Source organism: Antechinus flavipes, chromosome 3 (assembly GCF_016432865.1).
Source record: "Antechinus flavipes isolate AdamAnt ecotype Samford, QLD, Australia chromosome 3, AdamAnt_v2, whole genome shotgun sequence".
Taxonomy (NCBI): domain Eukaryota; kingdom Metazoa; phylum Chordata; class Mammalia; order Dasyuromorphia; family Dasyuridae; genus Antechinus; species Antechinus flavipes.
In genome coordinates, this window is record NC_067400.1 from 605,306,285 (window position 1) to 605,417,315 (window position 111,031).

General features: G+C 48.8%; 2 protein-coding genes and 1 long non-coding RNA gene across 3 annotated transcripts in view; 1 reads left to right on the forward strand and 2 right to left on the reverse strand.

The window, feature by feature from the left end:
• Window positions 1-16,063, forward strand: part of MEGF6 (multiple EGF like domains 6) — a 388,067-nt gene extending 372,004 nt beyond the window's left edge. Inside the window, exons 32-38 of the mRNA XM_051988745.1 lie at window positions 2,869-2,997; window positions 6,241-6,369; window positions 6,760-6,888; window positions 7,951-8,079; window positions 9,178-9,306; window positions 14,628-14,675; window positions 15,147-16,063. Of these exons, the coding sequence (XP_051844705.1) occupies window positions 2,869-2,997; window positions 6,241-6,369; window positions 6,760-6,888; window positions 7,951-8,079; window positions 9,178-9,306; window positions 14,628-14,675; window positions 15,147-15,211 (758 nt within the window). The 3' untranslated portion in view covers window positions 15,212-16,063. The remainder of the gene's footprint in view (window positions 1-2,868; window positions 2,998-6,240; window positions 6,370-6,759; window positions 6,889-7,950; window positions 8,080-9,177; window positions 9,307-14,627; window positions 14,676-15,146) is intronic.
• A 596-nt stretch (window positions 16,064-16,659) lies between these two features.
• On the reverse strand, window positions 16,660-82,508 carry ARHGEF16 (Rho guanine nucleotide exchange factor 16). Its single transcript, XM_051988746.1, has 15 exons — window positions 82,368-82,508; window positions 65,171-65,747; window positions 58,798-58,843; window positions 56,148-56,317; window positions 49,646-49,702; window positions 48,130-48,290; window positions 38,726-38,878; window positions 37,102-37,231; window positions 33,822-33,896; window positions 32,931-33,023; window positions 26,601-26,752; window positions 25,264-25,452; window positions 23,244-23,317; window positions 18,009-18,110; window positions 16,660-17,580 (listed from the first exon to the last, which is right to left on the reverse strand). Exons 2-15 carry the CDS (start codon window positions 65,723-65,725, stop codon window positions 17,441-17,443), a joined length of 2,097 nt encoding a protein of 698 aa, XP_051844706.1. The 5' UTR covers window positions 65,726-65,747; window positions 82,368-82,508; the 3' UTR covers window positions 16,660-17,440.
• A 15,719-nt stretch (window positions 82,509-98,227) lies between these two features.
• On the reverse strand, window positions 98,228-109,691 carry LOC127555966 (uncharacterized). Its single transcript, XR_007952318.1, has 2 exons — window positions 109,467-109,691; window positions 98,228-104,554 (listed from the first exon to the last, which is right to left on the reverse strand). It is a non-coding gene; the product is annotated as an uncharacterized LOC127555966 (long non-coding RNA).
• Between the last annotated feature and the right edge of the window lie 1,340 nt (window positions 109,692-111,031).

Consider the following 111,031-nt stretch of genomic DNA (forward strand, 5'->3'; position numbering starts at 1 on the left):
CTTCCCTTTACTTTGTAGTCAACTTGTATATTGTTTCCTTAGTTCTTCTATTTTGCATCAATTCAATAGTCTTGTGCTTTTCTGAATTTTTAAATTTTCTGAATTTTTTTAAAAACTAAAATTAAATTAATTTTAATTTTTAAAAAAATTAAAATTCATTTTTAAACAATGCAATCATATTTCATTATGTTCATGTTGTTGTTGCTCAGTAGTTCCCTCTGTGATACCATGGACATCAATGTTGTCCATAAGATTTTCTTGGCAAAGATACTAGAGCAAAGATGCTATTTCCTTCTCCTTTGGATTAAGGAAATCAGACAGGATCAAGTGACTTGCCCAGAGTCTCACAGCTAAATATCTGAAGCCAGATTTGAATTCAATTTGAATTCAGGTCTTCCTGACTCCATACCCAGAGCCACCCAGCTGCCTCTGGTCCTTAGCAATCCTTTAATCAACAGGAATCTATTTTGTTTCTAATTTTTTCTACTGGAAGACATGTTACTATGAATATATATAAAAATATATATGAATATTTTCTATATTTTCTCTCTTTGGGGTATATGCTTAGCAGCTGAGTCTCTGGGCCAAGGGCATGGAAATTTTAGTCATTTTCTTTGCACCATTTCCAATCTGTTTTCCAGAATATTTGGATCAATTGATACTTCTCCCAATAGTGTATTTGAGTTACTTCCATCCCACGGTCCATCCACCATTGATGATTTCCATCTTTTGTCATCTTGGCCAGTTTTCTGGGTTAGGGTTAGGATTTGTATTTCTTTTATTATTAGTGTGTTATATATTAGCATATTTCTTGTATTATTATTATTTTGTTATTAGTGATTTGGAAAAATCTTCCTAACATTCTTAATAGTTTGTAATTAATTTGCTTTCTTAGATTCAATATGACAATTTTATTTTCATACTCACTTCTAGAATAAAAGATGGAAAAACCCTCTTTCAAAAAGTGACCCCAATCCTAGATATTCTCCCCATTTTATAGATGAGGAAAATGAGTCCCATATTGATGGCTTGACCAAGGTCAAACAGTGGCAGATCTGGACTGGGTCTTCTCTCCACATGTTCCCCATGATAATGAGGCTCTTGTTGCTTCAATCTGATTTTCTAATTTAATTCTTCTTGGGATGCTGGGCTGCTAATAAACACATGTGGACAGTTAGTATACTATCATGCAACTGGCATTCCCCTCTCTTTAACACTCCCGTGCCTCAAATAGACTTCCAAATCCTTCGCCAACAGCTTCGGCGCACACCCACTTTATGTGAAATGGTGATGATAGGCGTCCTTCACATGTGCGTTCCATGCTAGAGGCCCCACGTGCTTTTCCACCCATTACTCATTCGATCCTCCCATTGTGCAGGATTTACCAGCCCCAGACATCGATGCCCCCGACCAGCCTTGTCCCAGCTGAGATCTAGCTTTTGCTAAAACAGAAAGAAGCCCCGACGGCTTTCTGAATTTTGGCAGAACATGAAGGAACAGGGTCATACCCAGCTGTGGAGATGGATGTGCTGGGATAGAGGTGACTGAAGTCACTCAAGCTTTCAGCCTCAATTTCCTTTTCTGTAAAAAAAAATCCTATCTTTTAAGGATCATATGGAAATAAAGGGTGAAAATGTCTTTGTAAGCCATAAAGTATAATAAAAATTATAATTTTGTCAAAAGCCCTTTGATTTTCTTGGCAGGAGAAACTCCCACCAATTTGGTAGATGAATTTTAGGGAGTTGCCTGAAGCTCACAGAACTTCTTGCCCTTTCCTCTAGAATATATCTGAGGCAGGATTATGTAGCACTTTTTGACCTGACTTCACCCCACCATATTGCCTTACTCCCAACACTTAGAACCTGAACAAGACTTCTTGGGGCCCTTTTTAGGAAGGCGGGAGAACAGGTTTGTGTCTGTAATTTTAGGGATATATTGAATTTCCAGTGTGGGAATTCCACCAAATTAGCAACTCATATGTAAATTAAGATTAGAGATCCTCATAAATTAGATCTCTTAGGAATTCTAATCCATCCCCCTCTTTTTATAAAAGGGGAAACTGAGGACCAATAAAGCTAAGTGACTTGGTTTTTAATATCACACAGGTAGAAAAAATCAGAAGTTTTCCCAATCCCTTAATTCTAGTGCCTTCTCTCTATCAGTTATTTCCTATTTTTCCTCTTTATACTTGTTTACATGTTGTCTCCCCCATTAGATAGTAAGCTCCTTAAAGACAGGGACTATCAATTATTTGTACACCGTAGGTGCTTAATAAATGTTGACTGAATTGAATCTGAACCCAGATCATCTAAATCCAGAGTCAGTGCCTTTTCTATTTCTAATTTAGAGATTTGTCTGGGACCATATACCTATGTGGAAGTATGTATCAGTGTATCTGTATGCATGCCTAATATATCAGAGGCAGGCTCCGAAGACACATCCCCCGGGCTGTGCCCACTGCCACCACCACCTTATCACAGCACTGAAGACCACACAACGGCATCTCTGCGGGAACTCTCTCCTTCAGTGTCAGTGTAGCCCTTCCTTCCCTAGTTTCTTGAGTTCTGCGGGTCAGCTTGCTAGGAGTGAGTCTCCCCATTTGTCCTTGTTTGAGAGCCGCCTAGTCCGTCACCAAGCCCTTGAGCTTGCCAGCAGCGCCAGCCGTCAAAGCCAACAAGTTGTGATGAGGAAGGACCCTCTTCCCTCTTTCCGTTCCTCATTCACCGTGGCATCGACAGCAGACACACAGTGTATCCTTCTGCCCGGCTCGGCAAACCCATTTCCACGCACTGACTGCCCCTTATAAAGACTTGGGATTTCATCCTTTCTTGCTCGGCTCATCACTGATGGACTTGGGGTCCCCCTTAGGCTGCCCCAGGGATCGGTTCGGCTTGGGCTGTGAGCTGGCGTGTCCCTGTAAGAACGGAGGCTTCTGTCATCCCGCCAACGGCTCCTGCTCCTGCGGCCTGGGGTGGATGGGAAAGCACTGTGAGCTAGGTGAGTGCCCTTCCTTCCCTCCGGTAGTCCCCCCCAGCCTGCGCTTTCCGCTTTGTAAAGTGGGCTGACAATGACTCTTCGTTCACAAGATTGTTGCCAAGATTTATGTGTGTGTATATGTGTACTGTACATAGGTGTGTGTGTATATATAAACATACATTATGTATAGAAATATACATACACACTTGTGTGTACATGTCTTCATAATGTGCATACATAGGTGTATATATATATATATATATATGTGTGTACATATACACTAAGCATAAATATGAACACACACTTGTATATACACGTGTATATTATGTGTGCATATATGTATGTATACATAGGTGTGTATACACATACATTATGTATATAAATATCCATACACATTTGTGTTTACCTAATATGTTTATGTGTACATAGGTGTGTATATATATAAAATGTGTGTATATGTATACATTATGTAGATAAATATGCATACACACGTGTGTATATGTACACATAATATGTGTATATATACATATGCACTGAGTGTGTAAATATGCACACATACTTGTGTATACATGTGTATGTATATTATGTGTGCACACATGTATGTGCATAGGTGTGTACATATACACATACAGTATTATATAAATATGTATACACATTTGTGTATACATAATATGTATACATATTATGTTTATATGTACATAGGTGTGTGTGTGTATATATATATATATAGTGTATGTGTATACATTATGTAGATAAATATACATACACACTTGTGTGTACATATATGCATAATGTGTGTACATATGTATTGCACATAGGTGTGTATATGTATATATAATGTGTGTACATATGTATTGCACATAAGTGTGTATATATTTCTGTGTACATATATACACACATACACACTTAGTATATAAATATGCATACACATTTGCATATACATGTGTATATAATGTGTATACATATTATGTGTACATAGACATGTGCATATATGTATATATTGTATAGATAATCATGCATACACACGTGTGTATACATGTGTGCATGGTATGTTTGTATATGTGTGTGGACACCGGTGTGCATGCATACACGTATACATTATGCACATAAATAAGCTTACATATCTGTGCATGTCTATACATGTGTTCATGCATGCTTTATGTGCACACGCATCATGCATGTGGATATTGTGTGCTCATACACATATGCATGCCTATTAAGTCCATTGCAAACATTGCGTCATGTAAATACGGTGATTGTTGTTGTTATTAGAGCGCCAGCCTCACAACCAGTAAAAGCTGTATTCAGGTTTTGCCTTTGACCCCCACTGCGCCTGTGACCCTGGGCACACATTCTCAGTTGGTCCAGGCAGTTCTCAAAGCGTGGTCACAGCTCCCGTGGGGGTTCCAGCCAGCTTTGTGGGGGGTGGGGTGTCAACACCAAGATTATATTCGCCTCTTAAGGTGCTCGTGCTTTTTCCAACTCTATACCTGTGTGAGGCCAGATTTTCATCCTATATTTTGACCCAAACAGCAGCTCAGAACAGATTGGATGCAGAAGCAGAGAGAAACTCCATCTGTTCTCTATTAAGCTAGATATTAAAGAGATTTGAAAAAAAAGAAACACTCGGTAATTTTTTTGTTTTGGAAAATGGAATTATTTTTCATAAAAACTATTGCTTATTTCAACATGTAATAGGTTTTTCATTATTTTTAAATGTATTAATGAATTGTTTAGAAATCTAGCAGTTTTCATTTCTAATATAATAAATTTCAATAGATATAATCCACAAATATTTTTAAGAGGGTAAAATGATTATTTAATAACATTTTAATTTAATAAACTACTGCTCCAGGACTAGGAGCGGCAGAGAAGGTGCCTACCAGCACTGGGAGAGTGACTTCCCTCCTCTGGGAATTCTCTATACCACTAAAACCACTGGTCCATTCCCTTTCTCTATTGATCTCTTCTTTCTCCTCTTCTTCTTCCTCCTCTTCATCCTTCCTCTCCTCTCTTCCTCTTCCATCTCGTCTTCCTCTTCCTTCTCCAGTGCATCATCATTCCTGTTCTTTTATGCGGATCTCCGTTTCTGTCATCCCCCACCTCTGCAAGGGCAGAGGAATCCTTATTCAGTTTCCACAAGGAGTGGATCCCATCTTGCAGCAAAACCACATGAGACCACCGTGACCCCAAAGAAAACACATGGCCATAGTGTTTGCTCTGAAGCTCCCTATTATTTTTGTTTTGACTTGGGAATTAATGGCGCTCACCTGTTTTAGGACAGATGTCTATCACATCATTTGGGGGGGAAAATGTCAGAGTTTACTATTAGGGCTATTAATGGGGAAGAGTCTTCCTGCACATTAAGTGGATGGATTTCATCCATGAAAATGGATGATTTGGTTTCCTTCATATCGATTAGGTATCTCCTGACCATGAATGAGTCTTAGATTTAGAACTGGAAAGCATCCATGAGGTTCCTTACAGAGGAGACTATGCCCCAATACGGTTAAATAACTTGTCCTAAAGAAGCATGGAGGAAGGGAAGAAGGGAAAGAAGGAAGAGGGTGGGGAAAGAAGGAAGGAAGGAAGAAGGAAGGGAGGGAAGGAAAGAAGGAAGGGGGTGGGGAAAGAAGGAAGGAAGAAGGAAGGGAGGGAAGGAAAGAAGGAAGAAAGGAAAGAAGGAAGGAGGGAAGGAGAGATGTAAAGAGAGAAGGAAAGAGGGAAGGAAGGAAGGAAGGAGAGTTGGAGGGAGAGAAGGAAAGAGGGAAGAAGGAAGAAAGGAGAGATGGAGGGAGGAAGGAAAGAGAAGGAGGGAAGGAAGAGAGATGGAGGGAGAGAGGGAGAGAAGGAAAAAGGGAAGGAAGGAAGGAGGGAAAGAAGAAAAGGGAGGAAAGGAAGGAAGGAAAATAGGAAGGAAACATTTATTATTCTCCTAATATGTGCTAAGCAAAGAACTTTAAAGACATTATCTCATTTCATTTTCATAACCTCAAGGTTGTGATTTCTCCATTCAACAGTTGAAGAAACTGTGGCAGAAAGAGATTGTGTCTTGCCCAGAGTCCCCCAGCTCCTAAGGTTCTGAGGCTGGATTTCAACTCAGATTTTCCTGCTCCAGACCCAGAGCTCATATTTTGGAGCTCTCTTGCTCTGATGTCTAGTCATCCCATGAGGCCTCCTTCTGGGACCTCCCATCCCCACCGGAGAGTCAGTCTCTCCCGGCCACCCTGGCTCACTGAGGACATTCTGCCATTCTCTCTCCAGCCTGCCCCCCTGGGAAGTACGGTGCCGACTGCCTTCTGGAATGTACCTGTCTCAACAACGGGACGTGCGATCGAGTGACCGGCGCCTGTCGGTGTCCCCCTGGCCATTTTGGCCAGGCCTGTGAACACAGTGAGTTCTGCAGGGAACCTCGCACTCCTCTTGGGATCCGGGACACCACGTTTTAATGGGAATTTTTGGCGAGCTGGATTGTTTTCCAAGGAGACCAAGGGCTGATGGGGGGACTGTGGCCTACAAGTGTCAGTTCAAGGAGTTGGGGATATTCGGGCTAGAATTTGGAGGAACGAGGAAAACGGAAAACCCTCACGCCTCCCCTGAACTCCACAGTTCATTTAAGTGGGGACCCTTTTAGAGCTGTCAGCCAGGGCTTCTTTCAGCAGGCCTCATCGGGGAGGGCTTTGCTAAAGCAGAGGGTGGGCTGGGCGATCTCCTGGCCCCAGCAGGGCAGAGGGGGGCTCCGTACACTTGCCCATTTTAACCCCTTCTGGCCTCTCTCCTCAGCATGTCCCCCAGGCTTCCACGGGGCTGGCTGCCAGGAGCTTTGTGAGTGTCACCGAGGAGCCCTGTGCCACCCGCTCACAGGCCAGTGTCTGTGTCCTGCGGGCTTCCAGGGTCAGTTCTGTGAGAAAGGTAAGTACTGCTGCTGATGCTCCTCTTCCCTCTTGCATCCTAGGCCCAAAAGTGGGGCTCTGGCAGCCTCATTGCACTGGCTCTCTGCTCAGCTCATTAAACTGGTTCAATTGAGAAATTTGCTAAGGAGTCTAAAAACCTTAAGCCTCTTGAAGTCATCAACGAACCCCCAGCATTTATTGAATGCTTACTGTGTGCAAAGGGATGCAAAGACAAAAAAGAAAGAGCTATTTTAGTCTACTTATGTGGTGCTGGAGTGTGGACCTTAATCAGGAAGACCTGAGTTCAAATGTAGCCTCAAGACACTAGTTATGGGACTCTGGGTGAGTCACCTAATCTGTTTGCCTCAGTTTCTGCATGTGTAAAATGGGAATAATAATAGCTTTTGCCCCCCAGGGATGTTGTAAGGATTAAGTGAGATGCTCATCTATAAAAGACTTTCTACCTTCCCCGGTACATAGTAAGTCCCATGTAAATGTTAGCTGCTGTGATCATGATTAGTCTTCTGCCGAAACTGAGAAAACAAGTTACATTCCTAGGGCCACACAGCCTGGATTTGTCAGAGACTGGTCTTGAATCCAGGTCTTCCCCATGGCTGTGCTAGCTCCATTCACTACGCCCTGCTGCTTCTCATATGGCACTTAATGAATTAATAAATTATCATAATTAATAAATCCTTGTTGGATTGAACCAACTACAAAGTTTACAACTCCTTTTCAGAAGCAGGGTCATTTCTGTATCCTCCTTCCCTAACCTGGTATCTGTAAACACTTCACTAGTGTTCCTTGGATTGAATTGCATGGGATTCCTTGGCAGACATCGCCTCCATGGCCTTGTCTTTCCCTGTAGAACAGCAGCAAGGATTGTGAAAATGTGCCATTCTCCCAAGGACCGCGTGCCATCTGGCACCATGTGCATTGTGGCGGCAGCTGCGCCTTCTCTCCAGTGGGGGAATTATTGGACATCATCCTTTGGTGATGGGGAAGGTGCCTGAACCAGCCTGTGGCAGACAGGGCTGCCCGCACCGACCCCTCAGCCCTCTGCTTCTCTTCCTCTTGGCAGGGTGCGAGCCGGGGAGGTTTGGGGCTGGCTGCCACCAGGCTTGTGACTGTGAGGGGGACGTGCCATGCGATCCAGCCACCGGCCAGTGCCTGTGTCCACCAGGGAGGATGGGAGCCAGGTGTGACCTGGGTAAGTGCGGGGGTGGCAGACGGACACAGGGACAAAATACCATCTCATGATGTGGGAGTGTCTCTACCACATGGCTGCTTTAATCTCAGAATCCTAGATCTTGATTCACTGGCCTAAATAAATATTTTTATTATGCTCAAATTTCAATTATGGATTACTTTCACACTCCTCTCCCCGAGTCTTCTTACAGCTCACACTGTTGTCCTCAGGTAGATAAGGTGGGTTGGAATAGCCCCGTTTTACAGACATGCAGCTAGAGGCATAGAGATGAAGTAATCCAGGGGTCCTCAAACTTTTAAAACAGGGGGCCAGTTCACTGTCCTTCAGACTGTTGGAAGGCCAGACTATAGTAAAAACAAAAACTTTGTTTTATGAGCCTTTAAATAAAGAAACTGGGTGAGGGGAGTAAACATCCTTTGTTGCTGCATCTGGGCCGCGGGCCTTAGTTTGAGAACCCCTGAAAAATCAGCCAAAGTCACAGATTAGTGGGAGAACCAGGGCTAGAAGCCAGTCCTTTGACATTCTCCTCTAATTTTTTCCCAATAGACCCCCAAATAAGCTGGATCTCTCTAGTCCTGTTAAAGACTTTAGCTTTAAGCAGCGCTCTACTATGGGACTTAGAACACCATTCCGAATTCCGCCCAGGGTGCTTGATTTCAAAGGTCAAGATGTAGGGCTTACCTTCCTTTAGCAATGGCGAAATGATAGAGCTTAGCACCTAGTTGGTAAGAAGACTGAAATACTCGTCTGATTCTGTGCTCATCCCTTCAAAGGTTATGGATTACAGGCCTGCCCATCACATGCCATTTTTGTTCAGATCCTCTCTTAATTCTGCCATAAGGGAGTCCATCCAATATACTCTTTGCCTTACGTTGATTTCCTTTGACAGTGGAAAGTGACCATGAAGATTATCCAGTGGTTCTCCTTCACTTTCACCACACGTCTGGCCCGGTATTTCTTTTTGGGGGACTCCGTTTGCCTCTGTTTTGGTTTGAATTTCCCCTGGTGCCAAAATTTCTAGACTATTGACAGGGACAGAAAATGAGCTGTAGAGCCCCAGAAGTCTGTCTGAGTATGTTTTTCTGTTTTCCTCCCCAGAATGCCGGGGGAATCGCTTTGGCCCTGGCTGCACCCTGAGCTGTGGCTGTGAGGGGAACTCTCACTGTAACGCCCTCAATGGTCAGTGTGTCTGCATGGGAGGCTACATTGGGCCTACGTGTCGAGAAGGTCAGTACATTCCTTATCATCGTGGTCCTCTCCCTTTGTCCCCGGCTCTCTGGCCTCTGGGGAATCAGAGGATTAAAGATCTGAGGTGGGAAGGGACCTCAAGTCATCTGGTCTGAGCTGCTCACTTTACAGAGAGGGGAGGCCAATTACCCATAGTCACACAGCAAGTTAGTGGCAGAACCAAGTATCCCAGTTGGCCTGGTGCATGTTGTTGCAACAACTCTGATACTAAAGCCTTGGTTTTCTCATCTCTAAAATGGACTAGACAATCCAGCTCTGTTATCCTAAGTATCACTATCACTTTTACAAATGACGAATTGGAGGCTCATATTGTCAAATAAACGAATGAACTTACATGTCAACAAGCATTTATTTAGCACCTACTAAATTGTAAGCTCTAGGGATACAAGTGATCTAGTCATGGTCACATCCTCAGAATTGAAATTCTGGGTCATTGGTTTGTTCAGAATATAACATGAAGAAATCTTAATGATCCCTGACCCGTGGGGTCAAGAAGACTTAGATTCAAACCCTATCAGGGATACCCGACTTTATATATGCCATAGATCGCACCAGGGAATAATATATGGCAAGTCACTTAAACTTGTGCTTCAGTTTCCCCATCTCTAAAATGAGAAGTTTGGATTTGAAGGCCCTAAATCTGAACCTGTGATTCCTTGCAGGATCAGGCTCCCCCAGAACAGAATTCATCTTTTCATACTTGTAGTAGGACCTGGGTCTCATGGCTAGTGAGCAGTAAATTAAGGGTCAAAGATGGAAAAGACTTAAGAAGTTGAGTACAACAACCTCATTTTCTATTATTATTATTATTTTTTTTTTGTGAGGTAGTTGGAATAAAATGACTTGCCTGGGGTCACACAGCTAGTTTGAGTCTGAATTTGAACTCAGATCTTCCTGATTCCAGGATCAGTGCTTTATCCACTGTGCCATCTAGTTGTCCCCAATCACCCCATTTAGAGATGAGGAAACTGAGGCTTAAGGAGAAGTGAATCTGCCTGGAGTCCCACAAAAAGCCAATGGCAGCTCCTCTGATTCCTAAGGCCAGTGCTGCCCCCATACCACAGCTCTTTGTCCATACAATAATGTCCAACAGTCCAGTTCTATCTTCTTGCTCCTGCCCTCCTTTGTCGAATCTGCAGAGCCTGGAGATGCTCTTTGGGGAAAGCTGGAGCCCCAGCCCCGAGCCCAGCCTATAAACAGCTGGCTTGGGTTGGGCGTACCTATGGCAAATGTAAACCATCCTGCCAATACCCACAAGAACAGATGGGCTTTGATTTGGGCAAGATGTGAATTTTATAGCAATTTTGATGGATTTTCTAGTGTTCCACCCTACTTCCCCCTCCCTGCATCTTACTCCTACCCCCTGACTAGGCCCTCTGGCTCATATTCTCAGCTTGGAAGGCCTTGCTTACTTGCCTATGGAAGGCGAGGCTGGGCTAGGCACTGAATGAGCCCCATTTGGAGCATATTTAGATCATAATAAAAATAAGAACAGCTCACACTTATATAGTGTTTTAAGGTTTCCAGAGTACTTTACATATATTACCTCATTTGAGTCTCCTAAAAAGCCTTGTGGAATAGATACTATGATTAGCCCTATTTTACAGATGAGGAAACTGAGGCTCAGAAAAGTCAGTTCAATGATTACTGTGTTATAGACAGTGTGTTAAACCTCAGGGATACAAAAAGAAGAAAAAACAATCCCTGTCTTCAAAACATTTTTGAGGTTTTTTAAAATATTTTTTCCCAATCAACAAGCATATTTTTTCTTTTTTTTTCCTCTCCAACTGAGTAGCAGCTGATAATCTAATGGGGAGATAACATGTACATTAATAGGGACATATACCCAAGATACAGTGTGTAGATAGAAGGGAGCCTTAGAGAATAAAGTAACCATGATCACCCAGCTCATAAATGGATACAGAGAGTAGATGAAAGGGAGCCATAGAGGAGAAGGTAAAAAGCCTGTACCATGATCACACAGCTAGTAAATGGCTATAAAGTGTAGAAAGAAGGGAGCCACAGAGGAGAAGATTAAAAAGCCTGTACCATGATCACCCAGCTAGTAAATGGATACAGAGTGTAGAAAGAAGGGAGCCATAGAGGAGAAGGTAAAAAGCCTGTACCATGATCACCCAGCTAGGAAATGGTTACACAGTGTAGAAAGAAGGGAGCCTTAGAGGCAAAGGTAAAAAGCCTGTACCATGATCACCCAGCTAGTAAATGGATACACAGTGTAGAAAGAAGGGAGCCATAGAGGAGAAGGTAAAAAGCCCGTACCATGATCTCCCAGCTAGGAAATGGATACAGAGTGTAGAAAGAAGGGAGCCATAGAGGAGAAGGTAAAAAGCCCGTACCATGATCACCCAGCTAGGAAATGGATACACAGTGTAGAAAGAAGGGAGCCACAGAGGAGAAGGTTAAAAAGCCTGTACCATGATCACCCAGCTAGGAAATGGATACACAGTGTAGAAAGAAGGGAGCCATAGAGGAGAAGGTAAAAAGCCCGTACCATGATCACCCAGCTAGGAAATGGATACAGAGTGTAGAAAAAAGGGAGCCATAGAGGAGAAGGTAAAAAGTCTCTACCATGATCACAAAGCTAGGAAATGGTCCTAGTTGGGTGATATTGAACTCTGGTCTTCCATACTCCAAGTTCAGAGCTCTACCCACCAGACCAGAGGACAGAAAATCAATCAGATGTTGCTTGTTAACATATAACCAACACAACAAGGAGCTCCCCTTGGAGTCAAGATCCCCAGTATTCACTGTCTGCCTCAGGCCCTTCCTTACCTGTGTGATTTCAGGAAAGAGTGTACATTTCTTGAGAACAGGGGCTCTTTTTGCTGATATTTACCTTCCTAGTGCTTGGCACATAGAAAGCACTTAACAAATGCTTGTTGATATGACTTGAATCCAGTTTCCTCAAAAGTCAGATGAGGAAAAAAAAAAAAAAAGAAAAGAAAAGAAAACATTTTTAAAAAAGGCAGATAAGGATATGTTGGATGTGATATAGTCTGTGGGATCCCTTCCCATTCTATATCTAGGAACTCATAATTCTGGGGCTCTTAACCACACCAACCATAGATTTAGGGAAGTTTGTGAATTTGGATGTGAAAAAAAAATCTTTATTTGAATATAATTGGTTTCCTTTTATGCATTTAATACCACAGTTTTGAACAGAGATCCATAGGCTTCATCACTGGCCAAAGGCCTCCTGACACCTAAAAGGTTAAGATCCCTAAAGGGCAAGGTGAAACTGGAATCAGTGGGGCTTTTTTTTTTTCCTGGTGTTTGGTACTAATGTCAAGAGAAATTATATGTTAAGGCTGCACCATCTACTGGTTAAATCTGGTATTGCAGCCATAATTTATTGGGCACCCAGCAAAGAAATGCCAAAATGTGATAACATTCATTTCTGAAGATTTATGAAGTACCAATTTGCTGCCAGTAATTCCGAGTTAGGTCTGTACAGCATAGTTTTATATCATATCATATTCTAACGATGGCTATATCCCATGTGATCTCTCCATAGTAGGAATGTCCCAGGATAATAATAATAATAGCATCTGACATCTATATAGCACTGCATTGTATGCTAAGAACTTTATTATCTCATGTGATCCTCACAATATCCCTGGGAGGTAGACGCTAGTATTATTCCATTTTACCAAGAAGGAAACTGAGGCAGACAGGTTAAGTGACTTGCTTAGGGTAACACAGCTAAGAAGTGTCTGAGGTTGGATTTGAATTCAGGACTTTCTGACTCCAAGCCACGTATGCTATTCAATGGACCCCTCACTTGCTGGATTTTGTTGGACACAGGGCTGCAAGAAAAGGGAAGGGAATAAGGGAGGTAAGCACTAGATATATGCATTTATATGTGTATTTACAGAGACCATGCAATATAACAAATAGAGTGCTGGGCTTTGGAATCAAGGAAGGCTGGGAGGTGAAACTCACGTCTGATACTTCGTTAGCTGTATGACCCTCAAGAAGTCATACTCTTAGTTGTCTCATATTGTCATCTGTATAAATGAAGGTATTAATGGCACAGTGATAGAGTACTGGGTCTGAAGTCAGGAAGACCTGAATTAAAAGCCAGTCTCAGACACTTCCTACCTGTTTGACACAACCTGCCTGCCTCAGTTTCTTCAACTGTTAAATGGGGATAATAACAATACATACCTCCTCAGATCATTGTGAGGATCAAATAATAGTTATTTGTAAAATACTTAGCACAATACTGGTACATAGTAGATGCAGAATGAGTTCCCTTCCCTTTCTTTTTCCTCTCCTTCTCCCCTAATACCTGCACTTGGGTAAAGTTCAAACGATAGTTCAAAAATTTTCTTAAATTGTGGTTTATAAAACCCCGTTGAGGTTATATAACATGGGGGTCGTAAAATTATGACTTGTTATCAGTGTTTGATTTGTATACCTATTTTATTTTATCTATTTTTAAAAGTCAAATCAACAAGCATTTATTAAACACACACACACACACACACTCTCTCTCTCTATACACACACACACACACACTAGGTCAGGGATCCAAAAAAAAGTTAAAAAATACAGTCCCTGCTCTCGAGGAGTTCCCAGTTTAAAAGAGGAGACAACGATGCCAGGTGCAAATGAAATATAGACAGGGCAGATAGGAGATAATTGTCGAGGGTAGGCATTGGGATCTGGGAGGAGTGGGAGAAGCTGAGGAAGCCAGGAGGCAGACATGAGAAGGGACAGAACTCCAAGCTTGGAAGACAGCCTGAGTCTGGAGGCTAAAGTCCGTTAAGAGAAGAGTCATAGACCTGGAACTAAGAAGGATCCTGAAGCCAGCTGGTATGATTCCTCATTTTACAAATGGGGAAACTGAGGCAAAGAGAAGGCTCATGGGATAAGTTGAAGTTCAAAGGGCCTTCCAGAAGCATTGTGCCTAATTCTCTCATTTAATGAAGAAAAAGGCCCAGAAAGGTTGTGATTTGATAATGATCACAAGCGTTTTTGTGGCAGACTCAGAATTTGAAGTCAAGTCTTCTGATTCCAGACTCACCTTTCTTTCCATTCTCCTATACTGATTAGATTTTGACATTAAAAGAGAGGGGAAGGGAGGAGAGGAGAGGCTTGTTTTTTCAATGAAGGCAAAATGACCCAGAGATCTCGATGGAGTTTGGGGACCTTTGCCAGTTTGGGAGTTAACTCTTGGCCTCCTCACCCCCTTTTACACTGGGTCTGAGTCCAGGAGACCCTCCTCCTGCATAAAAGCTCATCCCTCCCTCTCTTTTTGTTATGGTCCCTTTCAGGTGGCCCTCCCCAGCTCCCAGCCAGCAAGTCCCAAGTCTTCAACCCAGGTAAGGGGATCAAACGGAACTCAGGATGTTGTGATCACTGGGAATATCTGCTCAGGCTGAGGTCGAGTCTCCTAACTCTGAGATTCTGTTAGACTCAAAGGTTCTTGCAGAATGAACCAGACAAGTGAGGTTTTAGATACTCAAGATGCTCCAAGTTTCTGTTATCCTGGAACCAAAGGGGCTGATGTCATAAAAGGGCTGATGTCTGTTAAAAAGGAAAATAAAATGTACAAATCTATTGGAGCCGGAACCCATCTTGGAGATGGTTCCCTCCTCCCTTTGCCAACCCTGCCACGTGAGCACTGTTCAGTGACTCTAAACCCATTGAGCAGCAGCTAGGGGGGGCAGGGAATTGAGTGCCAAACTTGTCATTGAAAAGACGTGAGTTTGAATCCAGACTGGGTAGATCAATTCACTTTTACCCCCCAGCCTTAGAGACTCATTTTCTCTCTTTTTTCCTTCTGTTACTAGTGGCTTCCCATCCTTCATCCTACAGATCACCTGCCAGGTTCAGCCTCCAGCCAGCAAAACATTAGCCCCCAACCTCTGTCTTCCACTCCTACCCAGCCTTCCCTCCTTAGCCCATCCTTGCAGTGTTACTAAGTGACTAAAAATCCTCGGGAGACCACCGATCGTCCCAGTCATTGTTTGGAAGCAGCGTTTTCTCCGCTGCTGCTGCTGCTGAGGCCAGCCGGATGACTCGATTCCTCCAAAAGCTTCCTCCCCAAAAAGGTCCGAGGAAGGACCGACAGCCTCGGCTCGGGAGAGGCGGTCGCAGAGACTCCCTGGGCTGGGCTGCCGGGCGGGAGACTCCCAAAGACACTGACTCGACTAAGAACCATTGTGTTCTAAGGAGCAATTGCCATCAGCCGCAGCCCAGAAAGGGCACTTCGGGATGCTTGGAGGACGAGGAGATGGCCTCCGGGTTTGCCATGTGTGTTTCTAACTCTTCCCTGCATCTATCAGCAGGCTTCACCTGGTGCTAACCAATGGGCTGTTGGCTACTGGACTGCTTCAGCCCCACCCTGTCCTGTTCTGGGGGCGGTTCCTTGTTTACCTGGAAATATAGTCCAATATGTATTTATGTAAAGATATTTATGGGCAGCTGTACAAAGTCAGGTTCTGGGGGGCAGCCTTGGTGCTCCTGAGAGGTGCTGGAGGGGGCGTACACGGCCCCAGCCGGCGGCCTCTGCTTCTCCTCTGTGCTAAGGCATCCCCCGACTCCATCCTGAGGAGGGGGATCGAGTGTTCCGTTTTCACCTGAGCGGGCACTCCTGACGTGGCCTCCCTTTATATATCGACCTGCCGACCAATGTGTACTGTAAGGGTTCCGTGGCAAAGGGGCCCTGCACTGTGTAAAACTCACTAAGTTAAAGGAATGAAACTTTCTGGTTTGTTCAGTGTGATTCCCATGAGGACACTTTTTTTCAGGGAGAAAAGTCAAGCCCTTGTGAGCCTAGAACTTTGAAATTAAGGCTTAGGGGAGGGAAATTAGGGGTTAAGGGGAGGGAAGTCAGAAGCCAGGGCTTCTGCTCCCAGCTCTATCACTCAGGGAATTCATTTGACCTGTCCAAGTCTCAATTTCCTCATCAATAAAAAGAAGGTAGAACTTTGAGGTTCTACCGCTAAGATTCTCTGGCTCATAAATGAGATCCAGAGCTAAAAGGGGTTTCCAGAGGCCACCTAGGACAGACCCTTCATTTAACAGATGAGAAAATGGACATCTAGTATCTTGAGAATTCAGGAACTTGAACTCCCAAAGGTTCTAGATCCAGAAGCCTATGGTAGAGAGATGGTTCTAAGTTATGGGGAGATGGATCTAGAATTCTACTCAGAACTCTGTTTCAGGAAACTCTGGACATTCAAGGTCCAAGCTTTGAGATGTAGTTCTATGGTTCTAGGTTCTGAAATGATAGTCCAGAACTTTGGAATCCAGGCTCTTGGGGAATGATTCAGGTTTACAGAAGCCTTAGGAAACAGAGAGTTTTAATGAAATAATTTTAATGACTTTTACATTTCTCAGAAAAACACAATATACAACAATGTACACAGTCCAGTGCTCGTCCCTCGGCCTCGGGGCCAGTGTTGGATGCTTTCAAGTCCTTCTGGGCCCCCCACCCGGTAAGACTGGGAGGCCAAGGGAAAGAGGGACAAAGGCAGATCCTAGTGGACGCAACGACTGTGGGTAAGATGATAGAGGAGGGAAGGTTGGGCTGAGAAGCCTTGATAAGGGCAGAGACGGCCTAATTTCCCCTGTCCACTCGGACCTCTAGCACCTCCTCTTCCTATCCACTGGTTAAGCAGGGCCCTGCTTTTCTCCTTGGAAGACATTAAGCATTTCCTTTGTAAAGTCACATTTGGAACTGTGATGGGCGGAACTTCAGCAGTAAAAAGATAGGTACATGGCCGTGGGATGTACCTACTGAGGCACCTTTTGGCCCAACCAAAGAGGCCTTACCACAAGTTAATCTGGGGCAGTCTGGAACTCGGGCGGGGGGAGGGGGGAGAGGAATTAGGAGGGGGGGGGCAACATGGCCAGCCTTTTCAAAATTAGGAAAAGACTGGCCCAGGGAAAAGGTAAACAGGAAGGGCGCCCTCCTACTGCTGGTGCTTGGGATCCCGAAGATTCCCCGGAAAGGCTTTGCAGGCTCGCGGGTACCATTTGCAAATCCTGGCGAAGGGAGATCTGATGGGAAACTCATGGTCTGTGGAAACTCTCGCTCCTAGACAAAGACTTGGAAAGCCTTCACAGGCTGCTGAGCCGCCTACACGTCTGTCTCCACCCTGAGCCTTTCCATCCTGCGCACGTTGCCCTCCACGGCCATTTTGCTGGTGATGGCTTGGGCATAGTCCTCGGGAAACCAGCCAATCTCTCCATCCCGCAACCGCTCTCCATAAAACCAGCCTGTTACAAAAAGGAGGAGAGAGAAAGGCGAGCTCATTCCTAAGTGTTTGCAGCTCTGGGTACCATCCCAAAATGCTTAGGGTTCCCATATGGATCAGGAATCCAGGGGGCTGCCCTATTAAAGACATATTAGAAAGGAGAGTAGTTTAAAGCTCCCATTTATGATCTTAGATCTTAGTTTTCTAAGCCTCAGTTTCCCCATGTGTAAAATGGGGGCCATTAACACATTTATATTAACTACTTCACCAGTTTACTGTATGAAAGGTAAACCACAACGCTCTAGAGAAATATGGGCAGTCATCAATAACTTTCTCTGGATGTTAAACTGGGACCCGACCCCCACGATGTTTGCCCCACAATGCATCTGTCCGCTGTGTAAAGGCAGGTGAGGTGTGTCTAAGCCAGCTGGCCGGGGCTCATCCGCTCACCGTCCTCTTGCTGCAGGATCAGGACCACATCTGCCTGCTGGAGGGTGATCTCATCGGCCTGTCTGGCAAAATAGGCCTTGGTGATCTCCACCTGGTGCAGGTCTGAGGGCGAGAAGGGAGGCGCGTCACGCAGGTGCTTCCGACAGAGAAAACAAGGGGTCCGGGGCCCCCCTGAACCTCTGGTGTGAGGCTGCCAGAAAAGTGGAGGGGGAAACAGTGGGAGGAGGAGCAGAGGACCAGGAATCGAGGAGAGACGGGGAGGAAAGATGACAGTGAGAAGTGTGGAGGATGAGAAGGGGAGAAGGGAGGGCAAAGATGGCAGGGAGGAGGAGAGGAGGAGGATGGGGCTGGGGGCGTGGGAGGGAAGCGAGGAGAGCAGGCAGAGAAAAGGAAAAGCCTCTGCCACCGGCTAAGGGACTCTGGACAACCACAGGGCCCTTCCGGCCTGGCGAGGCTCTATGGGAGAGGAGGGCTAACACCCCCCCTTCCCCTCCCACAGCAGGGACTCTGAGAGCAAGGGGGCCCCTCGCTGCCCTCCACTTTCGGAGGTTGGGCCGGTCCCCAGGTAAAGAAGCTGCCCGAGTCTTGGAGGCTGGAACCAGGAGGAGAGAGTAAGGAGGAGAGATGCTGGGCCAGCTAGTCTCTTTCTCTGTCTCTATTTCTGTTTTCCTGTCTCTGTCTCTCTCTTTGTATGTCTCTCTGTGTTTGTGTCTCTGTGTGTATCTCTCTCCACCTTTCTTTGTGTCTCTGTTTTCCCCTCTCTCTCCCCTATCTCCATTATGAAAAGAAAGAAAAGGAGAAAAGAGAAAGGAGAAAGGAAAATAAAAGCGTGACACAATCATAACAAATGTACATATTCAAGCAAAATAAATTATTATATTGTCCTTATCCAAAAAAAAAAAATAATAATAAGACTGCTGGGCCAAGGGGAAGTTCTATTCTCTCCCTCCCCGGGAGCCTGATGCTCCTGGGCCCGACGCTCCTGGGCCCGACGCTCCTGGGCCCGACCCTCCTGGGCCCGACGCTCCTGGGCCCGACGCTCCTGGGCCCGACCCTCCTGGGCCCGCTCCTCCCGGGCCCGACGCTCCTGGGCCCGACCCTCCCGGGCCCGACCCTCCCGGGCCCGACGCTCCCGGGCCCGACCCTCCCGGGCCCGACCCTCCGGGCCCGACCCTCCCGGGCCGACGCTCCCGGGCCGACCCTCCCGGGCCCGACCCTCACGGGCCCGCTCCTCCTGGCCCGACGCTCCTGGGCCCGCTCCTCCTGGGCCCGACGCTCCTGGGCCCGACCCTCCTGGGCCCGACCCTCACGGGCCCGACCCTCACGGGCCCGCTCCTCCTGGGCCCGACGCTCCTGGGCCCGCTCCTCCTGGGCCCGACGCTCCTGGGCCCGACCCTCCTGGGCCCGACCCTCCTGGGCCCGACCCTCACGGGCCCGCTCCTCCTGGGCCCGACGCTCCTGGGCCGCTCCTCCTGGGCCCGACGCTCCTGGGCCCGCTCCTCCTGGGCCCGACGCTCCTGGCCCGACCCTCCTGGGCCCGACCCTCCTGGGCCCGACCCTCACGGGCCGCTCCTCCTGGGCCCGACCCTCACGGGCCCGCTCCTCCTGGGCCGACGCTCCTGGGCCCGCTCCTCCTGGGCCCGACCCTCCTGGGCCCGACCCTCCTGGGCCCGACCCTCCTGGGCCCGCTCCTCCTGGGCCCGACGCTCCTGGGCCCGACGCTCCTGGGCCCGACCCTCCTGGGCCCGACGCTCCTGGGCCCGACGCTCCTGGGCCCGACCCTCCTGGGCCCGACGCTCCTGGGCCCGACGCTCCTGGGCCCGACGCTCCTGGGCCCGCTCCTCCTGGGCCCGCTCCTCCTGGGCCCGACCCTCCTGGGCCCGACGCTCCTGGGCCCGACCCTCCTGGGCCCGACCCTCCTGGGCCCGACCCTCCTGGGCCCGACGCTCCTGGGCCCGACCCTCCTGGGCCCGACGCTCCTGGGCCCGACGCTCTGGGCCCGACCCTCCTGGGCCCGACGCTCCTGGGCCCGACCCTCCTGGGCCCGACGCTCCTGGGCCCGACCCTCCTGGGCCCGACCCTCCTGGGCCCGACCCTCCTGGGCCCGACGCTCCTGGGCCCGACCCTCCTGGGCCCGACGCTCCTGGGCCCGACCCTCCTGGGCCCGACGCTCCTGGGCCCGACCCTCCTGGGCCCGACCCTCCTGGGCCCGACCCTCCGGGCCCGACGCTCCCGGGCCCGACCCTCCGGGCCCGACCCTCACGGGCCGCTCCTCCTGGGCCCGACGCTCCTGGGCCCGCTCCTCCTGGGCCCGACGCTCCTGGGCCCGACCCTCCTGGGCCCGACCCTCACGGGCCCGACCCTCACGGGCCCGCTCCTCCTGGGCCCGACGCTCCTGGGCCCGCTCCTCCTGGGCCCGACGCTCCTGGGCCCGACCCTCCTGGGCCCGACCCTCCTGGGCCCGACCCTCACGGGCCCGCTCCTCCTGGGCCCGACGCTCCTGGGCCCGCTCCTCCTGGGCCCGACGCTCCTGGGCCCGCTCCTCCTGGGCCCGACGCTCCTGGGCCCGACCCTCCTGGGCCCGACCCTCCTGGGCCCGACCCTCACGGGCCCGCTCCTCCTGGGCCCGACCCTCACGGGCCCGCTCCTCCTGGGCCCGACGCTCCTGGGCCCGCTCCTCCTGGGCCCGACCCTCCTGGGCCCGACCCTCCTGGGCCCGACCCTCCTGGGCCCGCTCCTCCTGGGCCCGACGCTCCTGGGCCCGACGCTCCTGGGCCCGACCCTCCTGGGCCCGACGCTCCTGGGCCCGACGCTCCTGGGCCCGACCCTCCTGGGCCCGACGCTCCTGGGCCCGACGCTCCTGGGCCCGACGCTCCTGGGCCGCTCCTCCTGGGCCCGCTCCTCCTGGGCCCGACCCTCCTGGGCCGACGCTCCTGGGCCGACCCTCCTGGGCCCGACCCTCCTGGGCCCGACCCTCCTGGCCCGACGCTCCTGGGCCCGACCCTCCTGGGCCCGACGCTCCTGGGCCCGACGCTCCTGGGCCCGACCCTCCTGGGCCCGACGCTCCTGGGCCCGACCCTCCTGGCCCGACGCTCCTGGGCCCGACCCTCCTGGGCCCGACCCTCCTGGGCCCGACCCTCCTGGGCCCGACGCTCCTGGGCCCGACCCTCCTGGGCCCGACGCTCCTGGGCCCGACCCTCCTGGGCCCGACGCTCCTGGGCCCGACCCTCCTGGGCCCGACCCTCCTGGGCCCGACCCTCCTGGGCCCGACGCTCCTGGGCCCGACCCTCCTGGGCCCGACGCTCCTGGCCTCTGGCGGGCTCAGCGAGAGCACACCGCGGGGCCAGCAGAGGGCGCCCAGGGAGCATCTCCTCCTTGGCTCTGGGCAGGCCTAAGCCCTCAGCCGCTTTGTCCCCGATTTCTCGCTCCGGGAGCCTCCTCCTGCCCAAGCCCGCACAGAGGGAGGCGAGGAAGGCCCTCTGATCTAAGAGGCACCCAGACTCGTGGCCGTGCACTTATTAAGCACCTCTTGTTTTCCAGCTATTATCTGGGTGGGTGGGGGCCTCTCCCTTGCGTTCTCACTGAGGCAGACGCCGCGTACAAGGTTAAGCGTGTACACAAACGGGGAGGGGGCTCGTTAAGGGCTCCGGGGAGGTGGTGGTTGGGCCCTCACGGAACAGTCCGACAGTGGGCTGGGAGGGGAGGGGGCCCGGGGGGGGGGGCCTGCGGTGGGAGATGCAGGACCCCATAGGGGGCGCTGAGGTCCCTCTGGCAGGGCCGCAGTGTGTCAGGAAAGCAGCCGTGGGGGCCACGCCCTCAGAACACCCGAGTCTGGGGTTGGTCCCAGGGGTCAGAGGGCGTCCCTGGGATTTACTGAGCAGGGCTGGGACTGGGCTGAAGCTAAATGGCACAAACATCAGTCAGCACGAGAAGACTCGGCTTCAGGAGGAAAATGAGGGCGGGGGGCAGCTTCACAAGCAGAGACGCTGGGAAACAGAGTGGGGTCCGTGCAGGAACGGGGGGGAAACTGAGCAGGGCCCTGACGCTGTATGGAGGTCACGGGGGGAGGCGGGGCCTCGCCAGAAACGGGGTGTGAGAGAGAGGGAAGAGTCTGCTCTGGACAAGTGGAGGCTGAAGCATGTCCAGGACCCCCGGTCTGAACGTCTGGGATGGCTCAGAAATCGGGCCCGAGACACTGAAGCTGCTGAAGGCGAGAGCTGGTGAGAGCCCCAAGGGGGACAAAGGAGAGAGAAGCATTGTGGTCTAAGGACAGGTCCCTGGGGGGTCCCCAACCCTCGGGGAATGGGAGTGACCGGAGGGCTGAGCTTGGGAGCGGGCACGGGCTGGCACTGAGCGCCCCTCATGCTCACACACGCACACACTCACACACTCACACACTCACGCACACACACACACTCACACACACGCTCACACACACACGCTCACACACACACTCACACACATGCTCACACACACACGCACACTCACGCACACACACACACTCACACACATGCTCACACACTCACGCACACACACACACTCACACACATGCTCACACACACACGCTCACACACACACACGCACACTCACGCACTCACACACACACGCTCACACACGCTCACACGCACTCTCGCACACACGCACTCACACACACGCTCACACACACACACGCACACACACGCACTCACACACACACGCTCACACACACACGCTCACACGCACTCTCGCACACACGCACTCACACACACGCTCACACACACACGCACACTCACGCACTCACACACACACGCTCACACACACGCTCACACGCACTCTCGCACACACGCTCACACACACGCTCACACGCACTCTCGCACACACGCACTCACACACACGCTCACACGCACACACACACGCTCACACACACACACACATCCACGCGCTCACACACAGATCTGCGCCAAGTCACATGAGGCTCCCGGGGAGGCCTAACTCGGGGCACAGAGCGGTGGCAGAGGCCTCAGACGCACAGGCGAGCGGGGAGTCTGCTGCGCTCACGGCTGGGGCAGAGCCTGGCCCCGGCCCCCAGACTCCCGGGCCCGGGCGGTCAGCGCTCCGGCTCCTGCTCCCTCCTCCGCTTCATCTCCGAAGAGCCCGAGCCCCCTGACTCCCGCTGCTGGGAGCTCCGTCGGCAGGAGGGGCCCGAGCCGCCCCCCGCCCCCTCCTCGCCCCCTTTCCCCCAGGCCCGACTCTTACCTCCCTTGCTGGCCAGGCCTTGCTCCTGCTTCTCCTTATGCCTCAGGGCAGTGACCCACCGGGCCCGGTCGCTCCTGTGGGCACGAGAGGAAGCATCAGACTCTGGGGCGCCCCGGACAGACGTTTAAAGCCGCCCGGGCCCAAGTCTTTGGTTATAGAGAGGATGAAATGAAGGTACAAGGAGAGAAAGGCAGAGACGCACAGAGAGCTCTGTCCGGGGTCACTGAGCGGCAGGGCCGGGCCTCCAGCCCACTCTGGCCTCGGAGTCTGAGCTCCAACCTGGAGCCCCTCGGGGCGGCGCGGACACACGCCCACTGGAACCACTTGCCTGGTGCCCGGCTGCCCCGCCGTGGTCACAAATCTTGAGTTCATTTTCCTGCTTCCACTGGGCGGGAACCAATGACCATATTTTACTTAATTTTAACTTTAAATCCTTGGAAGCAAGTAATCAAGGGATTCACTCTCGGCACTGACTGGGACCTGCTGTATCGGATAATACAATTATGAAGACAAAAAATGAGGCTCAGCGGGAAGGAGGCTGGTTTTGGAGTTCAAGAGCCTGGGTGCCAATCCTGCCTCTGACACCTGGGCCCCTTCTCTAGGACTCAGTTTCCTCCTCTGTAAAATTAGGGAGTTGTGCTTGCAGGCCTCCTCTAGCTGTGAATCCTATGTTGTAACTTTGGGGCTTCAAAGCCTCAAAACATCCCATTTCTGTGTGTCTGACACGTCAGATTTGTAGCTACTCAGGGTCCAAGTTGAAAGAGACCCCAGAAGTCATTCAGCCCAACCCAGACTTAGCCAAGAGTCCTCTCTTCAACACGTCTAACAAGTGGTCACATCTCCTGTTACCTCTCTGCAAGTAATAGAAATAAATAAATCTTTTGAGAGGTAAAAAATATTAAAAGATTTATTTAATTTTTTGAAATAATATTGTAACAGAATTCTAATAGCAAAAATAAAGGCTATGTTAAATTGTGGAATTACAATTACATAAATTATATATTCTATATATATAATTTATGTAATTGTGTTTGTGTATGTGTATGTGTATATATATATATATAATCGTGTGTGTGTATATGTATATGTACATATATAATGTAAATGCAAAGTGCTGAAAAAACTGATAAAAGGCCCATAAATTGAAGACAAATCGAAGTATGGAGACATACAGCAATTAGGAACTTGAGAAAGAAGAAAACAAGAGTGTGTTTTAGCAGGAATCAGAAATGGTCACAGAGATAGCGATGCTATGCGGGCAAAGTCCTGCACTTGTAATGCTGGGAGTTTTCAATAGAAAATACATCTGGGGACCTTTATGCCAAATACAACATTTCTGCCACACATTCCAAAGACTCAAATGTGAGTCTCATGAAGAAAAAAGGCGCAATGTGCACCTCCACCCTTCCACATTCGTTGATAACTGGAGACAACAGAATATTTTTGTTGGCTAATTGCGCCCTTTTCTATCCCAGATGCTCGTCGAGGCTGGTGCTGACCAGCACAGACTGTAAGAAACTGCTTTTTAACCATATCCAGGTGCCCTGGGAGAGGGAATGTCTTCACTGGAAGTTCCCTATTCCAAGATAATCACAGATCTACTAAAAATTACATCCAATAACACAGCTTTAGACGATATCAAAGGCTTATTAAATTATGAACAGACACCTTCGCCACAAACCTAACATGTTCAAAATCGGACTCATTAAATCCTTCCCCAAAGTGTGTGTGGGGGTTTCTCTATTGTTGTTTATAGTAATTAGCCCCCATTCTTAGGTGTATATGTGGGTATAAAAGCCATTTATTCCATTTCCCATGGAAAAAACTGACTTTGAAGTCGGGAGCCATACTGGATTATCCTAGGTAAAACAATCTCCGTTCCTTGTCTGGACACTCCCAATAGTCCCTGCTGATTCTAAATCCATGAGTAAGGTCCTGAGATAAAGCCATCTATCATATCCATCAGATCAGCCCAAAGGGTCAGTGGCTGCCCCTAGCTCTGTGGCCGCCGTCTACTTACAGTGAGTCCGAAGACAACAGGATCTGCTCTTGCTTCCCTTCGCTGTTCTTCAGCATGGTCACCTGGAAGGGGTAAGGGATGGATGAGCTGCGATTGATCCCTCCGGTCACTAAGAGTTCATCGGGCTCAACCTTCTTGACTTGGATTTGGTCCATCGTGGCGTAACTGATCACCACGTAGTGCTCCTCGCTGCAAAGGGCAAAGGGACCAGTGAGACCTCAGGCTGGACATCATCTCCGTCTCCATGGCATCTCCCACCATGGGTCTTATCCCTGAATGAACCCCATATCCAGCACCCTGCTGGGAGGAAGGAAGGGAAGGAGGGAAAAAGGAAGAGAAGGATGGAGGGAGGGAAGAAAGAAAGGAAAGAGGGAAGAGAGGAAGGAGAGAGGAGGGAAGGGAAGAAAGGAAAGAGGAGGGAACGAGGGAGAGAGGAAGGAAGAGGGAGAGACAGAGGCAGAGAGGGAAGAAGGGAGAGAAAGAAGTTCCTCCAGGAGCCTGCATATGGACTGCCTTCATTGCCCTCCAGATCCTATTTTTCCACACTTCAAAAGCTCACTGCTGTGCCAAATACTTTCATTCCCCACATTTTCATCCTCCCCACCCCCAATTTGATATGCTGTCTTCCCCATTCAAATACAAGCTTCTGGAGGTCAGGAATCAACTTTCCCTGGCTTGTATTTGTATTCTGGGGCTCAGCACAGTTCCTGGCATACAGTAAGTGTTTAATCCTTGTTTTCTCCCACTTTCTTCTTGGTGCATGGACAAAAATGTCGGCTTCAGAGGCAGAAATGAATTTGAGTCTGACTCCAATAATGATTCGTTCTGTGACTCTAGAGAAATTATTTAATCTCTGTTTGCCTCCATTTACTCATCTGTAAAATGGGAATAGTGATAGCATCTCCATCTCAGGGTTGTTGAAAGATTATCTGTAAAGTGCCTGGCACACAGCGGGCACTCTATAAACGCTGGCTTTCATTATGTTTAATCATTGTTACGGGGAGGCAAAGGCCAGTGGAATTCTTGAGTCGGGGGTTCCAAGATGCAGTAAGCTAAAGCAATCAGGTATCCCATTAAGTCCCTGGAAGCCCTGAGTGATGGCCCCGCTTTGGGGTAGTTCTCGGGAGATGCCCCCAGCGGGATGGCCCAGAGATTATCATTTGGGAAGGAGACAAAAGGAAGAGCTCTGCAAACAAGACTGATGGAGGCTGATGGGAGAGCGTGGGGTGAGGTTGTCCCGCTCCCAGCCTGGGCTGGCCGGGACCTCCCCCTAGCCGTCCCTCTGTGCCCCACACTCCCGCCGCCCTCAGAGTTCACAAAGAAGGGGACGGAGGCACCTCTTCTTCTTGGTGACCATCAGGGCGTCGTTGAACAGGAAGAGGTAGCAGGTGGGCCGGCTGGAGATCTTCCGGAAGAGGCTGGGTTCTTCCACCAAGGACAGCTCCCCTCTCTTCAGCAGCCACCGGGAGGCCGAGATCAGGGGGAAGGCCTGGGGGTCAGAGCCAGACATTAACAGAGACTCCCTGGACTTTCTCCTGTGCCTCAACTTGCACACCAGCAAAATGGGGGTAATGCCCCCCCCACAAGGTCAGTTTCCTAAGTGAGGGAAGAACCAAGGACCACTTCCTGGCCCAGAGACCCTGGGCAAGTCAATGAAAACTCAGAGCGCACAATTTTTTCTTTTTTAAAATTCCCTCCTCCTCTATCATCCTCTCTCTTTCTGACTGTCTGTGTCTGGATCGTCAGCAAACTGATAGTGAATCGTGTCTCCTGCCTCTCGGCTGGGAGGTGGCGAACTACAGGTGCAGAACGGGGCCGCGTTTTCCGACACGGCCAGGGTGTTGATTTGTATTGTTCAGCTGAACTTATAACAGCGAAACTTTCTGTTAAGGTGCAAGAATGAATTGTTGGGATATAACTGATGTTAGAAATAGATTGAGAGAGGAAAGAAGAGAGAGGGAAAAAGAGAAACAAAGACAGAAGGAAAGAGAAACAGAGACAGAGACAAAGAGATAGAGAAACAGAGAGAAGAGGGAAAGGGAGAGAGATAGAGACAGAGACAGACAGAGAGAGGAGGAGGGAGAGGAGGGAAGGAGACAATGAAGTCTTTGTGAGGATTCCCACATTCTTATCTCTGAAAGGAGGAGGTTGGACGAGGAGCCGCCTTCTCTATCTAACTCTTAAGTCGAGGGACTTTTCAGTCTTGGACGGGGAAGAAGTCAGTCACCCAAAACCCAAACAGTTGGGAAATGATTAACAGGCAGAGAATAAGGACTGCAGTGGAAAGAGAGGGGCTCTGGAGGTGAGAGGAACCCCAGGTCCTCCTGGGTTCCTCATCTGTAAAACGCGGAACGTGGCCCAGAGATGTCTCAGATCCCCAAATTGAGAACCCCCCCCCCGGCCTTCTCTTCTCCCCAGAGCTGGGGCGTGGGGGGATTCCTCTTCCTGCCCTCTACTCTCACTTTGGTACAAACTGTCAGATTACATCCTGGGAGTTCCTGAGGGCAGGGGCGCCATCTTAATCATCCTTATCTGCTTCCAGTCTTTTATACATAAAATCAGAGAAAGTTGCAATTCAGGAGCCTTAGAAATCACCCAAGTCTTATTAACAGATAGGGGAACGAAGCCTTGAGCCGAAGGGCTGACCCAATGTTGGGCAGGCACTGGATCTGAACCCAGGCTTGGTCCACTAACCCAATAGGTGTCCAATCAATACCAGTTCAATAAATGTGATCGAGCACCTTTGGGATGAGTTTGGGGAAAGGTGATAAACCACTCTGAAGGTGTGGGTCCTCTGGGGGGCTTTGTGGAGGGGGTGGGCCTAAAGAGGGCCCTGGGAAGTCTGGCAGGAGCCAGGTGAGAGGGAGGGGGAGAACATCCTGGTAAAGGAACCCGCAGGGCAGATACATGGCAGGGGAGAACCTGGTGGTTTCAGGGGCTAATGATGGTACCAGCCGGTTTGAAGGGTCCTGAGGGGGAGAAGTGGGAAATGTGGTGGGGGCCTGGCACAAGGCACGAATTTGATTCTGAAAAGGACCAAAGGGAGCCACTAAGTGCTCTTGAGCAGGGGAAGACACATGATGGTAAGAACAGTCTGGGAGTGCCACAGACAAGATGGGTGAGCACAGGGGGAGGCTCAAGCCAGAGGTTACAATGATTCAGGCAGACAAATATCAACAAGACTTTACTGAGTGCTGGGAATTGGGGAAATAAAGGTGGGGAAAAAATATGGTCCCTATCCTGTATGTCGCTACCCCCTCCACCCCATCTCACATTCTAGTGGGGAGACAACTGTGTACTTAAATGGAAAGTAATGGGGTGGTGGGGGAAGGAATCAGGATAGGCCTCCCGCATCGGGTAGGTGAGGGTCTGCACTACAGGGGCTGGTTTTACATCAGCCTGGATTTGAGAAAGAATGCAGAGGACGCAGTTGTTCATTTGTCTCCCAAGTGAAATAACTGCAGAGGTCAAGGGGCAGGGATCAAAGGAGGTCCAGCTCTGGAAGGGCTTGCCCCAGGTGATCCAAGAAATCAGGGTCACAGGCAGGACTGGTTCCCCCATCCCCTTTCCATTTGACTATCTTAACAACTACGTTTTAGGATAAGTGATTTCCTTTTGTTTTTTATTTTATGTATTTAAAAAGCTCAGTGCTTGCTACACTAAATACTATGCTGTCCAGTAAGTATTTGCTAAATAAACATAATTAAGCACTCTGGAATGAGGGAAAGGTGGTAGAACCACGTGGAGGACTGGGCCTCAAGGTGGCCCCTGGAAGCTGGAAGGACCGGGGAGGGGAGGGGTCTTTGGATTCATTGGAATGCGGGGGTGCATTGTACAAAAAGCAGTTCAGGAGCCCTGCACCCACATTTTAAAAAAGGTGAAGAAAATCTGATTTCAGAATTAGAAAACAGACATTGGCAAGCTCCAGAGAACATCAGAACAACAGGATTTAAAGCTCAAGGGTGCGACGCTTCCCTCCCTGCTCAGGTCCTTCTACCAAGGGCACCCTGGTGGTAAGGAGTAGACTGAAAGGGGGTCCTGGGCCAACCCAGAGCTTTGGAGGGTAAATAGCCAGGAATAAGGAAGTAGCCAAACCAGAATTCAAATCCAGCCCAATGAAAACAATTTGCTTAAACTAACATGGTGGAAATATTTTATACTGTTTTTGGAAAAAAAAATACCACTTCTAAAATGTAGTGTTTTCCAACTATTTGATACAAGAAATCTAGTTCTGTATCTGGAACCCTGAGCTAGGTCCTCTGAGCTTTGTGGCCCCTAGTCTCCTCCACCCGCCCTCCTCTCCTCCACGGAGATCAAGAGGCTGGCAGGGCAGCGGGCTTCCTCGGGGAGAAGCAGGGGCCTGTGGGTCTGCCAAGAGCTAAGCTGATATGTGGATTCCACCCAGAAGTAAAGCTCCTCAGCAGAGGGGCCCTCTCCCTGGGGGCTGGGGTCCCTGGTCCCCCATCCTGAAAACAGATTCTCTCTGCACGTCCCCAGCCACTCCCCTCTAAACCGACTGGAAGCTTCTCGAGGACAGGAACTGCTTCACTTTAATTTTTAGATTTCCAGAACTTAGCAAAGAGGAGGTGATTAATGTATCCTTATTGACTGCCTGAAGACTTCCAGCGTGTGTGTGAGGGGGGAGACTATATTCTGAGCAACATTCACCCTTTGGGGGAGCAGAACTAGGAAGATGCTGCTCGTGTCAAACCAAAATCTGCCTCCTCGCCGCTTCTACCCCTCGCAGGCCCTTAATAAACACAGGCTGCGGGACCAGACGGCTCCCTGTGGAAGGACATCCTGTGCTTGCCCCCGAGGGCGGAAAGAGAGGAGGGAGGAGGCCGAAAGGGGCCACTTTGGGCCCCGGCCTGGGAGCCGTAACTGGCTTCAGGGCCAGAGGCCCGGCTTCTCTGGAATTCCTGGGCAAAGGTCGGGCCGCTGCTCATCGGGGCTGTGAGCCATCTCCCACCCGTGTGCTCTCTGAGATCCTCTCCAACTCCGAAACACTGTAATTGTACTTTGTGAAGGAAGAAATGGGAGGAAGGGTCCCAAAGAGGGACCCACTTACTACGCTGTGCTCCACCTCACTGTGAGAGTGCGCTCGTTCTCTTTCTCAATCTTTCTCTTCCTCCTCACCCGCATCTCCCCCATGACCCACTCTTCTTAAGTCAGCTCCCTGTTAGAAGCTCTTCCTCCCTTTACACCTCCAAGAACTTCTCTGTACATTCCACCCCCTGCTTCTGGTCCTGCCCTGGGGCCAAGCAGAATGAAGCCCTTCTACATACCTGCCCTTCAGACCCTCCTCCCATGGTGTCATGGGGAGACCCTTCCCCATTCTGGCTGCTTCTTCGCTTAGAAATTAATGCCTTTCCTCAAATGTGAAGGCCAGAATCGCGTGTCAGCCTCCAGATGTGATCTCACCTGGGCAGTGGGACTCCCATCTTCCCACCATGGGCCATCTCGCCTCCCTTAATGAAACACATGGCCATCTTACCTTTCCTGGCTGCTGCAGCATGCTGCTTTAACAGAGCACACTTGCAGTCTACTCAAACCCCGAGATCGTTTTCATATGAACAGCTAATGAAACCAAGCCCCTCCAGTCTATACTCTGAGCCCAAGTAACAGACTTTCTATTCTCTATTAGATGCCATTCATATATGAGAGAAAGAGAGAGAGATAGAGAGAGAAAAGAAAGGAAAGAAAGAAAGAAAAAAGGAAGGAAGGAAAGAAAGAAAGAAAAAAGAAAGGAAGGAAAGAAAGAAAAAAGAAAGGAAGGAAAGAAAGACAAAAGAAAAGAAAGAAAGAAAAAAGAAAGGAAGGAAACACAAAAGAAAGAAAAAAGGAAGGAAGGAAAGAAAGAAAAAAGGAAGGAAGGAAGAAAAGACAAAAGAAAGGAAGGAAAGAAAGAAAAAAGAAAGGAAAGAAAGAAAGAGAGAAAAGGAGAGACACACAGAGAGAGATGCCTTGGAGGGAGTAAGCATTAGCTACCTCTCCATGCAACTGCCATCCAAGTCACAGATAAAAGTGTTAAACAGCATTGAGTCAAGCACAGGTCCCTGCGCCCTCTCCTCAAAATGCCCACAGTCTCCCGGGGAAGACAAAGGTACAAATAGTCATGCGCCAACAATCTACAGACAGAATCAACAGGGGACAAGGCAAAGAGCGGAGACATGAGTATTCAAGGATCAAAAAAGGAATTCATTAGGGTTTAATTCCTTGAGTTTGGTTATTCAACCAGACCTGGAACTGTATAACTGAATTATAGTCTAGGCTGCATCTCTCCCCCTTTCCTCTAAGAATCACCGAGTAAGACCTACGTCTGTATGACCGGACTGTGACCTAGGCCGTGTCTCTCCACCTTTTCTGTAAGAATCACACGAGAGATTTTCTCAAATAATTCACTAAAATCCTGGTAAATGATCCCTCTGGCACTGCCCGACCGACCAGTTAGTAACCCTGTCCGGCTGGGCCCGCTCTTGCTAAAGCCGCTCCCTTTTCCAAACATTCACCAAACTTTAAGGACAAGTTCTCGGATTTTGTGAGAGGTGGAAGTCAAGGTCACGGATCTGCATTTAGCCCACAAACGGCACCTCTCCAGGCCTGCCGTGGCTTCTCCAGGATCTCCCAAGGGTCATGGATGGGATGGAACGAGTAGAATCAGGAGAACAATTTATACAACAACTTCATTGAAACCCTGAGATCTGATCCATCGCATGATTAATCATGATTCCAGGGGGCTGATGATGAAGCACGCTCCCCACCTCCTGACCCAGAGGGGATGGGCAGAGGAGAGACATCCACATTTGGAGACATGGCCAATATGAGAGTGAACTTTGCTTGACTACACCTATCGATTAAATAAAAAGGGAGAGAAAGCCCTTTATTTCATATTTATTTATTTTCAGGCAGAGCCTAGAGTTTTTGATAAGAATGGGATAGGAGAGAACACAAGTGCTCACAAATTGAAAAACAAAATTTAAACTGCTCAGGAACAACACACCAGATCTTTCAATTTCTAAAGATGGCGGTAACGATAACAAAAAGGATATCCAGATACTGGTATTTATGTAGCACTTCAAAGTTTGCCAGATACGTTCTAAATATTACCTCATTTAAGCTTCCCAATAACCCCGAGAGGGAAGTGCTCTTATTATCTCCATTTTACAAATGGGGAAACGAAGACAGACAGTGGGCAAGTGGCCTGCCCAAGACCACACATATAGAGTCTGAACACAAATTCAGTGTTCCTGACCCCAGCCCCAGTGCTGGAGCCATTGTACCATTTAGCTGTCCCAATGAGATCATTGCTAAAGGTTTTAGCATCCCAATTTTATGGAAGAGGAAATCGGGGTTCATAATATGCAAGGTGAGGCTGTGACTCCCAGGCTAAGTGACTTGAACTAACTGATCCCAGCTACCAGGAAGATCTGCTCAAAGCAATAAGGAGAAAGGGAAGCATTTGTTTCTCTCTCTGCAAACTCCGTGGTTGCCAATGGGTAGAAGTGGCAGCCAACCAAGGTCATGGAAAACAAATATCTTCATTAAGTTAATATACGCTTTTAAAGCCGATTTTAGACACCATCACTTAACATTTTCATTTCCTTATACATGGCTGGGGGGGTACCTGGGAGACGCTTCCCAGCCCAGTTCAGTACCAGGCCTTTTACCTTGATTTTGCTGAAGTCCAGTTGTGTTTGCAGGTTGAACATCTGCTCCGTCCTCTCCATCTTGTGAGCCCCCTCATTGCACTGCTTCACCAGCTGTCAACACAACGTGGGCACAGGAGGCAGGTCAGAGCCAGGCTGGTAATCTTGTAAGCCAACATTATCCAGGAACCCGCCCGACTAAGACCTAACAGAGCTAGGTTGGGGAGGGGGGGGGGGTGAAATCCAAGACTGGACTGTGGTTCTGGATGGATACAGGTCATCAAGAGGAGTCCAGGGAAAAGGGGGAATGGCGGTGTATATTCTTGTTCTCCCCCCCCCCCAAAAAAAAAGTACAGAAACCAGAGGGACAAGGTTTGATGCAAAATATTTGAGTGGAAGTCAAGAGGCAGAAATTGAAAGTTTTTCATTGGACCACCTGGGCAGAGAGAGGACAGAGATGAGAGGCTGAAGAACAGCCCAAATTAGGGGTGCATTGGGAGACTTTAATTATTCAGAAGCTGCTGGAAGCCCCCAATCCTCCTCTCCCCTCTCCTTCTGAAAGCAGCTCATCACTCCTTGATCGGTCTTAGTGATTATTTCATCCTTCAAAGAGAGGGGGAACCCACAAGGGAAATCCCCTTCTGGATCTGATTCTCCCTTACACGGAGGGATTGGCAGCTGGTGAGCAGTGATGGGAACCTGGAGGAGGGGATGACGAGCCTCTCCCCGCTTCCTCCTTGAGTCTATGATGGAGAAGGGTTGGCAATGAGGGTCTAGTCCGCTATGCTCCCTAGACTGGGACAGAGATTCCAAAAGGACTGGAGAAAAGGCAGGGAGGATCCCAAAACGCTTTGGGGTAAGTCAGTGGGCACGGGAGATGCTCCAGAATGGAATTCTCCAAACACTACTCACCTTGCTGATGGCCTTCAGAGCTCGGTTGGCAACTATACATCGGTCTGGGTGGCCCTGGGTCTTCAGGCACAGGGTCTGGAGCAGATACAAGCGCAAAAAATGAGGAACTGGGGAATGGAAGTCATTCTCTGGGCCAAACATGGAAGCAGACTTTGAGCCACCCAACAAAATCCAATCGATTCACAAGCACTTTATCACTCCCAAGTCTGAAAAGGCCCAGGGGTGTGCTGGTGAATGTTTAATAAATGGCTCTCCACATAAAGGGCCCTGGGCAAATGCTCAAAGACCAGCCAATGTTTTATATTCAATTTGTGTTATCAATATTTTTTTGATCACTTTTTTAGTCTAGAGTATCAGCAAAACAACAGATCAAGCCCCAATATTCTTGAAGTAAGTTGGCTAATTTCCATGATATAAATGCTCACCCAGAAAATTTAACAATCAGTAGTTTGAGTTGGTTCTCAACATCCTGGTAATTCCATGGATGAAAAACATATTTAATCCAGCTATTCTAGCACCTCTATCTATGTGGTCTTTCCAATAGAATGGAAGCATCCTACTTCAGAAAAGCTTGGAAAGACTTGTATGAACTAACGCTAAGTGAACTGAGTAGAACTAAGAGAACACTGTACACAGTAATAGCAAGATTATATGATGATCAATTCTGATGGACATGTCTCTTTTCAATAATAAGGTGATTCAGGTCAATTCCAATAGACTTGTGATGGAAAGAGCCATCTGCATCCATAGAGGGAACTATGGAGACTGAATATGGATGAAAGCATAGTATTTTCACCTTTTTTTGTTGTTGTTTGCTTACTTTTTTTCTCTCATTTTTTCCCTTTGTGATCTGATTTTTCTTGTTTATCATGATAACTGTGGAAATACGTTTAGAAGAATTGCACATGCTAAAAGCATATATTGGATTATCTGATGTCCTGGAGGAGGGGAATGGGAGGAAGAAAAATTTGGAATACAAGGTTTTGCAAGGATCAATGTTGAAAAAAAATTTTTTGCATGTATTTTGAACGATAAAAAGCAATTATGAAAAACAACACAACACAAAACAAAAAAAGATTGTAAGCATCCTGAGGACAGGGCTTGTCTTATTATCCCCTGGGTTTAGCCCTTTGCCTGACTTAAGAAAATGCTTAAGGAGGCCAATCTTCCTTCCAATCTTCCAATCAATGTTCCTTCTTTCCTTCCTCCCTCTCTCCCTCCCCTCTTTCCCACCCTCCTTCCCTTCCTTTATGTGCCATGTATCATGTTAGGATGAACTTGGTCACCCTGTGGATCACAGTATGATCCCGTGGAGAAAACACAAATAAGACATTTCTCTAACAAATAAGTGAATGTTATGGTATCAAATCCCCTTAAATTTGTTGTTATTTTTTTTTTTCATTTCCATATCTCTGTCTGTCTCTCTCTAATTCTCATTCACAATCATTCATCCAACAAACATTTCTTAAACACCTCCTATATGTGCCAGGAAGAGAGAACACAGACAAAGCAACAGTCCCTGCCCTTACAAAGGTTCCATTCTATAGGCAGTGGCAGATGCTACTCGAAAAAATGAACATAATTTAAGAACCACAAGTCTCTCCCAGTTGGAGGGCATCAGGAAAAGGCCGTGGAAGTGGAACTGTGTGTTCCTGACTCGGCAGCCTAGAGCCTGTGCAGGAGGATGTCATTTTCGGAGAAGAGCCAGAAGCCAATTTTGGCTGCGATGTGAATGAAAAAAGAAACAAATCCGCTTTACAATCCAGACTGAGGAATTCGTGCTTTATCTCTAAGGCAATGGGGAGCCACTGAAAATTGAGGGGAGAGCATCACAGCAGGCCCTGGGCCTTAGAAGAGATCAGAGACACTGGAAGCAGTGAGAACCATTAGGAAGCTGTTGTAATCATCCTGCTGAGGACTGAGGAAGTCCTGACCCCGAGCGGAGGCTTGGTGAGCGCAGAGAAGGTCTCTCCGTGCAGGTGCGGTCCAGGAGAACTGACTATTTCTGGGAGGCCTGAGACCACTGACCTGAAGTACATCAAGGGTGCCTCTAGATGTGGCTCAGAAGGACTTGGAGGTCTGGCTCAGGACCCTCCAGGCTGACCATCCAGAGCCCAGAGTCCTTCTTGGGGCAGGAAAACTCCGCCGATGTCCAGGCAGGGGACAGGGCTCGTTCCTCCTGCTCTTCAAGCCACCCACTTCTCTCTTGCCCGGCTGGCTTTGGAGAATAATTGGTGCTTGTGTGCCCACAAAGGGGCAATGAGATACAACCTCCCACTGGCTGCACGGCCAGCTGTGGCCCTCACCCCCACCCCAAACTGTGGGCCTGGCTGACCCAGGGCAAGAGAGCCCTATCTGGTGTGTCAGCAGTAACTCTGGCATCGCGCCCTGCTTCCTTCCAACACAAGCCATCCTCAATGTGCCCTCGTGGCCTCTTTCCCAAATCCGGAGAAAGACCTAACATAAATAAATTCTAATAGTACTGACATAGCACTTGGAGGTTTACAAAGCACTCTACAATCATTATCTCAATTGATCCTCTGGGAAGTAGATACTCTTCATTATCTCCATTTTACAGTTGAGGAAACTGAGGCAGGAGATAAGAGTGACTTGCTCAGAGTCACACAGCAAGTAAGTATACAAGGCAGAATTCAAATTCAAGTCAAAAACCTCGTCCTACATACACTAAGATTTTAGGGGCTTAACAAGTAGGCCTTTTACCAGGGTATTAGTGGATAGACCCTAAACTTAAGATTCAGAAATATCTGGCTTCAAATCCCCATCAGAAACATTCTGCCTATGAAATCCTGGACAAGTCACTTAACTGCTGCTTGCCTCAGTTTCCTCATTTGTAAAATGGGAGGGTTATATTGGATAGCCTCAGAGACCTAGGTTGACAATCTGAGATCTGCAGCTTAGAAGAGAAAGCCAAACATAAGTCCAGGGGAAGGACTAGAATATAGCAATCTGGAGTCAGAGAACCTGAATTTGAACCTCACTTTGGAGCTGTATTACACATGCAATACTGGAGTTGTCGTTCAGTGTTCCTAGGCCTTCCGCTCTGGACTCACAATCCTACTATCATTATTTTTCTTTAAATTACAAAAATTTTCATTAAATCCTTCTCGATTACATCAAGAAATATTTTAACATTCACTAAAAAAAACCTAAATTTCAAATTCTCTCCTTCCCTCTCATCCCTTTCCCAATTCTTGAGAAAGTGTGCAATACACTATTGATTTCCCATGCACATCATCATTCTTATCACCCTGTGACTCACATCCATCAGGAGAGGCAGCCGAGTCACTCTCTGCATGGGGAGGATGAGGAAAGAGATCATGGGCAGGCCCCCACAGGCTGGTCTCCTCTCGATTTCCTTCAGGACCTCTCGGAAAGCTGAGTTGGAGTTCCTGAGAATTAAAGACAAAAACCCTCTTCAAGGACAGAGTCATTTGTGACGCTACGACTATTAGCCAGGTCTACAGTAGTTGGAATAAATACATCACGAATAGAGGAAAAGACATCAGGAATGGGCGGAAAATATTATAACAACCAAAAACGTGCAAATCAACTCCTTCTGACTTAATGCCTTGTGAAGGGCCGAAGTCCTTAAGGACCTGGTCCTTATATTTCTTCCAGCACAGCAACCTTTTTTTTCCCCTTAATAATATTTTATTTTTTACAAATACATGTAAAGGAGTTTTCAACATTCATTTTTGTAAGACTATGCGTTCCAAATTTTTCTCCCTTCTTTAGCACTCAGCTTCCCAAGACGACAAGCAATCTGATATAGGCTAAAAAAAAATAATAAATAAGTTAACAGAGGTAAATAATAATAATAGGTTAATAAAAGGTTAATGTTTTAAAATATATTTCCATATTTGTCACATTCTGCAAGAAAATCAGAAAAACCATGAGAAAGAAGAGAATAAACAGTAACAGCAAAAAGGTGAAAATACTGGGCTTTGAGTCACATTCGTTCTCTACAGTTCTCATTCTGGATGTGGAGGGGACTTTCCATCCCAAGTCTATTGGAATTGCCTTGGATCATCTCCTTGTTAAAAAGAGCCACATCCGTTAGAATTGATCATCGTATAGTCTTGTTGTTGCCGCGTACAATGATCTCCTGGTCCTGCTCACTTCCCTCAGCATCAGTTCATGTCAGGCCTTTCTGAAATCCTCCTGCTGGTCATTTCTTACAGAACAATAATATTCTACAACATTCACACATCATAACTTACTCAGCCCTTCCCCCGCCGATGGGCATCCCCTCAGTTTCCAGTTTGTAGCCACTACAAAAAGGGCTGCCACAAACATTTTTGCCCATGTGGGTCCTTTTCCCTCCTTTAGGATCTCTTTGGGAGACAGGCCCAGTAGAAACAGTGCTGGGTCAAAGGGCACACACACACACAGAGCTCTCATCACAGTCAGGCCTGAAGGACAGACAAAAGGCAGCAGGGACAGCAGCCGCCTGGGGGGAAGACATCGGGAGGAGCTGGCTCGAAGCCTTGGAAAAGCGGGATCTTTTCCTTGCCCCGGCTTGGAGTCTGGCTTATTTAAGAGAATCTAACAGAGAACGGTCCAAGTCTCATTTCTGGGGGAAACCCGGTAGAACAAAGGGCGTCTCCTCCACTCCGAGTCTCCCTTTTGTTTTACTGTCCCTAGTACGGCTCACCACTACAGGTCTCTGCTATCGACACCCAGGACTCACTGGTTACTCACACTGTTGCTAGATAGATTTTTAAACTCTCTCCTGAGTTCACATTTTTGCTGTAATGAGGGAGAATTGAGATCAGAATTTTAAAAAGAGCAATTTGCGGTCACGAGGATTTGAACTCGGGTCTCCTGCGCGGCCCAGGCCGGGCGCAGGCTCTGGGCCACCTCCCGAGGGCCTCCACACTCACATCAGCTTCTGCAGCGTCCTCTGCTGGTAGACCTCGTTGGAGCAGTACGCCACGTAGGGGTGGAAGTGGTTCAAGGCGTGGTCCTCGAGGATGTCGCTGATGTCCGTGACGCAGACGTTCTCTTTGTGTCTCTTCTCCAGGTCCTCGAAGAACCTGGCGGAGAGAGGGGGAGGGAGGGGGTCGGCCCAAGGCACGGGCAGCCTTTCCCCAGGGGAGGCTCTCCAGATGCCGGGGCTCCCAACGGCCGTGGGGATAGGGCTGCCAGGCCCCTCGGATTGCAGATGGGGAAACTGAGGCAGAGGGACTTGCTCCGCCTCACACAGATAAGAATTTGGACTCGGGCCTTCCCGGGGCCAGGCCCAGTGTTCTGTCTGCGAAGCCTCTGAGGGAGGCCAGTCCAACCAACACCTGGAAAAGACTCCACTGAACCCAACCTCTTTTTGGATGGAGAACACGGAGGTGCTGAGGAAGGAAGGCGACAGTCCGATGAAAGGAAGAGAATTACTCCTCAGGAATAGCCGGAAAGATTCCTTTCTAGATTCCCACCCTCTCCTAGTTAATAATGTAAATTGCCCTTTAACTCACAAATCCTGGTCTCTCTGAATTCCAATAGAAGATCTGACCTGTTCCCAGCCCCACCCGGATCTGAGCCAACTTTGGGGCTACACCCAAAAGCCCCTAGAGCTAAGTCTCCTATTATAAAAAGGCCACACTGGGAACCCCTCTTTGCAGAGATTCCAAACATGGCTACCATGTGAGGACCCTCTGTCCACTGGACCCTCTGTCCAGTGCCCTCCTTATCTCTCCCTTGCCTATACTTTAACTTTGCTTATCTAATAATAAACCTCTTTTATCAATCTAGCTCTCCGGGCCAATAAATGCTTTTATTGGGAACTCGCGCCCCTACTAGACCCCCTTGTGCCGAATCTATACCCCAAACCTGCCACTAGACCTTAATCCTAATTTCACTTAGGTACCCAAAGCTAGACCTCAACAATTACTGCCTTCTGGGCTACACAAACTGCACTTCATCTGACAACGCTGAGGGGGTGGGGGCGATTATGATCTCCACTTTACAGGTCAGGTAACTGAGGCACAGAGAGGTTTTAGGGTGTTAACAGGGAGGGCACCGCCAGGCTGCTTCCCACCCAGGCTTAGTTGCCCTGTCAGGTGCCATGGCTACAATGGGCAGACTGTCCCTGTCCCAGAGCCACATTCTGGTGAGTTCCAAACCATACCCTCCCCCCACTTTCTCCCAGCCCTGACATTCCGGGTTCTAAGGGCCCTCCCGGCTCTGACATCCTGGGTTCTAAGGGCCCTCCCAGCTCTGACATCCTGGGTTCTAAGGGCCCTCCCAGCTCTGACCTCCTGGGTTCTAAGGGCCCTCCCAGCTCTGACATTCTCTGTTCTAAGGGCCCCCCCGGCTCTGACATCCCAGGTTCTAAGGGCCCTCCTAGCTCTGACCTCCTGGGTTCTAAGGGCCCCCCCGGCTCTGACCTCCTGGGTTCTAAGGGCCCTCCCAGCTCTGACATTATGCGACTATGATTTTCTGTTTTTAAAAAAGGGATGATTTTCAGTGTCCCCAAGTGCACTCCACTGATGAGATAATGACAGCACTGCCAGGAGCCAGTAGGAACCTTAGAGGTCATGGAGCCCTATCTATTTAACTTTGAGGAAACTGAGTTCCAAGGTATGAGCACGCAGCCCAGGCAGGATCTGAACCCAGCCGCAGGCCAAGCCGGGGCTCATCCCAGGGTGCTCTGGACCTCCCCAGTCCTGCCTTTGCACTAGCGAGGAAGAGGAGGGCCGGCGGCCTCACACCAGCACTCCCTGGGGTCTGCTCCAAGGCACCCTGCGGGATCTGAGGCAAACCCGGCCTGCCCTGGAGGGAGCTGCAGCTCAGGGAGAAATGGAATTCGAAACTCTTCCTTCCTGGCCTGCGGAGCCCCACCCAGAGCAGAGAGAGCTCCAGAGCACTCGGGAGATGAAGGGGCAGAGGTCAGCCTGGGCCCAAGCATCAGGAGGTCAGCTTCTGAGTGACCTGGGAGGGAAGGAAGGAAAGAAGGAAGGAAGGAAGGAAAGAAGGAAGGAAGGAAGGAAGGAAAAAAAAAGGAAGGAAGGAAGGAAGGAAGGAAGGAAGAAGGAAGGAAGGAAGGAAAGAAAAAAGGAAGGAAGGAAGGAAGGAAGGAAGGAAGGAAAAAAGGAAGGAAGGAAGGAAGGAAGGAAGAAGGAAGGAAAGAAGGAAGGAAGGAAGGAAAGAAGGAAGGAAAAAAGGAAGGAAGAAGGAAGGAAGAAGGAAGGAAGGAAGGAAGGAAGGAAGGAAGGAAGGAGGAAGGAAGGAAAAAAGGAAGGAAAGAAGGAAGGAAAAAAGAAAAGGAAGGAAGGAAGGAAAAAAGGAAGGAAGGAAAAAAGGAAGGAAGGAAGGAAAAAAGAAAAGAAGGAAGGAAGGGAGGGAAGGGAGTGAGGGAGGCAGGAAAGAAGGGAGGAAGGGAGGAAGGGAGGAGGAGGCTGGGAAGGAAGGTTAGCGTGGCTGAGCCCTGAAGCTGCCTCCACTACCTGCCAGGTAAAGCTGCAGCCCTTTGGGCCCACAGTGGGACAGCCCCATCCATAAGGCGGGCGCTGGGGGATGGGGAGCCCCCTGGAGTCCTAATGGTGCCGCTTGTTCCCCGCGCCCAGGAATCAGGATACAAGGCGCCGGGGGCGAGCGTCAGAACGGCGCCGGCGGAGGTGGGTCCTGGCAGCGCCCGCCGCTTCTAACTGCGCGCGTGTGAGGTCTGGCGCACAGACTAGGTGACCAGAGCCGTAACCTCCAGCCCCGAACCATCAGAATTGATCAGTGAGCATTTGTTGGGCACCTACTATGTGCTGAGCAATGTTTCTCTGGGTGCAGCGGAGACAGCACCAGGCCCGGATACTTCCTAGCTGTGCGACCCCTTTGCCTCAGTTTCCCCATCTGTTAAATGGGGATAACACTTAGTGGGGTTCCGATGCTCACGGAGAGAACAGTTGTGAAGGAGCGCGAGCCTTTCAGGTTCTGTCAGTGACTGTTACGCTCCCTGAGGGCAGGAATGGTTTCGGTCCAGCTCTGTGTCCTCTGCACACAGTAAATGTTTAACTGGGCTGTTATCTTGTAAAGATAATAAAGTAGTTCCTTCGGTCAGGGTGGTGGGGCCGGATTATGGCTATAATCCCGCCAGAGACCCGCCCCTGCGGGAACGCGCTTCCCAGGGACCGCGCCTCCTGCAGTCACAGAGGTGTGCCCGTGCGCCTGCGCACACGCTCACGTGACAGGCGGGCCCTGATTCCGAGAACACCTTCCTCTGGGAATCCTCACGGAGACGGGAGTCCCTGGGCCTGTCCTTGGGGCAAAGGGCTCAGAGGCCCAGGGGGAAGGGAAGCGGGGGATGGGAGCCGAGGAGGAAGCCGGCCAGTGGGATCCCAGGGCTGGCTGGGCCAAGAGTGATTGTGGGGGTGTGACTTTTGTGTCTCTGTCTGTGTAGACGCGTGAGACCCGCACATTTCTCCCGATCCCAAACCCAAACCATTGATAGATGGGGGCTCAGGGACATTAGCTGACAACACAGTGGGGGGAAGGAGACCCCGGCACTGCTGCCCCTCCCCCAAAGCGGCAGGTTCCTCCTGGGAGGAGGAGGCTGGGCGCAGGCACTCTCCCCTCCCTGCCCCGCCCCCGCCTCAGGTACCAGAGACAGGCAGGGCGCTGCAGGGGCACCGACCCTCCCCAGCTCCCGGTCAGGGTGCAGGGCTCCTCTGGCGCCCTTCTCCTACGGCTCCCTCACCGACAGAGGCCGGGGGACCCCCAGGCAGAAAGCTGCGGGGCCAGGCTCCCAACGGGGAACCGCTGACTCCCAGTCCAACTTCCTTCCGTGGGCTGGGCCGTCCTTCCTCTGGGAAGTTACCGAGAAAGAAACTGAGGCACAAACCCTCTCCCCCAGGGAAGATCTGGAAGGGAACCTCAGAGACCACATTATCACTGCTCCATTGGAGACCCCCCGCCCCCCAGGTCCGACGCAGGCTTCCTGGTCCCGTTTAAGGCCTCTGCAGGCCATTCCACTCCCCCCGGCCCTTTTCCCAGAGCCCCCTGGGACCAGCGCTCCCAAAGCGGGGACCAGTGCGCCCCCAGAAGTTTCCACGTCAGTGCTTCGGAGGAATCCTAGGGAGGCGAATGCCTTTGGGGGAGGGGCCGATCTCTGAGCCGGAACCTCGGCCCCGCCTCCAGCCCGGCCCCCCCACTCTGGGATCCCCGGCCGGCCCCGCCCCGAGCTCCTGAGACCCCGCCCCCTGCTGGTCCGCCCCTCCCCAGCCTTCCCGTCCCGCTCCCTCAGGCCTCATTTTCCGCTCCCCCGCCTGCATTCCCCGTTCCAGTCCGCAGCGGCCAGCTCCCCTCCGGTCGCCTCTACCGGACACTCCCTCCCCCAGTGTCTGTCTCCCTCATCGCCCCAATTCCTGAAGGCGTCAGCTAAAGGCCCGAGGTTCTCCAACAGGCTTTTCCTGGTTCTCCCAGGTGCCGGGCCTTAAACTCCCCTCCCCCACTCAGCAAGTGCACTGGTCTCTGTCCTCCCTGCCCCCACCCGTCTTTTTCTCTTTCATCTCACTCTCTCCACTGTCTCTCTCTCTGTCTCTCTGCCCCCTTCTCTCTCTCACTGTCTGTTTCTGTCTCTCTGCCCCCTTCTCTCTCTCTCACTGTCTCTGTTTCTGTCTCTCTGCCCCCTTCTCTCTCTCTCTCTGTCTCTGTTTCTGTCTCTCTGCCCCCCTCTCTCTCTCTCTCTGTCTCTGTCTCTCTCTCTGCCCCCTTCTCTCTCTCTCACTGTCTCTGTTTCTGTCTCTCTGTCTCTCTGCCCCCTTCTCTCTCTCACTGTCTCTCTGCCCCCCTCTCTCTCTCTCACTGTCTGTTTCTGTCTCTCTGCCCCCTTCTCTCTCTCTCACTGTCTCTGTTTCTGTCTCTCTGCCCCCTTCTCTCTCTCTCACTGTCTGTTTCTGTCTCTCTGCCCCCCTCTCTCTCTCTCACTGTCTCTGTTTCTGTCTCTCTGCCCCCTTCTCTCTCTCTCTCTGTCTCTGTTTCTGTCTCTCTGCCCCCTTCTCTCTCTCACTGTCTCTCTGCCCCCTTCTCTCTCTCACTGTCTCTCTGCCCCCTTCTCTCTCTCTCTGTCTCTGTTTCTGTCTCTCTGCCCCCTTCTCTCTCTCTCACTGTCTCTGTTTCTGTCTCTCTGCCCCCTTCTCTCTCTCTCACTGTCTCTGTTTCTGTCTCTCTGCCCCCTTCTCTCTCTCTCTCTGTCTCTGTTTCTGTCTCTCTGCCCCCTTCTCTCTCTCACTGTCTCTGTTTCTGTCTCTCTGCCCCCTTCTCTCTCTCACTGTCTCTCTGCCCCCTTCTCTCTCTCTCACTGTCTCTGTTTCTGTCTCTCTGCCCCCTTCTCTCTCTCTCTCTGTCTCTGTTTCTGTCTCTCTGCCCCCTTCTCTCTCCCACTGTCTCTCTGCCCCCTTCTCTCTCTGTCTCTCTGTCTCTGCCCCCTTCTCTCTCTCACTGTCTGTTTCTGTCTCTCTGCCCCCTTCTCTCTCTCTCACTGTCTCTGTTTCTGTCTCTCTGCCCCCTTCTCTCTTCTCTCTGTCTCTGTTTCTGTCTCTCTGCCCCCTTCTCTCTCCCACTGTCTCTCTGCCCCCTTCTCTCTCTGTCTCTCTGCCCCCTTCTCTCTCTCTCACTGTCTGTTTCTGTCTCTCTGCCCCCTTCTCTCTCTCTCTCTGTCTCTGTTTCTGTCTCTCTGCCCCCTTCTCTCTCTCACTGTCTCTCTGCCCCCTTCTCTCTCTCACTGTCTCTCTGCCCCCTTCTCTCTCTCTCTGTCTCTGTTTCTGTCTCTCTGCCCCCTTCTCTCTCTCTCACTGTCTCTGTTTCTGTCTCTCTGCCCCCTTCTCTCTCTCTCTCTGTCTCTGTTTCTGTCTCTCTGCCCCCTTCTCTCTCTCTCTGTCTCTGTTTCTGTCTCTCTGCCCCCTTCTCTCTCTCACTGTCTCTGTTTCTGTCTCTCTGCCCCCTTCTCTCTCTCACTGTCTCTCTGCCCCCTTCTCTCTCTCTCACTGTCTCTGTTTCTGTCTCTCTGCCCCCTTCTCTCTCTCTCTCTGTCTCTGTTTCTGTCTCTCTGCCCCCTTCTCTCTCTCTCACTGTCTCTGTTTCTGTCTCTCTGCCCCCTTCTCTCTCTCACTGTCTCTCTGCCCCCTTCTCTCTCTCTCACTGTCTGTTTCTGTCTCTCTGCCCCCTTCTCTCTCTCTCACTGTCTCTGTTTCTGTCTCTCTGCCCCCTTCTCTCTCTCTCTGTCTCTGTTTCTGTCTCTCTGTCTCTGCCCCCTTCTCTCTCTCACTGTCTCTCTGCCCCCTTCTCTCTCTCACTGTCTCTCTGCCCCCTTCTCTCTCTCTCTGTCTCTGTTTCTGTCTCTCTGCCCCCTCTCTCTCTCACTGTCTCTGTTTCTGTCTCTCTGCCCCCTTCTCTCTCTCTCACTGTCTCTGTTTCTGTCTCTCTGCCCCCTTCTCTCTCTCTCTCTGTCTCTGTTTCTGTCTCTCTGCCCCCTTCTCTCTCTCACTGTCTCTGTTTCTGTCTCTCTGCCCCCTTCTCTCTCTCACTGTCTCTCTGCCCCCTTCTCTCTCTCTCACTGTCTCTGTTTCTGTCTCTCTGCCCCCTTCTCTCTCTCTCTCTGTCTCTGTTTCTGTCTCTCTGCCCCCTTCTCTCTCTCTCACTGTCTCTGTTTCTGTCTCTCTGCCCCCTTCTCTCTCTCACTGTCTCTGTTTCTGTCTCTCTGCCCCCTTCTCTCTCTCTCTGTCTCTCTGCCCCCTTCTCTCTCTCTCACTGTCTCTGTTTCTGTCTCTCTGCCCCCTTCTCTCTCTCTCTGTCTCTGTTTCTGTCTCTCTGCCCCCTTCTCTCTCCCACTGTCTCTCTGCCCCCTTCTCTCTCTGTCTCTCTGCCCCCTCTCTCTCTCTCTGTCTCTGTTTCTGTCTCTCTGCCCCCTTCTCTCTCCCACTGTCTCTCTGCCCCCTTCTCTCTCTGTCTCTCTGCCCCCTTCTCTCTCTCTCTGTCTCTGTTTCTGTCTCTCTGCCCCCTCTCTCTCTCACTGTCTCTCTGCCCCCTTCTCTCTCTCTCTGTCTCTGTTTCTGTCTCTCTGCCCCCTTCTCTCTCTCACTGTCTCTCTCTCTCTCTCTCTCTCTCTCTCTCTCTCTCTCTCTCTCTCTCTCTCTCTCTCTCTCTCTCTCTCTCTCTCTCTCTCTCTCTCCACTGTCTCTCTCTCTTTCTCTCTCACACACACTTTTTACTCTTTCTAAAGCTGCCCTGCAGCAGTGGAGAAATGAGAACCAGGTCTCACCCGCCCAAACTCATTTTCCTAAAGTCTCCATCTGAACATCACCCTCTTCTCATTAACCTTCAATGGCTCCCTCTTACTCCCCCATTACCAGTGAACATTTATGAAGCACCTACTAGGTGCAGGCCCCTATGCCAAGTGCTGGAGACATAAAAAGGGGCAGAAGTCAGTCCCTGTCCCCTCCACGCTGCCTGCCCCTCCACACTCCCGCCAGCACATTTGCGTTGCCCCCCACACCCGGTGTCGCCCCCTCCCCCGGCCCAGCCCCAGCCTCCTCCGAGCCTGGGCGGCCCCCACACAAGGCCCAGGCCGGTCCGGCCTCCAGCTCCCACAGCGCAGCGCCCGTCTGTATGGGGACCGTGAGCGCCCCGCAGGCGGGCGCCATGCTGGCATCCCCCGGTACCCGCACAGGGCCTGGCACTTAGCAGGCGTTTACGGAGCACCCCCGCAGGAAGTGAGGAACTTCTGTCCCCGGGGAGCCTCCCGAGTCCGGCCAGAACCTCCCTCCTGCGGAGGCCGGCACGGTGGCCGGGGCCCTCCTCCACTTCTGGTGATGTAACCTGAGCCAAGCCCGGGCAGGTCTGGGGGCGCTGCTACCGGACACCGGAGCTGCAACCCGAGGCTGGCCGGCCCGGCCGCCGGCTCCTGTCCTGGCGCGGCTGGGCCCACGGCGGCGGACGGCCCTCGGGCCCCCCCTCGTGCCCCTCCTTCCTTCCCTCTCACTCCAGAGCCCAGGAGGGCATCGGCCCAGAGGAGGCCTGGAGCCCTGAGCCACGGCGAGGTGGCGTCTGGTTCATTATTAATCACAGCCAGGAGTGCCCTCTACGGTGGCCGGAGCTCGCCAGCCACGCAACGGCCTCCTACGGGGCCCCGGCCCCCAAAGCCCGGCCTGACGTAGCCTGCCCCGTGGCCGGCGTAGCTCGGCTCACACTCGCCCTGCTCAGGCCTGTGCTCCCCGTTGGGGGCCGCCTCCTCCCCAGCCCCTGACCCCGCTGCACCAGGACAGCGCCCGCCTCGCCCCGGGGACCCCCAGAGGGAGCGGCCGGAGCGCTGAGCCCTGGTGCAGGCCGGTCCGGGACCCCCGGGGGCCGGGGCTCCGGGAACGCGGTGGGGAAAGCTCCAGCTCCTACTGTCACTCGCTTGAACCAAAGCTGAGCGTTTCCTTCAACCGAGTAAAAAAGCCGGACCGAGGGGCAGCCAGGAGGTGCAGGGGGCGGGGCGCCGGGCCTGGCGTCACCCCAACCCAGCTGTGCGGCTCCGGGCAACTCCAAGGAGAAAGCAGCATGACGGGCAGGGGGCCCGGCTGCACCAGCCCGCCGAAAAAGGCGAACGGCCCCTGGTCTGGCCCAACCCTCCTTTGAACAGATGAGAAAACTGAGGTCTGAGGGTGGAGGGGTTGTCAACGTGAGAGTGCTTGAGTCAGGCCCTCGATTTAGAATTGGAAGGGACAGTAGAGTTCAGTTAATCCACACCCCCCCCCCCTTTTTACAGCTTGGGAAACTGAGGCCCATAGAGAGGATGCAGTGTATTCAGCCACCCAGGAGCATGATTTGCACTCCAATCCCGGGACTGGCTTCTCGGCCCTGGGCCACGCTGTCTCCTAGCGGGGTCTCGGGGCCAGGACCCACTGATCCCGGGCCACGGGGACTCGGGCTTGGTGGCTCTGGGCTCCCTGCGTGACCCTGGACAAGTCACATCCCCCTCTAGGAGGAGGGGCTGCACTAGGCTCGGGGCTGTTACTCTGCTTTCTCTAAATCCTGAGCCCTTTACAGAGGGACCTGGTAAAGTGAACAGTGTTTTAAAATGGAGGAAATTCTAGGTTTCACTGTCAGGTGAGTGGGATCTCTCCCCAGAGCCCCGCCCACTCCCGGGGGCCACGGCTCAGGCCGGTGAATTCTGGGTCCCTGTGGCTCTCAGGGGCCTGGGACTGGCCCGGAGCTCTCTCGGGAGGCTGCGGTTTGGCACTCGCACTCAGGGCCCTGCGGCTTCCGCTCCCCCTCTTTGCCGGGGCTCCCCAAAGTAGCCAGGCCCGCAGGGCCCGGGACTCACTTCTGGCTGGCCCCCTGGACGTCCACGATGTTGGAGAAGAGGTGGTGGTGCTCCGTCTGCGTCATGGTCCCCTTCAGCTCCTTGGACTTCAAGAACTCGGTCACGAGGATCCCCAGGCTGTGCAGGTACGAGAACTCGGACGTGATGATCTCAAAAATCGCCTGCGTGGAGAAACGGGGGAGGGGAGAGATGGGAGGGGGAAATGGAGGAGAGAGATGGGGGAGGGGAGAGAAATAGGGAAGGAGAGAGAGAGAGATGGGGAGGAGAGAGACAAGGGAAGGAGACAGAGAGAGATGGGGAAGGGGAAAATGGAGGAGAGAAATAGGGAAGGGGAGAGATAAGGGAAGGAGACAGAGAGAAATGGGGGAGGGGAGAGATAGAGGAGAGAAATAGGGAAGGGAGAGACAAGGGAAGGAGAGAGAGAGAGATGGGGAAGGGGAGAGATGGGAGGGGGAAATGGAGGAGAGAGATGGGGAAGGGGAGAGACAAGGGAAGGAGAGAGAGAGAGATGGGGAAGGGGAGAGAGAGATGGGGAAGGGGAGAGACAAGGGAAGGAGACAGAGAGAGATGGGGGAGGGGAGAAAGGGGGAGCACAGAGAAAGCCGGTGAGGGAGTCAGTCACACCCTGTGGAGGGGAGACCAACAGGCAGGGCCTGGGAAACCTCTCTCTCTGTCTCTCTCGTCCCCCCAGCCCCAGCCAAGACACCGTGCCCACTGTGGGTCACTGCCATGGTGGGAGGGGAGTGGGGGGTAAAAAAGGCCCGGGCAGGGAAGCCCGCTGTCGGAGGAAAGACAAAGATGGCCAACGATGGCAGAGAGCCAAGGGGAGCCTGCCCCCGGGGTGCCCGAGTGGGGGGGTGAGGAGAGGCGGGCACAGCAGGCGGGACCGCAGTGGGAAGGCCCGAGTTCAAATCCAGCCTCGGACAGGAGCTGGCTGTGTAACCGCCTCCTGCCTCAGTTTCCTCATCTGTAACATGGTCATCATTACAGCATCTCCTTCCCAGGTTGTTGTGAAGATGAAATGAGGTAATGACTGCAGAGGGACCTGCAGACCTTAAGGGATCTACCTATAAATGGGAGCCGGCGACGAGGGTGAACATCAGCCCTTCCCTTCCCTCTTTCCAGAGGGCGATGGTGGCAGAGGAGAGCACGGAGGCCCGGCCGTTAAGGGAGAGCTCAGCAGAGGGAACCCAACTGGGAGACAGGCCCTGCTAACACAGGTCGCAGCCCCTCGGGGACTTAGCAGCCCGATCTCGGCTCCTGAGCTCCTGAGGAGTTAAATGGCCCCCGACGGCCCGAGCCCCCTTTCACTCGCTACATCCCGTTACTTGACTCCATGTTATTAATAAAGCTGAATCCCAGGCACCCGAGGCGGCTTCCAAAGTGCAGCCTGAGGCCGGCCACAGCCCGGGGCTCCTTCCCCGCTTCTGGACAAATGCACAAAGGGGAGGCGGAGCGGTCACACGGGAAAGCAACCCTCTGGGGGGGCAGGAAACAGCCGGCAGGGCCCCCTCACCTCCTGCCGCTTTCGCTCTTCAGGGCACAGCTGGTCCAGGATCCCGGATTCCACCACCTGAGGAACAGACACACAACGGGTGTGAGCCCCGCTCTGCGGGAGGCCAGGACCGGCCGGGGGCCGGGGCCGAGGCAGGACCAGGACACGAGGCAGGGCCAGGACCGGGCCCGGGGCCGCTCTGTGGGAGGCCAGGACCGGGCCGGGGGCTGGGGGCAGGACCAGGACTCGAGGCAGGGCCAGGACTAGGCCCGGGGCCGCTCTGTGGGAGGCCAGGACCAGCCGGGGCCGAGGCAGGGCCAGGACCGGGACTGACCGTCCTTTCCCAGCTGAGCTCCCATAGTCTTCCTCACAAACGCAACGCTCTAACAAAACTGCTTCCTCATGCTGAAAACTATCTTTGTATGGCTTTGGAAAAACAAAATTTTACATACACACATAGATATAAATATGAGAAAAGTATTTATATATTATGAGAAAACCATACATAATGGCGACATATGTACATATATTTTTGAGAAAACTATTATATATGTATATGTGTGTCTGTGTATATACATACACATATATACATACACATGTATATTATATATATACACACACATATATACATGTATGTATGTGTGTGTGTGAAAAACTGTTTCCTGTCCCCAAAATTCCCTCTCCAAGCTCCGGACTTTAGTGAGTCCCAAGCTCTCCATCCTCACTCTTGCCTTTCACAATTCCCACCTCCATTTAAGACAGCCCATATAATAGTTTTCCCATAAATATATGTACGTATGTCACCATTATCCATGTTTTTCTCATATATAATACATACGATACTTTTCTAACAATAACCCTAACACATCTTTCCTGATCTCCCACCATCAGTCCTCCCTTAAATGACGCTGTAATCTGGTCTAGAACTCCCTGAAGAGACTGCGTTACTTCCCCTGGGATGAAGCCCGTGAGCCCATTTTACAGAAATCTGACCTCAAACAGTCCACGTCCGAACATCTGTGCCCACTTCAGGGGACTCGCCCTGCTTTTCACCAGTCCAATCAATCCACACCAATACAAATGCACCCCCGTTTCCTTCTCTGGGTCTATCCGAGAGCGTGAGCTCCGGCGGTCGGGCTCTGTCACTTCCGCCTGGGCACCTCTCTGGGCACCCACCGCACAGTAGGCACTTAGTAAGTGCGGTTGTTGGTCTGGCTCTGTGCTCCTAAAAATGCCTCCACAGTTCATGTACCCGACTGTATTCTGCTCCCCGCGAATGGCCCCCGATGGATGTCACCGCCCCGAGGCTGCTGTGTCTCTGCTACCTAACACAGGGCCGCGCACAGTAGGTGCTTCCGTGGGCACCAGGGGTTGGCAGCTGGGTCCCTCACAGGCTGGAGAGGCAGGATGACCCACGGGGAGGCCGCCGCCCGAGCCTGGGGAGGAGCCGAGGGCCTGCGAGTGGAGAGGAGGGGACAGACTCGGGCCGTGTGCTGGAGTCACACGCCTGGGAGGCTGCAAACCTCCCCGAGAGGACGGGAGCAGAGGGTGACTTATGGGACAGGTCGTGAGTCTGCACCAAGGGGCTCCCCAAACTTCAGTCTGGGGCGGACGCCAAGAACAAAGCCCGGGCCAGGTCGGCACTGGCCCCTGCGGGGGCAGGACGGTATTCCTGAGCCGGCCCGCCCACTCGCAGCTGCAGGTGGGACACTTGCCCAGACCCAAACGGCTGAGCCAGCACTTGTGGGTGCGTAAAGCCCTGCTGCCACACATTCCTTGCTCAGCACGCACTCCCGGGGGCACTGCCCACCCCGGACACGCTGCCCTCCCCCCCACCCTCTGGCATCAGCTGGCATCCAGAGAGGGCGCAGATGGCAAAGTCCAACCCTGTGCCTCTGAATGAGGGGCCCGGACAACTGAGTGACTCAGTGTTGGAGCGTCCTCTCATTATTCAACAGACTTCTACTGCACCCAGGGAGGGAGAAGAGAGGAGGACAAAGAAAAAGAAGGAGAAGAGGGAAATGAGAAGGAAGGAAGGGGTGAAGGAGAGAAGAAAAGAAGGGGGAAGGAGGGAAGAAGAGAAAGGAGGAGGAGTGAAGAAGAGAAGAGGAAAATGAAAAGGGGAAGAAGGGAAGAAGAGAAAGGAGGAGTGAAGAAGAGAAGAGGAAAATGAAAAAGGGAAGAAGGGAAGAAGAGAAAGGAGGAGGAGTGAAAAAGAGAAGAGGAAAATGAAAAGGGGAAGAAGGGAAGAAGAGAAAGGAGGAGTGAAGAAGAGAAGAGGAAAATGAAAAAGGGAAGAAGGGAAGAAGAGAAAGGAGGAGGAGTGAAAAAGAGAAGAGGAAAATGAAAAAGGGAAAAATGAAAGGACGGAAGAAGACAAAAGGGGAAGGAAAGAAGAAAGGAGGGAAGAAAAGAAGGGAACAATGAAAAGGGAGAAAGGAAACAAGGGAGGGAAGAAAAAAGGGGAAGGAAAGAAGGAAGGAGGGAAGATGAGAAGGGGAAATGAGGGGGAGAAAAAGAGGGAAGGAAAGAAAGATCAAGATGAGAAGGGTGTGGAGAAGTTCTCCCAGTGAGACCTGGGAAGCTCTGGAGGGGACTGCCCTGTTCCTCACTGCCTCTTCTCCTCCTCTGCTGCTGCAGACTGAGGGAAGCTGGAGGTGTGAGAGCGAAACCGAGGGTTAAGACAGGACAAAGCAGATCCCCCCTTCCTCGGGAGGAAGCCTCTGCAGCTGAGTCAGCGCCTCTTGGGCCCAGGGATCACCCTCCCGCTCGGCTGCTGCCACCCAGGTGCTCGCTCTGCCGGCAGGCCGTCTTGGAAGCTGACTGCCCGCCTACTCAGCTTGGCTTGTGCCCTGGCACCCCCACCCAGCCCTTGGGGGCCGGGGAAAGCCAGGTGGGTGGGGGTGGCCTTTCTGTGATGGCATGGGAAACTCCTCTGGGGCCCCGGGGTATTTATTCACAGCTTCCTGTCTGTGAAGTGGCAGGGGAGGGACGGGCAGGGGGGCGGCTAGGGGAGAGAGCAACAGGTCGCCCAGGCCCTTGGCACTCGGGAGCTCCAGAGACTCGAGTCTCGGGGCTCATTCCCAGCGCTAGGGACTGGCCCTGGGGTCAGGGACACAGAAGAGCCAGCTAAAATCTCATCTTTCCCAGAAAGTCCTTCCCAACCCTTCCCTCTCTTCATTACTTCCTACCATCCTCTCTGTAGTTTTCCTTTGTACCCATTGATTAAACTGTAAGCTCCTTGAGAGCAGGGACTGTGAATGCCATTAACATTCATCGCCCCAATTAATTGCAATATTAGGCTGTTTGTCAAATAGCAAGACCTATTTCCTTCTATGACACAATTATGGTCTTGAGCCTAAACCAACAAGAGTTAAAACAGAAAACAATACAACAAAAACTATAGATCGATATCTCCCCTAAATACTGATGCAGTGACTTTAAATAAAATATCAGGAGAGAGCTTATGACAACATATCACCAAGCTGGATTTATACCAGGAACGCAGTGGTTTACAAGAAAACAAATTTAACCATATTAATAACAAAAAAAAAAAAAAAATCACATGATGATATCGATAGATGCAGAAAGAGTTTTCCACCATTTCTACTAAAATAACAACGATAAAACATAGGGATGGACTTTTGCGTAATAGGATAAACTACTAAAACCAAGAGCCAGGGTAAATAAACTTAAATGTTTTCCATTAAGATCAGGGATAAAATAAGGATATCCACTGTCAACATTTCTATTTGACAATACTAGAAATAGTAGCTATTGTAATAAGAAAAAGAAACGGAAGAGATAAGTAGACACAAGGAAGAAACCAAATTATCCCCTTTTTTTGCAGGTGAGATGAGGGTTTACTTAAAGATCTCTAGAGAATCTAATCAAAATTAACTGAAATAACTTCAGCAAATAAATCATCAGCATTTCTTTAGGATACTAACAAAACCCTGAAGGAAAGTTAGAGAGATTCCATTTAAAATTACTATGGAATGTATAAAATACTTGGGCATATATAAAATGCTTGGGAGTCTAACCACTAAGATACATACAAGAATTACACAAGTACAAATATAAGGTACTGTTTATAGAAATGAAGATAGAGCCAAATAACTGGAGAAATAATAATTATTCATGGGTAGGCTGAGCCAATAGAATAAAAATGACAATACGACATAAAATAATTTACTTAGTCTCAAAGCAATCAAAGATCCAAAGAATTACTTAATAAAATTTGAAGAAATAACATTGAAATTCATAGAAAATCACAAAAGGTCAAAAATCTCAAGGGAAATGGCAAAAAAATAAAAAATAAAATAAAAATGTAGTGCCTGATCTTGGACTGTATTACATAGCAGTAATTCTCAAAACAATTTAGTTTTGGTTAAAAAACTGAGAGACGAATAAGTAGAACAGAATAGGTACACAAGATCCAGAAGCAAATGATGCTAGAAATCTAGTATTCGATAAACTCACCAACTACTGGGGTAAGGACTTAGTATTTGATGTTTTTTTTTTTTTTTTAATGATGGGAAAACTGGATAAGCAATAAGGCAAAAATTAAAAAGATGTTTGCTTCTTGGAAGGAAAGCTATGGTAAATCTGGACAGCATCCTAAAAGCAGAGACATGACTCTGTGGGAAAAAGTGCATCTGGTCAAAGCTGTGGTTTTTTTCATTAGCAATGTATGGCTGGCTGTGAGAGTTGGATCATAAGGAAAGCTGAGAACCACAAAATCAATGCTTTGGAACTATGAAGCTGGAGAAGACTTTTGAAAGTCCCTTGAACAGCAAGAAGACCAGATCACTCACTACCTAAAAGAAATTAATTCAGGCTACTCACTGGCAGGTCAAATAATGAAATAGAAGCAGGAATACTTTGGTCACATAATGAGAAGATGGGACTCATCGGAAAAGACCCTGATGTTGGGAAAGATTGAAGGCGAAAGGAAAAGGGGACGGCAGAGATGAAACGGATGGATGGTGTCGTGGAAGCAATGAACGTGAGCGTGGCCAGACTTTGGGAGAGAGTGGAGGACAGGAGGACCTGGTCATGGTCCATAGAATCATGAATAACTGGACACAACTGAATGAATGAACCTTGAAAACAACAAAGTTAAACCAATACTTCATACATTATACCAAGAGAAACTCCAAAAGGATCTATGACTTGAGGTAAAAGGTCACAACATAAACTAGTGGAACAAGGAAGAAATAACTTGTCAGATCTGTGGATAAGGGAAGAGTCCATAATCAAATAAAGCAAGAGGATCACACAAGATAAAATAAGCAACTTTAAACTTTAATGACACAAAATTTATACATTTTTGCACAAAGCCAATTCAGCTCAGATTAGAAGGGAAATTTGCTGGGGGAAAGAATATTTGTCTCTGGTAAAGCTCTTTTCCAAGACATACAAGGTACTAATTTAGATTTATAAGAATAAGAGTCATTTTATTTTTCTCAATTAAGAACTGGTCCATGGTTTTCATGAGAAAAAAATCCAGGCTATCTATAGTCATATGAGAAAAATGATATTACTATAATTCTGAGGTTGGCAAAGATAATCAAAAAAGAGAAATGATCTATGTTGGCAAAACAAGCACACTGATACCTTATTGGCTGAACCGTGAATGGGTATGATCATTCCTGAAAGCAATCTGAAATGATGCACAGAAATGACTAATAAGTACATGTCCTTTGACTCAGCCATACCACTTTTAGACTATACCAAAGAAAGCCAATAAAGAGGAGAAGAGGTTCCATATGTACAGAAATATTTATAGCAGCTCTTTGAAGGAAGACAAAGAACTAGAAACTGAGGAGGTGCCATCAATTGGAAATGGCTAAACACACTATGGCCTATGTATGTCCTGGAAGAGATGAGAAAATAGATTTGAGATATGGGGAGACTTGAATAAACTGGAGCAGAATTGGAAGAATAATTTATACTGTAACATCAATGATTTAAAAATAAATATTTTTAATATAATAAAGTTGTATTCCCTTTCCCCTCCCATTCTCATTGCTCCTATTTATCCTGTCTAAAACTTGTTTGCTTTTCCACTAGACTGTAAGCTCCTCAAAGGATCGCCTTTTGCCTGTCTTTGTATCCCCAACAGCTTACCCTAGTGCCTGGTAGACAGCAGGTATTTAATAAATGCTGACTAATTGATCTTACAAACATTGAAATGACCAGCCATAGTTAGAAGGAATGAGAAAAAATGTTGCTCCTGTCAAGCCATAAAGGTGATAGACAGAATAAAAAATACATTTCTGAAAATGAACAATGTGGGAATGTTTGGCTTAACTGTGCTTATGTGATAAGAAAATTTGTTTTTGTTTGTTTTTTAACCAGTGGGTGGGTGGGAGCAAAAAACCTGAATGTTTGATAACTGGTAAAAAGTAAATTAAATGAAAGGAAAACAACAATGAAGAAAAATCTCAAACGGAACAGAGATGGAGAGCCCAGACTTGAGCAGATGGTCAGGAAGGGACTCAGGTCCCGGAGCACCTACCTCAGGCAGCTGGCTCCAGGTGACTTGGGCAGGCCGGTAATTCTTCACCACGATCGTGGCATCGGCTTTCCGAGGGCCCTCGGGGCTCGAGCAGCCCTCCAGCTGATCGTCGTCCGACTCGTGGCTGGTGTTCAGGCCCCTTTCCCGGATTTCCTGGTAGAGCCTCGGATCTGGGGAGAGAAGGCGAGTCACGAGATGACACACGGACTCCGAGGAGACATCTGAGGCAGCACCTCTCACCGAGACCCCCGGGGATGGGGAGCCTTCTCTGGGGCCCCACAGAGACCCCGAAACGGAGAGGCGGCGGAGAGCCCCCCAGAACGGGCCGTCTCCCATGGCTACGTGGGGCCCGGCTGGTGCGTCAGGGAGCTTCAGAGAATAGCATCCCAGTGTAGAATGTGACACTTTGGGGACCGGGGTCCTGGCTGGTGATCATGGCCCCCAGAGAAGGGCAGATGATGGCACAGAGAATGGGGTCTGGGGAGGGGGTGACCACCTCCCCTCGGCCCCCCCAGAGCCCTGGAATGTCCCCTGCCAAAGAAAGCCCCCTCCCCAAGCCAGCCTTTCAACTAGCCTCTAATTGCAGGCTACATTCTTCAATCCAGACAAGGCAGGCCAGAAGCACAGGGGGAGCAGCTGTAGCCGGGGCCATCCTGGGGCTCTCAGTCAGCGACCCGACCCTTCCAAGCAGGGACCCCCACCGCCCTTCCCCAGGGGTTGTAAAGCCCCTGAGAGGAAATTCGGAAAGCATTATGCAAACATCCAAAGGCCTATAAATAATTCTTTCTCCTTCGAATGTTTCTTTTTTCTGAAATTCTGGCCGCCCCCAGCAGTGGGAAACTCCCTCCCTCCTCAGTCTGGAGCTCTTTCTGGCAGTGGCAGGAGAAACAGTCCCCCAAGGGAAGGCAAGCTGCTCCCTTCAACAAATACTCCAGCCTCCTAAGGGCCAGACAAGGTGCCAGGAACAGGAGGTGCCAACATTACAGAGATCAAACAATTCTGACCTCAAGGCAGCTTACGTTCTATCGGGGGAGATAATATGTACACATGAAGACACACTGCACAAACACAAAGAGATAGAATGTCTCACTTATGATGCTCTCAGCACCTCCCACAAAATAGGGGCTTAATGTTTGTTGACTGGGTGATTAATTCCTGGGAGGAAATGACTGCACATAGTAGGGGCTTAATGTTTGTTGACAGATTGATTCCTGCAGGAAAGGGTAGCACACAGTAGGGGCCTAATGTTTGTTGACTGAATGATTCCTGGGGGGAAAGGCTAGCATACAGTAGGGGCCTAATGTTTGTTGACTGAGTGATTCCTGGGGGGAAAGACTAGCACACAGTAGGGGCCTAATGTTTGTTGACTGAGTGAGTGCTAGACTTTGAATCAGGAAGAACTGGATTGAAATCTCGCATCTAAAACTGACTCCCTGTGTAATCCCAGACAATGCTGCTTCACCTTCTCATCATCCCATTTTCTTCTTAAGGAAATGGGGGCAGGAAGACAACAGGGGGTAATATCTGCATAATGCTCTTAGGCCTACAAAGCCCTTTCCATCCATTATCTCATTTGGTCCCAGGTGCAAAGAGAGGCAGGACTCAACAAGTTCCAGAGGAAAGAGCCGGTTCTGGAGCTAGGCCGTGTGGGTTCGAATCCCGGCTCCCTCCACAGAATAATCTCAGGGTGGCTCAGGACAAGTCATCTAGCCACCCTCGGCTTCAGAGTCTGCAGAAGTCCAAAGCCAGGGCTCCTTCTACTGTGAATCTTAAAGACTTTAATTAATCATACTTAGAGGCATCATGTCTCCAGGGGCTGAGTTCCAAGACGCTACAGAAATAGCCACACAGATGTGAGAGGGATGAGGAGGAGGGAGGGAGGGAAGAAAGGAAGGAAGGAAGAAAAAAAAGAAGGGAGGGAGAAGAGTGGGGAGAAGAGGTGAAGGAAGGAAGGAGGGAAGGGAGGAGGAAAAAAAAGAAGGGAGGGAGAAGAACGGGGAGAAGAGGTGAAGGAAGGAAAGAGGGAAGGGAGGAAGAAAAAAAAGAAGGGAGGGAGAAGAGTGGGGAGACAGGGTGAAGGAAGGAAGGAGGAAGAAAAAAGGGAGGGAAAAGAGTAGGAAGGGATAAAGGAAGGAAGGAGGGAGGGAGGAAGAAAAAAGGGAAGAAAGAAGAAAGGGAAGGAAGGAAGGGATAGAGAGAGGAAGAGAGGGAAGGAGGGAGACAAGGAGAAAGTGAAAGAGACACAGAGAGACAGAGTATAAGCAAGCTCATTCTCCGAGCCTTCGACTTTAAAGCGGATCATTTGGACACCCCTCCTTTAGAGAACTGGGGTTTCATCCACCACACTGGAATCAATAGTTGCTTTGGCCCCAGGACCTCGCTGCGGGGCTGAGGGAGCCCAGAGACGTTCTGTGTGCAGTGCAAACGCCTTCTTGGAGATGGGGAGTATTCTTTCCTCCTTTCTCTTCCCTTTGTTCTGGTTTACCTGCTGTCTGGCCTGGGGGGCTGGGCAGAGGTCCCCCTCTCCAGCTGCAGAGCCCCCCAAAGCCTGGCTGACATCTCCTCCCCCCATACAGAGCCCCCCTTCCCGCCCCACACAGAGGGCCAAAGGCTGCCATCTCCCCCAGGGAAGGTGCCGGGGCGCACTCACCGTCCTTGAAGGAGCCCTGCTGGGTGCGCTTCCTCCCGAGGGTCCTCTGCAGCAAGGACAGAAAGACAGAAAGGCCGCGCGTTAGCAGGAGGCGGCTGGGCCGGGCTTCCTTCCGGCTCTTCTTGGGGGGCCCGGCCTCGGGGTCCCGAGGTCGGAACCACAGGGGGAAGGGCGGGTGCAGGCCTCCCATGGCCGCCGGCCCCGGCCCCCGTGGGCATCTCCGCAGGGGAGCCCGAGGAGGCCGGCGGGCTCTCTTCTGGACCCCCGACCTCTCCCTCAGAGCGGCCGTGGCCTCTCCCAGGCCTCGGTGAGCGAGCTGTTGGGCTTCCTCCGGAATGCTGGGATCCAACCCCCGGGCGGAATGGAAGCCGCGGGAGGGCAGGGCAGCTCCCGGCCCGGCCGCTCCTGGGCCCAAGTGACCCTCCCCTCCCGCAGCCGCCGGCCCGTCTCAGGGAGCACCTGCGCTTCCCGTTTCTGGGAAAGGGCCCGACCAGAAGCCCCCCGGGGCAAGCACTTCCTTGGTGCTGACAGAAGGAGCCCGGGGACCTGGAGGGAAGTGCCCAGAAGGAAGAGAGTCCCGGCCCGGCTGTGCTGGGGGCCTCCCCAAGCCAAGGCCCCAACCCTCCCTGCTGGGAAAAGGGGCGCCGGGGATGTCCTCCGATCCAGCAAAACTCATCCCTGCGTGCGCCAGGGCCTCGCAGGCGAGCCCGGGGGAGTCAGGGAGGCCCGAGACCAACAGCCTCAGAGGCTTCCTGGCCCTGAGACCCTGGGAGTCACTCAGCCTTTGTCTACCTCCGTGTGTTCAACTGTAAAACGTGTATAATGATCACCTGCCTCCCAGGGCTGCTGTGGGGATCACCTGACATGATATCTGTAAAATGCTTATCACAGTGTATAGCGCATAGTAGGTGCTACAGAAATGCTATAATTATTACTGTTATCTATCATTATAGATTAATTACTTGCCTCCCAGGGCTGCTGTAAGGCTCAAATGACATGATATTTGTGAAATGCTTATCACAGTGTATAGCGCATAGTAGGTGCTACAGAAATGCTATAATTATTGCTGTTATCATCTATTATTATAGATTAATTACTTGCCTCCCAGGGCTGCTGTAAGGCTCAAATGACATGATATTTGTGAAATGCTTATCACAGTATAGCACATAGTAGGTGCTACAGAAATGCTGTAATACATTATTATAATATAATTATAATTATTACATACTGTTATTATTGACATTATGCCCTGGAACTTTCAATGGGAGAACTCTACCTGCTCCCGCAGGAGATTTCAGAAAGCAGGTCGTGGTAAGAAGCCCCCAGAGACAGGGACGTCAGGCTGAGCTACAAGGTAAGCTGGGTGGGGACCGAAAGCCAAAGGGTTAACTGCTCACTGCTCTGACCTCTCCCCCGCACTCCGGCCGTGCAGAGGGGCGGCCGTAATCACTTCCATGTGAGGCATCTGAAATTCTTAGTTTCTGCAGGCCCATCTGCTGCCGGTTTGAGTGGATTATCAGAAAATCAAGTCTGGAACCAAACCAAGGACGGCCCCATCGCCGCTCGTACCCAGCTGCTGGCTCTGCTCGTCCCCACATTTGGCCTTCCTGGAGCTTTAGTTCCCAAGCTAGTGATGCTCCAGAGTCCTGGGTGGCTCCCTTTTTGCCTTAGCTTGAAAAACAAGCCCAATGTCTAAATGCTCTTTATTTCATCTGACTCTCCAGTGCCTTCTAGGCAGCTGTCCCCTGCGCCTCAAGAAGCAGCCCCTCCTCTCTGTCACCCCGTGACCCGGAAGGGTTTGCCCCTCCGCCTGGCAGCCCTTCTCTACCTCCCTGGACTAGGGAAGCCCGCTTTGCTCACGACACCTCGGGACGCCCACATCCAGAGACCCCCGGCCTCAGTCTCCCCCAGGCGCAGGGGGAGCTAAATATCACTCTTTCCCCCCCGCTCTGCTAAGCGCCCTTTCGGAGGACTGATAAAAAGCCTAGAACGGGCCCGTCCGGCAGGGATCCGGCGGCCAGCCCAGCAAAGACCTCCACTTCCTCACCAGAGCTAATCCGATTAGCCACACCGCTTAGGGCGGCTTCTGGGCCGGGACCTCAAAGAGAAACAAACAAATGGGGACAGTCCAGCTCCCTGCCTATTCCCATTAAAGTTCAACTTTCAATTTGTCAAGCAAGCAGAAAGAAGGGCTTAAATAAAACCATCCTGCTCCCTTTCCCCCACAGATTTCCTGCCCTCCTTCCCTTCTCGCTGGTTTTGCCCTTGACCATTCAGAACAGGGCCGGGGCTGGGAGTCTGGGCCCAGGTGCAACGGGGCCTCCCGTTCTGAAGGCCAGCGGCACCCGGCCTTCCTTTCTCTGACTCTCCATCATTCCAACAGTCTCCTCAATGGTTTCAAGTCCATCTTCTGTACCACAGCCAATTTTTTTTTTAAACCAAGTTTTTTATTTTCAAAATATATAGTTTTCAACATTCACTCTGGCAAAACCTTGTGTTCCAATGATTTTTTAAATTAAGCCCAGATCTGACCGTGTGATTCCCCTCCTCACCCAATTTCAGCAGCTTGCTCTTAGCTACAAGATAACCCAGAAACTCCTCAGGGCAGCTTTTAAAGCTCTCCCTCTGGCCAGCGCCACCCACCAAAGTCCCCTGGTCCCTCTCCGCCATACATGAGTCACTCTCATTCTGCATCGGTTCCTCCCTGAGTCTTCTCTTCTCTGAGTTCATTTTCCTGAAGCTCTGAGCCATTCCCACCCAGAACGGCTCATCCCTCCCAAGCTGCCTTGCATGGAACTATCCTGAATGTATGTCTCATTAGAAAATAATCTCCATTTATTTAAATACTGTCCCTGTTTGACATTTTTTGTATTTGCCTCCCCTATGCCCAATCGTGCCCAGCACATAGTAGGTACTCAGTAAATACTGGTAACTGCTCAGACTTTGTTTTTTTTTTTCATTTGCAAAATGAGAGAGCTGAACTAAAGGCTAGCTCTTTTTAAAATTTTTTTTTATGATTTTCTTTTTTCTTTTTTTCTTTTGTTTTCTTTCATAATAACATTTTATTGACAGAGCCCATGCCAGGATAACTTTTTACAACATTATCCCTTGCACTCTCTTCTGTTCCAATTTTTCCCCTCCCTCCTTCCACCCCCTCCCCTAGATGGCAAGCAATCCTTTACATGTTAAATATGTTGCAGTATATCCTAGATACAATATATGTGTGCAGAACTGAACAGTTCTCTTGTTGCACAGGGAGAATTGGATTCAGAAGGTAGAAATAACCCGGGAAGAAAAACAAAAATGCAAATAGTTTACATTCATTTCCCATTGTTTAAAGGCTCACTCTCAAATCAACTCCAGGATAGAACATATTTATGAATGAACAGAAGGCAGATTGGCAGATCTGGCCTCCGAACTGGGAAGATACGGAGTTCAAATCAAGCTTCTGACACACAGTGGGTGTGTGATTTTTGGGTAATCGCTTTACCTCCTCCAGCCCCCCCAAAATTCTAGGGGTCTAAATAGTAGAAGAGTTGTATGATGTTCAGATGTACATTTGCACAAGGTTTTTCCTTGGCAGCATTTCCTACTTAAAATTTTATTTTATTTTATTTTTTTGCTATCTCCAGTTACTTAATAAATTAGTTGACTGACTAATTGACTGAATTAGATCATCTCTCAGGTCTTAAAATCTTTTGATTCCTGTGACTTATCACAGATAATCAAGATCCCTGGAAAAACATGTATGTGTTTAAGTGTGTACTTTATACATGGACGTATATATATGCCTGGTGTAGAAAAGTGCAGCCAGGAAAGGAAAAAATAAAGGGGAAAACAGAAAAAAGGGAAGAAAAAAAAATTACAAACATACAAAATATACATAAATACACAAATAACATTTTCCCAGGAAGCTTTGCAGTCTGGTGAAGTCCCAGGAATCCTAAGGCTTTAAGATCTCAGAGATAGTCTAATGTCAATCAGTCAGTCACGCAACTAGCATTTCTTAAACACCTGCTGTGTCCTTAAGCTCTGTGAATGCAAAGTTAAAAACTCTTTGTTATCAAAGAGTTCACCATCTAATGGTGATCTGGGGGGGAGTCAATATGCAAACAACTGTGTATGAATAAGATATGGACAGGGTAGATAGGAGGTAATCAACAGAGGGGATTCAGTCAGTCAAGAGACTTGTATTAAGTGCTGAGTGTCAAGCACTGGGCTAAGCACCGGGGGATTCAAAGAAAATAAAATAATAAAAATAATAATGGTAAACCAGACCCTGCCCTCAAGAAGCTTCCAGTCTAGGAGGGAGACAACATGCAAACAGATTTGTTCAAACAAGACGCTGACAGAATGAATGGGCAATAATCTCAGCTGGAGAGGAAAGGGTGGAACGTGACTCAAACATGGCGGCCTGGGAGGAGACGGCAGCGGCCTCGCCTCACCGTTCTCCTGCCCACTCACTGGGACTTTGGGTTAAGTCTGACTTTTCAGATAAAAACAAAATTTCCTAATAACCAGGGGCCTGAAAAGGAGGCGGGAGGGAGGGGAGAGGGAAAGAGACAGAGACAAACGGGAGGAGAAAGAGACAGAGACAGAGAGAGAAAAGGGGGGAGAAAGAGACAGACAGAGACAAGGAGGGAGAAAGAGACAGACACAGAGACAAGGAGGGAGAAAGAGACAAAGACACAGAGACAGAGAAAAGGAGCGAGAAAGAGACAGAAAAAAGGGGGAAGGAAGAAAGAGAGGGAGGGAGGGGGAGAGGGAGAGAAGGAAAGAGACACAGACAGAGAAAGAGAGAGAAAAGGAGGGAGAAAGAGACAGAGACACAGACAGAGACAAGGAGGGAGAAAGAGACAGACACAGAGACAAGGAGGGAGAAAGAGACAAAGACACAGACAGAGACAAGGAGGGAGAAAGAGACAGACACAGAGACAGAGAAAAGGAGCGAGAAAGAGACAGAGAGAAAAAAAGGGGAAGGAAGAAAGAGAGGGAGGGAGGGGGAGAGGGGGAGAAGGAAAGAGACACAGACAGAGAAAGAGAGAGAAAAGGAGGGAGAAAGAGACAGAGACACAGACAGAGACAAGGAGGGAGAAAGAGACAGACACAGAGACAGAGAGAGAAAAGGAGGGAGAAAGAGACAGAGAGAAAAAGGGGGAAGGAAGAAAAAGAGGGAGGGAGGGGGAGAGGGGGAGAAGGAAAGAGACACAGACAAAGAAAGAGAGAGAAAAGGAGGGAGAAAGAGACAGAGACACAGACAGAGACAAGGAGGGAGAAAGAGACAGACACAGAGACAAGAAGAGAGAAAGAGACAAAGACACAGAGACAGAGAGAGAAAAGGAGCGAGAAAGAGACAGAAAAAAGGGGGAAGGAAGAAAGAGAGGGAGGGAGGGGGAGAGGGAGAGAAGGAAAGAGACACAGACAGAGAAAGAGAGAGAAAAGGAGGGAGAAAGAGACAGAGACACAGACAGAGATAAGGAGGGAGAAAGAGACAGACACAGAGACAAGGAGGGAGAAAGAGACAGACACAGAGACAAGGAGGGAGAAAGAGACAAAGACACAGAGACAGAGAAAAGGAGCGAGAAAGAGACAGAAAAAAAGGGGAAGGAAGAAAGAGAGGGAGGGAGGGGGAGAGGGAGAGAAGGAAAAAGACACAGACAGAGAAAGAGAGAGAAAAGGAGGGAGAAAGAGACAGAGACACAGACAGAGATAAGGAGGGAGAAAGAGACAGACACAGAGACAAGGAGGGAGAAAGAGACAGACACAGAGACAAGGAGGGAGAAAGAGACAAAGACACAGAGACAGAGAAAAGGAACGAGAAAGAGACAGAAAAAAAGGGGAAGGAAGAAAGAGAGGGAGGGAGGGGGAGAGGGAGAGAAGGAAAAAGACACAGACAGAGAAAGAGAGAGAAAAGGAGGGAGAAAGAGACAGAGAGAGAGGGTGGGAAAGAGAGAGGGAGGGAAAGAGAAAGGGAGGGGAAGAAGGAGGAGGGAGGGAGAAAGAGAGAAAGAAAGAAGAGGGAGGAGGAGGAGAAGGACACTGACTGGCAGGTGTGCAAGGCCTTTAGCCCCTGTCTGCCTCGGTTCCCTCATCTGAAAAGTGGGGACACAGAGGTAATTGTCAGGAACAGCTAAGATGACACGGGGAGAGCTCATGCAAAGCTGACAGTTCTCTGAATCATCAGCCTTCTTTATCGGGATTACTTCTCCTCCCGGTTCTGGACAAGTGAGCCTCCCTGCCTCCACTTTCTCTGGGGCCCAGGGAGAACACCTTTACCTATCTAACGGGATCAGAGAGCTATCCCAGGAGCGCGCTGGGTGGGTCCCGTTACTGCTACTGTTCCCAGAGCCCCCGCACCCGGCCCGGGCCCTACCTTGTTCCTGGCTGGGCTCCGGGCCCGCCCCTGGCCCGCGTCCTCGGCCACAGGTTTGAGGCTGGCGACGGATTTGGGCCTGGGCTCGCCGGGGCTCCCGAAGCCCTTCATGGCCGCGCGGTAGGACTGGTTGCGGAGGTTCCTCTTCAGGGCCCCCTCGGAGGTCACCCCCAGCTCGAGGTCGTCCAGGGAGAAGCTGGGGGCGGACAGCCGCTTGGGGTCCTTGCGGGCAGCCTCCTTGCTCAGCATGGACAGCGCGAAGCTCTGGTGGCGGGTGGGCGGCTTCGTCTTGGAGGCCAGGCCCTTGGGGATCAGCTGCTGGGTGCCCACCTTGAGCGCGGCGGGGCTCTCCGTGCTCAGGATGACGTGGCGGGGCTCGTCCGGCGGGCGCTCCTCCCGGAAGGCGGCATTCTCCAGGGACCCGAGGGAGCTCCGGGGCCCCGGCAGCCCGGGGGCCGGGTTCCCATCCTGGTCGAGGCGCAGCTCGGAGTGGAAGCGGTACTCCAGCAGGTGCGACTTGTCATCCAGGGAGCCGTCTGAGTGCCGCTGAGACATGGCGCTGCCGGCGCGGCGGGCCCTGCGGGCAGAGGAGACACGTGAGACCCCCGGGGAGGTGCTCGGGGGGCGCCCCACGGCCCCCACCACCTTCCCTTATCTCTACCTTCTCCCTCATTCTTATAATTACATAATTATCGGGCAAACCTTCCCGAGGCGGGAGGAACAGAGCGGGTCCGGCCGAGACACGGGCCGGAGAAACTGAGGCACGGGCTCAGACACCGACTCCCGGCCCAAGCCGCTTCATCCGCCCGGAGAGCTAGCTGGGGGGGCCAGAGACGAAAGGGGCGCATAGAACGGACCTCAGCCGTGGCCCAACCCGCCCATTTTAAAGATCAGGAAACCGGGCCCAGCCCGACAAAAATGATGAATCATTCAGGGAAAGGTCGTGGTCTCAGTGGGTGGTGCAGGAGGTAAAACGCCAGGTCTGGAGTCAGGGAGACCCAAGGGAGACCCAAGTCCAAATCCGGCACCTCTTAGCTGTGTGACTCTGGGCCATTCCCTTCACTCAGTTTGCCTCGGTTTCCCAATCTGTAACCTGAGCCGGAGAAGGCCAGAGGTGACCCTCTGGCTGTGATGTCATTGCCAACAATCTTGGGAACCCTGGGCTTCTCAAAGGGGGGGCAATGCAGCGACTTCCGAGCGGCAGCAGCCTGAGAACAGCGCAAAGAGAGCCGCTGTTCAGGCCTTTTCCCTCCCCCAAGTCCCAGAGGTCTCAGAACCCCCTGTTCCTCCACCTGTGACCAGCCCAATCTGCACTTATTAAGTGCCTACTGTATGCCAGGCACTGTTCTAAGGGCTCAAGTACAATGAATAAAAACAGCCCCTGCCGGGCAGAGGCTGCAGGTGCCCAGGGAGCGAGGGCATTTTGGGGGCTCTCGCTGTGGCTCGGGAGGAGAGGAGGCTCGAGGAGTTTTTAACCTAATAGCCTTAGTCCCGGCTCCCTTGCAGGCTGCAGGCGGACTCCCCCAGCCCCGCACCTTTCCCCAGCGCCCCCCCCCCACTATTCTCCCCCAGAGAGAGCCCCGGCCCCCGGTGCTTTCCTCAGAACCTCAGACCATGGAGCTGGAAGGATCCGCCCTCCCCTGTCACAGATGAAGAGCCCGAAGCCGGAGTTGGGGGCTTTGCTGGAGTCAGGCAGCGAGTGGGGGCAGCCCAGATACCCCATTCCCAGGGGCTCGCTCCTTCCACCACACTGACTGGGCTGGAAGCCCCTCCAGGGCAGGAACTGTGTCTCATCTTTTGGGTCCCTTCCTAGCACTGAGGGCAGGGCTTGGCAGGAGACCCTCCGCGAGGGGCGGGTGGGCAACGTGAGGAGGGGAGGGCCAGGGGGCTGCAGAGCTTCTGAGAGACCCTCCGGCGAGGGGCGGGTGAGAATGTGAGGAGGGGAGGGTCAGGGGGCCGCAGAGCTTCTGAGAGACCCTCCAGCGAGGGGCGGGTGAGCAACGTATGGAGGGGAGGGCCAGGGGGCCGCAGAGCTTCTGAGAGACCCTCCAGCGAGGGGCGGGTGAGCAACGTATGGAGGGGAGGGCCAGGGGGCTGCAGAGCTTCTGAGAGACCCTCCGGCAAGGGGCAGGTGGGCAATGTGAGGAGGGGAGGGCCAGGGGGCTGCAGAGCTTCTGAGAGACCCTCCGGCAAGGGGCAGGTGGGCAATGTGAGGAGGGGAGGCCAGGGGCTGCAGAGCTTCTGAGAGACCCTCCGGCAAGGGGCAGGTGGGCAATGTGAGGAGGGGAGGGCCAGGGGGCTGCAGAGCTTCTGAGAGACCCTCCGGCGAGGGGCGGGTGGGCAATGTGAGGAGGGGAGGGCCAGGGGGCTGCAGAGCTTCTGAGAGACCCTCCGGCGAGGGGCGGGTGAGAATGTGAGGAGGGGAGGGTCAGGGGGCCGCAGAGCTTCTGAGAGACCCTCCAGCGAGGGGCGGGTGAGCAACGTATGGAGGGGAGGGCCAGGGGCCGCAGAGCTTCTGAGAGACCCTCCAGCGAGGGGCGGGTGAGCAACGTATGAGGGGAGGGCCAGGGGGCTGCAGAGCTTCTGAGAGACCCTCCGGCGAGGGGCGGGTGGCAATGTGAGGAGGGGAGGGCCAGGGGGCTGCAGAGCTTCTGAGAGACCCTCCGGCAAGGGGCGGGTGGGCAATGTGAGGAGGGGAGGGCCAGGGGGCTGCAGAGCTTCTGAGAGACCCTCCAGCGAGGGGCGGGTGGGCAATGTGAGGAGGGGAGGGTCAGGGGGCCGCAGAGCTTCTGAGAGACCCTCCAGCAAGGGATGGGTGAGCAACGTATGGAGGGGAGGGCCAGGGGGCCGCAGAGCTTCTGAGAGACCCTCCAGCGAGGGGCGGGTGGGCAATGTGAGGAGGGGAGGGCCAGGGGGCTGCAGAGCTTCTGAGAGACCCTCCAGCAAGGGATGGGTGGGCAACATGAGGAGGGGAGGACCAGGGGGCTGCAGAGCTTCTGAGAGACCCTCCGGCGAGGGGCAGGTGGGCAATGTGAGGAGGGGAGGGCCAGGGGGCTGCAGAGCTTCTGAGAGAACCTCCAGCGAGGGGCGGGTGGGCAATGTGAGGAGGGGAGGGTCAGGGGGCCGCAGAGCTTCTGAGAGACCCTCCAGCAAGGGATGGGTGAGCAACGTATGGAGGGGAGGGCCAGGGGGCCGCAGAGCTTCTGAGAGACCCTCCAGGTTAAAAGCCTCATTGGACAGAGGAGGTAAGGAGGCAGGGATGGGTAAATAGAGGCAGCAGCTCTGATCCACCTGTCTCCCCTCTGAACTCTGCCATTCCCTAATCCTGACCCTTCTCCGGCTCCACCTAATCAAAGAGCTCCCAAGTCTTCCCAAGGAAGAGAGGACTTTGAATGGATGGATCCTCCTCAGATCAAGGGTCACACCCAGATAAAATAGGTCTTTCGATGACTTAGCCCCTCTAGCAGCAGCCCCTCCCCCAAGCTGGGACCCCCACGGGCTGCCGGGACCACCGAAACGCGCCCACCCCGGCACCCTCCCCACCGCCAACGCCCCGGCCCCCCGGCGCCTCCCACCCAGGCAGTGCTGGGCCACAAGGGAGACCGAAAGTGAAAGGACGAGTCCCAGGATTTATGGCCCAGGTAGGACAAGGTCAGGGCGACCCGAGGTCCGGAAAGAATTCCCAGGCGTGGCTTCTCTCCCCTCCCTCCGCCTCCCTCCGTCCCCTCTCACCACTAGGGCTCAGGCTCTACCTCCTACAGGAACATCTCCCCCCCCCCCCCCCCAAGACATCCGCATTCGTTCCATTAACACGTTATTATACACATTACTTCATAGGCTGATTTAACTAAACACGCGCGCAGTCCCACACACCTGTGTTTTACTGTGTATGACATTAATCTGCAGACATACGCATTAATTCTCCCACAAACTACCAGAAGTCCCGAGTGTCAGCTTTGGAAGGGAGCGCCGAGACCCTCGGGTCTCATAACGGGACTCAGCCCCTGAGTCCCGAGAAGGAAGATCTCCCCCCCCAAAGATGGGGAAGCCCACCACGTGCTGACTGCCCCCCCTCAGCTTCCTCTTTCTGGGTCTTGGATACTTAGATCTATAAAACAAGAGTGCTCAGAGCCACCCCGAGTCCCAGGCACCCATCTGGAGAAGGTGGGACCCCAGGGGATCCAAATTCAGGTTGAATCCAACTAAATAAGCAGCAAGCATTTATTAACCACCTACTGTGTGCAAGAGTCCACAGGAATAAGTTATAAAGCCTGGAATTCAAATTCTGGTTGAGTCCAACTAAATAAGCAGCAAGCATTTATTAACAGTCTACTGTGTGCAAGAGTCCACAGGAATAAGTTATAAAGCCTGGAATTCAAATTCGGTTTGAGTCCAATTAAATAACCAGCAAGCATTTATTAACCACCTACTGTATACAAGAGTCCCACAGGCTAAATAAACAGCAAAGCCTGGGATTCAAATTCAGGTTGAGTCCAATTAAATAATCAGCAAGTATTTATTAACTGTCTACTGAGTACAAGAGTCCCACAGGAAATAAACAGCAAAGCTTAGGATTCAAATTCGGTTTGAGTCCAATTAAATAACCAGCAAGCATTTATTAACCACCTACTGTATACAAGAGTCCCACAGGCTAAATAAACAGCAGAGCCTGGGATTCAAATTCAGGTTGAGTCCAATTAAATAATCAGCAAGTATTTATTAACTGTCTACTGAGTACAAGAGTCCCACAGGAAATAAACAGCAAAGCTTAGGATTCAAATTCGAGTTGAGTCCAATTAAATAACCAGTAAATATGTATTAACTGCCTACTGTGTACAAGAATCCCACAGGCTAAATAAACGGCAAAGCCTGGGATTCAAATTCAGGTTGAGTCCAATTAAATAATCAGCAAATATTTATTAATGACTTACTGTATGCAAGCAATGGAAACACAAAATCAATCCACCAACAATAGTTACTTATATGTGTCCGGAGTGTTACACTAAGTAAAAAGTGATACACTTTCCCCTCCCAACAAAGTTTCAAAAGGGAGAGAAATCCCTTGAATCCTGGTGCCGGCGTCTCCAGGGAGTTTCCCACTGTGCTGATTAGGTCTACACATGGTCTCTGGGGTCCTTCCCAGCTTGGACACTCTGATGACAGCTGCTGGAGAGGACAGACCTTTGGTATTGTGAGACAGTGCCCACCATTCATGCCTGTTATTTTCCCCGAGAGGCCCCAGGCTCCAAGCTGCTGCGGACACACATCTCTCTGTTTAGAAGCCAAAACTGGGCCAGAAATACCCACTGATGAGAGATTGTCCCAAACTGCCACACGGCAGCCTCAGACTGGGCTCCGGGACCCTCGTGTGAGCTCGGGGAACTTCTTCCCCGAGGGTCAGCTTCTTCTGGGGGGGAACAGCCTTAATGATGACCTCTCTGCTCCCTCTTCAGCCAGAAATCTCTAAAATTGCCTTAACTCCTTTCTTGCAACAATTCCTTCATATAATGGCAAAACTCTGGTTATCCCCATTCTAGAGAAGATAAAACTGAATACTCATTTATCAAGTATTGACTAAATGCAAGATGCTGGGGATGAAAAGATCAAAAACAAAAACAAAAAGAAGGAAAAAAAATTAAATTATAACTAAAGAAATAATCCCAGCCTTCAACGGGCTTAACATCCTTTTAAAACAAGAAAACATACAAAAAAGGCAATGTCACACATCCAGGAAGTAGCAGAATTCACACTTGAACCTTTCCTTTCCTCCCTTCAAATTCAGTGATTTTGATGAAATAATAATATATAATAATGGTGATAATAATGATATTATAAGACTTGTCCTGCCTTTCACACATACGGCCAATATAAATATGGCTATTCCACACACAAGCTCCATATTCCAAAAGGAAGGTCCAGGGATCGCATCCCTAACACCAGTTAATCAACAAACATTTATTGAGCACTTGCTGTATACCAGAAATGCTAGGAATTAAAGTACAAAGAATGAAACAACCTTTTTCATAAGGAGTTTCCATTTTAATGGGGGGAGAGGAACAATAAGTAGGAACATAATCTATGTAGCAAGAATAAAGAGTAGTTTGGAAGGGAAGCCCTCAACAATTAGGATCAGAGAAGGCTTCCTGTATAAAATGGGGTGTTAATACTCAGTCTAGAAGGGGATCCCTTGTGTCGGAGCTGGAAAGGGGGTGCACCGGGAGAGGTGGGGGAAGGGAAGGCTATTTTGACCGGCGGGAGCTGGGGTACTGTCCCACAGGCTGGAAACAGGGTAATAGAGTTGGAGCTTGATCATCCAGGATGTGTCCACTATAAGAAGAAGAACAGATTCTATCCGACAATTAGAACAAACGTGACCCACCAGCCTCCACTAGGCTTGGGTTTCCGGCTGGTTTATCTAAATACGATGATTCAGGATCATTAATTACATGCTACCGCGGGTGTCCCCCGATCTGAACCTTGTAGGCTCTCTCAGCTTATTTGCGAAGATGGCACTGGAACCTAAAAGGCCCCAAGACTCGGGGGATATCCTGTATAACCACAAATATTTACACACTAAATAATGACGTTTTAATGAGGTTATAAACACATCCTATATAATTAGGATGCTACCCTGGGGAGGAGGGCACGGCAGTTTTATTTATTATTATTAGCCCATTTTACAGACAAGGAAAAGCAAGGCTCAAGTTTAACTACTTGACCAGACCATTCAGCCAGGAAGGGTCACGGGTGGAATTCCACCTGAGCTCTCGGCTGGCTCAGTGTCCAGCACTCCCCCCTAAACAGCTGAGCCAAGATTTCCACCAGCATTGAACGGCCCCTTGCTCCCTCAGCCTTTCCCGGTGGGCACCCTGCCCCGCTGGCCCGCCCCTCCCAGATCCCCTTCCACGCTCGGGGACCGGCTTTATGGAGGCTTCCTGCTCCTGCCCCATAAACGTCTGCCCCGGGGAGGGCTGGGGCTGTTCAGGTTTCCATGCCCCTCCCTAAGGCGGCCTACATTTGCTCCGGGGTCAGAGAAGCCCCGTCGGGAACCTGTTTGGTGAGCGATTGTTCCGGTCCAAAGCAGCTCTGCCCAGAGGTGGGGCCTGGCACGCCCCACCAGCCTCAGGAAGGCAGCCAGCAGCCCCGCCCAGCTGGGTCCCGACCCCAGAAGGAAGGAGGGCCCCCCTCGACGGTGCTCTGGGCCCGAGGGACCCAGTCAGCCGTAACCCCAAGCAAGGAGTCCAGGGAGCAGCTCTAGCTGCCCCAAGTAGGAGCTCAGCTTGGCTCCAGGCCCGCACAGAAAGGCCCCCAGAAGCCAGCTTCTCAGACCTTCTCAGACCAGCCACAAGCTGGCACACAGTAGGTGCTTAATGTTTATTAAGGACCTACTATGTGCTCACCACTGGTTAACTACGCACAAAACGAAACAATCTTTGTTTGTCTTTAATGACCTCATGTTCTGTTCGAGTGGGATGGGGCAACGTATACACCCCAAATACACTAAATCAAAATGAGGTAACTCTGGGGCGCGGACACGAGCTGTTGGGGAGACCCAGAACGGCTTTGTGTAAACGGGGACCTCTGAGCTGGGCTCTGAAAGGAAAGCAGGTAGCGATAAGGAAGGATGGCCTATCGGGCAGGGGGAACGGCAAATGCACTGACTCAGAGATGGGAAAAGATACAAGACAGGCGGGGCGGGGCCCAAGAACTGACCGTGGCCACTTCCTTAGTCTGAACAAATCGCCCAGCCTCCGCTGTAACACAAAGCATGAGCAGCTACCATTTCATCAACCAACTATAATAAAAATTATTGTAATTACAATAACAAATATTGCTACAGCAACTGTATTATGTCCAGCACTGTGCCAAGTACTTTACAAGTATCTCATTTGAACTTTATAACAACCCTGTGCCCTTATTATTATATAATATAATCTTATACATAATATATATATAATTATTATATAATGTATATGTAAATATTATTAATTATTATTATCTAATTATTATTCATCCTTATTTTACAGATGGGGAAACTGAAGCCAACAGAGGCAATCACCTCATCCAGGATCACACAGCTAACAAGTGGCTGAAGCTGAATTTGAACTTGGTTCTTCATGATTTCAGGCCCGGCGCTCGCCATCTTGATTGCCTGTTGATATTATCTGCCCAAACTAACACATGCATTTTTATGCACTTTAAGCTTGGCAAAGCATCTTCTCATTTGGTCCTTCCAACAAGCCGTGAGGTGGGGTGCTACTGTCACCCCCACTTTATCTGAGGGCATACAGAGGCTATGTAACAGAGGTCAAACAGCCGGTATCCCAGGAGAGATTTGAATCATCCTGTTGACGTCGAGATCCACAGAACATATCACCAAACTACAACAATCCCAACCCGAAACGGAGGAGTTCTACTAACATATAGTGGACAAGCGGTCATCCATTTTTTAGATCTATAGTGAAGGGGAATCCACGTCCCCCTGGACAGCCCATTCCACTCTGGGAGAGATCTAAACATTGGGAAGGTTTCCAACACTAAACCAAAATCTTCCTCCTTTCAATCTCCTTTCATTTGTTCCCGGTTCTGTTCTCTGCGATCAAACATGGTTCTACCATGATCGTTCTTCAAATACTATTACGTCCCCCTTGCTAGGACCATTTCCTTCCTTCATATGGCATAAACTCCAGTCCCTTCACCAATGTGATTGCACGCCACAGCTCCATAATCATTTTCTAGCTCCCCAACATCCTTCCCAAAATGTGGTACAGGGTTCAAACCCCAAGTCTGGTATTCACCACACGTGTGATCCCCTTAGGCCCGAGCTGCTAAATATGGAAAACAAAGGACATGAACTATTTGACCTTTGAAATTCCTTTCAGTTGTAGAGCTGTGATCCTTTACCTTTAGTCACTGATAATCATGTCAGACAAACTTGGATTGATCCCAGATCCCTGGGGCACTTCCCTGGAAACTTCCTTCCTGCCATCAGTGATTGCTCTTTGAGTCAAGTCATTCCACCCGCCAGGAGGGAATCTATGATCTGTTGTCCAGCTTCTCCATATTTTCTGTAAGGATCGCACGAGATATTTTATTGAACACTTTGTTGGAAATCGAGGTGAACACAAAAAATGGAATATGGTCCAGCGGGACTCGTGTTCCATTAGGAGACGGCAATGGCTCTCTGGGATCATGACTTCCTTTCTCAGGCGGTCATTAAGCAGCTCTACACGTCCAAATTCTGGACTTTTAGGAGTTCAAACCAAATTTCCTGGCCTAGCGTAGAGATGTTTTCCTTTTAAGGTTTTTGGAACTCAACACAACAGTTATCCTTTACTAATTCTGAATTATTTCTGCTATTTATTATCTTATCACTGACAGTGGTTCAAGAATCATTTCCACTCATTCTTTCATACGTGACGAGGGCATTCACCTGGGCCGGGTGACTTGAATTCGTCCAGGTAACTCTATTGCCTTATTTATTTTTTTTGAGGGGGAACTTGGTATTAATTTCCTAATTAGTAGTTTTGTTATGAACTTTCTAGTTCAAAAGAGATTCTTTTTGACAAAGAAAAGTAGAACAAAATCACTATTAGGTAGTTCTATCTTCTCTCTGAGGCCGGTTTTGTTTTAACCATCAAACACTTATTAATCACCTTCGATGGGCCAGGCACTATAAGACAGGAGACAAAAACCAAGTGGTCTATCCTCCGGGGATTAAAATTCTTTCTGTGAAAAGTCGAGTTCCTAATCCTACATGCTCCCATCCTTTCTGCCCACAGCTCTGGTCTTTCCCCTTCCATGATCCCCTCCCTTTCTCTCCCTGAGGAGTTAATCCTGTCACCCCTGCCCCCACTCCCTTTCTTTTCCTTAGCTCTCCCTACTAATCAGTGTATTGGGATTCCTCACCCTATTTTTATAGGATCCAGGCACACTTTTGTATTCATTCTATTATCTCCCTTTTCTTTGTTGCGGTTGTTAAGGCAGTGGGGTTAAGTGACTCAGCTAGTAAGTGTCCGGGGCTGAGGCTGGTTTTGAACTCAGGGAAGTCGCCCTTTGTGCTGTCCCCAAGGTCCTTCAAGGTCACAGAGGCGACTCTGTCCTTGGTCTAAAAGGCTGGAGAGAGAGAGAGCAAGAGCTCCGATGGGGCTACAAAGCCAGACGTGAAACACTGGCCCAAAGGTCAGGCTGTGGAGTGCCCGTCTCTGGTCCGGCAAAGCGGGGGAAGTCTCTCAAAGGCTGCTTCCTAAGGAATGGAAACAGGGGTTCTCAGCCGCCATGGTGGATCGGAAGAATCACCACAAGAAGGCATCCGCTGACGGGAAGATTTCAGGATTCAATAATAAAGAATTCTCTCACATCGTAAGATCCAAGAGCCGGGCTCCATCGGACCTCAGCGACCATCTACTCCACCCTCACCTCCACTGTACAGTTGAATAAACTGAGGCCTTTGGAAGGGGGAGTGAGTTTCCGAGGGCCATCTAGGTAGTAAATGTCGAGAGGATTTAGCGGAGGACCCAGGTACTCCAATGTGAAAACATGGGTAATTTCATTCAATGTTTTCTTCCCAACGACCCCTGTGAAGTTTCACATGAACATGTCAACAAGCATTTATTAGGCACTTACTGTGTGCCAAGCAGTTGGCTGAGACTGGGAATACAGAAAGATATAAAGCCAGTTCCTGCCCTTTTATGTCATTATCCCAATTTACAGAGCAGCAAACTATGTGAGGAGATTGAATGACATCCCACTGGCCAGAACCAGTTAATGCTTTAGTAAAATGAGGGGGTGGGCTTGATCGCCTTTTTGATCCCTTCCATCTCTGACACTAGTGTTAAGTGCACACTTTAAATGCTGGGCTTGAACCCAGGATGCTGACATTGCTGCATCTTCTACTCCAGCAAGCTCTCTCTCTGATGGAATGAGGGAAGGCTCGGGGCACTGCGGACATCCCGAGCTCCCTGGCCGTGGAGAGAGGGAGCCGGGAAGGTTGGAGTGAGAGGTGTGCCTCTGGGTGAACCAGGGGACTCCCTTGTTTCAGGACAGGGGCTGACCTACAATACTAAGGGGAAACCCCCCCAAAAAAACAATATTCCTCCCAGTAAAGTCACAGGTCAGATCAAAAACTGGAATAGCTAACCTAGAAAAGATGAAAACAGAAGGGGCTTGGATGTGGCTGTCCTCCCTCCAAGGGAAGTAGGAGATGCTCACCAGGGGCTGGGCGGTGAGGGGAAAGTGTCTGCCCTCAAGATGCTGACCTCCTCTTGAGACCACACAGGAAGGGGATACAAGATAATTCAAGGGGATGGAAAGTGGGGACAGAAAGAAGAAAAGAGGAAGGGATGGAGAAGGGGAGAAAGAGGGAAGAGAGAAAGAGAGACAGAAGAAGAAAGAGAGAAAGAAGGGGAGAGACAGAAAAAAAAGGGAGGAGAGAAAGAAAGAGAAGGGGGAGAGGGAGAAAGGGAGAGAAAGAGTAGGGGAGAGAGAGACACACAGAGAGAAACAGAGGAAAGAGACAGAGACAAAGACAGAGACAAATAGAAAGAGACAGAAAGAGGATAGACAGAGACATAGAGAGAGACAGAGATGAGAGGCAAAAAGATAAAGATAGAAAGGCAGAAAGAGACAGAGGCAGAGAGAGACAGAAAGACACAGAGAAAGAGAGACACAGCTAGAGACAGAGACAAAGAAACAGAGACAGAGAAAGAGACAAATAGAAAGAGACAAGCACAAGAGATAGAGACAGAGACAAAGAGAGACAGAGGCAAAAAGAGATAAAGCTAGAAAGGCAGAAAGAGAGGCAGAGAGAGACAGAAAGAGAGCACAGATAGAGACAGAATGAGAGACAGAGACAAGGAAAGAGAGAGAGAGAGAGAGAGAGAGAGAGAGAGAGAGAGAGAGAGAGAGAGAGAGAGAGAGACAGACACAAAGAGAGAACAAGAACATCCCCATTAACAACCAGAGGTCTAAGGAAAAGCTTCCCTTCCATAAAAGATGATTTGGGCTGAAAATGAATGAAACAAGGGATTCTGATCAGAGGAGGAAATGAGGGAGCCCCGCCTAGGAGACACTCCAGCAGAGACAAGTAGAAGTGTCCAGGAACGGCCAACATGGCTAAAACACAGAGTGTAACTTCTGGCAAGCTTTGATTGCAGCCAGATCATGAAGGGAGTTGTAAACATCAGACAAGAGATAGATTTTTGTTGCTTTGCTGGAGGTACTGGGGAGCCACCAAAGACTCTTGAGCAAGTGTAGCAACAGGGTCAAAGTTGTACTTCTAAACTCAACAGTGTTTCTGAATAAAACGGAATTGGAGATACCACCTCCAGGGCAATTACTGGACAAATGGTAATTTCTCAGAAAAATGGAGCTTGTTCTAGGAATTCTTCAATAAAAATTCTTACAGAGGTGGTATGGGTATATTCGATAGAACACTGAGGTGGAATCAGAAAGACCCGAATTGAAATCTGGCCGGGGGGCACGTTATTTAGCCTTTTATCTGCCTCGGTTTCCTTAAATGATAAATTGGGTTTATAATAATGGCACCCACTCTCCAGCACTGTTGGGAGATTTGAATGAAGTAATATTTGCAAAGTTCTTAGCACGGTGCCCAGGCCATAGTAGGTCTTAATAAATGCTTGTTTGTCCCCCTTCCAGTGTGTCCGGTGCAAAGCTTTTTAAACTGTGCACATAACTGGGCTGGGGATTATGAAATGATGGCTTATTATCAGTAAATGTCTGATTTCTATATTCAGTTTATATACCTATATACTGAAGTTGGGGAAAAATGGATGAAAAAGTGGGGAAAAGTGTAAGAAGCTCTGATATAGTGAACAGAGTGTGGGATTTTCAGCTCTGGGAGACTAAGGAAGTGCGGTAACCGCCGTACATCCCCATCTGTAAAGCGGGGGTGAGGGTGGAAGGGCCGGACGGCCACAAAGGCCCCTTCCCGACTCCAAGTCCCACAGTCCCTTGTAATCGGGGGCCAAGACAAGGACCTGGGATGGCACAGGGGCGGCAGTTGCTGCCAACAGCCGTAGGGAGGGCACCTGCTTCTCCTCCTCCAAGGGCAAATGTAAACAGCAGATAACAGCTGGACCAGGAGAGCTGGTGCTCATTAGAGATGGACCTGGTATGCTGCGCTGGCCAAGGCTGTTTGTTTGGGGAGGAGAAAGAGCTTGTGATCACAACCAGGATCTCCGAGGGCTACAGCGGGTGGTTCTGCAGGCCCGCTTGTTCCTGGGAGGCTTTTCTTGTGATTGTGGAAACGATGGTATATAAAGATCCATAAAGAAAGGGCTTCAAGTTCCGGCTCTGATGCTTTGGAGCTGTGTGACCCTGGGCCAATAAATCACTGACTGTCATGATCGCATCTGCAAAATGGGGATTATTATAGTGTTCCCGGACCTCGGGGAGGCTGTAAGGAAAACATTCCGTAGAGCTTGAATCAACAGCTAAAGGGGAGTTCCTGGGCTTCTGTATCTCCCTGCGAAGGCCTCCCGTTGGACTGTGGGTGTTTTTAAGCTGCCCAAGATCTAGGGCACAGAACAGATCAAACAAAAAAGGAAGCGAAGGAAAGAAGCATTTATTAAGTGCACACTGTATGTCAGACACTGTGCCGAGTGCTTTGCAAATATCTCACTTGATTCTTACAACTCTTGTTATAATACCCATTTTACAAATGAGGAAACTGAGGTAATGAGATTAAGTGATTTGCTCGGGGTCACATAGCTAATAAGTGTCTGAGGCTGGAGCTGAACTCTGTCCATTGCACCCCCTCCCTGCAGAGTGATGCTTCTAAGTCACAAAGTCAGAATTGGAAGGGACCTTCAATCTCCACAGGGACATTCAAGGCCATTTAGTCCAATCTCCACTGCGACTTTGAACACCCTGAAAAATATACATGAGCTCATCTCCCCACTACAATTGTAAGGGACTTAAAATGTGACCGTTTCATTCTTTGTATTTTATCCCCAGTGCCCAGTACACAGCAGGTGCCAAATAAATGCTTGACTGATTCCTGACACGGAATCATCCTGGGTCCCAAGGTGGCCCGTTCCGTTTATCAGCCGCTCTCATTAGGAAGCGTTTCCTGATGTGGAGGCTAAATCTGCTTCAATTTAACTTCCATCCAATGCTATTAGTCCTACTCTAGTAACCAAAACTCCATGGCTCTTCAAATGCTTAAAAAAAGCCGTCCTCCCTCAATATTCTTATCTACATTAAATATCCCTAGTTCAATTAATCAACTGCTATTGGTCGGCACGGACCATTTTGGACATCCGCTTCTGAACCTTTCTCTATTTGCCCGTAACAGTGATCGAGGTCCAGGGCAGGTGGTTACTGGAGGACACTGACATCTGGCAGAATCCGTATCAATACATCACCTTTTCCAGGAAGACCCAAACTGGGAATCTGGTCAGTTCTATTAGCTAGATGACCCTGTATGGATTCTTCCCCCCATCCCCCTGCACCTGACCTCAACATCTCCCCAGATAATACCGATAACCCCCATCTTACTCGTGCTTTTGACTTTTAAAAATATTTTCACATGGATGATCTCATTTGCTTTTTCCTGTACTCCATGAAATAGCTGTCATTTCCATTTGGTAGAGAACAGAACGGAGACCTAGTCTGTACTCGTAAGGGACTTTCTGGAGTTGCCAGTGAAAGAGCTGAGGCTAGAATCCAGTAGAAAGACCTGTGTTCTTTCCACTAAATCACAATTCCCCCTTCCCATCTCGCTGGAAAGGGTGAGAAATGATGTGATTCCCCAACATACTCTCTCACATTCTGATGAATATACACAGAACAATTTTGCTCTCAAACCAAAGATCAGACTTGTTTTTCAGGAAAGAATCTGTCCAACTAGCTTCTCTTTCTCTTTCTTTCTCTCTCTCTCTCTCTCTCCCTCTTCCTCTTTCTCTGCTCCCCCTTTTTCTCTTTCTGTCTCTTTTCCCTCTCTCTCTCTCTCTCTGATCCCTCTTTCTTTCTCTTTCTGTCTCTTTTTTTCTCTTTCTCTCTCCTTGTGAACATAAAGGCACCCAACCCCAGAGAAGCCCCTGCAGCAGGCACTGCGGACACAAGGCAATGTATTATCATCGCTACACAAAGCTTTTCTTATAGGAAGGAGATAGAGATGTAAGTTATAAGGCTAATCTCTAATGGCCAGCTAGAAATAGAAACAGTCAGAATTCAGGCACAGACATTCTCTCCCCCTACCCCCCAAGGGCTAAGCCCACCCTGGAGACTGCAGTGAGAACTGGCTCTCCATCACATAATCTTGGATTCTCAAATCCCTGGAGCCTCGTGGGCTACAAAGGACATGAAAAGGGAATGCTGACCAGAGACTGCCGGAATCACGGTTCTGCATCAGGTGGATGTCTCTCAGTGGCTTGGCCAGCACAGAGAGAAAAAGGAGAGGGATTGAGTGGCCCAGTGGGCAGAACGCTGGACTTCATTCAGAAAGATATGAGTTTGAATTCCACATCTAATGAGTTTGAATTCCACATCTAATGAGTAAATAGGTGGGAATTTTGGCTACTCACAACACTTTAGAGTTCCATTTTCTACAAAAGAAGAGGGAGAATACCACTTCAAAGAGCCTGGGTAAAGATCAAATTAGATACGGTTTGTAAATGTTTATTAAATATGTCCTCTGACCTCTCCTTACCCCAGGCAATCTCTTAAGGTTCTAACTCGAATGGGAGTTCTTCATACCAAAGAAATTAATGACTTGGGCTAGGTGGTACAAGGGATCTGGGGTCAGGACTGGACCTGAACGCAAATTCTGCCTCAGACACTTACTAGCTGGGTGACCCTGGGTAAGGACCTTTACCCTGTTCTCTTCAGTTTCCTCCTATGTCAAATGAACAGGAGGGACAGCTAGATTGTAACAGTGGATAGAGCAGTGATCGCAGAATTAGGAAATCCCAAGTTCAAATGTGGCCTCAGACACTTAACTCCTAGTTAAGTTAAACAGGGCCAGGAACTTCCCTGAGCAGTGGAATTTAAAAGAAAGGCAAAGATAAAAATAATCCCTTTCTTCACGGAATGGGGGGCCCGGGAAGAGCAGGCAAATAGCTTGTGATCACAGGGATAAAGGAAGATCTTTGGAGAGAAGACAGAATTTGAGATCTATTCAGAAGGAAGTCAGGGAGGAGGGGGAACCATTCTTGGCTGGGGAAGGGCCCCGGCAAAAGAATGGAGAAGGAAGATGAAGCTTGATCCAGAAGGGAAATAAATTAGGAAGAGGTCAGATTAGAAAGGGCTCTCTATGGCACACAGTGGAATTGGATTCTGGAAGTAATAATGGGAAGTCACTGGAGAGCATTCAAAATACTGTGATTTAGATTAGGAAAACTCTTAATGGCGCTGGGCCAAATTTTCCTAATCTATAAAAATGGGGGGAAGAATAATAATAGCATCTATTTCCCTGGATAACAAATAGAAAGCATTTGGCACACTGGCAGGCTCTAGGAACTGTTCTACTTGCACAGAAAAGTATTGAGTACTTTGCAAATGCAGGCTCGATAGCTGAAGGATCCGGCGGCAAAGTTCCCCCCTTCCCAAGCGCCTCAGAAAAGCCCACCAGGAGGTCTCGCCCAACTTCCAGTCATCCCCCAATTCCAGTCTCCGAGAATTCCCAAGGTAGAGAAGGCTCTCCGAAGCTTAGAGCTCAATTAGGTAAGACATTAACCCCAGATTAACTCTCCCTAGCCCCTCCCAGGGACGCAGCCCTAGCGGGAGGAAGTCCTTCCAGAAGTCTAATCTCAGTCCACTTTCTCCATCTCCCGGAGAAAGAACAAAGTGGGCGAAGGAGAGGTGCGGGAGACGCCCCCGAATCCAAAGCCCGGAGGCAGGGGCCAGGACTCAGTCGGATTCCTTGGGGGAGGGCAGCCTGGGTAGAGCAGAAAGGAAGCCGATGGGGGGGCGCCAAACCGGTTATCAGACTCCCACGGTCCCCCTGCTCTTTCCCGGAGCTCAGTCCTTTTCCCTTCCCGGTGCTCCCCGCTCTCCTGCCCGGACCCCGCATGCCCAAGCCCCTTCTGAGGCGCGCCCCGCAGCCTTGCGCTCCTTTCCTAAGACGTGCAGGGAAAGTCCCACAAAAGCTGTTAAAAAAGAAAGCAAGAAAGCTAGCGAGTTTCGGAGCGGCGTGGGCCCGTCGCCCGTGCCCTGACCCCCGGTGCGTCCTCACCTGCGCCCCGGCGCAGCCCCCGGGAATCCGAGCGTCCAGCGCCGAGCGAGTCCAGTGGCGTCCCGTCCGCTTCAGTCCAGGGCAGGGCCGCCGGCCGTCCCCTCCCCTCCCCCAGCTCTCCCCTCCCACTTCCTGTCCGCCGGCCCGGGACCGCGGGGCTTAGGCTGTCCACGGGCTGCAGCCTGGCCAGGGGTGCGCTCGTTGCCGGCGGGACTGGGTGGGTCCGGCTGCCGGAGGTAGCCGAGCTGAGCCAGGCGGGTCCGGGGGGGGAGGGGTTCAGGGGGGGACAGGGAGGACGGGGCGGGGTCGGCGCGGTCGCACCTGCCTACCTGGCGGCCGGCTGGGGCGGGGCTTATATGGCCCGGTCTGGGAGGGGGCGCGGTCAGCTCAGTAGAGAGGGGAGGGGGGGAGGCACCTAAGGGACTGGCCGAGGTCCGAAGCCCCGGACTCTGCGTCACCGCCCCGCCCCCCGCTTACCTGCCGCGCCAGGTAGAGGTGAAACCACGTGACAGCAGAGCCCGCTGGGCCACCTCCCCGGGCAAAGTCCGCGGCCAGGGCTCTGTGCCTCACGCTCGGCACGCGCTGGCTCTGCTCGCCCTCCCGCGGCGTTCTCCGCCCCCTCCCCCGCAATGAAGAAGCACCCTGATTGGTCTCTTAATGACCCAGCACAGGAGGTCCCCCCAAAATCATGGGAAACTTCCGAAGACGCTTTAAGAAAGTCTAAAGCTCGTGGCTCCGTGTGTGTGTGTGTGTGTGTGTGTGTGTGTGTGTGTGTGTGTGTGTGTGTGACTGCGCAAGTTTCCCTGCAAAGATCCATGTATGAGTGTCCGGCGATTCACAGGATTCTCAGTCAGCACTTGAGAGTGCTTGCACGCATGTAGCCGGCCCAGGGGATGTGCACGTCTGTCTGAATGCATGCACAGAATTATGCTCGCGCCGGCCCGAGAAAGTTCTCATGCATGCTTGGGGCTCCAAATCCGGCTCATTCCTGGGTCCAGACCCGCGCACGTTTGCAGGTTTTTTTATGTTTGGGGGTGTGCAGGGCTGCTCGTTCCCTGTGTTTATTTGCATGCATACCTGCATTTTTATTCTGTGTGCATGTGCACACACGCCGATCGTTTGTGCCTCCCCGTGGATCTCTTTCTATACACATGCATGTGGGCAGGAGGAGGATGGGAGCTTCTTCTCTGTAGATAGGGCAGCTCCTCACTCAGGGTGCGGAACCCGGCGCAGGAATTCTCCTTTTCTGTGTCCTAGACCACTTTGGCAGCCTGGTAAAGCTTATAGATCTCTTTCTGGAGTCGTGTTTTTAAATACATATAACAAAATACATAAGATTTATGTTTTTAAAAAACCCAACAATTGAAATAGTTTAAAAATATATCTTACAATTATATAATAATATATAATTAACTAATATAATTAATTATATATCATAATTATATATAATTAATTGATATAATGAAGAAATTATTACAAATATATCTTTAATTTTTTTCAGACCCAGATTAACTAAGAACCACTAACCTAGTAGTTCCTCAATAAATGTTGATGATTGATACTTCCTCTAGGCAATTCTGTGGTTTCATGTTGCCCTCTGTCCGCTTGCCCTCTGTCCGCTTGTCCTCTTCCCCCTTGCCCTCTTCCCGCTCCTCCACCCCAGTTCTTATCTGCCTTTCCCCAAGCTTCCTGACCTGTGGAGAGCTGTGATAGCTGTGCACCTCTCTAGGCGGCAGGGGAACAACTGTCTCCTCTGTGTACCCAGACCACCTCTCCCCCAGCTCTCCCTGCTGTATGGCTACTTTTTCTAGATGATGGAGGTTCAGTCTTTTTCTCTCCCCTTCAATCTTTCTTAAAAGGAACTGCTTTCCTGTTCTTTGAACAAGTTACCTGTCCATGTTCCTTCATGAGCTATGGTGGCAAGAATTGGGAACTCTGTTCTAGGCGCTGGGGCAGAGTGGAAGAAGCTCCTAGGGAACTCAATCTGCCAGAGCAAATTAGACTCTCCTAGAGAGCTACCTCCGAAGTGGTGGGGGGCGCTGAGGGGAGCAGGGATATTGCCTAAGGTCACACGGCTAGTCTGTGGATGAGATTTGAGTCCAGGTTACTCTGGCTCTGATGCCGCCAGCCAAGTCCTCTGCACCCCATCTCCCAGCACTGTGTGTGTCTTCTTTCAATTCATGCAGCCGGGGTCTATGTTAGTTTTGGGGAGGGGGCTTCATATTAGGATCCTAGGTTTATAGCTGGAAAGAACCCTAAAGATCACAGAGCCCAACTCTTTCAGCCTCTCGATAAGCAAACATGTATTAAGTACCTACTGTGCGCTATGCTAATCATTGAATATCAATAGAAATTTATTAAGCACTTACTATATGCTGGGCACTGTGCTAAGCACTGAACAACAATAAATATTTATTAAACACCTTCTGTGTGCTGAGCGCTGCGCTAAGCTCTGGCCATTAATAAACATGAAGCACCTACTATGTATCGAGCACTGTGCTAAACATTGCACCTCAATAAACATTTATTAAATACCTACTATGTGCTGGATATTGCGCTAAGCTCTGGCCATTGATAAACATTTATTAAACGCCTACTATAGATTAGGTATCGCTAAGAAATGAATATCAATTTGTTGAACACTTATTATGTACTGGACACTTTGCTAAGTTCTGGCCATTGATAAATATTTATTAAACACCTACTATGTGCTATAGTGTCAAGAATTGGGAATCCTATTTTAGTGCTGGGACAGAAAACTTATGATTTCCTTACTGGAAGAAGCTCTGAGGGGAAAGGAACTCAATCTGTACAACGCTCTGGCTATTAATAATCATTTCTTGAGCACCTACTATGTGCTGGACACTGTGCTAAATTAGTCATCAATAAACATGCTACCGGCTCAGCAATGGGAATACAAAAAGAGGCACTAGACAAGTTCCTGCCTTCAAGGATATTACAATTTAATGTTCCAGATGATGAAAGGGAGCCTGGAGAAGAGAAGCAAAGATAGATCCAGTTCTCTGACTCCAACTGGTTTGCAGCCTTCCAAAGTATCCTCAAATTTAGTGCAGCTGTTCACCTAATGTCTTTTCACTGAGGGATTAACTCACCTGTTAATCAGCCTGTTTTCTTCCTTAACCTCTCCTGGTGCTTCCCATTCATCAGCTAGGTACATCCAGAGGGGTGCAGCCGGCAGAGTGAAGGGGGTCCCCCTGGGGGACAAGAGAGCTGGCCACCCTCTGAGGGGCTGTGCTGGAGAAGGGCCGTTATTGTACTCGGTCCCAGACGCCAGGATCCAGGGAGAGGGATCTAAGTTACAAAGAAGTAAATATAAGCTGGTGATCAGAGGAACAAAAATTAACTTCCAACAATTTTGAGTCCCCCAAAAGTGAACAGGGAACACAGGAAGGATGGTGACCTCCCCTTCCCTGGAGGGCTCCTGGGCACTCAAGAGGTGGGAATCCCTTTCAGAGGCATAGCATCCTGGGTCCACTCCAACTCCAACTTACCTGGGATCCCAGTTCCCTTTCAGTGCTGCGAGGCCTGAGTCCCCGCTATATTGTTAGATCCTACACCCAGAGCTGGAAAGAAATGAAGGTGCCTTTTAGTCCAGCCCTCCTCATTTTACAAGATGGGGAACCTGAGGCCCAGGGAAGTCACATCAGAGATTTGAAGGTGGAAAGGGACCTTGGAAGCCATCTAGTCTAAGTATTGAAATCAATAACCACCTATTAAACACCTACTACGTTCTATACATGGCTAATCTTCCTCATTTTATAAGATGGGGAAACTGAGGCCCAGGGAAGTCACAGGATCAAAGATTTGGAGCTGGAAAGGGACCTCAAATACCATATAGTATAAGCACAAAATATCAGTAAACACTTATTAAACACTTACTTTGTTCTGTACTTGGCTAACCCTCCACATTTTACAGATGGAGAAAATGAAGCCCGGGGAAGTCGTAGGATCACAGATTTAGAACTGGAGAGGGACCTCAAATACCACCTAGTATAAGCACTGAATATCAATAGATACTTATTAAACACTCTGTATGTACATGGCTAATCTTCTTCATTTTACAGATGGGGAAACTGAGGCTCAGGAAAATCATAGGATCATAGATTTGAAGTTGGAAAGTGTAAGTGCTGAATATCAATAAACACTTATTAAACACCTACTATGTTCTGTACATGGCTAACTTTCCTCATTTTACAGATGGGGAAACTGAAGCCCAGATAGATTTGGAACTGGAGAGGGACCTCAAATACCATCTAGTATAAGGGCTGAATATCAATAAACACTTATTAAACACTTACTCTGTTCTGTACATGGCTAACCGTCCTCATTTTACAGATGGGGAAACTGAGGCCCAAGGAAGTCACAGAATCAGAGATTCAGAGCTGGAAAGGGACCTTGGAGGCCACCCCTCATTTTGTAGATGGGGAAACTGAGGCCGGAGGGAGAGAGAGTGACTTATTAGAAGTCACAAGGAGCAAGGAGCAAGGATTGAGATTGAGTCCAGATCCTCCGTTCTCAGATTCAGCATCCTTCCCATGACACTGGGCTATTGCATGATGGGGATCAGCTGCTGTTTCCGGTGCTTCCCCTTAGGGCTCTTCCTCTCATGCATGGAAAGTTAAAAGTCTCCTTTTCCACTATCAGATGGAGAAGAATGTTTTCTCCCCTTGCACTCTCCCCATCATTCCTTCTCCCTTTGCCCAAGCCGGCTGAGTGGGGACTCTGCCCCGCCCTCTGCTGTTTCAAGGTGGGTATTGCAGGGACCCCCAAGCTGTGTCAACATTGGCAGGGCAGGTGTGGTTGGTCCTGGATGTTCTGGATGTTCTGGAGCTGCATGACTGCCCTCAGCTTCCCCCAAGACCCCTCAGGTTCATGGTACCTGAAAAGCCCTTGGATTAATGAGAAACCGTGTCCAGTAGTTGGAAACAGAGTGCTTTTCATCCAAGTCTCTGCTGCGGTTTTCTATGTCTAAAATTCTCTCTACTACTCCTACAATAATAATAATAATAATAATAAACCAATAATTTATAGTGCTTAAATATTTACAGAACATTTCACATAAATTGTTTTGGCTGTTCTCTAGCTCAAAAAAATTCTGCTACTGCTATAATAATAATAATAATATTTATATAGAGTTTAAGGGCATTTAGATGGTGCACTGGATGTGGAGCAGGAGGACTCAGCTTCTGGAGTTCAAATATGACCTCAGACACTTGCTAGCTGGGGGATTCTGAGCATCTCACATAACACTGTCTGCCTCAGTTTCCTCCTCTGTAAAACAAGCTGGAGAAGGAAATGGAAAACCACAAGCTGCATGACCCTGAGCAAGTGACTTCACCTTGTTTGCCTCAGTTTCCCCATCTGTAAAAATGGGAATAATGACAAGCCTACTTTACAGGGACATCATAAGGATCACCAATCTTTGAATAAGCATTTATTAAGGAAGGCATAGGAATCTAGATGGCACCGGTTCTAGAGGAAGTTCAAATCCAGCTTCAGACACTTATTTGCCCTTTGAAACTGGGTGATCATAACCTCTATTGACCTCAGTTTCCTCTTCTGTAAAATGGGAAGAATAATAGCACCTCCCTCCCAAGGTTGGTGTGAAGATAAAATTTGAGGTGGTATTTGTAAATTATTTAGTGCCCCACACGTAGTAATTTAAAAATAATAAATTTATTTTATATAAATATATAAATTATTATATGAAATAAGACAAATAAAAATAAAGTAATTTGCCAAATGCATAATTCCTACCTTCTTATCCCTTTCCCCACCCCATGTCTTAGTACTGACCCCAGGGAGTTTGCCTTCGGACTATAGGGAGACAGTCACCTTGCCCCCATCCAGGTTAAGGGAAGTCCCCAAGACTACACAGCTAATAAGAATCAGAGGCAAGATTTAAACCGGGGTTCTTGGACTCCAGAGTCACTTTTCTTCCAATTGCATCACAATGCACAATTGCATGCACCAATTTATCATGTTTGCAAAACCTTTTGTAAACTTGAAAACATCATTTAGAGATCAGTTATTGTTAAATCTACTGTCCTTTAGCAGGCAGTATAGAAATCTGAGGACACTCTGCCCTCTGGTGACCGCTCTCGGATATAGCACACCCACCACTTGATCTCTGTGGAGAGCTGCTCCCCTAAAGGAGGGAGCAGTTAGAGTGCATCTATGGGTACCCCGGAATCTAGGGGATTTGGGACTGCTAACCCAACTTCTTCCTCTTAGACACACATTGTGTGCTTTAAGACTTTTACAGATGCCTCATTTGATCCTCACAATAATCTTGGGAAGTAGGGATGACTACCTTTCCCATTTTGCAGATGGAGAAACTGAGGCAAGCAGTGGTTAAAGAGACTTCCTGAGGAAGTATCTGAACTGATGTCTTCTTGATCCAAGTGCTTCTATCCCTTGCATGAGAGTTATTTACTCCCATGACCCAACACTCCTGAATGCAGAACCAGACTAAAACACCATGGGGAAATGTTTAACAAAAACAAGTTTAAAAAAAAAATACAGCATTAAATAATATTAATTATTGGTTTTCTAAGTCGAAATGTGGTCCACCTGACAACTAGATAGATATTACGCCCTCTAGCTTTATTTGTGTCAGAGGCTATGGTTGGCCACTGTTGCGTTACATATAAGGAAAATGAAAATCACTTCTAAGAAAAATTAAATGAGCATCAATTTTAGAATAAATGAAAATTAAATATAAGGAAAAGGGAGGATTTTTTAGGGAGAAGAAGAGAAAGAAACTTTTTTTGTTTCAGATTTCCCCCCATGATTTTAAAAAAAGATATCGTGGATTTCTGGCTTCTGCCCCCCTTCTGATGGCATCCTTTAAGTCCACACATTTAAGCCTATGTATTTTCTGTAGAAATCATGTCTATTCCTATTCAGGAGTCCCTCCGGTATCTGCTAAGAAGGTAGAGAGAGGTAGGAGTCCCTCCTCTGGGACCTTTTTCCTGTGACCCAAAGCTCAAAATTCTCTCAATAATATATTCTTCTTGTGAATAATGAAGTTCAGAAAAGAAACAAAACAGTTGGAATTAGGCTGCAACCCTCTGGTTTTACAGGAAGGGAAACTGAGAGTTGAAAGAAAGTGATTTCCCCATGACCAAGGGTAAGTTAGCGGGAACTTGGAAGCTCAGTGTGACTGACCAGACTCCCTCTCTTCCAGCCCCCACATGAAGGTCTGAGGCCCGAGTATGGGGGAGCGCTGGGCCCCTCCTGCCCGCTGGTCTCAGCCTCCTCCGACTTTTTACAGCGTCTGATGCTCCTAGAGCTGGGCCAGGGGGCTGGGGAAGGGACAGGGAGGGCGGCAGGATTTGGGGGCCACACTGGAGCAAGACTCCCTTCCACAGCCTCCTCAGGGAATAGCCAGCCGCCGCCTGCGGGGCTCGGTGGAGATTCTGGGGGAGGCCCGGGAGGTCTCCCTGCCTCCAGCTCGGGCCCCCTCACCCACCTAGCTGCCCTTTCAGCAGAGCTCTGACCTCCCCCCGCCAATGTGGGTTTTGAATCCGCCCCTCCCCCTCATCGCAGGCTCGAGACGTGCACCTGCCGCTAGGAGATTGCCTTCCATTGTCTCCCGGCGGGGGCGGCGGCGCCGCTTCTCCTCCAAGGCGCGTTTCAAGTGGGAGGTCTGTCGCCCACAACGGGCCCCCTTGTCATCCTCTCCTCAGTTTCTTTCCTTGACCTATTACATAATCCCAGGCTCCACTCGGGCATTTCCCGCCTTGGGAGCAGGCCAGGAGAGGGCTCTGCTGTGACCTTAATACGGGGCAGCCGCGCGGGTAGCCGGCTTGTGACAGGGACTTTTATGTCTCGGCGCGGAAGGGGAGAAAGACCCGAGCGGGGGAGGGGGGCAGCGGCCCAACAGGAGACGTCTGTTCCCGCTGGAGAGCTGGGGGCTGGGGACTCATCCCTTTGGCAGCAGGAGGACACTGGCTGTCCAGCCCGGGGCAAAGCGCCTAGCAGATGCCCAACCAGCTGGCACGGGCTGCTCTGGCGTGCCAAGGCACCTCACTAGCTGCTTCCTGTGTCTATGACTGCCCTTCCCTTTCCTTCCCTTCCTCCCTCCCTCCTTCCCTCCCTCCCTTCCTTCCTTCCTTCCTTCCTTCCTTCCTTCCTTCCTTCTTCCTTCCTTCCTTCCTTCCTTCTTTCTTCCTTCTTTCCTCCCTTCCTCCCTTCCTTCCTTCCTTCCTTCCTCCCTCCCTTCTTTCCCTCTTCCCTTCCTTCCTTCCTTCCTTCCTTCCCTTCTGCCTTCCTTCCTCCCTCCCTCCCTTCCTCCCTTCCTTCCTTCCTTCCTTCCTTCCTTCCTTCCTTCTTCCTTCCTTCCTTCCTCCCTTCCTTCCTTCCTTCCTTCCTTTCTTCCTTTTTTCCTTTCTCCCTCCCTTCCTTCACTTTTTCTTCCTTTTTCTTTATTTCTTGTATTCCTTTCTCCCTCCCTTTTTTTCTTCATGCTTTTCTTCCTTCCTTCTTCCTTCCTTCCCTTCTGCCTTCCTTCCTCCCTGCCATCCTTCCTCCCTCCCTTCCTCCCTTCCTCCCTCCCTTCTCTCCTTCCTTCCTTCCTCCCTTCCTCCCTTCTTTCCCTCTTCCCTTCCTTCCTTCTTTCCTTCTTTCCTTCCTTCCTTCCTTCCTTCCTTCCTTCCTTCCTTCCTTTCCTTCCTTCCTTCCTTCCTTTCCTTCCTGCTTTCCTTCCTTTCCTTCTGCCTTCCTTCCTTCCCTTCTGCCTTCCTTTCTTCCTTCTTCCCTCCCTCCCTTCCACTTTATAAACAAAGGAGAAACAGGAAAACTTGGAGATAATCTCCTGGTGCTTAATAAATATTGAACTGGAAAAAGAAAAACTCCTGAAATTTGAGTCAAAGAGGTTGCAGTTTGTACAAGATGATTTCTGGGTTGGAGGAAGGTAGGAAGGGGAACAGAAACAGCCCCTTAAAGGAAGCAGCAGCTGAGTTACCTTCTGGAAAAAGCCATGGGTTCTAAGGGGCCAAGGTGAGGGAGGGTATTCAGAGCATGGCAGGTGGAGAGTAGGGGAGGGTCTCACCTTCTCTGTAGAATCAGAAAAATACAGAAGCATCACTGAGGGACAGGAAAAGTGATTTTCATGGTCCCCAGTTTTCCTTGGAAATCCATAGCTTCCAGATGTCCCTACACAAATGGAAACAGTGTAAGATGGCCTTACACACTTGGATGGAAGGGAGGCCAAAGGTTGCAGAATTACTGAGTTTGGAGGCAAGACACCAGAGTGAGACTCCTGGCTCCCCTTTTTTATTTCCTGTGTGACCTTAAGCAAATCCCTTCTCTCTATGCCTCAATTTCTTCATCTGTACAATGAGAGTGAGCTGGATGATAGGAAAGTACAATAGAAAGAATACTAGCTCTGGAGGAAGAGGATCTGGATTAAAATGCTACTGTTGGGCAAATCATTTCATTTCTTAGGCCTCAGTTTCCCTCTGATGACAGGACTAGATAGCCTCCTAGATCTCTCTTAGCCCCGGTCTCCAACCTCCTGACTTTATTTTAAAATCTTATTCATATGACAGTAGTTTCCAGATAGCCATATCCCCATCACCAACCAAGGATGTTTCCCTTGCATCCAAGCAGTTACCTCAATTGACAAGATATGTTGCCCACAGCCCCTATCTCTACAAGGGAAGGAAGGAGGTACATTTCCTCATCTCCTCCCCAAGGCCCAGGTGGGTCATGATAGTCACAAGGCACCTGACTGTTTTAGCAATTTTATTTTCATTATTGTGAACTAGGTAACTTGGGCATATAGGTCTGGAGGGGACCAAGTGATGCAGATCCATCACCTAAAGGTCAGGATGGTCCTCTCCAGTCGCCCTGATCTAGATCTTCCACTGCACCAGATGGTTCTGAAGGGGAAAGTGAGGCAAGTGACCTCGTTCAGCCCTCCCGCCCTCAATCCAATTCACTTCCCTGACATCATGGTCCTCTTGGAGGATGAAGGGCAAAGCACAGCAAAAATGAGCCAGTGGAGGCCAAAGGAGTCGGAGTGATTCCCCCCAAAGCCCACTGGTAGTGTCAGAAGTGAGACTGGAACCTGAACTCTTTTGTAGAGCCAGTGTTCTACATCGGATTGCCTCACCTATATTGCCAGGGGTCCTTCCAGCCTTAACCCCATAATGGTTCATGGTCAGGAATAAAGAGGCAGCCAGGGGCATCAGAGTGCACAGAGCATAGAGTCAGGTAGACTCATCTTCTGAGTTCAAATCCAACCTCAGACAATTACTGGCTGTGTGACCCTGGCCAAGTCAAGTCACTTACCTGATTTGCCCAGTTTTCTCATCTGTAAAATGAGCTGAAGAAGGAAATGGTGAAGTTACTGGCCCTATGACTCTGGGCAATCATTTATCTTTGTGTGCCTCAGTTTCTTCATCTGTAAAATGAGCTAGAAGGAAATGGCAAAATCACTAGCTGTATGACTCTGGGCCAGTCACTTGTCTTTGTGTGCCTCAGTTTCCTCATCTGTAAAATGAGCTGAGAAGGAAATTACAAAGTTACGAGCTGTATGACTCTGGGCCAGTCACTTAATCTTGTGTGCCTCAGTTTCCTCATCTGTAAAATGACCTGGCAAACCACTTCAATATCTCTACCATGAAAACCCAAAATGGGGTTAAGAATAGTAGGACAGGGCTAAATAACAAAGCAACTCTTGGGGTTCTTTCCCACCTTAATCCTGATAATGGCTCACGGTAAGGAAGAAAGACCATTAGGTTAGTTTGAATCCCAACTTGGCCACTTCCTCCATCCAGACCTGAAAAGACCCTCAGAGGCCATTTCCTACTATGGTCTCTTTTTACAAAGGCGACACCAGAAGGTCACTTGCTCAAGGTCACGCAGGACCACAGAGCCGAAGGCCAAAGTCCCTCTTACCTCTCTTTTGGGCGACAGCCCACGTGGATGGCTCACAGGCCCCACATCTGGCCGAAACATCATCATCCACGCTGAAATTAGTTCTCTCTCTCAAAAATGGGTAGACTGATCAGGCCCCAATGAAGCTAATTGGTAATTGTAAAAAACCATTAAAAAAAAACAGAAAACAGATCTTTCTTTGACCCATTTTTCTGAGCTTTCCTCCCCCCCCATCCCGCCCTCATTGATTTCCCTCCTCTCCCTCCCTCCCCCCTTCCCCCTTTTCCCAAATGAAGCCTTTTTCTCATCACTCTCTGGTGAGCCACTAGGACTGAGCAGACAAAGTCCACTTGTCAGCAATATTCTCTTAAAGTCTCTGTTCTCTTTTTTTTCCTCTGGGGTCCCCCTCACAATAGCTCTATTATCAGATAGTTCTCTTATCCAATAGATTTTCTCTCTCCCCTCCAGGGCTAATAAGGAGAAAGGTTGCCAGGCCGAACAAAGATGGGAGGATTTTCACTTGCAGTCATTCAGCTAAGACTAAAACCCTAACACGCTGAACTCCGGGGAGGTGCTATTGTGTGGGACGTCGGATCCTGTCATCTGATCACTCTGAATGACTTCTTGAAACATGGGCCATTCATCAGTTTTGTAATTCACATCATTTGTCCTAAGAGAAGGGAAACATATTTCCCAGAGAGAAGGCTTTCAAGTCATTTTTGTACCTCGCGCTCCCCCTGAAAGCCACATGTCTGACCATCATAGCTTGAGACTGGGCCTGCCGCTTTGTTAGTCCCATCAGGAGGAAAAATAATCTTGAAATATTCAAATGCTTTCTCCAATCCCTCCACTCCCCACCCCCTAGCCACCCCTCCCCACCTTAACATCTCCCCATGGAGACGTGCTTTTCTTTGAGAGAGATTTTTTTTTAAAGTCACAACTCCCTAGATTTTGGACCTAGAATCATACATTTAAAGCAGGAATAGATCTCTGAGGCTAGAACATCCAAACCCCTTCCCATATTTTATAGAGTAAACATTTAAGTGACTTACTCAAACTCAGAATTCCATTTCCTACCTCCATCCCTTTGCCCAGGCTCCCCCTCCCCCCAACACTCCCCATTCCTTTTCTTCCACCTCAGCTTCTTAGGAACCTTAGTTTCCTTCAAGGATCATCATCACTAACCAGGAAGATTTTCCTGATTTTCTTTTTTTTTTTTTTTCTTCCCCCCTCCCCCCCCCATTTCCTTTAGTTGTTAACAGCAGGTTTTTCCTCCAATTAAATTGTCTTTGTTCAGTTTGCACATGGTAGAATCTCCAATTAAAGGCAAAGGGGAATAGGAGAGTGGGGATATACAAACTAGCTTTAAAGTCTCAGGGATCTGGGACTGAGACCTGTCTGCATATCAGTCTGGCTGTGTGACCTTGGATAAATAACATTACTTTTAATAGATAAGCTAAGGCAGGTGCAAAAAAAAAATTAAAAGAAAAAGAAACAAATAAAGAGATAAAACAGGTGCTTGTCTGAATGATTCAGGGATTCCAAATCAAGGATGATGTTTCCCTATATCGTTGAAGTCACAGGTCAGCTCCAAAAGAAAATAAATCTCTACATCATTTTTGAACTTGTATCCCCAATAGGAGCGATTTTATTGGAGGAAAGTGTCCAGATTGTGATTGCAGTGACATATCAGGTGAAGCAGATCATACACTTTTCTACTCTTAGAGAAATTTTCTGGGAGTTCTCATAAGGGAAATAATTTGCTAAGGGTCCCCCGGCTATGATATAGCAGCCAGGACCAGAACCCAGAAAGCCGGCCCTTTGCTCACTCCCTCACGCCGTTCTGGACAGCAGCTGACAAATCAGTCCCTGGTGATGTGAGTTGGGTATCAGCGGATCGTCTGCATCCTTTGCTCAGGGGGTCCCTGCATTTTGCAGAAGCTGAGAGAAGCAGTCATGATTGACTGGAAGGCTAGAGTAGACAGGGAAGGGCTTCTGGGAGACCATAAAGCAGCCGGGCGTGACTTCTCCGATGATCTCCCATGACAGCTCGATCTGGGGATGCAACTGAATATCTTGGTACGAGTGGAAAAGCCCTTCATTGTCCGAGATTGGGCACTTAAATTACTGACTTGTGGGGGCAGGGACCACATCTTTTTTCTTTGATTAGGCTGTGACAGTGAGTGGAAAAACTCAAAGGACTAGAGATGGAAGTAGGGGCCCACTGGCCATAAAAAAATAATAATAAACACCAGAAGTACACAGGATCTTCACGCCAAATAGCTTTCCACTGGACAACCAAGTACCAGAGTTTCCATTTTGGAAGTGAGAAGACTGAGGCTGAAGGATGTTCAAGGTTGCATGGCCTGGAAGTGGCCAAGGGGGACCTAGAGCTTCAATTCAATTAGATTTAACAAGTATTTATTAAAGCGCCTATTAGGTGCCAGACATTGTTTTAGGCAGTGCTGATACAAAGATATAAGATGAAACCTATTCTGTCCTCTTAAAACTTGTGTGTGATGGAGCAACAGAATCAGAGAGATATATACAGAGAGCCAGAGAGACACAGAGCCGAAGGGACAGAGAAAGCTAAAGCAATAGAGACACAGAGAAATTGAGAAGAAGGAAGGAAAGAGGAAGAGAGTGTGAAAGAGAGAGGGAAAGACAGCTAGACAAAAACATATTGAGAGAGACAAAAAGATAGAAAAAGGGAAAAGAAAGAAAGAAAAAAGAAATGAAGGAAGGAAAGGAAGGAAAGAGATAGAAGGAGAGAAAGAATGAAGGAAGGAAGGAGAGACAGAAGGAAAGAAAGAAAGAAAGAAGGAAGGAAGGAAGGAAGGAAGGAAGGAAGGAAGGAAGGAAGGAAGGAAGGAAGGAAGGAAGAAGGAAGGAAGGAAGGAAGGAAGGAAGGAAGGAAGGAAGGAAGGAAAGAAGGAAAAAGAGATGGAGAAATCTTGTCTCCTAGTAGAAATCAGCAACTCCTCCACTCTTAAGAGAAGCATAGAATGAGGGAAGCCAGCAAAGCAAAGATCAGGGTCAAATTCAGGTAGAAATAGAGCCACTAAATCCTTTTTTGATGGCAGCTTATTGACTTAGAAAACCACACATTAACACTGTTTTTGTATTTTCTTTCATTAAAAAATCCCAACTATTTCCTAATTAAATTTTTTTTTGCAGAACAATTGGGGTTAAGTGACTTGTCCATAGCCACACAGCTATTACTGTGCTAGGTGTCTGAGGGTCTTCCTGACTTCAGGGCCAGTGCTCTATCCACTGTACCATCTAGCTGCCTCTTCCAATGAAATTCTAATTCAGTTGTGGACCAAATGTTCAGTGGTATGTTTGACATCTCTGGAAAGAGTTGGCTTAGAAGTCATGAAGACCTGGATTCAAATCCTATCCCAGGCATTTAATTAGTTGTATGGTCCTGGAGGAGTTATTTAGCCTTTGTGCATCTTAATTAATGAGGAAGTCACATCTGAAAAAGTTCCTCCTCAATAGGAGTTTCTTTAGGCAGATGAATTGCTCTCTCTCTCTGCCTCTCTCTGTCTCTCTCTCTCTCTGTCTCTCTCTCTGTCTCTGTCTCTCTCTGTCTCTGTCTCTCTGTCTCTCTATCTGTGTGTGTGTGTGTGTGTGTGTGTGTGTGTGTGTCTGTGTCCCTGTCTTTCTGTCTCTGTCTCTGCCTCTCTCTGTCTCTCACTGTTTCTATCTCTCTTTGTCTTTGTCTGTCTGTCTCTTTGTTTCTGTCTCTGTATCTGTCTCTACCTCTGCGTGTGTGTTTATCTCCCACTGTCTGTCTCTGCTCTCTGGCTTTGCTTTTCCTCTTTCTCCATCTCTCCTCTTTCTCTCTCCCTTCCTCCCCCTCTCCTTTATTGCACACGCACACACACACACACACACACACACACACACACACACACATACACACACATACACAATCTCATGTACGAATTCATCCTAGCACCTTCCTGAGCTGCAGCACTCTCCTCAGAATCCGCTTTTCCTGCTCATTCATTATTCAAACGAGTTTTCTGTGTGTCTGTCTTTACTGTAACTAAATACGTATGTGTGCACGTGTTTTTGTGCGTTTGCAGGCACACGTGTGAGCACAGGTTATGTCACATGCCTTCATGTAAGGCACAAAGCTGGTTGGAGGGACGCTCCTGCCCGCTTGCCACGAGTGCGGGTCTGCTTACCCTCTTGGCTCCGGACCCCCACATTGCTCATTAGGGCTCTGATGACAGAGACCGTCCCCCAGGGATCTTCAATTCTAGTAGAAAGGGAATTCATAGCATGGACAGCTCGGAAAGGAGGCAGCTCCCAACCTGAGCGCGCGAGAAGAAGGTAGTGAGACGTACACAAGATACTTGCAATTCAAGGACAGTGAGAAGGATGCAAGAGAAACCTATGAGAAGGGTCAGGATGGCAAAACCATGGCAGCTTTAACCCCTGGGGGGGGTCGTGAGGTAAGGAGGGTCTTTAGGAGATGACCTGGGAAAGGGATGAGAGTATTCCATTTCATGCCCAAGGGAATATGAAGGGATGGATGGATTGAATGAAGAACATTCAGTTTCTTTTTCGCTTAATATTAATGCCCAAACTGCTCCTAGGGCAGCGTGACAAGGGTTATGTCCTAGGGCCCTGAAATTTATAGGATGCGGACAGCACTTGCCATAGCTGATCCTCAAGCCTGGCTAGCAAGATTCATTAAGTTAAAATCAGAAACTATCAGAAGGGCATCCCAAGGAAGAACTCTTTCCCCCAACTCCTCTCTATCCCAGAATTCCTCTCTCCCCACCCTGTAGTTTTGCCTTGAAGTCTAACGCTAGCTACAGCTCTGGCTGAAAGCATTCTTCCCCTCTGTTCCCCTAGGAGGGTCCCTGACCCGCTCCTCCCTTCCTTCCAGGACAAGTGTTGGGTGTCCAACACAATAACGGTCATCAGCACTGGTCTTAGAAAAGCACACAGGTTTATTGCATATCAATCTCATGTATAAATTCATCATAGCATTGGAAAGATTACATTTGGTATACATTCCTAATCTACAGCATTACCCTCAAAATCAGCTTTTCCTAGTCATTATTTTAAAGGAATTTCTCTACACAAGTACATTTGTCTTTATCACAAGCATCAAAATGAAATTTTGCAAAAAAAAAATCGCTCATTTTTAATTATTTTCTACACTTCATATCTTTTTTTTAAATCTCATTTATTCTCCCACAAGCGATTTTCATATTAATTAATTAAGAACTGCCCTCCCCCCTGTCATGTGAGCAGTTCCAGATTTCTAGTCCTGGACGTTGAACCTAATCACATATACATAAGTGCATCTACGGAATTTTTTTTTTCTGTTTTTAATAAAAATTTCACAAACAGACACAATAATGACCGCTAAACACGAGTCATGCACAGTTTACTTATAAACATAACCGAAGCAATATACAATCCGAAGTGAAACAGGACGAGCACCATCCGCTTTCTCAATGGTTTTGAAACATTATATGAGAACCAGACATTTACAATTTGATTATTTTTTTTCCCAACACTATACAGCCCTAAAAGAAAACAAAACAACAACAACAACAAAAAAAAACCTTAAATCAAATCGGTCTCGTAACAATGGGGAAAGGAACAACAGAAAATGCCTAAATTCAGGATTCTTAACAAGCATGATATAACTATGTTTTTAAGTTATTTTTTTCTTTTTTTCTTTTTTTTTTCCTGCAGGCTGGAGAAGAAGTCTGGGCAAAGCATCTCTTGCTCGGAGGAGAGTGGCGATCGTGTAAAATATCGCCGAAAGAAACCTTTCGAGTGACTATTCAATAGTGAATTACACATTTGGAAACTTGAGCTGCCTTCATCTTTTTTCCAAAAGTGGTAATCGTAAGAATCCATGATAGGCAAAACAATAATAATAACAATAATAATAATAATAATAACAATAACAATTATTGAAAAAATAAAGGAGGGTGTGTGAGAGAGATAAAGAATAAAAAGGAGGGGTATGGGAGGTCATCTCATCCAATCATCCTCATTTTGAGGAAACCGAGGCCCAAGGTCACAAAGTTCTTAAATAGCAGAACTGGTATTTGAAACCAGGACCTGGATCCAGTATTCTTTGTACTGGTCCAGTTCTGCCATGCAGAAAAAATATATATATATTAAAAAGTCCTCAGAATAATGCAAGGATGCTTTCATCACAGTATCACTCAGCATGAGAGAGAAAGAACTTAATGGCTTTTGAGAGGAACCGTTTTGCCTTCATGCTCCTAATTGAGATCAGAGCTTATTTCAATTCTTTAACTTTCAAATGTCTCTAACAGGCTCCAGGGTATCCTTCTCCCTAACCTTGGCTACCCCAGTCTCCCTTCTCATCCCCTCCTCCTCAAATTCAGCAAGTGTACTAGGGCTAAGCACTTTGGAATCACTTGGATAGGAGTGGGGTGGAAAGAGATACCTAAAACTCTGAATCTAAAAAAAGGGTACAGCAACTTGAGCTTATGCAAGAAAAATTGAGATAAAAGGGGCAGACTTTTGGGGCTTCAGCTGGCACATCAAAGAAAGGAGGATGGTTTTTTTTTGTCCCTTTCCTTGAAATGACTTTCTTTTTCATGTCCATTTCTTCCCCTTCTGGTCTGCCATCTCTTATATGATCAGCTATCCTTCCTCATTACCACCGGAATCTTGATCCCCAGGACAAGACTAAATATTAAGGTACATCTTCCCAGAGAAATGAAACCAACTGATGTGGACAGTCAGGAAAAGCAACCGGTCAGTTCACTCAACTCCCTGGTATGGCTGATGGCTTTTATTGAGTTTGACCCAATTGTTTGCTTATTGCAAGGTCATTCTGGCAGGGTCTACATCTGATGCATGAGAAAAGTTAGCAGCCGTGTGGTAGTTGAGGGAAGTAGACCGGTCATCGCCGCTGATTCGGCATGACAGTATGTCTGGACATACACCCAGGGCACCGATGTCTGCTCCTTTCACCATTAAACTCCTTCATCCCGCTAGTGCACTCGGTGACTTAGCAACTGTACCAGTCACATCATTTCTGTGCTTTGTGACTATGGCTACCATGGCCACCGGTGATAGAAACAAAATTAAATTTAAAAGAGATTGAAAGAGACCAGCAGGGTTCTTGAACTCTCTGCTGCTCCCAGTACGGTGGTCCGGGATTCCCAGCACCTTCACAATGTTACTAGGTTTCTAAATGGAGGGGTTCTTCCTGGTGTTTTGTGTACTTGACCTAGAACCATCTGAATGGAGTTGGAAATCTAGGCTTCCCTGAAGCTTGTAGTAAAGATAAGCCCTCACTTCAGATTGGGGAAATCCAACTTTTTTTTTTTTTTTTTTTTTTTTTTTTTTTTTTTTAGGAAATAAAAACATTCCAGGGAAAGGTAAATCATAAGAACTAAGTGCTTCTTTTTTAAGGGTCTAAGCTACAAATGATGAAATCTTCCATACGGAAGCATAAGGATCTCACAACTAAGCAGAAATCTCATAAACTCTAATTGTCTTGTAGTGAAACAAAACAATTAATTCAGGGGGTTCAAGTGGGGCTTTTGAGGGGTGGTGAAGAAGAGATATTGTACAGACACAGTGAACTGTTATGTAAAAGAAAGATTTCGCTCATTCTGCTTAGCCCCGAAGGACAGAACCAGGATTGGCATTTTCCAACTTTGCATAAAAGGGGAAAACATGTTCTAACAATTTGATCTGTCTAAAAATGGAATGAGGCTGCCTTTTTGGGGGGCTGGAGGGAGAGAAAAGGGTTGGATGATGAATTCTCTCAAAGAGAGAATGGATAATTACTTGTGAGAATGCCAGAGAGGAGAATCCTGGTTTGGCTACAGGATGTACCAGATGATCTTTGGGGTCTCATTTGACTGAGAATCTAGGATCAACAGAACAGCAGAGAATTTAAGAGAAAGCAGGAAAAATCAAGTTGTAATAAAAAATGCTAACCCTCATCTCTTTGTGGACTGCCAACATATGTATGTGCGTGTGTATGTTTAATATTTCTGCCGATAATCTTATCTTGCCTAATTTGGGAAAGATGGCTCCAAATCCTCCATAAAGATCAGGGAAATAAGTTTCCTCCTTCAGCCTCCACCTCTACCTTAACCTTTTAAAGGAAAAAAATCGCAATCAGAATTTGCAGAAAAAGGGGTTTGTGATGAAGTCAGTTTTCAAAGAAAATCCTATCTTGAGCAGAGAAATTACTCTACAACCTCTAATGGGTCTGGCAAGCAGGAAAATCGGTAGATATAGACATGTAGAGGTGAGCGTTTTAATCTGCAAGCTTTGCTCAAGGCTGACAAGGCCAGCCTGCCCCATTCACTTCTTTTTCCTAATTAACCTTCCTCTCTTGCTTTCCCCAAAAGAAGGATCATCCCCAACCTGCTAAATTGTGCAAAAAAGACCTACCCATGAAAACAATACTTGGAGGAGTGGCTTGAGCTGTTGACAGGTAAACTTATATAAAAAAGGAAAAAAAGCTGAGGCTTATTATTGTGAAAGGAAAGAAGGAAGAAAAAAAGAAAGAAAGAGAAAAAACAAGAAAGGAAGAAAGAGAAAAAACAAGAAAGAAAATAAGGAAGGAAGAAAAGAAGGAAAATAAGGAAGGAAGAAAAGAAAGAAAACAGAATTAGTTAGGTTCTGATCTATCAAAGGAAATTGACCATCAACCCAAACCCCAGGATTCCCTCCTTCTGCAGCTATCACCCTGACTGACAGATAATTCTATTGCTAAAGTTTGAACTTGAATTATTTACAGCTATCATCAGTTGTCTTTATGAATGCATCAGCTGTACTTGAAAACAACAACAGGAATTAACCTGATCGAATTTCTTTTTTCTTCTCGTTCCTATTCGTTTTTTATAAATAAACACTGTAAAGTTCTTGGCGATATGGCACTTTTACCTCGAAGGCTGCCCTGGATAAAAACACCTTGGTTCACAGTTGTCTCTATTTACATTAGAAATTTTTCTTTTAAAGGGCAACTTAGACGAGGCTTTTTTTTTTCCCTCCCCCCCCAACTTCTCTCTCCTTGTTGGGATATTAATTTTTTTTTCTTTCCTTTCCTTCCAAACAATAAAAGAAATAAATAGAACACTTATCCTAAATGCAACTGTAATCGAAAATCAAATTTAACACAACATATGATTGTCTGGAAAATTGGCAGCAATGACAGCGGGATCAATTAGGGGGTATATTTGGCACATTAATTTAAAAAAAAATTGTCCTACTCCCTGGTTATCAATCATACAACACGTAACCTTAATACACGATTTTGGTCCTTCACTAGATACTTATATTAACATTATTTTTTTTTCACAATGAGGATATCTAATGCCAAAAAAAATACTGTTAATGAAGAAATGAAAAAGAAAAGAATTAGAAAAAAATTACAAGTTATATACAGATTAAGGTAAATTCCATCAGAAAAAAAATTATTATTTTAAATTGGCCCCTATGGGAATAATTTAAAACCCATTCAAATGGGCAAGTACTGTGGTGCTGGAGGACGGGTGGATGTTTCCAGGAAAGGAATGTTCTAGCTTAAACTCTTAGAGCCTGGCTAATGATGGTGGACACAGTTCGGTTCTTGAGCTGCATCTTGCCAAGATCTTGTGCAAACATTGGAAACGGGAGTTAAATAATGTCTTGTGAATCCGGAGTCCGAGGCACACAAATGGACTTGGCGGCTTAGAAGTCTGACCCCCTTGGGGAGCCACGAAGAGAGCAAATTGAAGGTGGCTATCTGTTCTTCCAGTCCACGTCATCGGGAGGGGGGGGCGTTGAGGAGCGAGGTGGGAGGGAACAGGGCACTGTCCTAGGGTGACCCAAGAATGGCCAACAGGCCCCGAATCTTGGATAGGGAGGTGAGGACACAAGGACAACAGAAGTAAGACCCCTCGGATCTCCGGGGAAATTCAATGGGTAAGAGACCAACGGCTCCCTTTTCACTCACTTCAGTTGCACTTCCGTGTCCTAGGTGGCTCACATCAGCCCAAACTGCTGAACTTTAGGCGCCAAGGATGCATTGCCAGGAGACTCCTCCCACTGGGCGAAATTAGGGGTTCCCTAGTTTTAGCTACAAGTCACTTAGTGGCAGGCACATTTCTTAGTCCCAACCATGGGGCAGTCCTATCTGCAATGACACCATGTCTAAGGATGGCTCAGGAAGGCCCTTAATTTTTATTCTAGTTCGGTTTTTACCTATGGTCTCCATGAGCCTTCACTTTCACTTTTCCATGTGGACAAACAGGATCAGAGAGAGAAAAAAAAGGGGAGGGGAGGGGAGAGAAAAAAAAGTCCATGGTTGTCCTAAAGGATTTAAAAAGCACATGCAATCTCTATGCTGTGCTTGAGGCTGGTTAATGTCCAGGAGGGAGCGGATAGTTCAAATCAATGCAAAACTACTTTAAAAAAACCTCAATAATTTGCAAGTAATTTCAGATTTCTTAAAAATACTTTAAAAAATTCACGAGCTCAAAGAGAATCTGTAGCAACAAGGTTCCTAAAAATGTTATTTCTGTCCTTTTCATTATATATGAAAAAAAAAAAAAACCCAGCAATCTGACAATTTAAAAGCAATCTATCTCTTTAGGGCCCAAACTAGATTTATCTTTTTCCCTTAAGAAGTGCCATTCAGATCCCCTGAAATGGCCAAATGGCTTTAATTTCAGATGAAAAATTCTACATTAGTTGGTCTGGGGTGGAGGCAGAGGATAGGGAAATGTCATTTCCCAACTCTAATGAACTAGGCTTTGACTGCTGTTAACTTGCTATTTTTGTGCCACAGATTAGCCGTGTTTCCAAAAACTATTCTTAGAGATGGTGAAATCCTGGGACTGCTTCAGGGATTCTCTGGGTTCTGATGTTCAGTTTGAGAAATCAAGAGACAAGCTACGGTGGGTAGATAAAAAGAAACAAAACGAAACCAAAAATACAAAAAAAAAAAAAAAATCAGGCGTTGCAGATCACAGGTGAAGAGTTATGTTTCCCCAGCCCAAATCGTAGAGACTTCCCTGAGGATCTCTGCTCTGTCTTGTGGTTGTCCAGAATTTCTGCAAGGGGCATTAATAGCATGGTAGTCGTCTCACTCTGGACTCTGTCTCCAGTGCCTCCGTGACCTCTCAGAGGTGGTTAATGGAGTTGAAGGCCCCCGTCTCTGATGCTGCTCCTGTCATGTTCAACCAAGCGTCCAGAGAATTCTGGGAGGAAGTGTGAAGAGGAGCATTCTCAGAAAGAGAAAGCATCATTGCATAAGCCTGTTGGGAAGGAAAAAGACCACGACACAGACAAACAGCAAGGGAAATCAGTGAATAGGTCTATATCACATGAGAAATCTCAGACAAGAGATCTAGCCGTTCCCTTGGTGACCACCCTGGAGAACCCACCCAGACAGCCTCCCCTTTACAAGGAGGAATATCTATGTAAGTCAGGACTTTTCCTCTGTGCTCACAGAGGACTTTGCTCTGCCCTTCTCCAAGACACTCACCTAGTATATTGTATATTATGAAATCTGTGTCATGGGTTTAGCCTTCTATTATTTTGTTGCTTTAAATCATCAGTTAAACAATATAAATCTATGGTGCAGAGAAGCATACTTTCTCCCACTTTTTAAAATTTCCATGATCTGAGCTTAACACATGCTTGGTATGGTGCCTGGAACATAGTAGCCGCTTAATAAATGTTTACTGATTGACCGGTTGATTGATTGACTGAGTCAATGTGAAATGTTTCCATCAGAGAACTCAGTGTGATTTCTATGAACGCCTTCTTGTTGGACATAATTGGATTTATAGGGGAAAACGAAACAAAACAAAACATTTCCTGCCCATTCCTATGGGGGATGCCCTTCGAAGGTTAGTAAAAAGACAAAAGACAGAGACATGCAAATGGCTTGTGCCGAGCCCCCATCGGTGTTCTCCCCTCAACCTGCCTAGATAACTTAAGACAGACATTAAGTTGACACTTGTCCTTGGTTAAGTCTTACTTACAACATGGGGAAGGAATAGACCCTAGGAATTTAGATATGGACTGAAATTCCAAACATAGACAATATACTTGGAAAACAATGTCCCCGACGTCAACACCTCAAGGACATGCAAATTTATTGACTTGGGAACTCCTGCTGATGACCTCTCTTATCTTATGACCTACCTATATAACTTATTACTGACTCGGTGAGTGGATTAAGTCTTACCCAGAATATACAGATAGTAAATATTAGAGGGGATTTGAACCCAAATATTCCTAACTCTAAGCCTGGTACTCTATTATGACTCTCAAACTTCTCTCTTAAGAGAACACAACTAAAGATTGCTCTGAGCCAGTTCTGGTTTTTTTTTTCCTTATCTCTGGGACCTACAGATATATATGCATTTATTTTTTTCCTTATCTCTGGGACCTACAGATATATATGCAGTTTTTAAAGTAGGACTGAATGAGAGGATATTTGGAAGTTGTTTTGAAAAAGACCCTGAACAATTTAAGATTAAGGGACTGCTTACAGTTGTCCCCTTTTCTGGAAATGGCACAATCTCTGATCTTAACGCCAATCTGAGATTGCCTTGGCTTGGTCAGAAAGTAGGTGTTCCTACAACCAAAGCACTTGTTGGTTGTTGTTGTTTTTTAAGAACAAAAGAAGGATAAAGAGAGGGAGAGAAAGGATAAAAGAAAAATGTCCAAAATATCCAAATTTTATTCAGAAGACCAAGTCTGTTTTCAGAAGATTGGCCTAACTATTCATAAAGAGCTCGCTGCCCAGCTAGTGATGAAAGTATTTTTGGCCATGGGAACAGGGAAAAAAATAACAAAGAAACACCCCCCCTCAAAAAAATCACTATGGTAATGGTACAGAATGGTGGATGGGGTCACAGGTGTTAGGACACATCATTTTTAGACCATGAATAGCCTTTATTTTGATCCCCTCACAATGAAAGTCTCACAGGATGGGCTGGCCCAGGTGGATTGCCAATTGCATGGATGGAGATAACTCAGGAATTGAAGAGATCACAGATCTATCACTCGACTACAACACAGGTGCAGGTCGATTTTAGCATTAAATGTTATCTGAGCAGATTTAAGAAGAGGCGGCAAGACAAACTGGCCAGGGGCTGGCTAGCCTTAGAAGCCCCGGGCTTAAGCCCTTGTTTATGGGGTTCTAGACAAGCCCCTTCCCCTCCTATCATCCTTGGTGATGGCTTAAGACTATAAGTCCCAGAGAAAAAGGCCAACTTGAATTGACAGAGGGAATTTCCCCATTTGAAAGGTCTATATTTCAATAAAATCATGGCTCCAGTCCCTATCCTATAAGTACAAGGTCATGATAAACAACAGGGCAAGGAACTATCTTGTCCAAAGCCTGAGTTTGAAAAAAGTGACCAAACCCCAGAAAATTTCCAAGTTGTAACCTGGCAACCAGGTGGGAAGGGTCTCGGGGCAGCCCTGCCAGTCTGGGGGAAGCAAAGAGCTGGCTAGCCACGGACCCCAGAGGCTGTTGGCGACCCAGTGGGAGGGAAGGGAAGGAGGCAGGCATGATGCTCAGAGAGAGAGGTACCTACCTGGTTTTTAGCCTGCCTGTACAAAGTTTGTTTTATTGCCTCAGAGTCTAAGGTGGAATTAAACACATCTTTAACTTCAAATGCTTCCTCAGCCGCTTTGCGGAGATCCAGCCCCTTCCCAAAATTCGGCATCTGCTCCAAATCTAACAGGCCGGCTTCTTCCTCCTCCATACACCTGTACCAAGGACCAGGGGGAGGGAAGGGGGTGACCTGTTTGTTAGCTGGTCTGGCCTCGGAGGGCTTTCACTGATGCCCGAATGGCTGACTCGGGGCCTGCATGCATAGCCCACAGAGCTTCCACAAGCCACATGCACAGAGAGAGAGACAGACAGGAAGCTACACACACACATACACACACAGACACGGATGCAAGGGGGGCACATGAACAGAAATCCAAAGGAGAGGACGACGGGCGGTCTCGGGGGCTCTCTGCCAGCACCCGGTCCGTGCCCTCAGGTTGCCTGAGAGCTTGGGTTTAGATGGCTGGTGTCTGGCTGGGCTGGTTGATGGATAACCAGTCCTTAATTACTTCAGGAACCTAATGTAGTTCTTAATGGAGGCCTGGGACTTGCATTCCCAGGGGTTGGGGGTTCTGGTGTGAGTCACTGGGAAATGGAATCTATTCCCAGAGTTTCCTGATGGAAACCCTGGGACTGGCCCTCAGGGAGAAGGTGGCTGTGTGTGGTGCCGAAAAAAATGACAGAAACAAGCCTCGTCCTGGGTCTGTTTGAAAATCTGCAGGACCCATGATCTTCCACTAGAGTCCCTTAACTGTGGGGGTTGTCGCAGTTCCTCTTAGAAGGTGACATAAGGAGCCCCAACTCATGGGACCCCTTTCCCTTCCCATCCCGGAAAACTTTGAGCCTGAGTTCTAAATCGCTGGAAGTATCCAGGGAAGCCTTTTGATTAATTAGAATCCCAGAATTTCAGAATTGGAAGGAATCTCAGAGTCATCTAGTCCAACCTGTGTCTGGATCAGACACAACATTTTGACAAGAGATCCCCCGGCTTTAGCTCAAAGACCATTCCGAGGAAGCTCATTCTACATTTGGGCAGTTGCAAATGATAGGAAATTTTCCCCTGTACTGATCTGACATAGATGAAGAGGACTCAGACTCCTTTTTCCCACACTGAGAGTTAGAAGGAGCCTCAGAGGTCACTAAATGAAGAAACTCAGATCCTTCCAGAGAAGAAAGTCACCCGCCCATCTTCACAGGGGTGATTCAAAGCCACAAGCCATAGGGGCTTGGGAAGAGGCTGAGAACCTCCATTCATTTCCAGACTGGACAGTTCCCCAAGCTCGTCATCTCAATCTGGATCTCTGCTACAAAGTCCCCAATTTTCTGCCACCCCGCACAACGAATATATTAGCTATGGCCAGTTCCATTGTTCTGACCCACTCCATCCATGTGGGGCTTCATTTCAAGGCACGAGGCTTTGAATTTAATCTCCAGACAGCTGTTTATGAATGTTGTTCATTAACATCTACAGGGGATGACCGATAAAGAAACTGGGAATTAGGATTCTGGATCACAGACATCGATTTGGTGCTGGAAAGGACCTTAGAGGTCAACAAATCTAACCCTTTTATTTTATAGATGAGGAAAGTGAGTCCCAGGAAAAAAGAAAATGGCTCGTCCAAGGTCACACTAATAATGAGTGTCTGGGGCAGTTCCTTCCTGACTCCATGGTCAGTGCTCTAGGGGCCTGGGGCCTTGGACATTGTCCAGAGGCCAAGGTGGGGATCCAGGAGCTCGGGTGCTTTGATGGGAAACTATTGAAAATATCCAACATGGAGAGAAGTTTTATGTCTCAGCTGAGACTGGCCTAAAGTTCCTAACATAGTGAATAAAGAACTGCATTTGGAGTCAGGAAGATCTGGATTTTAATTCTCCTTAAGACACTGATTGTATGACCTTAAACAGGTCACAATCTCAGTTTTCTCCTCTTTAAAATGCTGATGATAGCACCAAAAGATTAAATGAACTGGTCTGTGTAAAGTGTTTTACAAATCCTAAAGCACTATATTAATGGTGGCCAATATTATGTTACATTTTATGATGTTACATTGTGTTATGTATTATGCTGTTATATAATTATATATAATAATTAGTATACAATGTTATACAAATATTACAATATAATATAGAACTGTTATATAACATTATTATACAAAATAATGATTTTTATTATTATAGTCTTTACTCTGCGCCTTTTATATATGGGAACTTGAGTCAATTATTTCCCTTCTCTGGCTTTCAAGCTTCTCTCCCACAAAATGAGGGATATGAACTCAATACCACCTAAGGTTCCTATAATTTCCAATCCCATGATCCTATGCATTTGGTTGGGCCACCAGGCTTTGGATTTTCCTTCTGTGGCAGTCGCCCTTAACTCTGCCCTTGAAGGTGGCTTTTGGGGGAAGGTGGGTAGCTGGAAATGAAGGCTCAAATCAAGTTGCGGGGGAGGCAGATTCACAGTCCAAAAAAATAAAACCTGCGGCTTACCAATCAAGCCTTCATTCTGCCTCTTCTCCCTCCGCCCTCCCAGCCACCCCGGATGGAGTCCGATCCCATCCCACCATAGGGAGCTCTAGAAGAATGGTAGCACCCACCTTCGTGTGTGATCAAAGCTCATGCTGAGTGATGTGGGCTCTTCATCCTCCTCATCCTCATAGGCTCCTTGGGGCTCAGTGGTGGGGGAGACGGTCTCATCCTGGGACTTCCCTGTCAGGCTGTCGTCGTCTTCCTCCTCCAACTCTTCTTCCTCTTCATCTACGTCCTCTGACTTTTCATTGGTTAACCCATGGCACTGAGAATTGCTATCGATGTCCTGAATTTCTGGCCTGAAAGCACATGGACAAAACGGGACATTTTCAGGGAAGGGGCACTAGACTATCCTGGTCCCGTGATGAACCAGCCCCTGTAAGATCTTCTCTCCACCTCACTCCCAACAAACACAATCCATGCCTCAGCTGAACCTTCTGAGATGCTGTCTAAGTTGATCGATAGGGTACTATTTCTTCTGGCTAATGGATTATTGTGACAGACACAGAAAACATATACCGAGACTGGGAAATGATGTGCGTTCTGCTCCCACAATCAGAATCTTAAAATGTTTTAGCCAGATGTACACAGAAGAGGTAGCTTTTATTAGGATTTTTTTTGAGAAGTGATGGGGAGAAATGACATTATGCTGTATTAATGTAGAAGCTAGGAATATGTGAGTTTCCCCAAAGGCAAAGTTCTCTGGAGAATGCGTATGTGTAATTATTTCTTTTCCCATGCGATCCCACTGCTCCTCCAACTGCATCCCATACACTAGCCTCAAGCTTTTTCTGTAAAAAGAAAGGCTTCGACTGGATGTTTCTGAGGTCTGTTACATCCCGAGATCTCTTAGCCAATGGTTTTGTTCCTGTCCCTGAGGTACTCAGCTTAGTTTCTATGGTCAGAGTATATTTGTATGACCTAAACTGTTTCTGGAGAAGAGGGGCGAGAAATTCAGGTCATTATCCAGAAGCCTGTTATTTTTCTATATATCTCATGGTTTGGTAGCATGTAGGTGATGATTCCAGGGGATTGGCTCCTGAAAGAAGCTTTGCTTTTCCATTCAGGTCGCACTTGTAGAACTTAAGAGCTAGACTGATAAAATGTAAGTGCTGGAAAGGGCTTGGAATATAGAACCTAGAATATCAGAGCTGGAAAGGAACTTTGAACAGAGAGTGTTAGATCTATGTTCTATGTTCTATGAAGAACCTTAGAACAGAGAAGCCTTAGAACACAGACTGTCAGAAGTGAGAAGAAACTTACAACAAGGAATGTTAGAATTGGGAGAGAATGTGAAATAGGGAATGTTAGAGCCAGGAGGGTCCTTAGGACATGGAATGTCAGAGCTGAGATGGTCCTTAGAACATGGGATATCAGAGTTGGGAGGGCCCATAGGACATAGAATGTCAGAGTTGGGAGAGGATTTTAGATCATGAAGTAACTAGAACATAAATGATCAGAGCTAGAAAGAAGGCACAGAGAAAATAAAATGTCAGAGGTATAAAGGACCTTATTACTTAGAACCTTAGCCTTGAAAGGGACCTTGGAAGCTGTCCACTTCAATCCTATTTGTATCAATGTTTCTCACAGTGCAGAGATACAGCCTTAGTGTCCCCTGGAGCAAAATACACTT

What these genes read in the sequence shown, in the direction of transcription:
- ARHGEF16 (XM_051988746.1), bottom strand. Translation starts at nt 65,725, where the DNA reads ATGTCTCAGCGGCACTCAGACGGCTCCCTGGATGACAAGTCGCACCTG. An exon ending in AAGAGCGAAAGCGGCAGGAG is followed by an intron (nt 48,291 to 49,645) that starts GTGAGGGGGCCC and finishes TTCTCCACGCAG; the next exon opens with GCGATTTTTGAGATCATCAC. An exon ending in GGCTGCCTCTCCTGATGGAT is followed by an intron (nt 33,897 to 37,101) that starts GTGAGTCACAGG and finishes TATCTGCTCCAG; the next exon opens with ACCCTGTGCCTGAAGACCCA.